Source organism: Mizuhopecten yessoensis, unplaced genomic scaffold (assembly GCF_002113885.1).
Source record: "Mizuhopecten yessoensis strain PY_sf001 unplaced genomic scaffold, ASM211388v2 scaffold2307, whole genome shotgun sequence".
NCBI lineage: Eukaryota > Metazoa > Mollusca > Bivalvia > Pectinida > Pectinidae > Mizuhopecten > Mizuhopecten yessoensis.
The window spans coordinates 1,165,800-1,299,230 of record NW_018404481.1 but is presented as its reverse complement, the minus strand read 5'-3'; the positions used below and the strand labels follow the sequence as shown (position 1 = coordinate 1,299,230).

The 133,431-nt window shown below is 35.5% G+C and overlaps 7 protein-coding genes across 13 annotated transcripts in view; 3 read left to right on the top strand and 4 right to left on the bottom strand.

The window, feature by feature from the left end:
* Positions 1–27,141: 27,141 nt before the first annotated feature.
* LOC110445486 (topoisomerase I damage affected protein 7-like) lies at positions 27,142–57,629 on the bottom strand. Of its 3 annotated transcripts, XM_021490143.1 has the most exons (11): positions 57,487–57,629; positions 46,511–46,589; positions 44,303–44,392; positions 41,055–41,151; positions 39,845–39,966; positions 38,146–38,313; positions 37,108–37,458; positions 33,407–33,509; positions 32,517–32,641; positions 31,839–31,997; positions 27,142–31,263 (listed from the first exon to the last, which is right to left on the bottom strand). In XM_021490143.1, exons 2-11 carry the CDS (start codon positions 46,560–46,562, stop codon positions 30,614–30,616), a joined length of 1,917 nt encoding a protein of 638 aa, XP_021345818.1. In that variant the 5' UTR covers positions 46,563–46,589; positions 57,487–57,629; the 3' UTR covers positions 27,142–30,613. The 3 variants fall into 3 exon arrangements, with proteins under 3 accessions (XP_021345818.1, XP_021345820.1, XP_021345819.1); XM_021490145.1 differs by lacking the exon at positions 37,108–37,458; XM_021490144.1 differs by lacking the exon at positions 44,303–44,392.
* Positions 57,630–64,743: 7,114 nt separating this feature from the next.
* Positions 64,744–68,927, top strand: LOC110445484 (kelch-like protein 26). The gene is made up of 2 exons (XM_021490140.1): positions 64,744–64,849; positions 67,654–68,927. Exon 2 carries the CDS (start codon positions 67,985–67,987, stop codon positions 68,909–68,911), a length of 927 nt encoding a protein of 308 aa, XP_021345815.1. The 5' UTR covers positions 64,744–64,849; positions 67,654–67,984; the 3' UTR covers positions 68,912–68,927.
* A 1,854-nt stretch (positions 68,928–70,781) lies between these two features.
* Positions 70,782–80,015, bottom strand: LOC110445483 (tRNA wybutosine-synthesizing protein 2 homolog). Its single transcript, XM_021490139.1, has 6 exons — positions 79,837–80,015; positions 76,593–76,939; positions 75,496–75,652; positions 73,435–73,544; positions 71,998–72,155; positions 70,782–71,642 (listed from the first exon to the last, which is right to left on the bottom strand). The coding sequence occupies exons 1-6, from the start codon at positions 79,920–79,922 to the stop codon at positions 70,800–70,802; spliced, it is 1,701 nt and encodes a 566-aa protein (XP_021345814.1). The 5' UTR covers positions 79,923–80,015; the 3' UTR covers positions 70,782–70,799.
* On the top strand, positions 79,952–83,311 carry LOC110445485 (guanine nucleotide-binding protein G(I)/G(S)/G(O) subunit gamma-7-like). The gene is made up of 3 exons (XM_021490141.1): positions 79,952–80,134; positions 81,521–81,631; positions 82,037–83,311. The coding sequence occupies exons 1-2, from the start codon at positions 80,040–80,042 to the stop codon at positions 81,624–81,626; spliced, it is 201 nt and encodes a 66-aa protein (XP_021345816.1). The 5' UTR covers positions 79,952–80,039; the 3' UTR covers positions 81,627–81,631; positions 82,037–83,311.
* An 8,675-nt stretch (positions 83,312–91,986) lies between these two features.
* On the bottom strand, positions 91,987–102,528 carry LOC110445481 (ADP-ribosylation factor 6). 2 transcript variants are annotated; one of them, XM_021490137.1, is made up of 5 exons: positions 102,319–102,528; positions 99,396–99,490; positions 98,984–99,087; positions 93,343–93,541; positions 91,987–92,997 (listed from the first exon to the last, which is right to left on the bottom strand). In XM_021490137.1, the coding sequence occupies exons 2-5, from the start codon at positions 99,475–99,477 to the stop codon at positions 92,855–92,857; spliced, it is 528 nt and encodes a 175-aa protein (XP_021345812.1). In that variant the 5' UTR covers positions 99,478–99,490; positions 102,319–102,528; the 3' UTR covers positions 91,987–92,854. The 2 variants fall into 2 exon arrangements, with proteins under 2 accessions (XP_021345812.1, XP_021345813.1); XM_021490138.1 differs by lacking the exon at positions 98,984–99,087 and adding an exon at positions 97,571–97,674.
* Positions 102,529–114,825: 12,297 nt separating this feature from the next.
* On the bottom strand, positions 114,826–120,095 carry LOC110445450 (zinc transporter ZIP8-like). Its single transcript, XM_021490089.1, has 7 exons — positions 120,072–120,095; positions 119,532–119,700; positions 118,465–118,634; positions 117,122–117,250; positions 116,385–116,631; positions 115,389–115,576; positions 114,826–115,021 (listed from the first exon to the last, which is right to left on the bottom strand). Exons 1-7 carry the CDS (start codon positions 120,093–120,095, stop codon positions 114,872–114,874), a joined length of 1,077 nt encoding a protein of 358 aa, XP_021345764.1. The 3' UTR covers positions 114,826–114,871.
* An 8,505-nt stretch (positions 120,096–128,600) lies between these two features.
* Positions 128,601–133,431, top strand: part of LOC110445480 (RNA-binding protein 1-like) — an 11,903-nt gene continuing 7,072 nt past the window's right edge. For 3 of the 4 annotated variants that reach the window (XR_002462363.1, XR_002462364.1, XM_021490136.1), the window contains exons 1-3: positions 128,601–128,676; positions 130,781–131,001; positions 132,626–132,805. Coding sequence is in view for 1 of the 4 variants with exons in the window: in XM_021490136.1 (XP_021345811.1) it covers positions 130,790–131,001; positions 132,626–132,805 (392 nt within the window). In the remaining 3 variants the exon portion in view is untranslated. The other variant, XR_002462365.1, reaches the window with a different exon arrangement.

Genomic DNA, 133,431 nt, shown 5'->3' with positions numbered 1-133,431 from the left:
TGTTGTCAGGATGTGATGAACCACTCGGAACTGAAACCACTGAAGCTTTGTATTTTTTGTAGCTTGGAAAGGAATTTTGAAAATTTTGGCCCACTCTGTATCAATTATATCATCAAAAATTTGGTTCCATTTCATTTTACCAGTTGGTATTGGATTATTCCTAATCAAATCATTATAAAACATTTTTGAACCTCTGGCATACTTGAAAAAAGGTTGTATATTTACTGGTATAAAGGGGGCAACTATGTTGGATTTTGTTAGATCATAAGCTGAGATAAACCCCTTTATTGAAGATGTGAAGCTGTGGTACTGCAGAAAATTTGTAACAATCTGATATTTAAGTGAAAACTCATTAAGGGTATAAAAAGAACCTGCAGAAGCATCTTTTAAAACATCATATATGTTAACCACGCCTTTCTTATACCAATCCCTGTAAAAAATAGTTTTTCCCCCAATACATATGTTTTTGTTATACCAGATTGGTATTTTCAAGAGTAACTCATCCTTTCCTAAGTTGTCCTTTCGCAAACTGTATTTATACCATGATCTAAAAACATCTCTCCAAAATTGGTTTTTACATTTATTCTTGCATAATTGTATATATTCACTACCACAATTTGCCAGCAAATCAGTATCAGTATAAGTTTTCAAGATAGCCTGCAAATTCTCAGTAGTTTGGAATAATCTTCTTTTCCAACTGGATTTCATATCATTTGGATTTGGAAGTGAAATAAAAAGGTGATTAAACTGTGATACCAGCAGTGATTTAATTATATGAATTCTACCAATAGGTGTTAAAGACCTTCTACTCCAGGTTTTTAGTAATGATTTTAGTTTAATTAGTTTTTTGTCAAAATTCATCTTTGGAATTTCATGAAGATTTACACTAAACTCAATTCCCAAAAGTGTAAATTTGCTTTTACCCCACTGTAACTGGAGATTCGGTAAAAAGGTTTCTTCACTAAACTTTTTATTACCAATCCAAACTACTTGTGTTTTTTCTACATTAATTTTCAATCCAGAAATTTTGGCATACTCATTAAGTTCATCAATTGCTTCTTTCAGAGATTTTTCTGATCCATCCAAGATAAGTGAGGTATCATCTGCATATTGGGATACTAATATTGGACAATTATCAATTTCTATACCTTGAATGTTATCATTATTTCGTAATCTGAGGGCCAAAATTTCAACACAGAGTATAAATAAATATGGGGCGATCGGGTCCCCTTGACGACAACCTCGTTTAATATTAAGAGAAGACGACAGATTACCGCCCTGATTAATGACTGAATAAGCATTTTTATGTAAAGTTTTAACCCAAGATGAGATACCTTTACCAAAACCAAAGAAATTTAAGACTTTATCAATAAAAACCCAAGACACTGAATCAAAAGCTTTCTCAAAATCTAACGTCAATAACATTCCAGGAATATCATTTTCTTCAGTATATTGCATTATATCATATATAAGCCTTGTGTTTACACCTATATAACGCCCAGAAAGAAAACCAGTTTGATCCCTATCTATCAACTTGTCCAAAACAATTCTAATCCTATAAGCTATAGTCCCTGATGCAATTTTGTAAACAATATTTAACAATGATATAGGCCTCCAATTTCTAATAAAATGTCTGGGTTTATCTGCCTTTGGTATACAGGTAATAATTCCCTTTCTTTGTTAATATATTGTCATATAAAGAAAGCTATGCAATATCTACTTAAAATTTCAACTTTTACACTATGATTTAAACCTTTAATATAAATGTGTCCATCTATTCTCATATTTCTTGTCATCCAAAGGTATATGCAATATCTAATTAACATTTTAACCTTTATAATATAATATAAACCTGCAACAAAAACGCGTCCATTTAATCTTAGAAATTAGCAAGAAACATGTACATATTTAAAAATAGGAATCGTTATAGTAGAAAATATATTCTTGATGGAAATATTTTCAGCCTTAAAGTGAGTTATTCTGTTGAAAGTGTTAAATTTTGACATGAAATAAAGATAATGACTGCTGACGGACAAACTTGTAACACAATATTTTCATTGATGCGGGTCAACGAAGAATTAGTCTCGTTCAACCAGACTCTTGTTGCCTGCGCAAGCTACGTTACAAGTGATCAAGCGTCTGGTTGAACGAGACTAACGAAGACTGTGTCGCCATCATGATCTCATTGGGAAATATGCTATTTTTTCTGTGTGATACAAAGGTCAATGTTTTCCATTATGCTCATTATTGGTCCTTGTTGTTTCGTTGTTAATATTAAGTTGCTGGCTTTAAATAGGTGACATTATTTGGAATTGATCTAGAAATGTATGGCTCTTGTCGTAGATAAAGCAGAAAGCGTTTTCTATTCCGGAACACCTGGTCTTATTCTTATGGTATTTTTTTTAGTGTCTGCATGTAATTTGTTCCTTTGTTTACTGTCCTAGCCTTTCTGGTTTTATTTCGAATTCCATTTCTGTTAGTTTTGACATGATATATGATCAAAGTTTGCTAGAAACTTCCTAGTGATATGAAATCGTGTATTCCCCTTGTGTTCCTATACGATATGACATTTCCTGTATTTACAAATATGATTGTACATAGATAATTATAACAAATCCTTATGTGATAAAATGTAGTTGATATTTAGATAAAGGTATAGATATTAATACTGTAAACGTACATATTTTAGCGGTATTATAATTTTAGCGGTTTAAAAATGGGGCTATAATTTTTAAATGCACTCACTGAACTTTCTACACATAGTTTCTATGATATATATTTATGAATGATTTAAATCCAATTTAATGCATTAATTAAGAAGTCAAAATTCGATAAACACTCCAGTTTATATCCGCTAATATAAGCACTTTTACAGTAATAATAACTCGTACTTAGTAAGCAAATTCATTTACTTAGCTTGGTCATAGAGTATTTGATGAATAAGGTATGCCTAAATCATAATATTTGTCGCATGTGAAAAATACTTTCTAAGGATGCTGGTTTTGCATGGTCACAATATACAAGTCTAGTTTTAACGGACAACGTCGATGTATATTACACAGGTGGAAAAACGGATTTAAAACAGAACTTGGGCAAGTCTAGCCGCACTATGCAGCTGCCACTATGCAGCTGCTGTGCCAAACATAGACGCATATGGAGCTCAAAAAATGATTATTAGCAGTGGCGAATCCAGAGACATATCAAGTGGGGGTGCGGGGGTTGTAAACNGAGCGGGGGGGGGGGGGGGGGTCCATGTGGAGAAAATACATGAATTTTAAAGAAAATTCTCGGCTTCTTGAGCTCAAAATATTTATCAATATCATGATAATAACTAAAAGATAAACTATGCAGAGCTTATTTTTTTTCTATCAAGGTAATTATATTTTAAGGAATCTGAAAAAAATGTGCCCGTTTCGCTATTCATTTGATATCAAAACAATAACATAAGTAAAGGAAGCTAATTGTTTTACAACCAACTGTTTCATTACGAAATTAAATAAATGCATACTGTGTTGACAGGCTTTGTAATTCATTGCTCGATTATTTAAGGAAGCGATAGAGTAAACAATATCCTCTGCCTCCTGCACCGTTGCAGATAATTCTGCATCCGAGTTGACGAGTCTAACATTATTGACGAAATGGTTGCCGCGGGAGGTGTTCTATACAAAGGTCAGTGACACACGCACGGTAGACAGGGCAACGTGACCGACAATCGTCTGGCGCACGGTCGCTTGTTATCTGGGACGTTCCACTGACCCCGTTCTCGGGTCATGCAGCTCCTCGCGGCGCGTGGCGTTGGCGCGTGGCCTCGAGTAGCAGCCTCGCGATGGAGCAGCCTGGAGAGAGTACGACCTCAGATGAACTGAGAACACAATTCTCGGTCATAGCGCACCGAGAAGGGGCGTTTCGATGACCCACTACACAGTGCGGTGATGCGTTTTAACCTTACGTAATCGTATATGCTTGTGTCTGGGTCGCTATTAGGCAATTTCGATGTGTTACGTAACTTTTTTACCGGTTTTTTTTTCATGTGAAATGGATCATTCCATCTGCTGAATGGGATTTTGGGATGTTCCAAATAATTTGTTTGGCTTTTTACAGTGATGTAATATAACTCCGTGTAGACAGTAGAAGGCAATATATGTGGTGGTAACTGCAGATGTAAACGGATCGATTTTTAGTGAGTGAGTGGAATAACATAACCTGCATTAGCTTATCAAAGGTAGCAATTTCTACAGACACGCTTACACAGGTATAATAAGGTTATTAAAATATCTTAGGTGTGTCTTACAGTTATTATTACCTTATTCAATTTTACTGAAACAGTTTTAATTAGCTTGGAATCATTCAGATCCAGATTGAAGAAGGTAACAAAATACAGGGGATAAAAATCAAGTAATGAAATGATAAATTACAACCATGATAATATTATTATGTATACACCTCCTATTATCAAATATGCATAGTATCAGTAAATTATTGGTTTTAATGTGGGAAAATTTATTTCTGGAGAAAATAGAAAGCAAATACAGTGACTCTGTATAGATCATAATTGGTGTATGCCAATGGATATGACGGTCGTTGTAGTTCGTATTCAATACCTCGTCAATCTGCTAACTAATTAAGATCAATCAATACCTTATTATCAATAGTAGTTTAACGGGAGGAATAACGTTAACTGTCAATAATAACATGAACAAAATATGTATTCCCTTATGTAGTGCAAAAGAGTAACAATGATGGCACAATGATAACAAAATCAGTTTTAAGGGCTGTTAAAAGCTAAAAGGTTTTATTAAAAACAAACATCTGATTTTATTATCTTATGATAATTGTTTTGACAGGTCAGTCGAATTTATGTATTAGAAGAAATATACTATACTTTCTTCAGTGATTGTATGTTTTTAATGTTTCATTTGTTGTTTTTCCCCCATTACCTCTTATCTAATTATGAACGTCACATCCACTATGTCTTTGATTGTAGCAAACGTTTTTGCTGATATATGAAAGGTTTCATTATAACGGGTGACAGATTTGATGCAGGAAAAGTGTATACCCTTCCGGAACGTCTGGTCTCCTCTCTGCTCTGTACTTTGTGCAGGGTTTCACGATGTCCTACTTTTATATTGTGTCCTCCTGTTCGTTGTTTTGTGTTTTCTCCTAGTTCCAGTTTTTTCCTTGCACGTTGACTTTGCTGTAGTGTTTTTTCTTCTATTTTACTATTCAACATCCTGACCATGTACATACATATCAGATCACTGTTAGAGTAAGACCAGTCGTTTCCTATTTAGCTTCCTCGTCATTTAATCATTGATCAACCAGTGTCATTCCCCTGATCTACTGTGTTCTACGATTACAACAGAGTAGATCAGTATTATAATATGTCTAATGCCTATTTCATACAAAACCTATGATCACTACCAGGTAGTCACATGTCGTAGTAAGTTAACTAATATATACTTATAAATAAAATGATTTCTCTGGGCCTTTTGCTTTTTCACAGCTCTTCAAAAGACCGGTTTCATGTTTCACTATTCTAGGCCACAGATGTATAAATAACCGAGATAATATTTACCGGACATTATATATATATAGATATTCATATACCATTGTTCACATTGAACCAAAAAGACAAGAAAAGTAACAATGAAGACAAGAAAAGTAACAATGAGACAAGATAAGTAACAAAGAAGACATGAAAAGTAACAGAGAAGAAACGAAAAGTAACAAAGAAGAAACGAAAAGTAACAAAGAAGAAAAGAAAAGTAACAAAGAAGAAACGAAAAGTAACGGAGAAGACATGAAAAGTAACAACAAAGAAAAGAAAAGAAACTGAGAAAGAGGAAAGGAAAAGTAACTGAGAAGACAAGAAAAGAAACTGAGAAGACAAGAAAAGTAACAAAGAAAACATGTAAAATAACGAAACAGACATGAAAAGTAACAAAGAAGAAACGAAAAGTAACAAAGAAGAAACGAAAAGTAACTGAGAAGACAAGAAAAGTAACTGAGAAGACATGAAAAGTAACGTAGAAGACATGAAAAGTAACGTAGAGGACATGAAAAGTAACAAGAAAAGAAAAGTAACAAAGGAGACATGAAAAGTAACAATGAAAACAAAAAAAGTAACAAAGAAGACAAGAAAAATAATGGATAAGACATGAAAAGTAACGACGAAGACATGAACAGCTACGGATAAGACATGAAAAGCACAGAAATTAAAGCATAATATCAAGCGAATTAGATAAAGACCATCTGGTCGGGTAGTTTCCTTCGCCACATGTGGTGCCAGTCATTATGATGTCTGACAGTGTCTGTCACCAACGATTTTAGACAGAGTGAACAGGGATTTTAAATGTGAGACACTGAAAACCAGGCCGTGGTGATGTATGTACGACGTCCTCTCGGTTACAAAACAGTCGTGATCTGGAAAACAGATATCACTAGTGCATGTAAGTTTAACCTAAATTCGTATATACTCAGTGTTACACTCGATAACCTGATGGATTCGTTCATCGACAATCATACCGGATGAGTCGATTGTAAGTCTCACGAATAGACTCGCCCACTGCTACTAATTACAGTGCCACTTTTTTGTAACAGAAAATGGAATATTCCATTTTGTGATTATTTTTACACCAGTACCAGCAGGTCTGGACGAAAATAGACTTTAATGTGTCAGAGTACTTAAGGTTCAGAGGTAATTGTATAACAGTTTACTGCGTGTCACTAGATCCTACAGGATTTACGTTTAATGCAAATACGACCTTGGTATTTAGAATATTCTTAAAATAACGACAGTTTTTTTTTTATCAGGAGCTGTAAACGTGAAATAATGGATTTTTCATTGATTTTTACTCGTGGCTTTACTAAAACTGCTAGCTATTTTTAAACATGAATCGTTGTTGTTTATGCGTGTTTATATACATTGTTGATTTGTTTATATATTTCTGAAGATGTCATATTCCGTTATCATTTTTATATTTGATATTTATAACATACGATTACTAATTAATGTGTCCATGTGTTTGAGGCTATATATATATGGAGGAATGCTACTGTTGTTGAATACGGTATATGTTATTTTTTTTTTATCCTAATACAAGATGTTGACAGCACAATATCGATCGAATTTTACTATCGTGAGGCCATGCAATGGATAAAACATCATTTACCAAACAGTGTCTTTCATCAAATTTACATAAATAAACAACTTTGCACAGCTATTGTAAACAGACACACATGTTTATCTAGTAAACATAAAAACAAAAGTGAAATTACACCATTTAAGATGAAAACAATAATGTGTGTCTTCATTGCATTTGCGTGAATGCGTATTTAAATGTTGTATCAGTTTCATTGGAATACTGATTATCTTCTATTGTAATACATTATGTGTGCTTAACGGGAATAATGAGTGTATTTTATTTATTTATGGGTGTATGTTTTATAATGATGTTTTGTCGTGTTTCAAGTGAAGTGTATGTATGTATGTATGTATGTATGTATGTATGTATGTATGAAGTTTATGGGAAAATACATGTTTGTGTGATTGTGTTTAATGACAAATTCAACTTTATTGCATTTTCCATCCAAACAATGTTCATCCGAAGGATTGAATTGCAAATGAACAAAACAACACTATATACTATATACAAGCATTATTATGTGACTTTGGCACGTTGTAATCCAACCTTTCTCAATTCAAACGACTTGTTAATGAAGAAACCCACATCACACACAAGATTTGGTTTATTAATATATCTTTTAAGATTTAAATGTCACTTACTGATGCATGTGCAGATAATAGATGTGTCACAGTCCCATCAAAACAGCGTTAATATATTACAATCCCTCAAGCTGTATTGCAGACGTGAAAAGCCTCACAATGTGCGTCCTATTGTAGCCTAATTGTCCTATTTGCAGTTGAATCCACATTGAGGCTGTCTAGGTACACGAGCACTTATACAACGGGGTCAGTGCAGCACGTTTTTCTCGCTTATTTATGGATACTTATTTTTGCGTGATGGTGAGGGTTTCATTAATGCGGGTAAACTGGTTTATCGGCGACTGGAGATTGAAATTTATCGGTTGTTTCATCTTTGTTGTTATGTCATGTGTCTAGGATACTGTCTAACAAAACCAACTTTCTCAAGGAAAGTGAACACCATTATACAGTTGGAATGATGTTATTTTCAGTAGATGGTTTCGACTGGCTACAAGCCCCTTTTTGTTTTTTTATTTTGTAAAGAATTTTCCATAAATATTTTTTTACAAGCATATTTACATATGCTGCCCCTAGTTTGTAACTTGAAATCAGACATCCAGGTGATCAAAATTATAAGATTCTAATACTTTTCTAAATAGTTCAAATTCCAGAGACGGGTCCATTTTATAGATGGATGACTAGATCAAAGAGGTTTGTATTACTTTTTGTTTAGTTTGAAGCTTATCTTGAGTTGATGCCAGTTTAAAGAGAGTTTCTCCTATTTAATAATACATTAATATAAAACTGTTATCAGTAATACTTCTGCTGTTTGTATTAAACCTAATAAGGACAAGCATATTCTATCTCATAATTAATAGATCAATGGGGTTTGTAGATGATTTCATTTGTGTAAAACCCGTCTTGGTCTTGTATTGATGCAATTTTGAAGCCAGTTGAATTTAATAACCCATTAATATCAAACCCTTATCGGCAATATGTGGTTGCTTAAATTCAACATGCATGGACATACAGATACGCCATTCCAGTATACCAACCGGACTGTACAGTGTGCATGTACACCACAATGATATTTAGATTTTATAATCAATTGTGTTTGCGTAACAGTATACGTATATGGACTTTTGATCGATATGTCTGTGTTTGTAACAGTGTAGATGCACCTATATGTACTAAACATGTATGGACATACAGATACGCCATTCCAGTATACCAACCGGACTGTACAGTGGGATGACATTTAGATTTTATAATCAATTGTGTTTGTGTAACAGTATACGTGTACTTATATGGACTTTTGATCGATATGTCTGTGTTTGTAACAGTGTAGATGAACCTATATGTACTAAACATGTATGCGAGAAGTTCGGTTGTTCTTAAAACATAGTGCACGTCACCTCTGCCGAGACGAGTCCATGTTCACTTCTACCTACATGGAAGGTTAACAATAAAGGTTCACTCTGTGTAGCATACTGGCTTACACTCGTGTCATGGTGTGTCTTCTCATATGAGATTCGTCCTCACGTTTTATGTAAGAATGAAAAAAAAAGTTTCAAATATTTAATTTAAGGATCCCTGTCCCACTAAACTGGTGAAAACACCCCTTAAATTCCTTTTTTGGGTACCCTACCATTGACCAGGTAGCTCAATTGGTTCGGGTGATAGTATGAAAATCTGAAGTCTAGGGTTCCAATCGCCCTCCCACGACCTAAACACCAGAACGTTGGACAACGATATCACCACATAAGAGCGACTGGCGCATATGGGCCCGCCCAAACCGTCACACCCACAGATGAAAAGGTTCCAATCCCGGACTAGCCCTGCTAAACCTTTACACCAATAACTCTGCTGTTGACTATCTTTTGTTTATTTCATCTTTATTGAATTTTGTTTGAAGTCCTTCTTTTCAGGAAAGATTTAATAAAGCTAGAAACATGCCATAAAAACTACTTCCAATGCGTTTTTTTCCAAGTTTTTGTCGTAGGTAAGGGACTCCTTAATTACATACAAATTTAAAGCCAGATGTGAGGTGATTCTCACATTTCCAGAATATACATTGTATTAACTCGACCCTTCTGAAGTCCCGCAGCACCTTACCGACTCAAGTTCATTGGATATAGCACAGTGACCACAGTGTAGGCGATATCACAAAACTCTCTAATACCATTGTTAGATGATCTGGAGGTGATATAGTTGTTAGACCCTCCCAAACACAGTGGTGGATGTATCAGAGAGCCCTCTAATACCATGGTTATATCATCTGGAGGTGATATAGTTAGACCCTCCCATACACAGTGGTGGAGGTATCAGAGAGCCCTCTAATACCATGACTACATGATCTGGAGGTGATATAGACTCTCCCATACACAGTGGTGGAGGTATCAGAGAGCCCTCTAATACCATGGTTAACTTATCTGGAGGTGATATATCTAGACCCTCCCAAACACAGTGAGGGAGGTATCACAGAGCCCTCTAATACCATGGTTACATGATCTTGAGGTGATATAGACTCTCCCATACACGGTGGTTGATGTATCAGAGAGCCCTCTAATACCATTGTTAAATTATCTGGAGGTGATAAAGCTAGACCCTCCCATACACAGTGATGGAGGTATCACCGAGCCCTCTAATACCATGGTTAAATGATCTGGAGGTGATATAGACTCTCTAATACACAGTGGTGGATGTATCAGAGAACCCTCTTATACCATGGTTACATGATCTGGAGGTGATATAGACCCTCCAAAACACAGTGATTGATGTATCAGAGAACCCTCTAATACCATGGTTAAATGATCTTGAGGTGATATAGTTAGACCCTCCCATACCCAATGGTGGATGTATCAGAGAGCCCTCTAATGCCATGGTTAAATGATCTGGAGGTAATATAGTTAGACCCTCCCAAACACAGTGGTGGAGGTATCAGAGAGCCCTCTAATACCTTGGTTAAATGATCTGGAGGTGATATAGTTAGACCCTCCCAAACACAGTGAGGGAGGTATCACAGAACCCTCTAATACCATGGTTAAATGATATGGAGGTGATATAAAACCTCCCATACACAGTGGTGGAGGTATCACAGAGCCCTCTAATACAATGGTTACATGATCTGGAGGTGATATAGACTCTCCCATACACGGTTGGTTGGGGTATCACAAAACCCTCTAATACCATGGTTATATGATCTTGAGGTGATATAGATTCTCCCACACACAGTGGTGGAGGTATCACAAAACCCTCAAATACCATGGTTATATGATCTTGAGGTGATATAGATTCTCCGGTATCACAAAACCCTCTAATACCATGGTTAAATTATCTGGAGATGGTAAAGTTAGACCCTCCCAAACACAGTGGTAAAGTTATCAGAGAGCCCTCTCATACCATGGTTAAATGATCTGGAGGTGCTATAGTAAGACACTCCCCAACACAGTGGTGGAGGCATCAAAGAGCCCTCTAATACCGTGGTTAAATAATCTGGAGGTGATATAGTTAGACCCTCCCATACCCAATGGTGGATGTATCAGAGAGCCCTCTAATACCATGACTACATGATCGGGAGGTGATATAGACTCTCCCATACACGGTGGTTGATGTATCAGAGAGCCCTCTAATACCATGACTACATGATCGGGAGGTGATATAGACTCTCCCATACACGGTGGTTGATGTATCAGAGAGCCCTCTAATACCATGGTTAAATGTTCTGGAGGTGGTAAAGCTAGACCCTCCCAAACACATTGGTTGGGGTATCAGAGAGCCCTCTAATACCATATAGCTTCTCCCATACATAGTGGTGGAGGTATCACAAAACCCTCAATACTATGGTTATATGATCTTGAGGTGATATAGACTCTCCCATACACAGTGGTGGAGGGATCACAAAACCCTCTAATACCATGGTTAAATTATCTGGAGGCGGTATAGTTAGACCCTCCCAAACTCAGGGGTGGAAATTTCAGAGAGACCTCTAATACAGTGGTGGATGTATCAGAGAACCCTCTTATACCATGGTTACATGATCTGGAGGTGAAATAGTTAGCCCCTCCCATACACAGTGGTAGAGTTATCGGAGAGCCCTCTAATACCATGGTAAAATGATCTGGAGGCGATATAGAACCTCCCATACACAGTGTAGGCGATATCACAAAGCCCGCTAATACCATGGTTACATGATCTGGAGGCGATATAGACCCTCCCAAACACAGTGATGGAAATATCAGAGAGCCCTTAATACCATGGTTAAATTATCTGGAGATGGTAAAGTTAGACCCTCCCAAACACAGTGGTAAAGTTATCAGAGAGCCCTCTCATACCATGGTTAAATGATCTGGAGGAGATATAGTTAGACCCTCCCATACACAGTGGTGGATGTATCAGAGAACCCTCTTATACCATGGTTACATGATCTGGAGGCGATATAGACCCTCCCAAACACAGTGATGGAAATATCAGAGAGCCCTTAATACCATGGTTAAATTATCTGGAGATGGTAAAGTTAGACCCTCCCAAACACAGTGGTAAAGTTATCAGAGAGCCCTCTCATACCATGGTTAAATGATCTGGAGGTGCTATAGTAAGACGCTCCCCAACACAGTGGTGGAGGCATCAAAGAGCCCTCTAATACCGTGGTTCTAATACCATGGTTAAATGATCTGGAGGTGGTATAGTTAGACCCTCCCAAACACAGTGGTAAAGTTATCAGAGAGCCCTCTCATACCATGGTTAAATGATCTGGAGGTGGTAAAGCTATCCCCTCCCAAACACAGTGGTGGAGGTATCACAAGGCCCTCTTATACTATGGTTAAATGATCTGGAGGTGGTAAAGCTATACCCTCCCAAACACAGTGGTGGAGGCATCAAAGAGCCCTCGAATACCGTGGTTAAATGATCTGGAGGTGATATAGTTAAACCCTCCCAAACACAGTGGTGGAAATATCAGAGAGCGCTCTAATCCCATTGTTAAATGATCTGGAGGTGATATGTCTAGACCCTCCCAATACCATGGTTAAATGATCTGGAGGTGATATAGTTAAACCCTCCCAAACACAGTGGTGGAAATATCAGAGAGCCCTCTAATTCCATGGTTAAGTGATCTGGAGATAGTAAAGCTAGACCCCCCCAAACACAGTGGTAGGGTTATCAGAGAGCCCTCTAGTACCATTGTTAAATGATCTGGAGGTGGTAAAGCTAGTCCCTCCCAAACACATTGGTTGGGGTATCAGAGAGCCCTCTAATACCATATTAAAATGATTTGGTGGTGATATAGTTAGACCCTCACAAACACAGTGAGGGAGGTATCACAAAGCCCTCTAATACCATGGTTACATGATCTGGAGGTGAAATAGTTAGACCATCTTGAGGTGATATAGATTCTCCCATACACAGTGGTGGAGGTATCAGAGAGCCCTCTTATACCATGGTTAAATTATCTGGAGATGGTAAAGTTAGACCCTCCCAAACACAGTGGTGGAGTTATCAGAGAGCCCTCTAATACCATTGTTAAATGATCTAGAGATGGTAAAGCTAGACCCTCCCAAACACATTGGTTGGGGTATCAGAGAGCCCTCTAATGCCATATTAAAATGATTTGGTGGTGATATAGTTAGACCCTCACAAACACAGGGAGGGAGGTATCACAAAGCCCTCTAATACCATGGTTACATGATCTGGAGGTGAAATAGTTAGACCCTCCCATACACAGTGGTAGAGTTATCAGAGAGCACTCTAATACCATGGTTAAATGATCTGGAGGTGATATAGTTAGACCCTCCCAAACACAGTGGTAAAGTTATCCGAGAGCCCATTAATACCGTGGTTAAATGATCTGGAGGTGATATAGTTAGACCCTCCCATACACAGTGGTGGAGGTATCACAGAGCCCTCTCATACCGTGGTTATATGATCTGGAGGTGATATATCTAGACCCTCACAAACACAGTGAGGGAGGTATCACAGAACCCTGTAATACCATGGTTAAATGATTAGGAGGTGATATAGCTAGACCCTCCCATACACAGTGATGGAGGTATCACAGAGCCCTCTAATACCATTGTTAAATTATCTGGAGGTGATAAAGCTAGACCCTCCCATACACAGTGATGGAGGTATCAGAGAGCCCTCTAATACCATGGTTAAATGATCTGGAGGTGATATAGTTAGACCCTCCCAAACACAGTGGAGTTATCACAGAGCCCTCTAATACCATGGTTAAATGTTCTGGAGGTGGTAAAGCTAGACCCTCCCAAACACAGTGGTGGAGGTATCAGAGAGCCCTCTAATACTATGGTTAAATGATCTGGAGGTGATATATTTAGACCCTCCCAAACACAGAGGTAGTTATCAGAGAGCCCTCTAATACCGTGGTTAAATGTTCTGGAGGTGGTAAAGCTAGACCCTCCCAAACACAGTGGTGGAAATATCAGAGAGCCCTCTAATACCATGGTTAAGTGATCTGGAGATGGTAAAGCTAGACCCTCCCAAACACAGTGGTAGGGTTATCACAGAACCCTCTAATACCATGGTTAAGTGATCTGGAGATGATATAGTTAGACCTTCCAATACCCAGTTGTAAAGTTATCAGAGAGCCCTCTAATACCATGGTTAAATGATCTGGAGATGGTAAAGCTAGACCCCCAACACAGTGGTGGAGGTATCAGAGAGCCCTCTTATACCATGGTTAAATTATCTGGAGATGGTAAAGCTAGACCCTCCCAAATATAGTGGTGAAAATATCAAAGAGCCCTCTAATACCATGGTTAAATGATCTGGAGGTGATATAGTTAGACCCTCCAATACACAGAGGTAGAGTTATCACAGAACTCTCTAATACCATGGTTAAATGATCTGGAGGTGCTATAGTAAGACACTCCCCAACACAGTGGTGGAGGCATCAAAGAGCCCTCTAATACCGTGGTTAAATAATCTGGAGGTGATATAGTTAGACCCTCCCATACACAGTGGTGGAGGCATCACAGAGCACTCTAATACCATGATTACAGGACCTGGAGGTGATATAGTTAGACCATCCCAAACACAGTGGAGGTATCACAGAACCCTATAATACCATGGTTAAATGATCTGAAGGTGATATATCTAGACCCTCCCAAACACAGTGGTAGGGTTATCAGAGAGCCCTCTAATACCATTGTTAAATGATCTGGAGGTGGTAAAGCTATACCCTCCCAAACACAGTGGTGGAGGTATCAGAGAGTTCTCTAATACCATTGTTAAATGATCTGGAGGTGATATGTCTAGACCCTCCCAAACACAGTGGTGGAAATATCAGAGAGCGCTCTAATCCCATTGTTAAATGATCTTGAGGTGATATATCTAGACCCTCCCAAACACAGTGGTGGAGGTATCAGAGAGTCCTCTAATAACATTGTTACATGATCTGGAGGTGATATATCTAGACCCTCCCAAACACAGTGGTAGAGTTATCACAGAGCCCTTTAATACCATGGTTAAATGATCTAGAGATGGTAAAGCTAGACCCTTCCAAACACAGTGGTGGAGGTATCAGAGAGCCCTCTAATACCATGGTTAAATGATCTGGAGGTGGTAAAGCTAGACCCCCCCAAACACAGTGGTGGAGGTATCACAAGGCCCCCTTATGCTTTGGTTAAATGATCTGGAGGTGGTATAGTTAGACCCTCCCAAACACAGTGGTAAAGTTATAAGAATGCCCTCTAATACAATAGTTAAATGATCTGGAGGTGGTAAAGCTAAACCCTCCCAAACACAGTGGTAGAGATATCGCAGCGTCCTCTAATACCATGGTTAAATGATCTGGAGGTGATATAGTTAGACCCTCCCAAACACAGTGGTGGAGGCATCAAAGAGCCCTCTAATACCGTGGTTAAATGATCTTGAGGGGATATAGTTAGACCCTCCCAAACACAGTGGTGGAGGTATCAGAGAGCCCTCTAATACCTTGGTTAAATGATCTGGAGGTGATATAGTTAAACCCTCCCAAACACAGTGGTGGAAACATCAAGGAGCCCTCTAATACCGTGGTTAAATGATCTTGAGGTGATATAGTGAGACCCTCCCAAACACAGTGGTGGAGTTATCACAGAGCCCTCTAATACCATGATTACAGGATCTGGAGCTGATATAGTTAGACCATCCAAACACAGTGGAGGTATCACAGAACCCTCTAATACCATGGTTAAATGATCTGGAGGTGATATATCTAGACCCTCCCAAACACAGTGGTGGAGGTATCACAGAGCCCTCTAATACCATGGTTAAATGATCTGGAGGTGATATATCTAGACCCTCCCAAACACAGTGGTGGAGGTATCAAAGAGTCCTCTAATACCATTGTTAAATGATCTAGAGATGGTAAAGCTAGACCCTCCCAAACACAGTGGTGGAGGTATTAGAGAGCCCTCTAATACCATGGTTAAATGATCTGGAGGTGGTTAAGCTAGACCCTCCCAAACACAGTGGTGGAGGTATCACAAGGCCCTCTTATACTATGGTTAAATGATCTGGAGGTGGTATAGTTAGACCCTCCCAAACACAGTGGTAAAGTTATAAGAATGCCCTCTAATACCATAGTTAAATGATCTGGAGGTGGTAAAGCTAGACCCTCCCAAACACAGTGGTGGAGGTTATCACAGAACCCTCTAATACCATGGTTAAATGATCTGCAGGTGGTATAGTTAGACACCACAGAACCCTCTAATACCATGGTTAAATGATATTGAGGTGCTACAGTTAGCCCCTCCCAAACACAGTGGTAAAGTTATCAGAGAGCCCTCTAATACCATTGTTATATGATCTAGAGATGGTAAAGCTAGACCCTCCCGAACACGGTGGTAGAGGTATCACAGAACCCTCTAATACCATGGTTAAATGATTTGGAGGTGATATAGTTAGACCCTTCAATGCACAGTGGTAGAGTTATCACAGAACCCTTTTATACCATGGTTGAATGATCTGGAGGTGATATAGTTAAACCCTCCCAAACACAGTGGTGGAGGTATCAGAGAGCCCTCTAATACCATGGATAAATGATATTGAGGTGCTACAGTTAGACCCTCCCAAACGCAGTGGTAAAGTTATCAGAGAGCCCCCTAATACAATAGTTAAATGATCTGGAGGTGGTAAATCTAAACCCACCCAAACACAGTGGTAGAGATATCGCAGCGTCCTCTAATACCATGGTTAAATGATTTGTCGGTGATATTGTTAGACCCTCCAATACCCAGTAGTAGAGTTATCAGAGAGCCCTCTAATGCCATGGTTACATGATCTGGAGGTGATATAGACCCTCCCAAACACAGTGATGGATGCATCACAAAGCCCTCTAATACCATGGTTAAATCATCTGGAGGTTGTTAAGCTAGACCCTCCCAAACACAGTGGAGGTATCACGGAACCCTCTAATACCGTGGTTAACTTATCTGGAGGTGATATAGTTTGACCCTCCCAAACACAGTGGTGGAGGCATCCCAGAGCCCTTTAATACCATGGTTAAATGATCTAGAGATGGTAAAGCGAGACCCTCCCAAACACAGTGGTGGACGTATCACAGAGCCCTCTAATAAGTTATCAGAGAGCCCTTTAATACCATGGTAAAATGATTTGGTGGTTATATAGTTAGACCCTCCCAAACACGGTGGTAGAGGTATCACCGAACCCTCTAATACCATGGTTAAATGATCTGGAGGAGATTTATACAGACCCTCCCAAACAAAGTGGTAGAGTTATCATAGAGCCCTGTTAAATGATCTGGAGGTGATATATTTAGACCCTCCCATACACAGTGGTGGAGGCATCACAGAGCACTCTAATACCATGATTACAGGACCTGGAGGTGATATAGTTAGACCATCCCAAACACAGTGGTGGAGGTATTTATACCATGGTTGAATGATCTGGATGTGATATAGTTAAACCCTCCCAAACACAGAGGTGGAGGCATCAAAGAGCCCTCTAATACCGTGGTTACATGATCTGGAGGTGATATAGAACCTTCAATACACAGTGTAGGCGATATCACAAAGCCCTCTGATACCATGGTTACATGATCTGGAGATGATAAAGAACCTCCTATACACAGTGTAGGCGATATCACAAAGCTCTCTAATACCATGGTTACATGATCTGGAGGATACCATGGTTAAATGATCTGGAAGTGGTAAAGTTAGACCCTCCCAAAGACATTGGTGGAGGTATCAGAGAGACCTCTAATACCATGGTTAAATGATTTGTCGGTGATATTGTTAGACCCTCCAATACCCAGTAGTAGAGTTATCAGAGAGCCCTCTAATACAATGGTTACATGTTTGGAGGTGGTAAAGCTAGACCCTCCTAAACACAGTGGTGGAGGTATCACAAGGCCCACTTATGCTTTGGTTAAATGATCTGGAGGTGGTACAGCTAGACCCTCCCAAACACAGTGGGGGAGGTATCAGAGAGTCCTCTAATAAGATTGTTACATGATCTGGAGGTGATATAGCTAGACCCTCCCAAACACAGTGGGGGAGGTATCAGAGAGTCCTCTAATAACATTGTTACATGATCTGGAGGTGATATAGAACATTCAATACTATGGTTAAATGATCTGGAGGTGATATATCTAGACCCTCCCAAACACAGTTGTGGAGGTATCAGAGAGGCCTCTAATAACATTGTTACATGATCTGGAGGTGATATAGAACCTCCCATACACAGTGTAGGCGATTTCACAAAGCCCTCTAATACCATGGTTAAATCATCTGGAGGTTGTTAAGCTAGACCCTCCCAAACACAGCGGTGGAAATATCAGAGAGCGCTCTAATCCCATTGTTAAATGATCTGGAGGTGAGATATCTAGACCCTCCCGAACACAGTGGTGGAGGTATCAAAGAGTCCTCTAATACCATTGTTAAATGATCTTGAGGTGATATATCTAGACCCTCCCAAACACAGTGGGGGAGGTATCAGAGAGTCCTCTAATAAGATTGTTACATGATCTGGAGGTGATATAGCTAGACCCTCCCAAACACAGTGGGGGAGGTATCAGAGAGTCCTCTAATAAGATTGTTACATGATCTGGAGGTGATATAGACCCTCCCAAACACAGTGATGGATGCATCAGAGAGCCCTCTAATACCATGGCTAAATGATCTGGAGGTGATATAGACCCTCCCAAACACAGTGATGGATGCATCAGAGAGCCCTCTAATACCATGGATAAATGATATTGAGGTGCTACAGTTAGACCCTCCCAAACGCAGTGGTGCAGGTATCACAGAGCCCTCTAATATCATGGTTAAATTACCTGGAGGTGATATAGTTAGACCATCCCAAACACAGTGGTGGAGGTATTTATACCATGGTTGAATGATCTGGATGTGATATAGTTAAACCCTCCCAAACACAGTGGTAGAGATATCGCAGCGTCCTCTAATACCATGGTTAAATGATTTGGAGGTGATATAGAACCTCCCATACACAGTGATGGATGTATCAGAGAGCCATCTAATACCATGGTTAAATGATTTGGAGGTGATATAGTTAGACCATCCCAAACACAGTGGTGGAGGTATCACAAGGCCCACTTATGCTTTGGTTAAATGATCTGGAGGTGGTACAGCTAGACCCTCCCAAACACAGTGGAGGTATCACGGAACCCTCTAATACCGTGGTTAACTTATCTGGAGGTGATATAGTTTGACCCTCCCAAACACAGTGGTGGGGTTATCAGAGAGCCCTCTAATACCATTGTTAAATGATCTAGAGATGGTAAAGCGAGACCCTCCCAAACACAGTGGTGGAGGCATCAAAGAGCCCTCTAATTCCGTGGTTAAATGATCTGGAGGTGGTACCAAACACAGTGGTAAAGTTATAAGAATGCCCTCTAATACCATAGTGGTGGAAATATCAGAGAGCCCTCTAATACAATGGTTACATGTTTGGAGGTGAGATAGTTAGACCCTCCCAAACACATTGGTGGAGGTATCAGAGAGCCCTCTAATACGATGGTTAAATGATCTGGAGGTGATTTATCTAGACCCTCCCAAACAAAGTGGTAGAGTTATCAGAGAGCCCTCTAACACCATGGTTAAATGATCTTGAGGTGATATAGTTAGACCCTCCCAAACGCAGTGGTGCAGGTATCACAGAGCCCTCTAATACCATGGTTAAATGATCTGGAGGTGATATAGTTAGACACTCCCATACACAGTGTGGTGGAGGTATCAGAGAGGCCTCTAATACCATGGTTAAATGATCTGGAGGTGATATAGAACCTTCAATACACAGTATAGGCGATATCACAAAGCCCTCTAATACCATAGTTACATGAACTGGAGGCGATATAGAACCTCCCATACACAGTGTAGGCGATATCACAAAGCCCTCTAATACCATGGTTACATGATCTGGAGGTGATATAGACCCTCCCAAGCACAGTGATGGATGCATCAGAGAGCCCTCTAATACCATGGTTAAATGATCTGGAGGTGATATAGAACCTCCCATACACCGTGTAGGTGATATCACAAAACCCTCTAATACCATGGTTAAATGATCTGGAGGTGATATAGTTAGACCCTCCCAAATACAGTGGTGGAGGTATCACAGAGACCTCTAATATCATGGTTAAATTATCTGGAGGTGATATAGTTAGACCCTCCCAAACACAGTGGTAAAGTTATCAGAGAGCCCATTAATACCATGGTTAAATGATCTGGAGGCGGTATAGTTAGACCCTCCCAAACACAGGGGTGGAAATATCAGAGAGACCTCTAATACCATGGTTATATGATCTGGAGGTGATATAGTTAGACCCTCCCAAACACAGTGGTGGAGGTATCACAAGGCCCACTTATGCTTTGGTTAAATGATCTGGAGGTGGTATAGTTAGACCCTCCCAAACACAGGGGTGGAGTTATCAGAGAGCCCTCTAATACCATGGTTAAATGATCTGTAGGTGATATAGTTAGACCCTCCCAAACACAGTGGTGGAGGTATCACAGAGCCCTCTAATACCGTGGTTAAATTAGNCCCTCTTATACAATGGTTAAATAATCTGGAGGTGATATAGTTAGACTCTCCCAAACACAGTGGTAGAGTTATAAGAGAAGCATCTAATACCGTGGTTAAATGATCTGGAGGTGATATGGTTAGACCTTCCCAAACACAGTGGTGGAGTTATCGAAGTGGTTAAATAATCAGGTGGTGATATTAGTTTGTGTTATGTTGTTGGGGCTAGAAGATAGGCTGGTGATTTTCGTCACTACAACAAGAAACACGTTATTCAATTATCGTTCATAGGAAGGTAATTGGAAATAATAGGATATTGACTTGCTAACAAATTATCCTATTACAATAGTAATAGTAATAGTATAATGGTTATAGATACATTATGCGAAAAATTAATTACAATGCATCACACACCTTTTTCGAATTTTTCGGGCTCATCAGTGTCCAAATAGGCCTACAACTGTTAAAACAGAAGGCAATGTGCATAAAACCCCTTAATTTATGAATTAAAAAAATACAAGTGTAATGGTTAATTTCATATTGAATAATTTGTAAAGTGTGTATATTATGAAGCATGCCACTACTCAAAATAGATAACTGTGACCATCAAGGCTACTGCAAACCTCGGGACTAAAAGATTCCTCTGAACATTTTTGTTTCGATTTGAAACACGTTTTGATGTAGTGATCGATATAAATTCCATCGGTTAGAACAAATTCTAGAGAACAAACTGTATGAATAATAATATATATTCACGAATCCACAAAAACAAACACTCAATTTTCTTTTTCTCGTTGTTTAAAATGAATTCATCTTTTCGAAAGGTGCAATGCTTGCTGACACTTTGATAGTAATATGTGTGTATGTTTGAATGGTTTTAGGTCCCCTTCACTACCGACTTGTTGAGTTATCAAGCAGACGAAGAAAAGATGGGAAAATGAGTAGAAGGAATAAACTATTTAGTGAAGGAAAAGAAAAGGATTATAGGGATACTAAAAAAATTATCTTCACAGAAATTTATGTTATATTAAACCATGAACAGGTGTTTTTTCGGTACGTTATCAAAAGTGCATTTTAGCTTCCGTTAATAAATTGAACAAACATGGCGTGTTGAACAATGGAAAATGGTTGTAGGACAATGACACGTTTATTACTACAGTGTTTTAAACGCTTTCCCAGGCAAAATGTTGATATTTAAAAAAAATCCAGCAACCAGAATTTAATTATATTGTCCTAGGATGTTAGACAATGGACATTGGGCCCTTGCAAATATCCAATAGTGAATATAGAAATCATTAAATCTATTTTGACATAGGACAATGGATATAAGGCATAAGGGATTGTCCCAATAAATGTCCAATGGACGTTACAAATGTGAAGAGGCAGAGTTTGAATTTGCATTTACCTCAGTTTCTTTTAGTACCTACAGGGTTGCCGAAAATCTACTATCAGCATTCATTCATCAGCATGTTGAACTGATTCATTGGTCCGACAAGGAGATATAAGGTAAGATAAATCCCTACTGTGATAATTCGGGTTAGATAACCAGTTGATATACATAGAGAACATCGCTGAATTTGAAAAATTTTGAGAAACAAAACAGAAATTATATGCATTTTTACATGCAGATAATATTCGTAATATTTAGTTTTCTTTACTGAAAGTAAATTAAGGTGGTAGTGTTAAATCAGTAACAGAAACACCACCAGGAAACTGGAAACTAGTAAATCAACAAAAAGAAAAGAAAAAAATAGCAACACTTTCAGCAACTACAAAGCATACAGAAATCTAGCCAATTGAAGGGATCCGAAACTAAAAACTGTTTATTGAAATTAAAACCTATTAATAAATCAAACAAATTACCCCGTAGGTAAACGACGGTGACATTGAAATAATGTAATGAAAATATTTCTGCACAAGACCATGCTATTTGAACGAGAGGGAGCATAGGTTTCCCTTTAACTCAACGTCGCATAATTAATCACTCTGGCTAATAGTTTGTCATGCATAGTCCGACGTAAAAATAAAGTTTGTCGGTTGCTATCGACATTACTAACTTTCCAGTTATCGACATCAATTTGTCCTGAAATTCGAATGAAAGATAATCCTTTTTGTAAAACCAGTAGCTGCAGGAAAACGTGAGTATGCCTCACGTTGCACACATGAAATGTAATAATTAGTGCGGAACTTTGAAAAAAAAAATCACGTGTTTATACACATGCGGTTCTACCGCACGTTTTCGGGACGGAGGTGGCGTGTCTGCCGTGGTAGTACACGTGCCTTAGACTTGTACACGTTTGACTACTTGAAACACGGGTTGCTAAATTGTATAATATTTGCTTTACATACGTGACTTCTTGTTACACACTTACGTGTCCCTGACAGAAATTAAAAATAAAAGATCTTCACCTAGGCATTGACTTCAAATGTGTAATCTCTCAGATCTTGCCCATAACGTTATTAGGTAAGTGTTTACTTTGAATATAACTAATTGATATCATAGCGAAATTAATTAACAGTTGTATGACCAAGGAAATGCACGAAATGCAATATTTTCTACACAGGAGATATGGAGATATGGAGTTGTTGTGATATCAAACAGTGACTTATTCAAACTTATCAGAAAACAGGCATTATGTAAGAACTTTAAGAACTGTAGTCAGTACAAATGTGCGTAATAAATCATACGTTTATGTGTTTACACAATTAGTTGTGACGTTGCAACAATTATTGCTACGTTACTGTTTTTCTCTAGTGCTTTAGCTTATTTTATGTATAATATTAGTAGCATTTATATTGGTATATAGCAATTTTATAGGGACGATGTACTGGATAGGAGATATAGGCATTGTGTTATTTTATTAGAAAAATTGAATTTAATTTTTTTGTATTGGTCATTTGTAACCGACGTTAGTTTCATATAAACTTCTAATAACGGCCATATAAGACAACTTTGACTATACTGTAAATATATTCAAATGTTTAAAGTGAAATTATTCCATGAATTCAATCCTCGATGACAAAGAACTGTGGTTTTTTTTGCATATATTATGTGATATATATATATAGAAAAAATAAGATTAACGACAGACTAAAAAACTAGCTGCTTTCACCCTTCACAGGACTCTTCAGGTTTATTCAAAAGAACAACGTCGTGACGTCACAATTACATGTCATCACACTAAAATAGTAACGTGACGTCACGAAGTACACAAGATTGGTGGACAATTTAGCGTAAAATTTCACCGTGGCCTGTTGAGACTTGGTTTTAATATTTTGATTAATGGTCTTCTTTCGTTTCGTTTCTTATATATATATATATATATATACAGTTACAATTTAAGCAAATCAAACCAATATTTTATTGTACTGAGAAAAAGCTTATGTTTTCCATTCCTTGAAACTTTAAAACAAGATGAACACCAATATCAGGTTGTTTTATCTTGTTTTAAAATGTTATGTTTCATAGCTAGCTAGCTGACTTGAGTTTAGGGTGTTGATTTCATAGGGGGAAATTTAAGTCATGAAAATGTTTTATCTTCATTGGGAATCTTGAATTGTGTTTTAAGGATCATCGTATCACTGCCAAAACTGTATTTCTGAATAGAAGATTATACCTTGTGGAACCTTTATGCAAATTGGTAAAGATGAAATAAACAAAAAATAATCAATAACAGTTTTCTGAGTGTAAAAAATCGGCAGACCAGTGTCCGTATCACGGAAAATGTTCTCGTGCTTAAGCATAAAATATGTGCCAAATTCTACGTTTTTTGTAACTGACTTAAATTCATGTCACGTGGTCAAAAAGCCAAGTGTAATCATCGAAAATGGTATTCGGCCCAACGCCTCTACAAAATTGCTCCAGATTATTGACAAAATGTAATTGATATATCACCGGATAATAAATTGGGCTTGAGTACAGAAGATGAGTTTGAGCATGAGAACGGCTTCGTGAAAACGATTCTTGATTCGAACCCTGGAACTATTATCATTATAATAACGCTCCTACTCCAACTGAGCTACCTGGACTTACAGTTATAGCAAAAATGGGAGGTTACCGTATGTACGAAAAACTACAATGGAGCTGTCTAGTGTTTCTTTTCTGCAGAAGGAAAGTAATCATCCAATGTACTAAAATAACATCAATGTTTATAATTACATTTATCTTTATCTCATATATAAGACTGGCCTTAGTTTTCTAACGGGATTTTCTGAATGCAACATTATCTGTGTTTGTAAGTATGGTTCAATGAATGTTTCAGTTGAAAAAAGTGCCAATTATCCTGATATATATTTGCTGATTTTATCTGTTCTTTAAGTCAATATATTTATGATTAATGCGCACTATAAGCGCTTGGTGAAAGTAACTAGGAACTTCCCCCCGAAATTCACAACACCGAGTTTGTTTTTGGGTAAACATATCTTGACCAGTAAACAACCAAGTCATTGTTTGCCACATGATAAGCTTTAAAATGTGTTAAAACCCTTAACATTCGTCATCCTGACTTGTTACAAACTATGACATCTTAAAATGTGTCATGCTACATTTGTCTTGGATTATTGGAGACATGCAGCTGAACAAAGCTAAGTAATAGGTAACCAATTGTTAAGGACACTTTCAAGTGTGAATAAAACAAAATCGTGAACATCTGAAATTTTGTCTCTGCTTTGATTTGTTGAAACAGAGAAATAAAATTATGTGTTTAAGAATTCATTTTTTCGAGCTGTTCGAAAATCTACTTACGTGTGATGTATGGCAATAACATTACAATGATGTGTTTTTAGGATTTAATAATCAAAAGCACTTGCATTTTGTCATAACACCTAGTGTCACCATCATCATTTTGCCTGTTTGAAATATCGTTCCCATCGTTTTATGGGTCATCATTGGGTAACATGTGTTGAGGCCAGCATGTGCTTTTCATACATTCTATCTTGTGAATTATGTTTGTCTGATTTTGATTTGTAACTTTTTGACCCCTAGCACAATCCATGAAACCAAGAAGGACGTAAAAACTGTATGATACGGTGCAACTTGTTTACTATGTGTATGTCAACATGGCAATTTTTTGTATCATAACATTTGTATTTGTTTATATTTTTTATTTTATTTTTACATACCTTTAATATTGTGTGTATTATAATATGTGTATTATGTGTATGCTGTCTATTTCAAAATAGGAAATATGTGTTTTCCAACACGGATGGTATGTGCTTGTTTCAACATGCGTTTGATGTTTGTTTAAAACATATATTATAATTATGTACAATGTATATTTTGATTAATTAAAAATTATTTTTTTTTCTTTTATTCAAATACATTGTATGTATAGTTTAACATTATGAATAATGCTTGTTTTAACCTGTGTATGCAATTTTACACATTTTATTTTGTTGTGTATTATGTCTATTTATCATAATATGTATCAAGTGTATTTTAGATTGTATATTAAGTTTATTTTGTCCGTTTTTGACAGATGTAATTTATGTATTTTAACAAATATATGCTGCGTTTGAATGGTTTTACCACTAAAAAAAAAGACACTTAATCGTCCACAGAGTTACCAATGGCCAACATATGGATACGTTCATCTCTGTTTGGATCAAAAGGTGCTGCGCAGGTAGATTTGTGCTAAGTAGAAGTTACAACTTTACTTCATCTTCAATAAAGTCGTCCTAAGTGTGTGTCATTTACAGATCTTATATAGTTAGAGAAATGAAATATATGCATTATGAATGTAGATATGACAACGGGTTAGTTGCGATAAAAATTACAGAAATTGAGAAGGGAAACGTGTTTTTAAAGTTTGCTTTAAAGAAAGTATGATGAAATTATCTGTCAAGTATCCACATTTATCTATTTTTGTCAAGTATCCACATTTATCTATTTTTGTCAAGTATCCACATTTATCTATTTTTGTCAAGTAACCACATTTATCTATTTTTGTCAAGTATCCACATTTATCTATTTTTGTCAAGTATCCACATTTATAAAATTTCATAATAATTTAAATGTGCAGATACTTTCTTCAATGAAGAACATGTGATTTTAATTCGCCGAAGCATTATTATGCATATATAAATATAAATATGTTTAGCAAGTCATCATGTAGATCCGTCGTTAGCCCATCATTGTACACAAAATGGGAGTCGATATCATGCTTAGCAAGGTACGTCAAACGAGGCAAGACAAGTTATAAAGAAGGGTCTTCGAACCTCAGGTATCTGACTCGCATTAAAGGGTATGTGTGTTTGTTCTTCTATATTCATTCTATACTGATATTATATGTATAGTAGACCCCACCTGCAAATCAATGCAGATATAACTGTGGTCGAACAATGCAAAACAATGTCATCTAACAAGGCAAGGGAGAAAACTCTCACAGAAGACCAGAAACAGAATATGAAAAGATAAAAAGTGTTTTTATTTTCCAAATGAATAGTTGTAACAAACACATTTTTTAAAAATAAATCCTGTACAATCATGAACAGCGTTACAATTTAAAAATAAGTCTTATAGCCATAATTATATTTTAGAACATGTTATATCTAAAATATTGCAAGTAGAAAAAGGTTTTATTTAAACGTTTATTACTATCTTGCTCAGCGAGAATTCGTGAATAGATGAGCAGACTCTACTGTTAGATTTTCCCCTTTGTGTTGACGCTATCGCACATTTCAACAAGTCACTTATAACGCGTCAAATAAACGTTATAATGTTAACGAATTGAAAATCACGAAGAATTTCTATGCTCCGAATACGTTAACTCACTTCCTAAAGACGTGAGCAAGACGTACGATTTTAGGAGACAACTTTACAATATTACGCAGTTTGCTTGTGTTTAATAACGCATTGTTATGAACCTTGCGAAATAATTTGTCAATACTTAAAGACTGCCCAACAAAGATTTCAAATTTGGTAAACCCCTAATTATCTACATCGATTTATATATTATGTTTAGTATATCGTTTCAAAGGTTTGACTATGTTTAGTTTGTACCCAGATACCCAGTTTTATATATTTATCAGAAAGCTACACGGTTTACTGTTCCAAAATGGCCAAGCTCCTTTAATGAGACTGTTTAAAATTACAAAAGGTAGATGATTTCTTTTTATAAGGATGCAAATATAAAAAGGATATCCTAAATCAGCCAACACTATTTTGAAGTTGTTTTATTTTCCAGTCGATTTTTAAGAAGACAGGAATGGCCATTTTATTAACAACACGACTTATTCAAGTATTCCTTCTGCCCCTCGACTCAGCATTCTTTACTGGGAACAAAAGTGTCTGCCATTCCGAGGCTCCAATTTTTTTGTTAAAATTGTACAAAAATAACTTTTATAGTACATTCTTTCGGAAGAAGTTATGATAGATAACAAACGAATGGACTGATTAAGATCCTGAAAAGAAAGTTCAATTGCAAAGCAATCCTTAACAAGCGAAACGTTGAATATTTACAAAGGAATATCCTTCATATGGTCTGGAAAACCCACTGCCTACCGGCTGCCGAAATCATTTAGGCACAAATTTGACGAAGGCTTGTTTAAATGTGAAAATATATCAGACAACGAAATATCGAGATAAATGAATTCCATTGTGTAAGAAAATGTAAATGTCGATTTTGTCTCTAACAAAATACAGACGTATTAACATTAATATCAACAATAAATCAATTGTATCACAGACGTTTAACAGTATAACAAGACTAATGTTATATACAACCTTATATTCATTAAAAATAACTCATATGCTATGACAATATATAAGTAGACACTATACACAAGCACATGTACAATGATTCACTTCACACAAAAAAACATTAAGGTTCCCTGTACCACTGCTAAAATGAAATTTTTGATTGGGAACATTTTACCTGCTTGAAAAATTGCTAATAAATTATTTATGAAAAAAGCCTACCTTACAAAACAAACAAGGATGTAATCCAATAAACAATCAGCAACGGGGCCGTACTAATATTCGAACCATAGATCTCCGGTCGCAATACAATCGTTCCATCAAATTGTGCTACTTTGTATAGCTGTAATTATCTGGCCCATTTCCATAACAATTATATGCAAACATAAATTAATTAAGCGGGGGTCACTCAACTTAGGAAAAAACCCTAAAATAGAATTTTCCATTGTTATTATTTCACTACACAAGACAGCAACTACCAGACTAAATCACTCTCTACACCCTGATATTAAAAAAACAATTTCCGGTTTAGTGAATCTATATATCTTGTTCAATTAATTAAGAAAGTACTATATTTCCTAAGGTAAAATTTAAGTGTCCGTATCAACTATTCATCAATACAATCGTTCTAACCAAATGTGCAACATTGTTCAACTGTAAATATCTGGCACAGTTCCATAACAATTACATAACAATTATATTCATAAGAAAATTAAGTGGAGGTCACTCAACTTAGGAAAAAAACTAAAATAGAACTCTCCAGTGTTTTGCCTGCAGTTGGATAGGAATCCTTGAGTCTTGAATCAATATTTATTCAACTTTTATTATGACTTTATTTGAGTTCTTATTTCACTACACAAGACAGCAATTACCAGACTAAATCACTCTCTACACCCTGATATTAAAGAAACAATTTCCGGTTTAGTGAATCTATATATCCTGTTCAATTAATTAAGGAGGTAATATATATTGTTTAAGGTTAAATTTAAGTGTACATCAAACTGAAAGGTTTTAAAAAATCAAGGTAAAAAGAAGTTATATATAGAAATAAATATAACATAAACTGATAAGGCAAACCCCCCTACCCCACACCAACCCCAACTCATCCCATCAGCAAATATTTTTTTCACTGTAGCATAGGAATGCTATGATAAACACATGGAAGTTATAATCACACGTCTAACAAAATACAACTGACTGCCCATCCCTTGGCATTTTAGACCACACTTACTGGATATGTACTTTGCAGTTACGTACCAATCATATATTTTCCCAATACGATGACATTCCACTGAAATTTCATATAGGTATATTTTTATATTTCAACGTCAGTGTTACAAAGCGGAAACGTACTGCATTGATATTAAATCGATGATCAAATACAAATAAATATAAATAAATGTTGAACAAGAAATCAATATAAAAATCCCGCTGTCAGTATACAGTCGAGAATCATTAATCGATATAAGTTTTGTGTTTCATATCTTTTCAATTAAGCTAACTTTGATAGAAAAAGGTAAGGAACTGATATTTTTCTGTTATTTTCTCTCATTTACATCATATTCATAAGCGCTTTCACTCATTTGCACTGTGATCGTAAGGAAAATGACGTTAATTTGTCACTATTTTACTTCAAATTGTGGAAGTCCATGCCTTTTTGTAAACGATTTCTTCAAATTGTATATATATATATATTGATATATGCCAAAATCGTCAATGTTCGGTGGAAATTAGATAGATTTTTGTTTGTAAATAATTACAAAAAACACAATGCATCTTCAGCACACACGCAGATAGGGATAACTTAGCCAAGAGAGATATAGGACTAGTAGTTATAGCGCCTGATAAGGCAGCTCCTGCAAATTTTTCAAAATTAAAATAAGAAAAGTGCATACAATGCATGTAAACCCTCATTAATCAATATATACATTTGTAAACAAAGTTACTACTGCGCACTGTACAATAAAAAGGTATCAAGAATACGCAATTACCACACCCTTCAGTTACTCCTGGAACCGTATTCATGAGAACATATTCTCATGCTCAAACTCAGATTCTCTGCCTGAGCCCATTGCCTTGTTCCGATGGTAAATTGCTAAATTTTTATATTTACTCATTGATTTATAGGAACTTCGGAGATATTCGAACAATTCAATTTCCATAACCGATTTGAGTCTTTCTATCAATTGAAGTACCAATAACCTGTCCGGTCATTCCTCATATCTCGGTGGTGGAGAACGTAATTCTTCTCTATTGTCTTCAACTGGTTTCACTGCGATACGTGTGGTATGTTGAGAAGTTCTTTGCTGATTACGTCGATTACCTCCCCTTGTTCCATGCACGGATGGAAGCAATCGGTTTGTTCTTTGTGACGTCTCTATCGGAGGCGGAGGGACGGGGCTTCCGGGGTAAGGCGGGGGTTCGTACGACTTAGAGTCGTACGCTGGAGGCTTCAAGATGAGTTCGGATTGCCCCTGGCCGGGGACGAACAGTGTGTTATACGACGGAGGTTGAACCATGATACCTGTGAATTCCGTCAGGGAATTTCTACCGCCTCGGCCATTCCTTCGTGTCTGACCTGTATGGGAAACATCCAAGACTGTGACTGTGGTATTTCCGCCATTCCCGGACTGTCGGTGTCCTTGACGCCGAGATGTCCTTGAGGAAGGTTCTTGGCTGTTGTTCGCTTCATTAGCGTGTCGTCTGCCGTTTCCCGCCTTTTGTTTACGTCTCTCCCTACACCGCATGACCCATCGAATTACACCCAGTGATACACAGAATCCGCCGAAAGCGACTATGACCCCAACGATGATAGTTTTCAAGCTTGTGTCATCTAAAACACTGTCGTCTTTTGCCAGATCTGGTGAAGAAAAACGAGAAATCGATCGGACACAAGTTTAAAACGAAAGTGTGAGTCTGACCGTAGTATATCGGAGGATTCAGGTTCTTGAAAGGTCTTATTGAATCAATATTACAGGGAAATTCAATTCAAAGGCATATTCAGTGAAGTAGCAAATGAATTTTAAAGACCATTAAGACTCCCTGCCCCACTGCACTCCTATATACAGTATAGTTACACTCAGAACAATCTGGATGATTATATTTTGTTAATTGGATCTATATGATTTTCATAAAAATCCTGCAAGGTAGTGTTATATTTTCAGAAATAATTCATTAAGGCTAAAGTCATGCGGAAAAAAATGTGTAACAGTTTTTGGCAGTGGTACATGGATCCTTAAGATAGTTTTTAAATATGTTTTTGTCATATCAACAGGAGTGATGAAAATACTAAATAAAGAAATATAATCAATTGAAGAATCATACATCGTCAAATTGAAGGCATCAGTGATCATATTTTAGATCAATCAGTTGTTATTTATTAATATGACAATTCCGATAAATTTATATGGACGAAATAAAAATCAAATAGCCAACCTGTTTTGTCATTCAGCCAATATTTAACCATGATCCCTCGTCCATGGTTTGTAGTATCTGCTGAAAAACGGACAAGCGCAAACTGATCTCCCTTGAGTGTCACAGATAGCGTTATTTTTCCGCAAAAGACCCTTTTCGGTGCTGTGTCAGGACAGCTTCCTGAAAACAAACAAGAGAATATCGACGTGAAAACAGAACCGTAATCCGAACTCAAAATTGATAAAATTGGACAAAATATAAACAAAGGATAAAATTAACATGGAAATCATTGAAAATGTACCAGAAAAGTGAGATCAGGTGTTGCGGAATGATAAGCGTCTTCTACTTCTTAAAGATAGAGATGCTCTACACTAATACAGCAAAGTAAGAGCAGAATGTTGCTCAAACAAAAAACAGATTTTTTGCTAGATTGAGGATAGCATTTACAGTTAAGTTACCAGGGCCAACTTGTATAAAACATCTCAACTTTTGAGATTTCCTCAAGTCTAAGATTTTCCATAGACAATACATTGCTTGAGATTTTCCTTAACTTTGAGATGTTTTATACAAGTTGGTCCAGGTCTCTTTCATCTGACATCCATTAAAACATTGCACAGGTAGTCATACAATCAGAGGCTTCGACCCATTAGTATATTTAATGTTTAAAAAACAAAATCAAAGTCCTATTTTAGTACGCACGATCATATATTGACACCCTGTCATATCCACAGTTCGCGCTATACTCAGTGTCAACGTCAGCAACTACGATAGCCAGGGAATCGTTGGCCTTGGGTTTAACGATCAGCCATTCCTCCTGTAGGTTACTGAAACAAGGGGTGACACTCAGGTGTTATGCATCCAGGTAACATTCCCATATAACACATATCATCTTATAAAATGACATCTATACAAATAAGGTCAACAGTGAAATTCGAAAACAAGTTGAGCATTTAACTAAGAGGGCGAAATTTTATCTGAAAGTTGATGCAAAAAGACATGAACAAATACATGAAACACCAATCTTGAGCAAATAATGGAATCAATAAAAAAAACAGCAAATGTATATTTGAGTCAATGTTCAAACCCAATAACTAAATACTTATGTACAAATCAATGATTGGTCAACATCTCTTTTCGGGAATGATTATATTTTTCCTTCAATTGGGAATGTTTATTGGAGTATCAACATCACCGATTGTAGATTTTGGCAAGCCTCGGTTCTTGCTCAATATCTTCACCATTGTTCAAAATTTCCATTTCTCACATAACCACATACTTTAGATTCCATTTGTCTGTAGGTAGATTTTTGTTGTCATCTTAACTAGGTCCAGAATAATTTTCGCTGGATAAGTACCATTTGATCAAATACACGAAATAGAATAAAAAAATCACAATATTTCTGCTTTTGTAATTTTATATAAGCGGACCCATTATAAATAAATATTGACCTTTCAAATGAAAAAAAATGATATTCAAAGATACAGTGTTATAAAAAAGAGACGCACGAACCTCCTTTTTTTTTACATTGTTTGGATACAACGTAAATTATTATGATTTATGACAAGACGTTTATTTTCAAACCTACTTACCTAGGATATGACAAGGGATAGCCACGTGATTTGAACACCTGGACTTGTTTCGATGCAGTGAGAATATGTTGGTTCGTATAGTGATGGAAACAAAACGGGATAGCTGAAATACAATACAAGTTTATTAATTGTAAACAAAACATTGTAATATTTTTGACACCAAATATATTGATATCATTAGAAAAGTGAATAAAGAATTGATAAAATACGTTTTGTGTCGAATACGTAAACAGCATGCTGGGTTGAATATATGAACAAAGGATTTCACAACCGATCATTCATGTATGTTGAATACGTGAGAAACATATTCCTGGATTGATTACGAGAACAATTATTCCATGTTTATGCATATATATATTACCAATGATATGCTTTAGTTATCCATATGTAAATAGAGATATCCAAATATAAATGTAGAAAAAGATCAATTAAATAGGCAGTATTTTGTTTGGAACGAAATTTAAAATGTGGAAATAGTATTTAGTTAACTTTTATGTCTTAATATCATTAAGGATGTACCCGTCTGAGGTGCAAATCACGTTCAAGTCTCGTTTAATCTCGTGTAACGGTTTTTTTTGTAATATTTAACAAATTATAATCAATTTTAAAAGCAAATACACATCTGACAAAAGTGTCAAAAACTAAATGCCTGTTGTTTGTAAAGCTTTTTTTAACAAAAATTAAAAAAAAAAACAATTCAGCGGCCGTTTTGAAAATATGTTTTTCTTGCGCTTCACAAAAGCCAAAATTACACCTTTTCTTTTTTGACACAAGATTGATTACTTAAAGCGTCATGGAGTCGCCATTGTTAATTGTAGCAAGTTGATTTTTGCTGTACAACTTTGTAATGTTTAATATGATGAAAATAATATGCAACAAAGTGGAAAATTAAACATAATTGGGTTTTTTTCAATATATATTTAGTGTAACTGAAGCACTTTCAATTTTTGACCTCGAAAGAGTTGAAAAATGACACAAATAATTAAGGAGTACACAGACTCCTCATTTCTGTTGCTGTTTTAGAAAGAGAAACACATCTTCTTTTGATTGATAAAATATCAAAAAAAGTTTAATAGCAGAACATTTTATATAAAGCGTTAAATCTGCAAAATATGGTGAAAATGATTATGTTTTCATTACAAAATAATGATTAGGTGTAACTCATATCGCTTTTCTGAGTTAAAAGAATAAGTTAAAGAAATTTTACTTCAATAATTTAAAAGAAAATACTATTTGTATCAATTCTGCAAACATTCATTCATATCTGATAACACACCTAGAATATATTGTATGAATTTGTTCTGCGAATGGTCAAAACAAAAACAAAATCACCTACAGTCACATATTTTGTTAAACTGTTATATTTGACCGATCAAAGCACAAAAACAAACAAACGGACATTATTTTGGCATTTTCCACTATGCCATTAACTCATTTCCCAAAAATTCATTTAAGTAAAGAAATTTAATACAGGATTTTTTTTGACTTCTCAGAGGAGTGCATCCTTAAATTTAAAAAAAAACATGATTTATGAAAATTCAATTTAAACTCACAAAGGTCGTTTTTGTGTACTATCATAATACTAACCATAGTAATTTGTGTACACAATATCATATGACTAATGTATCGTGTCCCTGATAACAAACTAGCATAGTATTAACTAAGGTCAGGGCCCGGTTGTTCAAAACTATCGTTAAGCTAACGATGTCGTTAAACCCTGGTTAGCGGGTCGTTAAAAGTTAACGACGTCGTTAGCTTAACGATAGTTTTGAACAACCGGGCCCATATGTGTACACACCATCATACTACTGACCAAAAGCTACCCAGCATATTAAATGATTATACATATATATACATGATGTAAAAGGATTTGCGCAAACCCAAGGATTCTCGTACTACTACCAAAAATGTAACTACGCATTTGAAACTGTTTTTCGGCATGAATATAGCTTTGATAAATAATTTCTGAAAATGAAACCATATCTTGCGGGACTTTTATAAAAAATAATAAAGCAGAAGTAAACGAAATATAATCAACAAAAGTTTTCTGAGTGTAAAAATATAGTGGAGCCTAGACCGGAATCCGAACCCGTGACTTCAGAGTGTTGTACTATTCATAATCAAGGAGGCATTACTGAGTATAGGAAAAACCAACGGTTCAGTGGGACAGGGATCCTTAATGCGTGTTATTAATACGTTACTGAAGACCAAAATATACATTTACTGCAATACATATCGCGATGGCATTGAAAACATTTAAAATTCAACTTTAGTTGCAGAACAACTTTGATGTTTGTAGGGTTGCAGCTGTTTACGAATGCATTGCTCCTAACTAAGGCATGGTCACAAATCATGGAAAGAGGTAGTAACAAAAACGAATGGTAATTTAAATGGTTTAGCTGTGAACTGCTAGAATGATAAAAACTGTAACTGCAAGAATGAAGAAAACTGTAACTGCAAGAATGAAGAAATATAACGTGCAAGGAATCAAGGTGATGTTCAGGGCTACAATATTGGCAAGACGTTAAGGAGCATAAATATTCAGACTGGCCTTAGGGTAGGAGAAGAAGCGTACAATAAGAATAATGCTTATCTAAAAACAAAAACTGAAGCCATCAATTGACATTCCGTTTTGATACATTCATGTGAATCAATTAATATATCTAAGGAGGAGTATGAAACAGGATGGCCATTTTGTTTAGAAAGAAGGATCTCAACTCATTCGGTAGTATTTGGTTTGGTATATAACCTGCTTGTAGTGCTTAACTCGTTATATAATGTGTTTGTAATGTAATTCGTTTTGTAGACGAATTCGTTCTCGTCAAAAAAGTCCTAGGAAAAACATTATCTTTACGTTTGCTTTATCATGCTCCATATACTCTGTATGTATTATATTAATGCTTATTCGGTAAATATATACAGCCATGTGCTTTTAGTTACTCAACAGATTTGCATGAAATTTGTGCTTGTTCTTATATATTTACTTTTAATTAATATGTTTGAACAAATAATCTCATACCTAGCTATAGTATTTTTTTTTATATATGTTTTATTACCTTGCTGTGATATTTTTTTATGTTTTGTTGTAATAATAGCTCTTCACAGCTAATGTTTCTGTTTCATATATACGACTATAAATAAAGTTTCTTGTAACTTGTATTTTGTGGCAAATTGAGTTGCATGAAAATCTAGTTATATTCGATGCCCATAATATAAGGTAAAACAACATTGTCCTTAATTACTGCGTCCCTCATCGGTATAACGATTTATATTTTTTTCGTAATAATAATTTCCACTTTGTCATATTCTAATTAATTACAAATTCCCGCACGTGCCGTACAGAAGTTATAGTAAAAAATAATTTAATTGACTCGTGTGTACTACAATGCGCATTCTTATGGATTGTGAAGGAAAAATGATATTCATCTGAGGTTTTTACATTAAGGAATCATGGAAAATCTGGAATTGATTGCTCTCACTCAGTTCATGTATTTCATACGAATATGGCTCCTAAAATAATCGATAGGTAATATTGAACTCTGATGAATGGGTCCACTCAAGAGGAATGTATACATGATAGTCGTAGAACTACAACACCGGAATATATCTAAAAGTCTAAAGACAGTGACATCTGACATGCTTTACTATCTAGAAGCTATTGCTAAAAAAACACTATGACAAGAGGATGTGCGAAGACATACTCAGCAGTGATGAAGTTTCAGTTAGCACAGAGGATTCAATTTGAGTTTCCTCGCTGCTGTCATCTTCGTCTTCCGGGTCCGACAGTGTGGTCGGCGAAGTAACCACAACATTTGTTGTCGTTGTTTTGGCATTTGTCGTGTCTTTAAAAATAGTTGTCGTCTTTGCCGTTGTCGTCGTCGAGGTTGTCGTCGATGAAGTTGTCATTTGTGTTGTCGGTTTTGTTGTTGTCGTCGATATTGTTGTCGGTAATTTTGTCGACGTCGGGATTGTTGTTGTTATTGTTATCGTCGTTTTAGGAGTTGTTGTTGTCGTGGACGTTGTTGCTGTGGTTGTTGCTGTTGTGGTTACGGCTGCAATACCCACATATGTATTATGAAATACTATTGTTGCATATATACCGCTGTTATCGAAGTGTTTTCAGCTCAGCTAGATATACACTTTCGTAGATTTCATTGAATACAATTTTCTCTCATATCCGGTCATGTAAGATAATGCTGGCCATGTACTTACATTTGCGTGACGTCACAATGGCTCAACAATGACGTGACGTCACAAATTTGGAAAACACCAATACCGCAATGCGGAAAAGGCAACGTGATGAAATTAAAACCTTTAACGATATATTTACCGTACACGTTAGAAAGTTGAGATTATTTTTCTGTGAAAACTCTGTTTGCAAATATGGGGTTAGTTAAATCTCGCTGACGAATTCGTTCTCGTCAAAAAAGTCCTAGGAAAAAATGATATTTTCAAAATGGTAGCCATTCAAAACGCATTTTCATGGGTTCTGAGCTTATGGTAGTAGTTGGAATAAGAGAAAAAATACTCTGTCATGCCCAATAGTAAATGATAGGGAAAATCCACCCTCAGGATTTTTGAAAACCCCTCGGGTGAAATTTTCCTGTCCTGCACCCCTTGACATGAAAGACTCTTATAATCTATACAATAAATGTAGCAGTACTAGTAGCATCAATCAATCGGACGTTATTCTACAAATTAGATTATTTCCATGACTTACAAAAATTCTGACTACTTACGAAGTGCGACCGCCCGATATCTGATCTTGAATCCGTATCCTACAACAACGTCATCGTTTGAGATGAACCTGATCAATGTGGACGATTCAGTGGAGTTGTAGAAGCCGGCACCAATAACGTTACCGCAAAAGATATCCATCCGGTTACTGTAGCTGTTGTAGTCGACACCTTATGATAGAAATAACAACAATTATCTCCGCGTATAAGGTGTTTTCTGGGGCAGCGATTGAAGTCTCAACATGACTACTTTTTATAATCGTTATCGTTTCCGATAAACGCGTTATAACTTCCTTACATGTCCTATTTTATTGGAAGTTCAAAACGTAGATTTTTGCTTTTCAAATGTCAAAATGTTATTTCAATTTCTGGTATTAACATTCTATCATTAAGAAAATATTTCTGATCACATTAGGATATATTTCCTTCTCTCTATATATATAAGCATACACAATATTATTTAAGTAGCACTGTATCAGCATTAGTATAGGTCATCAGTAATAACAGGCACTTTCCAATTTTAACACCTGGTTTCATTGACAAATAAATTCTGCTGGCATCTTCATTGGTAAAAAAAGAAACACGAGAATACTGAAGTGTCAACAAAACCATGCTTCGAACCCGAAATCGATAAAACTAGGGAAAATGTGAATAAAGGTAAGATTTTCACGAAACGCCTAAAAACAATACAAGGAGATTGAGACCAGGTGTTCGGGAAGGATAAGCGTCTCCTGCTTCATCGACAACTACCGCCATACGTGTGAACATAAAATTTGTTAACGATCGAATCAATATAGGCAAAACTTCGAGATGCTGTAAAAGCTAAGGTAAGCTTTCGGGATTTTAGAGGATGGAAGAAGGGATCTTTTTTGTTGTTGTAAATAATACCATGACTTACTTTTCAATTATTGTGAAATTCACGCATTTAAGCTTTATGACTTGAATTGAAAGGAAAAACCCACTGATTTCATAAAAGACCCCTGTCAAGCTGAACAAGGAAGCTCTAGGAGAAAATACTCCATTGATCACTTTCGAAAAAAGCACTCTTATGTATGTTTTATAATAAAATATTTACATTTCTACTGAACTTGGACTCAATATACCTAGTTAACATTTTAAAGGTTATTTTGCAATGAACTTTTCAGTTGGCGTATGAATACAATAGCATATTATAAGAAGTATTCAATTGAATTAAAAAAATAATTTACATCTTAATTTGCTTATTCATCTTACCAGGACAACGTCTCACAGTGAGTGATGACGTCATAAGTTGTTACCTTCCGTGGTGTTAGACTTGCACAAGACCGATATTTTAGAAGTTATCCGAACATATATCAATATCGCTCTGAATGTAAATATAAGGATAGAATCCCATTTTGTCGAGGTTTATGGGGTATAAACCTCAATGGGTCTTGAGACAAATTTAAAATGAACAGCTTCGCAGTTCATAAAATTTGTCTCAAGACCAATTGAGGTTTATTCCCCATAAATAGATTGAGCCAAAAACGCAAATCCTGGTCTTACCCTCAGTAAATTTATTTCATATTTCCTCCTAATTTAACGAATTTTGACTCGAAATACGGTTTTGTTGACTTATTGTTTTTATTAGGTGACTAAAATCTAACTTTAAAGGTATAAGTAGCTGATACATTTCCATGGATTATGGGTCATTTACCTGTTTACGTTGACATGTTTTACGTACCATTGAAGAGCTGTACATTGTCTGCCTGGCAATCAGTACTAGCTTGAAGCTTCATATACTTCATATCAAACATAATGATTTGTCCAAGTGAAGCTGTGATCGGCCATCGAATATCCAAATTGCTTCAAAAGAAATAAAATTTCCGATTATTTTACAATAATTATTCTAATTGTTTTTTTGTATTTCTTTTCTGCAGTATTGATGGACTCTCGTTGCTCTGGTATAGTACGAACCACAAAGACATACCTATCATTGAAAACCAATGTTTTTTGTTTATATGTTTTCCTTTGCCATGAGTAGTCCTGTTAATAAATAATAGTAAACTTGTAAAAGTACATATTTTAATGGTTTTCTTATTTTATCGCCTTTAAATATTGCGCTAAGTTATGACTGCACCAATTGAAGTTCAGGGAAATGGTTTTCTATTGTATTTTTTGTTGGATGCGCTACTCTGTTAAAATTGGATAAAGCGCTAAAATTTGAGTGCACTTACATAAGAACGTTTCCAAGAATCAACATTTATAAAATATTATATGATTTTCCTCCTGTATGAATATTGTAAATGGCTATCTACTAGGAATGTTAATTAATGTATTGCAAATTTGAAGGTTAACTAACAACGCGTCCATTGTAAGAAACGTCTTATTTAATGTACAACATAGTCTCGTTTTCGAAAAAAAAAACATCAATCAAACCCCCGTGTTTGATTTGCTCTGTGCTAGATATTTTTGACGTTGTAATTGACAAAGCTTTTCTTCAAAAGGGCAATTAAAGCATATTAGTCGTATAGTCGTTATTAATAACCTTTATATTGTGATGCTGTCGCATACCTGCTTACTAGTCTTCAAATAAAATATTTGTTACAAGTTAATAAGTAGATGGTTGCTTGTGCAGCTTCATAACTGGTGTGGTGATCTCATAGATGTTGAAAAAGCAAAATTGCATTTCTTACATTACTCTTCTAAACACCCCCAGTGTTTGGCAAACACGATGCTTGCAGGAATAAAAAAACCCAATACAGACACTTCTCTCTTTCAATGAAGGCCAAGTCAAAAGAACGACAATAAAGCAAATAAAATGCATCTCCACATTCAAAACTCAATTTGTAGTATATAACAATCAACATCCCGTGATCATTCAATCAAACAACTTACTCAAACCCCAACATGAACAAGACTATTCGAAATGTTAATATAGATGAGATACGTACCCGACGTAATTCTCCTTTCTAGGGAAACGAAGAGTTTTCCATTTATTGGTATACGCTTTCCGAGATTTCATTGTAATCGTTATACGCCATACTCCAGCTAGAAAAAAATATATTCATATTCAAGAGTCAGAATGATGACATTCACTTCTTGCATGATTTATAGCAATCTCGGCAGTGAACATGATGTTAACAAAAGAGGACAAACCACATGTTTTGACATCTATAGTTAACGCCAGTCTTACACACGAATTCAGTTTAACACTCTTAGTAAAGATTTGTTATGGTATAAACCCAGCTGGGTTTCATTCCAAAGAAACAAATATAACCCCTCACACCAAATATAACCCCTCACAACAATTACTTTTATCCTGAAATGTATTTTTATTATCTGATTGATACTTTGTCAATGATTTTGGGGGATTACTTGAATTTAGCTTGAATCGCATTGCCTTGCTTGAATTATGGAGGGAAATGATAATTGGAAAATTGGAAAATTCACCAAAACCTCCATTAGAATATATTCTAAAAGTATTGTAAAACGGGAAGATTTTCACTTTTCATTTGTCTTACTCCACCCAATTGCGATAATTAGCAAGATTTGTACGGAATTACATGTGTTGCCTTTTTTTGACAATCAACAGCGATTGATCTAAGAAGCAGAACTACATGCAACCACTTACGTTAGCTAACGGATGATATTGCTCGACCAATTAGACTGATATTCACAAATTTCAAAACAGTTAATTTTTAGAAATAGTAATAATAATAATAAATGAGTTTAATTTTTTTTTTAAAATAAATCTTAAAATCAGAACAAATTTAAAATCATATTTCGCTATTGAATCAAATTAAGAAAAATCAAATTAAAATTGAATTTTAAGTTCGAAATATGTTCACATTTGCTTATACATTTTCAAATATTTCGTACTCATAACAAAATTTGAATTATTAAGGTAAGGACACAGACAAGTATAATGTAGAAGAAACTGGACAAGCAAATTAAACGTCCTATGCAGAATCCGAATAATGCATTCGGATGCCATACCACTGAATCAATAGTATTCCAGGTTATGATTGTCCAGTTATTGTTATTTTGGAGAAGCAGAGTTAAATCTTAACATTGGTGAGGAATCTGACAAAGTCCCTGGACCGAAGAAACAAGTGGCTACACAACACTTGAAATGTGTTGTACTGCTTATGGTGTATCTCTGATATAAGATTAGTTGGTTTAGGACGTTTTGCGATATCAAAAATAGCACATGCCTAAAGGCAAAAGAAAAATCATTGATGGGGAAGTTATAAACATTCAATGGAAACGTAGGCCATATAATGTATCAGGTGCAGGCAATGAAGTGTAGAATATATGATGTATCTGTGATCCAGATAAAGGGGGAAAAAATACTGCTGTGTAGAGTTCTTGACGTAAAGAAAAAAATATATATATAAATGAAAACAAAACATAATAACAACAAAAGCACAAAAAATAGTTTTTTTCACACACTTTGTGAAAAGCCCTAACAAAAGAATAATGGCAAAATGTAATGTCTTTTCACCAATTTTGTAACAGGTCCCGATTATAATACTGATTATTGTTAAAAGAAACAAAACAAAAGCAATGCTATTCCTCAAACTTCTGAAAAGCCCTCGTAAGCTGTAGATTCATATATTTGCATGCAGCCATATCTATGCAAGTGAGAAGGACTACAGTGCCACGTATACTTATTTCAAGTAATCCGATACAGAAGAGATCCAAGAAGGATCTTGGCGCCCACCATCGTAAGATCTTTTCATTAGATCTGTGTAACTTTGATCTTTTCTCTTCTGTTCTAGCTTTCCTGTTGGTTTGATAGTCATTTCTAAAGTAATTACATTGTGTGGTAGCTTTTGATAAAATCTCCATTGTGGTGTGTAGTTTTTGACATTCTCCTTTCAAAGTGAGGAAATTGTTTTGCAAGTTTAATAGAAAAGCACAGCGAACAATAAAACATAATGGACATTTGTTTTCTTCTGGTAGCCATTTAGGCAATGATTCAAAGCTGCTTAACATGTTGGGGCCGAAAGGATCTTGATTTAGATGAAATGAAGTAGAAACAGAATGTTTATGAAAACATAAGTCTAACTAAAAGACGTTTTAAAAATAGGAATGGGTTAATTATAAGTTGTAACAAGACGTATGTCCTCGTTAAAATAGAAGTCGATTCTTACTGGAGATTTCCGTGCATCGATAATTCTCTAATTAGAAATATTGAAAGCATGAAGCCAAAGTTGTTCCAGTCCTAAGACCCGAAAGGCCGAGCTCATTGTATAGGAGTAGATATTTAAATATTTCAGGTTTTGTCCATGATAAGGGGGACAGTGTGAACAAAATTGTAACACTATTTGATTAAATATGCATATATCAATATTTCATTATTCAGAAAAAACAATATCACTTTTCGTTACGTAATAAAATCAATTATCAATTTTTGAGACTGGAAGACATACACACTTAGGTATTGTTTGTGTATGCTAAAACATTTATTTTGAGATATAATCAACAGATATTTTTTGTTTCTTCAGTCTTTACGTAGTTCAGAGTTTTCTGGGAAAATAAAAAGATGTCATTTATCTAGACTTTACGTTCGGAGATTTTACATAATTTTTAAAGAGTGAAGGTCTTATACCCACGTTTCTTTAGTCATTACCTACGGTAATGTTAAGGAGTTTACGGATATCAGATGGAAGGACACGGAAGAGAGGCCATGTTTTTTCACGATTTAACCAGCAAAGAAAGAAACGGTAAAGAGACTGTGGTTCTCTAGTCTACACCTAATAAGTTCAGAAGAAATTAAAGATGGAGAGAACAAGCTTCTGTAATATTTACCAACAAGTTTTGGTAGAGAGAGAGAGAGAGAGAGAGAGAGAGAGAGAGAGAGAGAGAGCTAATTTCTCATGCATATTCCTACGGTTTTCACGGAATGAAGAAGAGGGTAAGAGTATTGAAGTAAATGTTTATTCTTTCAACGGAATTTTTGTGACGTTCAGAAGAAATAAAGGGTAAGGAGAACATGTTTTTCTTGTGTATTCATACGGTTCGCAGAGTGCACAAAAAGAAAAGAGTATGGAGAACATGAGTCTTTTCTAAAAATAATGTGAAATTCAGGAGAAATAAAGGGTAGGAGGAGCATGTTTCTTAAATCTGTTCCTACAGATTTTTTGCCGGGTTTAGAAGTAAGAAAAGATAGGGAGTACATGTTTCTAGTCGTTACCTGTTCGCGTTCGAATAATAGAGCTGGCCTCCTTTTCTATGGATTTGATGAAATCTAAACACTCTTGGCTGCAACTGTCCCATATTATATCTGTGTAGTTTGGAAAAATATTGTGAATGATTAAGCAGAGGTTTACTCAATCAAAAAAGTCAGAAAGTAAGTAAAGAGCATAATGAAAATATTCCATATTCTTCTTACTTGACTGCTTAATATTTTTAACCCTGCCGTAGTTTCGCACATATTGTCCCAGTAGGCGTTATTCCGTCTTTGCGTATTGCAGAGTTATCTTCTCTTGGGAGCAGGTATTGATTGTTACGTCATTGGTTTGTGTGAGTTTGCTCACAAACAAGTGACGTAACATTCAATCCCTGTTCCCAAGAGAAGATAACTCTGCAATACGCAAAGACGGAATATGCCCGAGTGTAAGAACTAATGAGGAAAAGAGGCCATGCTGATTTATTACTTCAAAAATAATTTGATTGGCTAGGAACAATAATAATGATAAAAAAATGATAAAAACATAACTGATTTCCATCTTTTTGGTAATACTGCTTCATTGAATGTATTGCTAGGTCTGCAATATTAACGTTTTATTTCATTTGGAGTTCGTGGTAAAACGACGATTAAATTTGAAATTTGATACACACAAAAAGTAAATGTGATGAACTGCATAACTAGAGTAGTGTAATGGTTATATTGGGTTGTGTATTTTCACGTATTTTGCACATATCGAAAAGGTTGTCGAGTCGATGTTTCTTCCTTGTGACCTTTCAAAATATGGTTCAAGTTGAAAGTAGGCATTCATTTGCTTGTCAGCTTTTCTAATATAAACAAACAACCCTGTTTCAACGTTATTTTTTTTATATAGAAATAGAAAGTGTTCTATTATTTTTTCCCTAAATTAAAACAAGTGTCTTTATAATACAAAAAGGTGTGCCCTTAGCTGGATGCCATATTATGCTTCCAGTCAGAAATAGAAAAAATACCACAATTTTATTGATTAAACAAACTATTCCGTCTTTGCGTATTGCAGAGTTATCTTCTCTTGAGAGCAGGTATTGATTGTTACGTAATTGATTTGTGTGAGAAAATGTTGTCGTTTTCTCAAAAAATGATGACGTTACTCTCACAAATAAATGACGTAACAATCAATTCCTGCTCTCAAGAGAAGATAACTCTGCAATACGCAAAGACGGAATACCACAGTGCCAAACACGCATGAATAAAACAACACTGCGTCATCACAATGATAACAAACAACAGGAACTTAAGAGACAAACACAACAGGAAATACATGATTAACCTGTGTGTTTAGATAAACTAAATGGGTGATAGATTAAAACACGCGTGGATCTAGTACATTCAACTTTTGTCTAGGAAAGCTTGATTAACTTCTAAAGTGCGATATGTTTCAAAAAAAAATATCAAATAAAACAATCTTTTACTAAATACGCGTAAATGATACCATTAAATGTCCGTTCTAAGGTTGGAGATGACATTCATGTTATTATAAAATCTTGTACACATATTATTTTTTACATCAAGTTACAATTAATTTTACAAAATCCAGTTAACAATCCGGCATAAAATAAGCATTTTAGTTCGGAAAAACGTATGTGGGATATAAGTTCATGTTGAGGTTAAATTATGCTGTATATAATAAAATGCGTTTTTCCATGTGATTTTAAATTAAAACTTTGTTAGTCTGGACATTAAGATTGCTGATATGATATTGTTTTTAAATACACTCACGTCTGAAAAAGATAGACTTATGCTCGCCAATACATTACATCTGAATAAAGACCAAATGATTGTATCATAGAAAATTGATAAATTGAACTGATTGAATGGGAAAAAATAGTACTGTGTCAGCTATAAAAGAAGTCCAACTGTTCAAATATATGTGTATGTGGTTTGAAGTACAAGAGGGCACATTTCGTTAAAATGGTATATATAGTGGGAAATTTGTGAAAGAAATTTGAACAATAATAATTGGTATCACGAGATTACACTAATATCAATAACAAAAATCTATTTCATCTTACTCCTCGCTGTAAATTGTGCTCATTTAATGTGCAAACGTATATGTGCATCAACATGCATTGTATCTACGTATACATAACAGCGATCAAATAAATCTATAAATAAGCATGCTTTTGTTTACATTTCCAACAGACTTTATTTTATTTTGATCTGTATTAATCTTACCTGCGTAGACAAGACATCCAAAGAGTGTGTAAGCAAGTAGGACCCAGTTCATGTTGTCTTCTTTTCAGCTTCTGTTTACCTGAAAAAGGGGAAATAGTTTTAAATAGAGTGCATGCGATCCCAATCACGATATTTCATCATAAGAAGACTCAATTCATGTTGTTTTCTCTACAACTTCTGTTTATCTGAAAATGAGATATCAGTTTGAAATAAAGAAATCCAGTTCATGTTGCCTTCTTTTCAGCTTCTGTTTGTCTGGAAAAAAAAATCCCTACCACCATAATGTATTTTCCTGAATCTATTTATTTTAATTTTATATTTTGTGTCATTTAGGAGGCACGGTAGTCAAGTGGTAGGACGCCGGGCTCGTGACCGAAGCTGTGAGAGCCGAAATGGCAGCACCGGCTGTATGCTTCCCAGGAAGTTGAGAAAGATATTGGCTGGTTGCAAAGGCCCTATAACCACGGATGATAGTTTGTGAACCGCTTTGAGACGACCTACGAACTAGGCTGTGATAAAGCGGTATACAAGAACCTCAAATTATTATTTATTATTATCTGCAAGGCGGCATATACAGAGCCTTTAATTTTGACATGACATATTCCTACGGTGTAGAGAAACTACATGTATGTGGTATGCCGAGAGCGAGACCCTTGCATTTCAAAGATGGTTCCACTGTGAACACAAATTTAACATTTAAGACGAACAATGTTTCATTGAAGAAAATAAAAACCAGTTTAAAAGAATAAAGTTCTATTGATAAAATTAACCAAATACTAGAAGTCTGGATAATCGATGATCCAAATAGTTCAGAAAATAATCACATGCTATTTAGGTAGCACCTATTTCAAAATTATGTAACCCGATACAGAAAGCCACATTAAGTCAACATTTACTCTTTAAAGACTAATCAGTGGTATTAATTTTATTAATAAACATTGAAATCTTTGTCCAAAGGGTTCCGAAATACATATAGAAGAACACGCACAAAAAGACGAAATGATGGAAAGCGTCTTTAAAATCCTTGTTAACGTAACAAACTTTTTGCTGCAACAATCTTTTTCTTATACGAGTATTTCGTGTAATCTAACTACAAACGAAATTATGATGTAAAAATCAATAAAAATAAAAAACACTAACATGGTTTAAAATTACCCAATGTTCCATTTTGCACACGAACAAAATAATTAAGAAAAATTGAAAGCACAAATATGAAAGTTAAACCTAAAAGGGTTTAACTTGACAAAAATCAAACAGTTTCGACAAATACGGCTTTTTGATAAATATTCCTAGATTGTACATAAAAATCAATATTCAACAGTTAATTATTAACACAAACCAAGTTTCCTAAATCAGATAGGTTTCACGATATACATATACCTGTTTACCAAATAATTTTGACGAATCCAGTTTCACGATACAATGTTTTGCTGAACATATAATCCAAACTTCAAGTGTCCACTGTATACGTTAACCAAATACGTATTTGTCGAGATATCAGGTTACACTCTACGCACAACCAAACAGCCCAAATGATCAAGTTTCCAATGCACACATAAGTCAAAGGTTCCGTGTTTGTTTCAATAACCGATTAACATGTATGTATGTTATTTACAGTTATTGTTAAGTCTGGAACTAATGTTGACAGTTTGACCTGATAATAGCAATCTGTTAAAAAGCAACAGGTGTTTGTGAAAGATGTATTTCTAACCCAATTTTGATTGATATCTTACCATCATGAAGATCTGAGTCTACGACAATATCAATCATGGCCCCTATAAATTTCGAAATATAATTTTTATTTAACAATAATAATATTAATAATAAATATTTTATTAACATGCCACACATTTCAATACATGTATGTATCATAAAATACTTTTAACAATGTTTAAGAACTATGCATAAGAAATGTCCGGCCGGTGTTGATCTTTGAAATACCATTATCCCAATATTTATCACAATCATATACCACATAACATTTAAGCTATTAGCATATTAAAATATTTCTAGATTAAATTCATTCTTTTAAACAATATCACAGAGTGTACATGTACTTACTATATATATTATATATAATTATCATTTAAACTATTGAACGCATTAATACATTGCTAAAATAAACAACAATTCATTCAAGCATTATCACAGTATACATACACCAATAGTACAGTTAAAACGATTAACATATTTATTAAGACCATTTACAATATTGTGGACGCACGTCGTTTTCTGACACATAAGAATACATTTTAACATATGTATGGATAGACTCTAGTTTAAAGCATAACCATCGAAATCAGATAAGCTTTATGGAATGGTTGTCACTATTGAAATCAGCAGTTTTCCTAGATCGATATACAGAAGGTGGGTCGGGGAGAAACAATTTCTGTTTAACTCTCAATACCTATTCCGTCTTTGCGTACTGTAGAGTTATCTTCTCTTGGGAGCAGGTATTGATTGTTACGTCATTGGTTGGTGTGAGAAAATTACGTCGTTTTCTCAAAAATTGATGACGTTACTCTCACAAACAAGTGACGTAACAATCAATACCTCCTCCCAAGAGAAGATAACTCTGCAATACGCAAAGACGGAATATGCAATTTAACATCTCCTGTCGACACACACGATTGATTTTTTTTAATGTTTTCCATGATTTATTGATTTTGTTTCGTACTGCTTTGTACAGGTATATCGATATTTGTTTTTAAAGAGTCAGGCTAACTGAACATTTTCACGTATTTAAGCAATGGACAGACATCAGTCACAGTTCACGGTACTGTCCCAAACAGATCTGTGTCTGTAGTATTTTTAATCCCCATAAAACAGAAAATATCTCTTTTCAATGTGGAGTTATCCTGAGACGCTGCATCCTAACTAATTTTACCATGATTCATCTATTCTTAACCTTTTATATCAACAGTCATAATAATTGGTCTAGCCATATCAATTGTACAATATATCTACTAGAAAAATCAATATATTCAAATGTTGACAGGTAATTTCTTGACATTGGACAATGTGGGTATCTACACAGGTAAAATGCAACATCTGTTAGTCAATGATTCACATTAAATTGTGATGCAAATACACTGTTTAGCATCTCAATGAGTGATCATTTATAGACTTTGTTTCCTAATTCCTCTGGTATATAAGATGCGAACGATATAATAATCTGAAATGAAAACCCCCAGGACCTTTCCTCTTTCACTGGAAAAAACCATTCACGGATTTCCGCGGAGTTTCTTTAATATTCCTCTACTAAAAAGATCGAAAGCGTGATAGATAATTCTGCCTTTTTCAAAATACTGAACATTCGTTATCGAGTTAGATATACATCAGCAAGAGAAAGTTCAAAGCTTAGTATTATGCTATGCTACATAATTGTCGTCAACGAAATGCGTCCTGTATCAACGCAAAGAAATCGAATGGTCCTGATCAAGCCGTCAACACATCGATATATTTTTAAAACTATCCGAACGCAAAAGGGTTGTCACCACATATTGTACTTTCCGTGCAGAATCTATTAATGTTTTGATACAAAAAAAAAGCCTAATGATACGTGAACCACTTTAAAATACACGGAGTTATTTCATTAACGTTATCAGGTGATGTAATATAGTATCTCCTTATCACCGATAGGTTGTGTGTACTACCGGAATTATTTGCAACAGAATATTTCAGAACACGCATATCTCTGTGGCAAAAAATATCACAAAAACATTTAAATCAATTATGTCTGAATAATTCAGACAACAATGTGATATGTTAATGGAACAAATCATCAATAAATAATAAAAACGTCCCAAGCGGCCGTGTGTAGACAGATCATATTTAGCATAAAAGTAAATTGGTCTCATTAAAACGACATGAATATGGGAAAATTCCATGTTTAGTCCATTTAATTGAAACTTTAATCAATGTAAAATAAAGGCAATCCAATGGCAATGGCAATTGGAGTTTTCAATTTTTTTCATATTTTTTCCTCCTGATTAATACAAGCTTTTGCAGATCACGTGATCCCTTTTGAGCCTGTCACTGTCCTTGTGATAGACATATGAAATAATAGGACATATCTGCAGCAGAACACGATTTCCTATTCATAACTCACATCCTGTTATTTCTAACGGTTAATATTGTTTGGATAGAAATACAAAAGAAAACATCAGATACCGCAGTGTCAACACACCCGGACAGAATATACCACAGTGTCAACTGAAATGGACAAAATATACCACAGTGTCAAAACACATGGATAAAATTCACTAAAGTGTCAACACACACGGACAGAATATACCACAGTGTCAACTAAAAAGGACAAAATATACCATAGTGTCAACACACATGGACAAAATATACCACAAAAATAAATAATATAAATAGATAGAAGAAGTACGGCCATGTAAGTTTGGTAAATATTCTGATGTTCGAACCCGTTTTCGTCGTTTGGCCTTTTTAAACTGAAGAGTGCTATTGTCCGCTACATTATAACACAAAAACCACGTGCCACTGTCAGTGAAAGCACATATACAGCAGTAGAAGTGATTTCCTTTGTTTCAAACGTACCATTAGCAGGTAAACGTCCTGCGTAGTACAGACAGGGTAAATAATCGATAGTACTTGTGTCACGTCCGTCTAGCCTTTACAATCTACCCACGGTACGCTCTGACAACGGTATGTGATAGGTATGAATTATTCAAATAAGTTTTGGAAAATGTAGAAAATGGATACAAGGTTTTATAAATTGGAAACATTACTACAAGTTAAGTGGTTCGAAACAGAGGACACATCTAGGGGTTGTTTGTTTTATCATTCTAGTCTGAATGTACAAAACGAACTCCATTTTCATGAACATAGACACCATGTACATTACAGCATATTCATAAGTGTTCGTGCATCTTCACTATGTACATAACATCATATTCATAAGTGTTCGTGCATCTTCACTATGTACATAACATCATATTCATAAGTGTTCATGCATCTTCACTATGTACATAACATCATATTCATAAGTGTTCGTGCATCTTCACTATGTACATAACATCATATTCATAAGTGTTCATGCATCTTCACTATGTACATAACATCATATTCATAAGTGTTCATGCATCTTCACTATGTACATAACATCATATTCATGAGTGTTCGTACATCTTCACTATGTACATTACATCATATTCATAAGTGTTCATACATCTTCACTATGTACATAACATCATATTCATAAGTGTTCATGCATCTTCACTATGTACATAACATCATATTCATGAGTGTTCGTACATCTTCACTATGTACATTACATCATATTCATAAGTGTTCATACATCTTCACTATGTACATAACATCATATTCATAAGTGTTCATGCATCTTCACTATGTACATAACATCATATTCATGAGTGTTCGTACATCTTCACTATGTACATTACATCATATTCATAAGTGTTCATACATCTTCACTATGTACATAACATCATATTCATAAGTGTTCATGCATCTTCACTATGTACATAACATCATATTCATAAGTGTTCATGCATCTTCACTATGTACATAACATCATATTCATAAGTGTTCATGCATCTTCACTATGTACATAACATCATATTCATAAGTGTTCATGCATCTTCACTATGTACATAACATCATATTCATAAGTGTTCATGCATCTTCACTATGTACATAACATCATATTCATAAGTGTTCATGCATCTTCACTATGTACATAACATCATATTCATAAGTGTTCATGCATCTTCACTATGTACATAACATCATATTCATAAGTGTTCATGCATCTTCACTATGTACATAACATCATATTCATAAGTGTTCATGCATCTTCACTATGTACATAACATCATATTCATAAGTGTTCATGCATCTTCACTATGTACATAACATCATATTCATAAGTGTTCATGCATCTTCACTATGTACATAACATCATATTCATAAGTGTTCATGCATCTTCACTATGTACATAACATCATATTCATAAGTGTTCATGCATCTTCACTATGTACATAACATCATATTCATAAGTGTTCATGCATCTTCACTATGTACATAACATCATATTCATAAGTGTTCATGCATCTTCACTATGTACATAACATCATATTCATAAGTGTTCATGCATCTTCACTATGTACATAACATCATATTCATAAGTGTTCATGCATCTTCACTATCATAAGTGTTCATGCATCTTCACTATGTACATAACAGCATATTAATAAGTGTTCGTGCATCTTCACTATGTACATTACAGCATATTCATAAGTGTTCGTGCATCTTCACTATGTACATTACATCATATTCATAAGTGTTCATGCATCTTCACTATGTACATAACATCATATTCATAAGTGTTCATGCATCTTCAATATGTACATTACAGCATATTCATAAGTGTTCATGTATCTTCACTATCAAAAGTGTTCATGCATCTTCAATATGTACATTACAGCATATTCATAAGTGTTCATGCATCTTCAATATGTACATTACAGCATATTCATAAGTGTTCGTGCATCTTCACTATGTACATTTCAGCATATTCATAAATGTTTATGTATCTTCACTATGTACATTCAACACAGAGAGAATACTGACGTGTTAACAAAACCATAATTTGAAATTAAAGAAAATATGAACAAAAGTTCACATGAAAACCCTTGAAAAAGAACACGGGATTAAAACTAGGGCCAATATTCATGAAGCCGCTCCCAGGCTCAAGCATGAACTCCGTTTTTAAACCAACTTTCCCGTAAATCGCTAAAAACTTGTGCATTTATAAACAGTAAAATGCAAACATTTAAAGTGGTATCCGGCGTTAAGTCTTTCCAAAATTCTTACAAAATGTATTTACAAAATGTAAAGTTTTATTTAGTTATTACCGGAACAAGAAATTGGCCTTGAGAACAGAATCATAGTTTAAGCATGAGTCCGGTTTCATGAATACTAGCCCAGGTGTTCCGGAAGGGTAGGCGTCTTTTGCTCTCATCAATGACACCCGACAGGGAAATTTAGGTCAAATCCAAGTTATGTCATCATCATCATCTTCCATTAAGTGACAGATCTCCTTGATGGAGTGCAACTGTCACTGACTTGTCACTTCTCAATGTCACGTCCTCATACCGAACCACAAGGCACAATAATGAGGATAATAAAAAGCAACAACCTTTACATCAGACAAAGATATAACATTATGCTCCCAAGGATATCATGATGACGGCCATAAAACGTATCCATAGTCTTCATCAACCGGCATCTTTAGAAACCCTTTGTTGTCAGTTTGTCCGTCAGCTGTCGACTTCTATCAAGAAAGTCATGCAGAAAAACGGAAAAACGGAAACGAGCCAATTCAAGCTTCATAGCGTTACAAATCTTCACCTTTTGCCTACAGCAGATCAGTCATTGTTAAACTAGTGTTTCATGCAAACGATGCCAGAATATATTCTAGGTACGAGGTTATGGTCAGACTCAGAAATGGCAGTCCACAAGCAGTCTTTGTTACGTAAAATAACCTCTAGACATTCGAAGTAAAGAAACACTTTTTTAAAACTTAGGTAATTAGTGCAGAGAGCCAAATTAAACATTTATTGAATCATGCAGCCATTTTGTCAGTGGTGCTTAACTATGTTTTAATGGGTATTTAAAAAAAAATCGCCAGACATCTAGAGTTTAAAAAAATTGTTTGACCGTCAGTGACAAATGATGCATTTAGATTTCACCTAAATTTGCAAATTAAAGAAAGAATTTTATCGCAAATCAAATCAATATTTTGTGAGTTAAGATGTATTTGAATACAGCAGGAGTTATTTTTTTTTCTCCAACATATTCGAATCCAGTAAAATGTTCTAACATAATATAAAAACATATGTTGATTATATCTATTCTACTAAGTCTTTTTGCGTCGTCATATTTGTTCATCCGCCTATAATAAGCAATAACGTGGCCCAGATAAAAAGATTATATAAATTAGGCTGTTCTTTTATGCGAACCAACATTTGTCACGTGATGTCTATTTGTCCTCATTTTACAACAGGCTGCGAGTTTTTGTAATGTCTTACCCTGTTAGCAGTTGTCCTATTTTGTCTAATTTTTCAGTTACTGTCGCCGTTTGGTCGACAGAAGATAAACAATTAACACTGACGTCATGCTTAAAAGCAGATGTTTAATTCACTCAATCAAACCACCAATCTATTGACATCGTTCGTCAACACATGAAATCAGCACTTGACAGATTTACAAACACTATTTCAAGTCACCTTTGCGGTAAATTCGGTAGAACATTCTGATCGTGAGCTTGACAGGGTTAATGTAGATCTAGAGGTTAAATCGAAACGTATGTGTTAGTCCGCTAAAGAAATCTTCAAAAACATACGTAAATGCGTGTACTCTCATTTGACAAAGGGACCCAGTCCCAAGGCTCGCTTGTTTACATTTGCAGGAGAGGTTTTTGGAAGACCGTTGGTCTGTTAGATAATAATACATACACACGCATGATATAGCGTCCAATAACGCATGGTTATTAACCAAAGAAAAAATATCGGTATATCGAAGACGTGGTAGAATGTATGATATTGTACGAATATATCCAAATAGAATCTTGAGATTTACATTTTTTTTTATGAAAAAATCTTTAATTATTTTAATTGATTGAGGTTTCATCGTCCTTAAATGCTTCTTTTCCCTTTCGCAGTATTTCTACTGTTGTGTCCGAACACTAGTTCTCTAACACTTTTTATTTGACTTTAACGCCACTGATGTTTCCTAAATCGATCAAATGGACAAATTGGCAGTGAAATGTTTACGTTGCTTGACTTTTTGCATCTAGAAACTTAATTTTTAAATAGATCGTTCCTTACCTTGTATTTGTATAAAATCTTTTATGCATATGATATCTACAGACATTCTTGTAGGTTTTCATCAGCTTTAGTCGACATTTTGTCGGTAATCAGTAAATACAATGTCAATGTATCACATGTGTATTGATAATGATAATATACAACATTTGATATAGCGCCCTAACTAGCTAGACTAAGCCCCTCTAAAGCGCTTAACAGTACATAGATATACAATTTATACATTAATCAATGCAATTTTAAGGAATTCGCATGAGCTGCCTTTTCATGCGCTTACTACTATTCATATGCCAACTGGCTAATATCTCCCTATGTGTGTATGCGTGCGTCTGTGCTGGAGTAGTAATGTGTTCTGTTTGTAGTGGGACCGTGCTTCCAGCGGCATCATTTATAGTGCCATCTCACTTGAATGCTACAGCACAGATACGGCAACATCCATCCCAGACCAATTTATACTCCAGCTGGGTTGTTGGAGTTGTTTGGGTAGGAGAAAAACACTTTCTCTGAATATCCATGCGTAAGACGACTTCGGGGATCGAACCCCGATCGCCTGCGTGGAAGGCCGGAGTGTTTACCATTCGACCAATCCGCCCGTATTGCAAAAACCACTTGTTATGTTAGAAGAAATGTCAATAGATAAATCGCTTTAGGACAATGGTTGTATTTGAGATAAACAATGAAATTAATTGTTATGTACCAAAACACTGGAGATACCATTTTTAGTTTTCTTTTTTCCTTCTTAGTTATTAAGTTTGATTTTATAAAAAAAAACCAGAACATGTGTAAGGGTGAATCTCATATAATAATATGCTTTAATTGTTATTAAAAATGGATGTACCACAAAAAAAAAAAAAAATGAAAATATAAATACAAAGAGAAGAATTCAAATATTGATCTATTTTAAATATGACAGTTGCTAAGCTATCAAATATCAACTTTTCCGGATTTATCTTTAGATTTCCGGTACGTATTCCAGATACGGAAACAAATAACAAAACAGTGGCTAAAATGTCAGTATTAAGCTAACATTATCTGGATAAGAAAACAACTACATGAAAACAACGACCTGTATTAAATATAACATTTGTTAGACTTTCAATATGTATTCAACGTTATCTAGATATGAACACAAAGACATCAAACAATGTCTTGTATAAAATATAACATTTGTTGAAACTCTCAGCATTTTTTTTTATGTCAAACAGGTATAGGTGATGAATCACATTATTTGTTAAAATGCCAAAATACTTGTATATCATCAATAAGAAAAATATATACATCCATAATTATTACACTAAACCCCCCCAGCAATTTTAAGCTAAAATGAATCATTTCTATTTGTAATTTAAATGTTTTACCTAAAATTAGTCGTTTTCTAGAGAAAACAATGAAGGCTTTAAGTGACATAAGATAATAGTAGTGCTATTATTCTGTAGCATTCTATATTTACATGTTGTATGTAATTAAAATGTATTAAGACATTGACCTCTTGTAACACACCTGGTGTGTCACGAGTGTATAAATAAAATCTTGAGCATTCACTAAACAATACATAAAACTTAGTAGAGATAACAAGAATATCACAATGTCTTTAAAGACTACCATTTATTTTACGTTCTAATCATATAAAAGCAACGACATACTAGATTTACATTTCCCCTTTTGCTTGCTGCAATTTATTCACTATGACTAACCAGTATCTTTCATGCCCCAAATTATTATGATAATCAGAATATATGCTTTGATGTTGCCTCAACTAACGATATCCCAGCAAAAAAAAACCCAGTTATTTAGAAGAAACCTTTAATAAATTTATGTATATCAACATACTGTACTTTCTTTAAAAGTAGTTGATCCTTACATAAATTTACAGTTTGGTAAATATAGAAAACATTACCAGAGGTGGAGAATTGGCATCACTCATACAATAAACCTCTCGATTGACAAGTTCTTTGCATTATCTGATAAACTCTTTCGCTCTAGTGGAGACGGTTTAGAGCTTGTTTTGATTGAAACAAGGAACGGCATAACTACAAACACTTTGCTGTGACACAATAAATCTATGGTTTGATATAAACGGTATATGTAACTGTACCTTACCTTATGTGTTATCAATAGTATCGTAAACCCGATTTTCCAGCATTTCGAATTCTCTTTTTTTGAAAAGTACCGTGCCTAGATCATCGTTATACCTGGTTCCAGATCTAGACAATCCATGTCATATTACAGGTAAACAGCCACCAAGTGACAGTAATGCACAGGTGAGCGATTATGATATACATTCGTCCCTGCTGGAACAATTATTGATTTTCATCGTCACCTGTGTACCTGAATATAGAAACGTGAGGACATCTCTATGGAAACGGTGTTCTATCGTGAAAGCGGGTACATGTGTATCTTGTTTGGTTCGTTCGTGGCAGCTGAAGCGTTATAACGCATTTAAACATGTCACGTTCACTTAATGGTTACGTAATACGAAATTGCTAGGAAATAACATACTCCGGGTATCCATACAATTACACTGCGCTTATTCAGTAAATAGGAAAAATAATTGACTTTTTTGTGGGTTTTTTTTAAGGATCCCCATTTCACTGCCACAAACAGAAACTGTGCATTTGGATTTTTCTTTCTTGCTTCCCGGTTTGACTACAGCTGTGATAAATAATTTCAAAAAAGAATGAAAAGAAATCCATACCTCGCGGAACTTTTCTGAATAAAAGTAATAAAGATTAAATAACATTTTAAAAAACAGCGTTTTGAATGTTAAACAAGAGGCCCAAGAGGGCCTGTATCGCTCACCTGAATATTTAAGCCGTGATAGCAAAATATTCTCATTAAATATTATATTGCACTTAAAATATTTCCCTCGCAAACTTTGTTGGCTCCATCTGTTGAAACAACCAGCAAAATAAGATTCTATGCTTTTTGATTCTTCTTCAGAAGTTGCTTGACATATTTTTCCCTGTGACCATGTAAGTAGGTTAATGTCATTTTCCTTCTCAAATTGGTTAGCTCTATTCCAAAATGCTACCAACCAAATCTTATGAATCCATTCCTTTTAGTTCTTGAGAACAAATCCTTTAAAATGTTGTTGACCTCTGTGACCTCTAAAGTAGGTTGAGGTCATTTTCATTCGCAAACTTCAGGTGAGCTCTATCCCAGGAAGTCACCAGCCAAATATTATAATTTTATGAATTTTAATTCTTCAGAAGAAGTAGTTTGAACCGTTTGACATATTTGAACGCTGTGACCTTTAAAGTAAGTCAAGGTCATTTTCATTCGCGATCTTTGTTTGGCTCTTTCCCAGGAAATAACCAGCCAAATATTAAGGTTTTATACCCTCCAGTTCTTCAGAAGATGTCGTTTTAAGAGTTTGACATATCTGCCTCGTGTGACCTTAAAAGTAGGTCATGGTCATTTTCATTCTCAAACTTTGTTGGGCTCTTTCCCAGAAAGCTACAAGCCAAATATTTAGGTTCTATAACTTTGTTCTTTAGAAGAAGTCGTTTTAAGCATTAGACATATCTGACTCCTGTGACCTTGAAAGTAGGTCAAGGTCATTTTCGTTTTTAAACTTTGTCGGGCTCTATCCCAGGAAGCCACCAGCCAAATATAAAGATTCTATACCTTTCAGTTCTTCAGAAGAAGTCGTTTGAAGTGTTTGAGACATTTGACCCATGTGACCTTGAAAGAAGGTCAAGTTCCTTTTCATCCTAAAATTTTGCCGGGCTCTTACCCAGGAAGTCATCAATCAAATATAAAGATGCTATACCGTTCAGTTCTTCAGAAGAAGTCGTTTGAAGCATTTGACATATTTGATCCCTGTGACCTTGAAAGTAAGTCAAACTAATTTTAATTCTCAAATTTTATTGGGCTCTATCCCAGAAAGTCACCAGCCAAATATAAAGATTCTATACCTTTTAGTTCTTCAGAAGAAGTCGTTTAAAGTTTTTGACATATTTGACCCCTGTGACCTTGAAAGTAGGTCAAGGTCATTTTCGTTCTCAAACTTTGTCGGGCTCCAACCAACAAAGCTTTCAGTCAAATATCATGACTCTAGACATGTCCGTTCTGCAGAAGAAGTTGTTTAAAGGAAAAGTTGACGGACGAGGACGGACGACCGACGACGGACGCTGCACCATGACATAAGCTCACTTGCCCTTCGGGTAGGTCAGCTAAAACCAAGGGCCCAGACCGGAACCCTGGTCCTCTGATCATTATACTGTCGCTCTAACCATTATCTATGTGTGCACCTCTGCAGGTCTGGGATCGAGAAATGAATACACCTGCTGTTACCCACTGCATGTATCGTAAGGCTTTTGTGCCCTCTACCTGGGGACACAAAAGCGACCAAAATAAATCTGCTGCACCCATTACAACATTTAAGATCTTTCTATTTCTAACTACCTTTAGTTTCCTAGCGCCTTGCTTGGCAATACCTCACATCTGGCTTTAATGTTGAGCGTTCGCCCAAAGTCCTTCAAAATGGTAGTTGTTATTCCCTGCTTAACGTTCAGCATTTAGGGGAATGGCAACAAATGGTTCACCCGTTGTCAGTATAATGTGACCCGGTCGAATGCTGTGCTGGGTGCCTTCGGCATGGTATTTCAGTAAGATATCACTACAAAGTCGGCATCATATCCACGCTATCACAAGGAGGCAATTCACCAACATACCCTGTCTCCGGCACACATACACACATGCACGACCTTAGCTGTTAATAGGACGTTAAACAATAATTTCCTTGCCGTGGGACAATGAAACTTAAGAAAACCTCAGCTGGTTAATGAAGTTTTGCAAAGGATCAGACGCTTGCCTCAGGTTTAAAACTCCTTTGGATTTGAAAACTATAGACCAAAACATATCTACACAATTTCTCTGTTTATAACATGTTTAAACGACTCTTACTCGTTATTGCCTGGTGTTGCCTATATTGATTCAATATCCATACGATTGGCTACGCTAATGGCAACAGGTTCGAAAGATTCTAAAAGAACCCTAGGAAAACAGTCAACCTTATTTATTATATAATGTGTTAGCTCATCTTTTAAACACGACAACCATACATCAACAACCACAAACGGCCTAATGAGGCCCCATCCTTTGAATCTAAGCCGCTGAATTATATGATCACTGTAAGATGTTTAAACGATATCATTAACTGGCGTTGCCTATATTTAACTTAAATCCGCGAGTTCAGCCGCTCTGACGGCAACAGATTCGTTATGTTAACATACTAAACTATTTTCTCTTATGCAATGATAGATATGCAATATCAAAGCAATTGGTTTGATTGGTTTGTTTTGGTTTTATTTTGATTACCGTTCTATTAACACCTAAGCCAATTAGGACGAGCCTCCTTGTGTGCTGTGCATGCATGCTTGCATGTGTGTGTGTGTGTGTGTGTGTGTGTGTGTGTGCAGGAGACAGGGTATGTTGGTTGCCTCCTTGTGATAACGCGGATCTGATGCCGACTTTATAGTGCTGTCTCACGGAAATACCATGCCGAAGGCACCCAGCACAGCATCCCGCCCGGTCACATTATACTGACAACGGGTGAAAACTTGATTGCTGATCCTATTGCATACCATGGATCAAAATACCGGTATGGTATATGATTCTTTCCCAGAGAATCCAGTTGTTGCTTGATCTCTGAGCTTATTGCGAGCCGGTGGTCCAGGATTTGGGCATTACTAAAACCAAAAGCAAATTGTAATTAATCACTGAGCTTATAGTTTTGCACGCACAGGGTCAAAGTATGGGACATGTTTTCAAAGAAAACAATTAGTGATTGATCCCTGAGCTTATTAAATACCATGGGTCCAAGTATGGGACGGTGTTTCAATTAAAATAAGCGATCCTTTATCACCCAGCTAATTGCATACAATGGGTTCAGGTATTGAACGGTTTCTCAAAAGAAAGCAACAGGACTTGATATCTGAGCATCTTGCATGCCATGGGTCCAATTATGAGACAGACATTCAAGGAAAACAATTTGTGCATAGTCACTAAGCTAACTGTGTATTTTTGTGTCCAATTTCCAACTCATAACAATGATAACTAGTAAACACTTCAACACCTGAAAGTTCATATTTTATCATGAGATATTCATATGTAGTATACCATATCATCAAAACACGAGGACGAAATCCCACATCACAGTCGATACAAAACAACAACAACAACAACAACAACAACAACAACGGGAACTGGGGCGACAACAAGAAGAACACAAGAAAGAGCAATGAGAACTTCGGGTGCAACAAAAGGAACTGAATGGACAACAAAAGGAACTGGAGACAACAAATGGAACTAAGGAGATAACAAAAGGAACTGGAGACAACAAAGGGAACTAAGGAGATAACAAAAGGAACTGGAGACAACAAAGGGAACTAAGGAGATAAGGAACTGGAGACAACAAAGGGAACTAAGGAGATAACAAAAGGAACTGGAGACAACAAAAGGAATTGAAAGGACAACAACAGGAACTAGGGAGACAACAACAAGAAACACGGAAAGAGCAATGGGAACTTCGGATACACTAAAGTGAACTGGGGAAACAACAAAAGGAACTAAGGAGGCAACAATGTGAACTGGTGAGACAACAATGTGAACTTAAGGGACAACAAAAGGAACTGGAGACAACAATACGAACTGAGATGAAAACATAGAGAACTGATGGATTCCAAAACAAACAATAAAACAACAGAACCTCAATCAAAATTAAAAAAAATGTCACGAATAATCCCCTTTTTTAAAAGCCAGGTATTTAGTTTCTCAATTTGGACCTATGTGAACCATCCCTTTGAATCGATGATGTGGCAATTCAAGCTATTAGTTAACGAATGGAAAGACATCCTAGCATCAACTCAGTTGAATCAGCAGGCAACAGCAAAAAGCTCGAACATAGCATATATGAACATTAAACATAAATCATACTGAAGATCATTGTCTAACAGGAGAAAGAGAAATACACGGCCAGACTGGGATTTAAACCCGGGACCCTCCAAACTCTAGGCAGACACTATACCAATTGAGTATTACTCTCAGTAATAAAATTGTTATTGTAAACATTTTTTTTTGTTATTATTGATTTATAACCATCAACAATACTGAAGACCGTGTTTTGCAACCTGCAACGCTATAAATAATACATAATGATTACGGAATTGTTCAGAATTCATTGGATTGTAATTCGAATTTGAAATTCAAAAAATACTATAACATACAGTGTTTATAACCGTGACACTATCCGGTTACATAGAAATAGTAGGTGACACGTTGATATATTGTCAACGTTCGTTAATCGATTTTATCCCACAGCATCCCCGAGAGATGCATAGCTGAGTGAGACAAGCTTACCGTCGACAAGATACAATAAGGATCTGGGACTCCGGTAAGCTATCAATATTAAAGGTGTCAGCTATATATATATTCATATCACAGTGTCGCCACTTAACAAGGATATATTTTTTTTTCATTTCAAATAAACATGCCACTGATATTTTTATTCGCTGAAACAGGAAGTTATTGAAATGTCTTAAGTGCTGACAGGATCGGTGATTTTCATACAATCAGTTTTCGTATAGAAAACGGGTAATATAAGTATGTGTTTGTTCCTTCGTCCGTCTTAGTTTCCGTCAATTACTGGCCTGAAACCTAAAACAAATCCGATTTCACCTGGAATTGGTATGCATGTTCGATCACAAAGTCGATGCGTGCACTTGCTTCTGATTAGATGAGTGGGTTTCCATTCCATACTGCACTGAAAATGGTTCGATTTCAACACACATATAATGGCAAGTCCGGTTACGTTCGATCGTCAATGTGATGCAAGCATATTAACGAACAACTAATAGTATTATTCGATTCTGATTGGTTGATTGCTTTCCATGCAGTAACTACGTACCCTGAAACTAGTTAGTATGCAGATTAATATTATAGCCGGTATGTACAATATATTGGCAAGCCTTATGCCAACGCTAATTATAAGTCTTATGTCGGCGCCAAATCGCAACCACCTGGGAAATTGTTGCAGCGGATTGCAGCGGGTAGCACTATAACTTTGGACCTATCCTGATCACAGGGACCTGAGAATTTGTTACAGCTATATTTGGACCTGAACTGGGGTGTTCAGAGTAATTTTACACGTTTTATTGGGATCAAGTTTCGGTAAAAATGCCACCCCGAATGATGGTGTATACGAAACTTTATCTAAACCCATTACACGTGAAAAATTTCTCTAAACATCCCAGTTTAGGTGCTAATATAACTGTAACAAATAAATTACATGTATCAGGTCCCTGTGATCCTGATGTATTGAGTAGTATTTGGTTTAAGGGTTTAGATCAACACTAGGTAAAAAATATGACCCCGTACCAATTATGCACTAGAAGGGTTGGAAGTTCTCGATATCGAATAATCGACCAACTTAATATTTTCGTAGCAAAACTTATCTTTCTAGTGGATGTGCAAAAAACGCTTGGTATCATTGGAATATTGACAATTTATTTTTCAATAATATTCTAAATACACGTTAAATGTATTCTCTTCAAAAAAGACATGATCTTCGCTTTCCCTAAAAAAAACATCCATAAAAAACATCCATTGCAGTAGTGTTTCAAAGTGTATATAGTAATACTGTCGCTTTTCAAATATTAAAGAAATTGACGTCATGAATTTATGTTTATTACAAAAGATCATGTCTACAAAATATTAAACAACTTCCACGATAGTGCAGTTACCACAGGAATTTTCGATTAAGACACTTCACGGCGAACAAGAGGTCATTCGGGGAAGTTAAAGACAAAAGTATTGCATGTACTTGACATCCGGAAATACTCCTTTGATCTTCGGTCTGTGGACGTTTGGAATAGTCTTCCTGGTGAGGTCGTACAAGCAACCATAATCAGGGAATTTGAAATTGGACTTGACTATTATTGGAATAATTTTGATCTAAAATATAATCACTTGGCTGGACATATTTCGTTAGCGGAAGTAACAAATAATTTGTTTACAAATTGTAATATTACTTATATGGACATAGAGGCAGTATATGCCTGCGTCCATCAATTATCCTTTTAAATCCTTTTAAATTACGCTTTATAAGCAAGTACATAATATTTTGTCGATTTCGAAAAAATATGGTCGTGGTAATATATTTTAACTTAATGGCATTCTTTACCTTATCTAAATTGTACTTTAAGAAATAAAAGCATTTAGCAAACAAAACATTGTCATAAAAACTATACAGAATTTGATTATTCTCTTCGAAACGCAACCATTTTTGATATTATTTTATTGATGTTGTGCTACCTATAATTTGGTCAAAACTATTCGAGTTATCTCCCATTTACTGATGTCTCCAAGGACGCCAGATGCCTGTTCCGCCTCAACCCCTGAAGATAATGATGTCTCATTAAGGGAGGCTTTGTTGGTATCGATCACAAAACAGAATGCAAATGTGAGGAGACTGAAATCTTTTATGGGCAGTGGAGAGATTCTTTCCCATGCCGTACATAATTCAGAATCAGATAATGATTTTCTTTTAGCTCAGGGCGTAAACTAGGACGGAAGGTTCGTCGATGTATAATTGATGTCTTCAACGTAGACTACCAATTCTTTTGGTGAATAAATTTGAAGTATGTTCAAAAATACCCTCTAAATACCGTCACGTAACTTGTGTTAATAAAGTAAAAACTGTAGCAAAAAGGGCGTCATTTTATCGACATAATCCAATAAGTTATGAATATCATGATACTTAGGGTTCCATGGCATACAATAAGGTTCAGTAGTCTACAATTTTGCACAAATATATATTAATACTTATTTCTAAAGTTTTATAAAAATGACAAACGTTATCACTGCATTGCTTTCAGTGTACTGTGTACAAAATTCCTTATGGTATATATTTCTACAAATACATTTCTTGAATTAAATTAATATTTTAATAATGCGATCAAACTACAAATCATTACAAAATAATAAGACAATTAATTAACTGACAATCACTACAAAATGAATACATTTTTCTTTAAATCTCACTGTCTTATAAAACATTATCAGCTTCAAGTCTAAGGTACTACACAAAACAAGAACAGGTAACCAGTATTTTACTTAAACACGCAATCGAGATTTTTTTCTAACATATCATTCATCCCCCAATTTTGTTTTAACATAAAAGAATAGAAATTTGGAACAAGCCTTATAAATTGAATTTTAACAGGAGATAGAAAAATGCACTGCCAGTCCGGGGTTCCAACCTGGGTTCCACCACACTCGAGACGACCGCTAAACCAATTAAGCTACTTGGGTCGCCGAAGATCAACCCAGTCCAGTTCACTACATTCTTCCCTCCTTTCTCTAAGTCTTAGCCCCTGAAGACACAACTATTTACAACCCAGGTTTAGTTATCCACTTGCCAAGCCACGGAGTGCATCCAGTGCTTGTAACAAGGGTTGGTCACAGGCACCACTGTAACAGGAGATAGAAAAATGCACAGCCAGCCTGTGGTTTGATCCTGGGACACTGAACTCTAGATGGACGCTCAATTAATTGAGCTACCTCAGGTCGTTGAGGATCGACCCAGTCCATTTCCGCTACAGAATTAACATGCATTTTCATCTGTCACTTGGAAGGATGCCCCTAAGAGCTAATCATTGCTATCATTGGATAACAAAATCTCATTTTATTTAATAAAGGACATTGACAACTTTGTTTTAATTATCATAAGCAATTAAGTGCAGAGAAATGTACATACTAGTGTTGGGAATCAATATCTGAGCCGGACAGGTTGAACATAATTATCTAATTGACAACAACAATAATTTTTGTTTATTATCTAGTTAACACTGGTAATAGGAGAAAGAGTGAACTAGACTGGGACGTGAATCTGGAACCCTCCAAACTCTAGACAGACACGCTATCAATGGAGCTTCCTGGTTGCCGGCAATCGACCCTAGTTTCACTACATACTCCCACCCCCCCTTTTTCCTAGTCTTTGTCTCCCAAAGACACAAATATTTACAACCCAGGGTAGGTTGTGGTTAATCAAGGGTTGACAAGCTCGCTAATTGTGTAATAGAAAGAGAAATGCACAGCTAGACCAGGATTCAAACCCACAACTCTCTGAACTCATGAGGCAGATGCTCTACCGATTTAGCTACCTAGTCGCCAACCATCGACCCAGTCCAGTTCGGCTACGTCTAGTTTTTCCATTTTCACTACAACCCACGCACCAACACTAAATGAAGCACTAAACACTAAATGAAGCAGATGCTCTACCTGTTCGCCAACAATTGGCCTAGTCCAGTTCGGCTACTTATTAATACCCGGTAGTAAACAATAATTTCACCAATGATATCAAGTAATTCATGGTTGGCTACAAAATTGAAGAAAATATTAAACTTACTTGCATGTGGTCAGGATAATGTTGAAAGAATGATGCCCTTTTCGTTCCTAATATTTCAAAAGAACTTTGTTTTATATTTTCACTTTCAGTAATAAAATCGTTACTGTAAACAGTCACTGTTTATCCAAATTGAGGATTATCCCTCACACGAAGGTTTGGTCATCATCTGATGAAAGGGCAAGCCTACCCTGATATACCTTGTCTCTGCTTTCTCTATTTTGTGTGTAAAATATAGAAGGGAGTAATATATACTGTGATAAAATACTTGTATTGAAGTCAAGCATACCTTTGAAAAAAGTATACTTGTTGAAAGTTGAAATATACTTTTCCGAATATAATCTAGATTCTTGATATGTAAATTTCAAAGGTAATATATGGGTACATTCACGTTACCGGTTGAAACGGTTGAACCGGTTAAACCTGTAAAGAAAACGACAGGTACAGATCTGGACCGAGGCTGACCTCAGGAAAATTTGGCACGTGTAGATTGAGGGGTCCAGACGTACCTGACCGAAACTAAAATGCTGACTATTGCCAATTTGCGTTATTTCTTTCTAAAACAATGCCAAGACACATGTAGTTTTTAAGACACGTTATGTAATTCAGTGGACGGATGAAAGAAGGTCATAATATTCTTGAAACACTGTTTTTTATTCTCCGAAACTGTGGATTTTTAGCTCTGCTTATAGAACGGTCCAAGTGTGTTCGTTTATCGGAAATTTCTGCGCCACACGTACCGTTTCAACCGGGATACGCGAATGTAGCCTATGTGTTCGAATGTATTTGTATGAAATAAGGTTTACATGTTATTTACAGAAATTTATTTATTTTTCTTATATTATTTTTTGCTTTTTCAGTGCATGCATGCTTTCTTCATGGTCAACGTTTTCTCTAAAGTGAATGAAAATCAACATTACCTGAAAGAAGAAGGCAATAACGAGATGATGATAATGAATTGATGGCCCAGGAAACATTCGTAAATTCAGACACCACCAATCATCTTTCAAGGCTGTTTAAAATTCAGACATTTTAATAACGGCAATATGTACTTGTGTGTGGCATTTATACATTTTAACATAAGTTAAGTGGATATTTGAAAATTTTGAAAATGAAATACAAACTTTATCTTTGCTTAACAATTGCAAAGAGGTGCATGACAGGCAATATTAGACTGAATTAAACATTCTAATGATAATGGCGGAAGGAACATCAGAGAAATCCTCTGCAACTGTAGAGAAAGAGGTACAAGACAAGTTATCCGATAGTGACGTTGAGTTCATCGGTCAAAAACATCATTCTGTCTTAATAGATGGATTTTCTACTTTTCTCCAGAATGGTCAGTTCTGTGACGTAACACTTGTCACCAAACAACAGCGATTTCCATGCCACAAGGTCATCCTCAGCTCATTTTCTGCTTTCTTCAAATCTATGTTCACAATTGGAATGAAAGAAAGTGAGCAAGACGAAATTAATTTGGGTGTTTTTGAAGATAACCTCATCAAAAAAATGCTTGATTTTATCTACAATGGCAAGGTGACAAGCGTAGGCGATACTGTTGATTTGTTGCCTTTAGCTGTATATTTCCAAATAGAGTCGCTACAGGCAATTTGTGAACAAACTTTAAGCAATGCGATTAATCTGGATAATGTGTGCAGTTTATGGAAAACCTCAAAGGAAGATTTCCCTCAGCTAACGAACTTACAGTGCGCATGTCAAAGCTATGTACTACAAAACTTCTGTAAATTTGCAAAAACGGCAGACTTTCTCGAACTTGAAAGTCAGGACTTGATTTGCCTTATTTCTCACCAGAAGTTGAAAGCAAGCACAGAAGCATTTGTTTGCATGGCTGTGACTAAGTGGTTTCAGTTCAATCTAACTGAAAGAAAGGAACTTCTATATGAAGTATTCCATAATGTTCATTTTCCATTGTTGAAAATGCAATTTATTGAAGAAAAATTTCCATTTTTTCAGGAGACAGCTCTACAAAGTCTAATGGATGAAACAAGATCGTTTTCAGAAAATCTTGGCATTCAAGCCGACTTCCATTCTGTACGAAGTGAATTCCGGCCGTGCTATGACCGTGAGAAAGTGCTAGTGGTGTTGGGTTTATTTTGAGAATTATTCTCACAGTGAGGAATTTTGGTGCTATCATTACGGTGACAAAACATGGCAGCAGCTGATTCCCCCCGGACAGGTGACAGCAGGCTACCAGACATGTACCTATACACAAACACGTCTACTCCTGACAGGACATAACGACTTCCTCCAATATAATGGAATAAAGAATAACTGGACCACTCTACCCTACATGGAAGAGGCCAGAAAACACCACTGTATGGTGGTAGTGAGGCAAAGTGTATATGTCCTCGGGGGATATAGGGAGAACGACTCTTGGAACAGCAGCATGGAGATCCTGAGGTCTGTAATTATGTACACTTTCTCCTCAAGTGAAGATGGGAACTGGGAGGAGTGTGGTTCTCTGTGTCGCCCTGTCGCCAAGGCAACTGCAGCGATCTCAAAAACAAACATCTTTATCTTCAGTGGCATCAGCTTGGAAGACCCCGACAATGTGTGTGATATCATACAGTGTTTTGATACAACTACCAATGAATGTACAGTTCTAGACTGTGTTCTACCGATAGGGCAGAGTTTTAACTGGCTACATGCTTACGGATACGGGGATGATATATATCTAACAAATGCAAGGAAAATATGGCGATTTTACGGAGAGAGTCGGGAGAAAGATGGAATGTATCTTGAGGAATTGCACACCTTTGAAAGGGAGGGAACTCTAGCAGGTTTTGTCTCTAGGGCACAATCACTGTATTTCCTGGGTACAATGGTTGGGGATTCGGACTGTGATAATTCTGTTCTGACCAAAGGTATTGCAGAGTTTGACCTGTGCACAAAGGAGGTAGCCACTCTTGTGGGCAAAGCTCTCTTTCTACCAAGTGCCTGTAAATGTCACAATCTCGTCATCTCTAAAAACGTCATGGACAATCACAGACAATCAACATTCCTATGGTGAGCAGGGACATACCCCTGACTTGCAGCCTCCCGAGGCAAAAGTTAAGCATCCTCATTCTTATATCTCCGACAGTTTTTAATAAATTTAATTATATGTCAATATGAAATACTTTCTGATGTCAAATGTAATAACTGGTATATAAATATTTTGAAATTTTGAAACATGACTTCAAAATCATTCTATTCAAAAAGGCATATGAACACGCTCATTTAGGATCTGACAGACCAATTATATTTAGGATATGATGGTCATATTTAGGATCTAATTGACAGAGATGTACATATTCAGAATCTCACAAATATATTTAGGATCTTACACAGTAGGTACTTATATTTAGGATCTGATAAATACTAATGTTTTAGGATGTTTCACACTTTATATTAAGGATCTGTCACTCATTTTTAGGATCTGACAATTAGCCTTATATCCAGAATCTGACAAAAACTCAAATTAAGGATCAGACAAACAATCCTATTTAGAATCTGACACTTGCATTTAGGATCAAACACTCATATTTAGGATCTGACACTCATATTTAGGATCTGACACTCATATTTAGGATCTGACACATACTTAGATCAGGTTAACACTCGTATTTAGGTTTTAGGATCTGACAAACACATGCCTATTTTGTATCCAACTTCCCATTCGTTCTATAATGATAACTTTTGTTTCAAATATCAAGAAGAAGTCCCGATTTCTCAGAAACCAAAATGTCAGGACATGTATATTGTGGAGCTCTTTATAATCCAGTCAGATTTTGAAAAAATGGATTACCGGTAACTGGGAGAATTTTGCATAAAAATGAGCTTATCTCAAACACTGGTTCTAAAGATAAATAGTGGTGACTGGATTTACGAAGCTCTACTGTAGAGGTCTTAAATAAAATGAAAGTGTGAATGGGAAAAATGTTGAAAATTAATGCCAGAAATAAAAAATACATTGAAGTACAAAATGTACGTATCATATCTTATTTTAATTCTCCATCGATATCACTGGTCGACATTCCAGATCAAGCACTAGATGGTCAATATGCGGAGCGTACGACTTGACATGCTCGATGTGATCAATTCTGGCCGTCCATTGATTATTGTCTTTGTGGACCTGGGTGCACAGCTGTGATATTGTCTTGGCGACACCCTCTGCCCAGAGATTCCAGTCTTTTCTACTGATTTTCGAGGCAGAACTTTTGCTGGTTTTATTTGTACATGTACATGTTATTTCCACAGATGTATGACTTCGGTAAGTGGCTCTACGACCTGAGGCTTTTGTTTCTTCTAAGGTCTCATGGTCACTCCTAGTTTTCTCCCTTGACAAATTGTCTATATCACAAAGACTCCTAGACAGACTGTCATTATCATAAATATAACTGTTGCTGTAGCTATTCTCATCTCTGACAGCCATTACCACAGGTTCCTCTGTGCTCAATTCTGTCTCTAAAGCATCTTTGTCTTTTGATGCATCACAGTTGCTATTGGTTAAATCATCAGTGTTGACTCGATCATAACATTGATATCTCTGTTGTTCTTCATGATTTCCTTGCAAATTATTATTTCCTTTTCCAATATCTGAACTGTGTTTGAAATTGACATGAATTGCATTTCCACATTTCAAACATATTGGAGAATCAGACTTGTCTGTGTTGTTGTCAAGGTTAACACTGCAGTCTGGGTTACTGGAATGCTTTGAAGTGACGTTGCTATGGATATGAAGGTAGCCCCCAGTAGACCTCAGCGCTCTGCATGCTACAGGCCATCCCTCTTCTGAGGAGGGTATTAACCCTAAGTTGACTCGATCAGCAATGTTCCTTGGACAAGTCTGTCATGATAAAAAATCAACTTTGGTGTGGAAAAAACAAAATTTTATCTAACTGGGAAAAATTCAATTCAATCACTACATATATCCGGAAATTATGATTCAAGTTCTGGGGGTCATTGCTACTTTCATCAATTTAAATCTCCATATTAAAGGTAATGGAAGAAAATTAAAACACGAAAAGAAATATTCATGAAAACAAAGTGTTACCATATATTATTTTACAATGCTGCTGAAATGTCAACTCATTCATCCCTGAAATTTCATAGTGACTATTTCAACCTTTGAACAGGAAGAGTTAAAATGTGTGACTGTGCTCAGGTGTGAATGAGTTAATTAACTTTTATGGATGACTGACCTCTCTGTTGTCACCCTGATGTATGGTGCACCTATCCGATACACTGTTCAGTGCGAGAGTTTTCCTCAGGGCATCGACAGCATCTGGGTTCCACTCGCAGGCATGGACATGTGAAGCCTTGGCATGGACCAAATATGGCAATGTGAAGTAGCCAATCCCTGGGAAGGAAACATAACAACCTAATTATATGCATTGTATATATACAATATCATCAGCACACTCATCACTGATCGTCGCCTAAAAGATATATTTAAACTTTAACTTCAGTACAGAAATATTGTTATTATAATCCATGATTCAGTTAGTATATGGGATGAAGAAGCAATTGATTTCAGGAATAACTTCCACTAAACTATCTTTGAAATTTAAATATAATTTGTAAAACTAATGAGAAATTATGTTTTTCAACAATTAGTTATGTTTGCTTCATTTTGTCTATTTAAAGTATTCCAATCAATTAAACATCTGGTGTTCTGCATGGACAAAGGACAGTTGCCAAATCTTAAAAAACTTAAGTATTTAAAATTTACAAAGGGCAATAAGTCTGTATAAAGAAGGGTATGAGACCAAATTTCAGCAAACAAGTCTGCCATCCCACGAGGTATTCACCTAAAAACTTTGGCAATTGTAGGTTACAGTGAAGCACTGACAGAGAGATTGAAACAAGAGGCGGATAGGGCCTGAATTGCTTACCTCGTATGCATTGCAGTTTGAAAAGAGTGAAGACATTTCACATCAGTTACCATCAATTAGGTCAAGGTCAAATATATATCTAAACAAACTTGATAGCAAAAATTATCACCCTTAAACTTCACCTTTTAACCCACTGGAATGAGGGCATGGTGATGGCAGCAGTATTCCATCTATAGCAATGACATATGGAGGGTGAAAATAACACTGGGATAATATGGGCTTTTCCAATAAAGGTCGAAAGTATGACAGTGCAAAACTTTCCTGGTGTACAGTAAGCTACACTACAGGCTAGATATCATATACCCTACACCTCATGGATCTCTACTGGAAGATTTTAACTTTATTTTACTCAAGGGACTTTAAAAGTTGGACAAGGTCATTTCTTTGAACAAATTATGTTAGTTGTACTGTACCTACTGGGGGTAATAGCCAAACATCTTGACCTTGGTTTCAATGAGAAGTCGTTAAAAAAACCCATTTATCAGATGATTGATGCCGCACTCTTCAGAGCTTAAAGTTTTCCTCAGACTAACAAAATCATTTTTGAAATTTGACCTCAATGTGTGACCTTGACCTTGGATTGAGAGCCCCAAAAATCACCCATGGTACACCATCTCATAATGGTTGATATATACATGGTTCACATATATAGCAATATCATTCCATAATAACAACACAAAACAACACTAATACATAATTATATAAAAGATCTAAAAGTACACAAGATCAAAGTCAAAGGAATACCTGCATAGAGATCAACGACTGTTTCTCCTTGGCAGTAAAAACCTGCTACCCTCAGTTTCTCTGTGATATTGCCTGCACTGAACATGCATTTGGTCAGGTCATAGGTGTACCTGAAGCATAGAATTACAAGTTATAAATGGGCAAGAGTACCGCGGGGCGGAACAATATACGTCCGTCGAATGCCATATAGTGTTATATACTTTCTTACATTGAAATAAGATCATTCTAAGAGTGGTTAGCTGACATGCTATAAAAAATGTAGGAGAAAACCTCCGGACAAAAAATAAACAAAGGGCAAGAAGTTTTGCAAAAATTGTCAATTCAAAATTCTTTTAAGGGAGACACAACTTCATATCATGGTTATAATGTATACCAAGTTTCAAAGAGATCGGTCCAAAAAATGTAGGAGGAGATTACCGGACAAACAAAAGTTTAAGCCGGATGGACGAACGGACAACCCCATACCATAATACTCCCGTCAAATTTGACGGGCGTATAAAAAGGAGGTTGTAGAGCAAATCAGAATGCTGTGGTTTGTTCCATGTCCTGGACACCTTGGCTGGAGTTATGCGGGGCAAATGATAGAAAAAAAAGGCTGTATTACAATATTTCTGAATACTAATAAACAAGGACTCAAAACCTTAATAAGGTCATCAAGATCAACTACAACAGGCAACAACGGCCAGGTTTGTAGATTGGTTTGTAGCAGACTAGTATTGTCAGCATTGCATATGTTATACAGGGAATCCTTTTCAAATTATGCAAATTAAATGTTTAATATACCGGTACTGGAAGACTGCAAACTAAGATTTGGCCAATGTCAGGCCAACATATGTACACAGGTTGTCCAAATACTAAAAGGAATATGATTTTCACGTTGGATAGACGTTGGATAGGCATCGGGCGGATATAGTTGCCAATACCGGGCCGACATCAAAACATGTTGCAAATGGAAGCTGGACCGATGTCAGCCTGCTCCTAAAACAGACATCGCGCTGATGTAGATTCCAAAATCGGACAAATGTCGGCCCGATATCTGAATGCTGGCTGGGTATTACTGTATCAACTTAACTTGTTGATAATTTTCTATATTGGTGTTAATTATAATTTGTGTAGAAAATACGCAAGTGTGAGTGCCAGGCCAGCTTTTCACAGCTGCCCTTTATGTAACTAATTAAGTACGAGTCAGAGACCAAAGTTAAGGTGCAAGGCAGTTCAAATCGAAGACCTAAGATAGAGTTTAATGGGATCATCATATTTTCAACACAACCATTGTGAATTAAAGTTCTATCATCTTATATTTACACATGGGTTTCTCCAGTTTCCTTCCTTTNGGGGGGGGGGGGGGGGGGGGGGGGGGGGGGGGGGGGGGGGGGGGGGGGGGGGGGGGGGGGTGTGTCCAGGTGAGGGCGTAATGGGCGTACGCCTCCCCTTTTCAAAAAACCCCCCCAAAAAACCAAACTATCGTAATCTGCTAATATTGCATTGGAGTTTCTTGTTATTGGTCTACTGCTTTCAAGATCCATCTAATCATTTTAATATACCATAGTCAATTAATAAACCCTGACACTTTAACTATAAAATAAAATACACATGCTCCAAGTCAGGAACCGTTACATTAGTGCATTTCACAATTATTTTATATTTTTTAACCAAAAAAAAGGTCCAAAAAGATTTGATTCTCTTATTGGCCTGGATGGTAAAGTAAAGGGGGTCTTAATGTGGGAGGAAACTGGAGTACCCCGAGAAACCCACGTGGTCGGGCACTGGGGGCCCCATACCTTTTTACATTAGATTTGGAATTCGAACCCCGGTCATCTTTGTGAAAGGCGAATGCTCTATCCACTGTGCCACCCCACCCTCAAACCACATCTTCGCTAGCCAAGGGTTACAATCCGATACGATCCGATCTGCCTACTACCGTAGTAGATCGTAATCCTTGGTTAGCAAAGATGCATAAACCATCGTGATGCCATACATGTATATTACTGACACTATTTCTGATTCCAAGTTAGTAATAATTCAAAGTTCTGCTAGTGTTGATCCGGATCTCGACTTTACCTGATACCATTGTCTATATGTTGCACCCATCCACAATCACCAAGCAGTAGGACAACTGTTGGTGACCGATAACCGTTGGAGCTGATGACACCCTTCTGTGCCAGTCTGGAGCAGCCGAGACTTGTGGCCACAGCCTTCCACAGGCCAGGCCCCAAACCTGTAATGAATAAAAAACATTAAATAAATCTTACCACATAATTCTTGATTTAATTCTTAAACTCATTCACCCATGAACACACATTTGAACTCTTCCAATTCAAAGTTGAAATATTTCATTATGAAATTTCTGGGGTGAATAAGTTAAATTGATGCTAAACCTGACCAAGGAATAAATTTTGCATTGCTGTAGAAAGAAATGTATCCTTAAACATAGTAAGTCTTCCAGAAAGGGATAATTTCTAATATTGGGACAATTTCTGCCGAGCTTCTAAATGGATTCATATTGTTCATCATAGAGTACTGTGCCCTTACTGAAAATATGGATTTTCTTGATCATATATCTATAAGCTAGGTCACATTTTGAAAGTGCCTCTAATAGGAGTCTTACCCAGGACTGCAGATTACTATTTCAGTATTCTACCAATTAGGAAAGGCAGTAGGAAAATTCCCATCAAATCAGTATCAAGTGACTAGATGGTTTAGCACTGTGTAATAAAACCCAGTAAATAAGTACATCAGTTTAGTACAATGTACTTATATATACTATACTTATATAATTATAGACCAAATAGAAATACTGTTTCAGCTTACCTTATGTATACCTAGCCCAAATGTTTTTTGTCAGTTTCCATGAAAGCAGCCTATTAAAGTCAATATCACTCTCCATGGCATACACATGATAAAAGTTATTTTTCTTAAATGTTCACCAACATACCCTTGATTTTTCAGACATGAAATGGGAAACAAACTTAACTTCTTGTTTGGCCTTATATACAAGTTCCAAGCCTCACCAACATTTCTCTGCTTAAGAAATTAAGATCTTCACAAAAGTTACACAATTGGTAAATTCAGTTAAGGAAAAATGTCTTTAAGATATCTTGAGAACAAAAAGCCTGTGAATGTTCAAGAGGACCTGTATTTTGAATTTTTTCACTTACCTTGCCATATATTGTGCGTAAAAAAGCTCCCTGAAAACACAATTAGATCGCCATGTCTCTCCCAGTGGGTCGGTATATCCTTTACCAATGTCGAGAAATTGACATCATCGTTACCAAGGAAATCGTGGAGGGATGAAACCAAACAATCATAGGGTGTTTGTGCCAGGGCAGTTTTCGACAGGGGTAATTTCAAACACTCTTTTTCAACAATAATACCAATTTTAGATAGAGTATCAACAATTGTCTCCAAGTTTGCTGACTTTTTCAATGGGATTGCAATTCTTCCTTTTGAAGTTTTCTTCAATCTTCGGCCGTTGTCAAATATTTTGTTCTCCTCTAAAACTTTCCTGAAATAAATTAACAAAAGGCTATATCTTGTGTTTTTTTACTGGTAACTATTCAAAATGTTACATGTACATGTATAATCAACAATAGAGTTTGACTTTTTGGAAGAAAATTAAAAAGTGAAATAATAAATAATAATAATTAATATACAACATTTATATAGCACCCTATATAATTTGTGAAATTACTCTAAAGCGCTCTACAACATATGAATAATAGTATTAGTTATGATTGTGAAACAAAAACAAAGGCTTACAATCACTTTTATACATTTAAGCAAGCAGATCATCAACTTTTTGGAAGAAAATTAAAAAGTGAAATAATAAATAATAATAATATACAACATTTATATAGCACCCTATATAATTTTTGTAAAATTACTCTAAAGCGCTTTACAACATATGAATAATAGTATTAGTTATGATTGTGAAACAAAAACAAAGGCTTACAATCACTTTTATACATTTAAGAAAGCAGATCATCAACGCAATGTGCACATAAATGAACAAATAAAGGGTTTGGTAATTACACGACGTCTTTGCAAAGAGCCTAAAATACAGATGTGAAGAGGTGAGTTTTGATGTCCCTCTTAAATTTGGCCATGGTATTTGACTTTCTAATAGCAGATGGTAAGCTATTCCACAACGTGGCCGAAACCAGATGCCTTAAATTATATGAAAGAAGAATTATTTTCTTAAAGTAATCATCATCTTTTTATTTACGTTTCATTTTCCTATGAAAACAAAAGAAAAAGGAGGAAGTTTTCAATTTTCAAAATTTCACTATACTAAGAAAGACCAATTAAAACACTTTGACAAATTAAGCTTAAAGCGACATGTTTTTTTTTGTGTTCGGTAATATAGTTTAATATATTCAACCTACGTACATGTATCTGTCACAATATGATAAGTGAATGTGCTTTTTCCATGGTTATTTTCAAAAAGAACTTAATTTGACCTTAGCAAAACTGTTAATGTCTAAGTTGAAAGGATGTTTTTCCCCTCTGACTAATTAAGGAGGATGTGTTAGAGTTTCATTGTATCCCCTTAAGTAAGAGTATGCATAAGCTTGTAACAAATACTTCGGGCCAGATCAGAGCTAAAATTATATACACTGAACGAACGCACATTATGTGTGTTAATAAATATTTTGTATACATTTGTTACAAGCCCCCATGGCAAGAGGAGTGCTAACCTATACAAAAGAAGAAAATAAATAGCAGAGTTTCCGACTTGCTGGATAATCATCTTGGATTTATTATCTTGACAAGTACATTAGCATGTCGACATATTCTTCTGTTTATGATGACATCTTCTTCTGTGATGGCAACATCTTCTCATATTTTGTCCACATGATTCAGAGATACTGTCAACATCATTCAGTCATAAGTCGGCAACTTGATGACAGAAATATGCCACCATATATACTCTACAGTACAGAACTGTTGTACTTCTAACATATAGTGATCGACCACTTTCAACCAGATTTTGGTGTCAGGTCGTTTCGGTAACATGTCGTTTCGGTAACAAGACGGAAGTTGTTTTGGGACTTTTTCTTCGTCGTTTCGGGACATGTAAGATGTGATAAAAAAAACCATTTAAATTTGATAGTTCATTTATTATATATATATATATATTGTATAAATTATGCCTGTATTTAATTACTATAGTGCTGTGTGGTAGATGTGTTAAAAGAAAAAAGCTTTTTTTTCAATACAAGAAAAAAGTAAAGAGATGAAACTTTTTAGTTAGCTGAAGTGTATCATATAATGAACATTAGTTTGATAATTATAATGATTTCTTTGTTTGAAGGATAGATTGGTATACTTATAAATACTGATTATAGTTTCTTGGTGTGAATCAAGTGTAATAACCTTGTTGTTCTCTGTAACTGTATTTAATTCTGTGCATTATATATATTTAAATTATTAAAAAAAATGAGGCTTTAGGAAAGCAGGGTCCACGTCCGAAGTCCTGGGTACACATACCACATATTAATAATCCTGTGTAGCTAATGCTTTCCATAATTTACTTTCAATTTTTATACAAAAATGTACATCATATTGTTACCTTTGTTTATTTATGTGTTAATTTGTTTATAATTATTTATTGTTACAAACTTTGTTACATATGGTATACATTTTTATATTGTATAAGGAAAAAGAAATGTTACATGTAACATTCATTTATATTTTGATTATATTTTTTTTATGTCCCGAAACGACTTGAGTAAGTCCCGAAACGACTTTTAAGTTTGTCCCGAAACGACTTGTTACCGAAGCAACTTGTTACCAAAACGACTAGCATTCTAGATTTTGATTGTTGCAAATGGAAGTGACAAACTATATATATATATCTTGTACAAAATAAATCATGATTTCACTTTAAATTAAACTTTTTAAAAACCTGTCTATTACGTATACTATTTAATTATTTATTTATCTTTTTTTACCAACAGGGAATTTCAAAAGGGAAAATCACATTTTTTTCAGTTATAACTGGGTCAAAAGGGACTTGAAATCACCCCGGACCCTTTTAGCTTGATGCAACCTGCAATGCCTCGATATTGCCAAACTGCCACGACTGATCTTTTAGAAGATGTCTAATCACTTTCCTACAATTTGTCAGTGTAACAGCCTAGAGCACCAAGCACGTCAATACTCCTATAACTCAATTAGCTATTGGTCGGGTGTTTTTATCGGAAATTATTATGCCGCAGTGTTTAACCTCTAACGTTGTTGCAATAGCATTCCAGTAACACTACCGTTATTATTGCAAAACAAGCTCTCCTAGACGTTTCGGACTTTGGCTATTTACAGTACTTGAACAGGACTCCAACGCAACCACTCAAGTAATGGTGTTGGAGTTGTGCCCAACATGTACTTATGCTTGCGTTTTACCTTACTCTCTGTGCATCTATGACATTAGAGATGAGAACATCTTTACTCTTTCCTTCTTTATTTTCTGAACTCCTGGGCGCGGCCATTTTGAATCCCGCATATTCTCGCTTTGAACGATAATTGAAAACGAGAAGAAACCGGCGACATTTTGTTTTGCGTCTGAGAAATTCTTGTCGTAACTATCAAAATATTTCCATCTCAAAATGTCCAGTCAGGTACAGAGCTTGCAGAAGCAGTTGGGACAGCTTCGTCTCGAAGCTAATGTACAACGAATCCCAGTTTCACAAGCAATCGAAGAGTAAGTGTATAATGAATGCGAGAAACTCTGCCCATTTCAAATTGACAGGAAACGATAGGAATTCAGTGCAGTATCGATCTAATATTAATAATATACATAGCCTTTTGATTCTGTTCGGTCAATGCTGATGTTATATTTGTTTTATTTTTTCGGTTAATAGACATTTGATAGTTAATGTTTAAATATGCTCAACAATAAGTGAATATATATTTCTTATTAGCATCGGAAAATGCCAGCTCATTATTATGATTCATGCAAGATGGGCTTTGTTCATCAACTCCGAATGGCACTTAGGGGCGCGGTAACGTAAGGGAGATAGTTGCAGGGATATGGTACCAATATATTTATAATAAACGTCAGATAGTATGCAGCAGGTAATGCATTTTAAATTTAATTTGATAATCCATACATTTTCATGATATTCGGAAATATTCAGCTTTAGGCCTAATTAAGTTGTCGAAATCTGGAGCAGTCTCCCAGAATATATTATTACATCGCCAACGATTAAGGACTTTGAACTTAATCTTGATACTCTTCAGTCTTCGGAAATTTTTTGAACTGAAATACAATCATTTGGCCGGCCATAAAGAAATCTCAGGAAATGACAATTAACAAATAATATTTTCTAAAATATATTAAGATGTGGATATAGAGGCAGAGTGTCTGCCTGCATTCATTATTTTATCCTATTTATCCTATTGTATTTTCAGTGCGACGATTTTGGATTAATTTATAACACACTGTTTGTTTTTTGTAAATGGGAAGAATATTTTTATCTCATCAATAAATTGAAGGAAGAGATAGTACGTAAATTTTAGGATGCCCATGTACTAAGATGAAAATAAATATTTTGAAGGTTTTTTTTCCCCCAAAAGAGCACAAATTAACAAATAGTAGTAGTCTAGTACAGTACATGTACAAATTTTAAGATCATCTTGGATTAAATTTTTGTCATTCATCACATATAAGCTAAAGTAGGATGCTTTAATTGGTATGGTACTTCTAGATCTTTGTAAAGATGAATAATTCTGAATGATATTGAAACATAATTCAGCAACACAAAGGATGCAAAACTCAAAGTACATGTATAACTACAAAGTTGAAATGTCAGTCCATGTGCTAATATCTTATATTTTAAATTTAGAATGATGTCTTGTACCAGTACGAAACATAAGTTTTGTAATAGTGTTGACTGACCCGTACATGTTCTGAAAAAATTGCTTGTTCAAAGGTGGGGAATTAAAAAGCAAGCTACTTTTGCTGGTAACAGCTCCTAATGAGAACTCAATGGTAACTGTTAAATATGCTGAATCAGAGTGATAAAAATGCTTGCAGCTTGATTACAAATTGACATTTTAATTATTTTTTTTGTCTTCTTTTTTCCAGAATCATGGATTACACCAGTAATCATGCCGTAGAGGATGGCTTGGTGAATGGAGTGCTACAGTCGGCGAATCCTTTCAGGGATCAGAAGAGTTGCATAATAGTGTGATTTAGGTATGGTTTGATATATTATAAATGTCGGCTTGTGATTTGTAATTTCATTTGTGAAAAACATTCAGAGGGTTCATAAGAAAAGCAGCAAAAATTAGTAAATTATCTGTACAGGTAATCATCAACTTCAAATCTAAATCTGTAATATTTGCTAACAGAGTAGGACAGGTAAGGCCAGTATAGATATTTAATTTTTCTTTATATCAATACCTGACCCATCATACCGTAATCCATAATTCAGTAAAATATGAGAACGCTTTTTTTACCATTATTTGTTTCTCAAGTTTAATAATATTTTTATTAAAGGTTTCAGCATTACAAGTCAATGCTTAAATTTGATGCTAGTATGATGTCTTATTGTTTACATGACTTTGAATTGAGTAGTAATGATGATATTTTCTGTTGCAGAATTTCCCAGTATTGCTGATCATCCATTAGTTTCAAGAACTCCACAAATCAAGAAATGAAAAGATCTGCAACTGTAGAAGAAGGGCATCGTGCAACAGTTTTCGTTAAAAACATTTTAAAGCAACTCTTTTATACATCTCACACCTTTTTACATTATGTTACAAGTACAATGTCTTATGTTAGACTGTGGGAACATGAAAGACATGGGATGGTCTAGAAACACTTAATTTATTGTGGCTGTCTTGGCCTTTCAAACATTGATTGTGCTGTACTTCAATCTTCAACTTCTGTAGTTTTTTGATACGGTAATTTAAATTAAAATCTATACATGCATGCTTTCTGATGTGGGATGTGTGCTGCTCAGATCTCGATGTCCTGTTAGTGTTTTATAATGAAAATTTTCTCTTATTCTCATCGTATGCCTTAGATTATTCTGCTGAAATTGGATAGAAGTTGTTGTCGTTTATATACATAGATTCACCGAAATCTCGCTATAATTCAGTTTTGATGACATGCCTTCTGTGTTAAAAATTGTGTACCAATGGAAAATACTTATTACCTGTGTTAAGCATTTGAAGGGAGAATAAGAATAAATCGTGGCATTGAAATTTATATTGTTTTTAACTCAATCACCCCTGAAGACACATTTGAACTCTTCCAATTCAAAGGTTGGAATAGTTCATTATGAAATTTCAGGGGTGAATGAGTTAAAGCAAAGTGAATCAATGTCTGAACAGGTTATGCAGTGTGATACGTAATGGTTCAAGTCATGAGTGTTGAAATCGTACCAACCTCAATGTGAATTGTTGTTTTGGTACTTCATCTTGTTCATTAGGGGAGTTCATCTTAAACATTTTTCGGACTCTCAAATTTTGCAAAGTGACAGAATGGAGGTTATGTGTTTCTGCAGTGGACGTAAATAGGTCGAATCAAACTCAAAAATACACTGTTGAGATGTTTCTTTCAGCGTCATAGGGGATTTAAATATATATTTCAGAACGTAATTAATCCAAGTAGTGTCTCTCATGTTAATGTTTCAAAATAGTACATGTACCTTAACTAGACAAACACTATTTTAATATCAAGATTTAGAACAAATTCTATTATTAAACATACCTCTATCTGAAATATATACGTAGTTTCCATTCATTTGCTTTCTAGGCGAAAATACATGTATTTTGTTGAGTAAACTGCATCATTCTTTAACTTGCATGTTTTATAGTAGATAATGTATATTTGTTTTAGTACAATAATAAAACCATAGAAAAAGGAAAACCTAGTTCATTTATTGTTCGAAACCTTACACGACATCATAAAACCATTTCATGATCCACATTTGGGAGCATTGTAGCAAGTCATCACTTTTTCAGCATTGCTGAAAAAAAAAATGGTTTCCCTATAACAACTTTGGAAAGTTAATACCTATGTTAACCAAGTTTGGGTGAATGATGCCTCATGAGGGAGGGAAGAAGGTAGAAAAAAGCATTTGAATTTGAGGTCAAAGTGCCAATAAATAGACTGAAATTTTCAGAAAGTATTGGGGCCTGTTCATTTATGTGGAACAACTAGTGTGTCCGTTTGTAAATGTAACAAATTTCGGATATAAATGTTGGCGGACCTGCAAAAGTTTATGGAGGCCTTGCAAGGCTCTGTCAAGGCTCGCCTGAAAGCAGCTTCAGATAACTAGGTCCGACCTTATTTAATAAACGAACAACTGTGGTTCAACCGTTTAAATAAACACGGCCTTGGTTTCCAGATGTTATGTCTTGAACATAACATTAGATCTAAACCAAGCTTGGTTTGCTGGTGTATCTTGGGAAGAGGATGATCCCTATGAGTTTGGAGATAGTTCAAAGGTCTGGGTCAAAGTTACTATTATAATATTGAAATGTTATACATGCTACATTCCTCCCTCCTTTTTCCAAGTCTTTGCCCCCAAAGACACAACTATTTGCAACCCAGGTTCGGATATCCACTTGCCAAGCATACACTAAATGCTTCAAACAAGGGTTGGTCATAGGCACCACTGTAACAGGAGAGGAAAAATGTACAGCCAGACCGTGGTTCGAACCAGCGACTTTCCAAACTCGAGACGAACGCTCTACCAGTTGAGCTTTCTGGTCACCGACGATTGACCCAGTCCAGCTCGGCTACAGAAATATTATGGATACGTTGATTTCCTTGGAGATGGTAGTGCTTGAACAGATGGATGTTGCACTTTTGGAAGAGTATCATTTTTGACTTTGGGTTACTCTGCAACATATTCAAGTAAAGGCAGCTATATCTATCTGTTTTTTTCCAGCACTTTAACTTCGGGGTGGGGGGGTGGAGAATAAATTATATCTGTGTTTTCTATGTGCGCATCTGTCAATCCATGGTAACAGCTTATGGTCCTTAGTTCTGCGGTGTTTTCACCAAACTTTAAAATTATGTGCAATATTACATTTAACTCGTTCACCCCTGAAATTTCATAATGAACTATTCCAACCTTTGAATTGGAAGAGTTCAAATGTGTCTTCACGGGTGAATGGGTTAAAGCTTCAAAAACTTCAGGTTATAGTTTCCATACTGGTTTACAAGTCTCCATGCTATTGCATCCACAATGGCAGGCCTGTGACACATCATAACTAGACCTCTGAATGATGGAGGAACTTCACTTCCAGGCCAAAATGGAAGGCCTTAGAAAGTTCTTAGTATTTATAGGTGGAATCCAATTCAAACAACCATTATTTTCCTTTAATTAAATAAACTTTGTGAAATTTGAAAGCCAATCAATACTTTGCGAACCAAATTTGAAAGCTAATCAATACTAAATGAACCAGAAAAAAACTTTTTTTTATGGATGCAATACATTTAAACATATGAACTGTGAAATTAAATAATCATATGACACTTGTTGGAGTGAGGATATCTTGAAGGAGTCCTCAGATTAGGAGGAGGTTTCGTTAAATACAAAGTTTTTGTGTAGGTTTTATCCAACTTCCTGTGCCATTTACCACTTCGTTACATGTTCCGCACCATAATTGCCATTGGTTAACAGGACTGATTTTTCCCATTTTAGTGTTTAGATACTTACTGCAGATAGTATTAATGAACTTCATGTAATATGTCATAACTAAATTCAAGATAACCTAGTGTCAATTCTGGATTCTGTTTCGCACTTTCTTCAGTAGCTCCCAACAAACTTGACAAGCAAAATCTAAGGTGGCTGCCTGGAGGACATTTCTTCATCCCCATTCCATATCAAACTGGAGTATGCACAACTAGGGTTGAATGATTTTAAACATTCTATTTTTCTTGTATGATCCCATTAATAGTTTCCGAGACATGGCAACAACAAATTGTTTACTGTTGGACCACGGTCGAAATGTGATTTGAATAACCCGCCATTTGATGATGGAGGCAAATAGTTTGGTAATACACATGCAGCCTATATCCTCCGGCAATAACTTTCACTTAGCCGCCCACACTTGTCTGTGAAAACGCACTGGCAGCAGTACACACTGTGGCAGCTTGAATTTGGGTGATCAACCAAGTAAGGTATGGAGGACACAAAGAACTATGAGCATAACTGATCTTACACTGCCATTTATATTAGCATTAAAAACAGAAAACAGCTCTTGTAATAAAATGTATGTTTTTATTCAATGAACATATTCTTACATGTTTCCTTTATTTGTATCAAGTATTCTGTATTTGCATAATAATTGTGAGGCTATATACATTAAGATTTCTCATGTGCACTTAACCATTATGATCCATGTAGGCAAAGATTCACTATTTTGTAACTGAGAAAGTATGACTCTACACTAGTTGTGAAGAAAACTTCCTAATGCAGGCAAGCTAAACCAATCATACATAAAAACAGACAGACTGTTCCATTGGTTTTTAACATAACAGAAGTTGAAATGACCTGATCAACATGCAAGCAAAGGGGAAGTAACTCCAGCAGGGATAGGAAGAAAGCGATGTGGAATGTTTCGTAATGAAAATAAATGGAAACTACAAAAGGTTGTACACAGCGTACATCAAATGTTTTAGAATAAACACCATTTCTTAGTACCGTAAACTATCAATAAAATTCCTAAATATAATTAAAATGAAAATGCAATGGTTTTCCTTTTCCTTGGCTTGTGATGCCTAGATAAATTCAACACAATGAAGGAAAGTCATCGACGTTTATTGAAGCTGCATTTTCCGACTTCAAACTTTCGCTTTTATTCTCTCAAATTCTGCATGAACAAGTACTGTAATTAACATACATGTATATGATTCTGATAATGATCTCCAGCAAAATATTCAGGTCATGTCTTAGATGATTTGTCAATGTTTCTAGCAGTGTTCTCCATTGGTTGCAAGTCTCTCTTCACTTGCTTCTATGATATCGTAGGCATTACACAATTATCTTTAAAGAAATGTGAATCAACATACGATGACGAAAACAAAACATGTTACATTTCAATTCCGCAATATCCATTTGACACCATCTTAAGAAAGATACAATTTTGTACTAACATTTTCTTATTCATTTATTTTTTCACTTTTGGATCTTGAGGGATGAACCCTCCCCCACCCATAGCAAATAGTAACATGATTATCTGAAATGATGTACCCCAATGCCAGCGACTATCACACATGTTATAATAGAAAGGTTGATTCTGAGGTAAAATATTGTCTATTATCAAATAAAGTAGGAGCATAATGTAAATGAAATTCAGAAGAGACAGAGTACCGATCATGATACACCGTGAATGATAGATGGTTTACAGTCATTTTGACAGATACCATCACGTTCACGTTTCAACACGATGCAACTGTGCCAAAATTATTTCTCAAACAGACTAGGTTCATGCTTTGAAAAAAACCACCAAAACAACAACTGTATTACTAATGTAAGAGAACCCTCAACTTAGTAATTTCATAATGAACTATTCCTATTTCAAAAGGTAATCCCCTACTATTTCAAAAGGATTAACCAGGGGCCTGTTCGTTTATGCCTAACAACCGGTTTGTCCGTTTTTAAATGTAACAATTTCAGGTATACATCCTGGCAGACTGGCAAATGATTATGCAGGCCTTGCAAGGCTTTGCCAAGGCTTGCCTGAAAGCAGCATCAGATTACTAGGTCCAACCTTATTTAATAAACGAACAACTGTGGTCCGACTGGTTCAACTGTTTGAACGAAAACGGCCCAGGAAATGTCTAATATCACATTGACTAGTTCTTTCATATCATGTCTTTCCCTAGGGAATCATTCCTCTACATATACTACAGAATTACTCTCAAGGGAAAGGGCCTTAACTCATTCCCCCCTGAAATTTCATAATGAACTATTCCAACCTTTTGAATTGGAAGAGCTCAAATGTGTTTTCAGGGGTGAATGTGTTAAAAGATTAAGAACAGCTCATATAGTTTGAATATTTGTAAAGAAAGTTAATTCCATTTTAACGTTTATTACCAAAGACAGAATAGATGGTCTACAGACCAGATACCAATAACGTTACATTAAACAGCAATATGCTCAGCAATATCTCAATATTGTGTATTATAGTATAATTTAGTCTATTTGCTTTTAATACATTGATGATCCTCCCTAAAAAAATTGTATGCAAGATTTTATCCAGACGAATTTTTAAAAGATTTAAACCCTATTGCAGACCACATCAACAATATATGGTAAGAGCAGCACTTGCGCCATCTGTTCAAAGGAGAATTAATTTTGGCAACATCACAAGAGGTATAGTGTTGCGAGAAAGTGCTGCATTAAAATTGTCTGCTATAGTTAATTCCTGCAGTCCTGGCAGAAAAATATTGACAGAAGTCACTTTATATTTTTACCCATTTGCCATTTTGAAAACATAGAATAAACAAGTTATTTTTGTGAAAAGAAAAATCACACCTTTGACTGTAGGAAATACTCTTTCAAACCTTGGAAAAAATACAGTATAAATTATCTATAAAGGAAAGTTTGGATACACAACAGTTTTTGTGTGTGTCTGACCTAAGTGTTGACTATTGTAGGGATACACCGTATCGACTCCATACTGGCTACAAAGTTCAGTGTTCATTTAGATATATGGTATATACACACTGCAACAGAAATATAATATTCAACGAAGGAAAATAAAAATTTAAATAGCTGTACTGTTGATTACAATCCTAAATACCTGTATATGTCATAACATGTTAATGGCACATAAAAAATATTTCAAAGTGTAACACGGCTCCAATGCTAAAAAGTCATTCATGTATTTAATTCTGTAGAGGTGGTTAACTTTAAATCACGATTCTAGTCTTTAGCATCAGGACAGGAAAAACTTATAACCATTTTCCATCAATCACTTACAATAATTCAAATCCAGATAATGATCATGTGGATTATTTTGAGACAATACATATGACTTCATACAAGAATAACATAATCACGTACACATGATGATTACACAAAATACTGGTGACATACAGGGTTGTAGTATGGGGCAAATACATTTTAACCTATATTCATTGAAAGCATGCAAAATTGTAATGCAGTGTTGATTACTTACAAACAATACGTAAATATTATCGGTGACTTTTTCTTCTTCTAAATTTGGTGAACATTTCCTTTATCATAAAATTTTCTTCTAAATTTGGTGAACATTTCTTTTATCATAAAATAATTTAATACCTTCGATATTCAAATGTCGAGGATTTTTTAATTGAATCATACTATACCTTCAATATTCAAATGAAGGATTTAATGGAATCATAACACGCATATCTTGGGTTTGCTGAAATCATACTGGCATCCTAGTAGACCAATCTCAAGTAAATTTTATACACATCATAGGCAATTTATTCTAAAACAATAATGAATCACTTGAAAAATTAAAACACAATTTTTAACACAGATACCAATGCTAAGTGCCGGCAACAAGTAACATTGTAATTGTGTAAGACCTATATAAACTTAACTATATTATACACACATATCAGTGCAAGAGGTTAAGCATTTCAAAATCATACATTCCTCATGTACATTTAACATTGGAAAAAAAAATCAGAAAATTTGGAGAATATTGACAAGACGGAAAAGCAACAACTTTCAACAACAGTGAAAGTCAAAGGAATGACCAGGGCCCACTTGTATAAAACATCTCAACTCTTGAGATTTCCTCAAGTCTAAGATTTCCCATACACAATTGAGATTTTCCTTAACTTTGAGATGTTTAAGACAAGTGGGCCCTGTAACTCACACTAAAGGACATGTTTAAATCGGACACATCGCACACATGCATAACTAAGAAAACACATGTATGTTCATTGCAGGCTTTCCCTTTTTTACTCTGACAGAACTATGACTAGATCATGAGTTCCCCACCATATACAAAGTCTGTACTTCATCCGAAAAACAGTGTAATATGCACATAAATAAATTAAATAAAGGAAAAAAAATATATTACAGAAGCACTCTTTAATATCCCATATGCCTAGCATTTTCTTAAACACAGAAATAAGAAAACCATTTAAAATCTCATTTTTAAAACCTGTTCATTTTCCTTCTTGCGGTCCAAAGGCACTTTGGATGAACCATCAGAAAATCATAAAAGATATAGCGTATCCTGTTCTCGAATTAATTTTGCATGGTAATATTGCCCGGGAACACAACTTAAGTTACGGTATTACATGAAAGCTTAATGGAGTTTATCAATATAATTTAACTAAATAACGTTTTTTTTCTTAAAATCCAAAAAAAACATTTATTAACTTATTCACCCCTGCAATTTCAAAATGAACTACTCCAACCTTTGAATTAGAAGAGTTCAAATGTGTCTTCAGGGGTGAATGAGTTAATGAAAATCAGTACTAACGCAAGCTGCCATTTCAGTATTAGCCATTTATTATAATTCAAATAGTAAAACTCCAGCATACAGGTGCACTAGACAGAGGAATGTTGTTCCGATAGCCTTCTCAAATGTTTATTTCCAGGACGTTGTTATTTAGTTCATATTATTTTACGACTAGCTCTGTGGTAATGTGGTTTACTGTCTAGAAGCTTAAGTCAAAGGTCTCCAGTAAAAAAAATCATCATGTGTGATCAGTGTTTACAGGCTACCAGATGCAAATCAGTATTATTTACCAGACTGACTAAATATCTAAGGTACTACATCCGATCAGAATGAAAATTGCACTAAAATGTAACACCAACAAATGTTTACACACAAACAACAAACCAGTGTACTGGGTAGATCATGATTAACATAAACAGATAAAATGACATGTACTCGTTAATGTTTATAAAGCAAACGTAAACATAGTGAACTCATTCACCCCTGAAGACACATTTGAACTCTTCCAATTCAAAGGTTGGAATAGTGCATTATGAAATTTCAGGGGTGAACGAGTTAAAGACCCACAAGTGTCTATAGTAAACTTGACAAGCTGAAAATACCAAACAGTTTCTTCCATGATTTAAATTTTGAGTATTTTCTTTCGATTTTTGTTTTTTCTAATTCAGTTATTTTTAAATCCTGCAAAGATTTAAATTTAATTGTAAATCCTGATACAAGCCATGCTTGTCCAGATTTATAGGTGTCATTCACAGTAAATTTATCATGGGATATAATACAACTCTGAGTAATGGTATAAACCATACTGTAAGAAACTGTTTACGACTATAAAATGTACTGTACTTGGTTAATTCAGTTCACTCAAAACAGGATTACAAGATTCTACTCTAGATTCAGGTTTTTAGCTGGTTAGGAAAAGATTCTCAAAATACAAGGACAGGGATTTTACATATAACTTTCAAGAACACAAGCAGGATAAATTATATCTAGGTAAATGTGAAGTTGTTCAAAATTTGGTAAGCATTAAATAAGAAGATGTTAGTATGAATCAAAGCAAAAAAAAAATAAAAAAATCCTCAGTACATGTATTTGTATTTCACATTTGTTCCATTAAGTTTATATCATTTTGAGTTTTTAGACGGGAACCTTGAAGTAAGACGATTAATAGCATATAAATATGAATAATTTAGAAAAATTCCAAAACATCAGAAAAAAAGGGTCTCCCAGAACAAAAGTGAATAGTCACCAACCATGTTGGTTTAGTTGCAATCATTTGAAAGAACTAAATAAGATCATGATTGCAATGCCAAATCTTAAACACAGCCAATTGGCTGACACCTGAAATGTTGCAAGATGGCATCAGAAAACGGCATCAACATTTTAGAGGGCATTATAGCTTTTGAAATCACCAAATAAAAAAGATTTAATTGGGAGAGGTCACTTCAATTAAACCAAAACAATCACAAGGCCAACATTTACACATTTTGAGAAAGCATTAATGAAAATGAAAGACTTAATGTGACATACACAAGTACTACCTATATCTAAACTTTACAAAAAGGTTAAAGTAACAGAACAAATGGTTTCCTAGGTTTTATGAACTACAGGTTTTATACAATACAATCCTTAATCTTTATAACAGTTAATATGTACATTGTATCATCGAAGCATTGTTTCAACACAGAAGACACGACTCCACACAAGCCAAGATCTCTGAATTACTGGTTTGATAACTCAATATATCAAATACAACAGGTACACAAGAGTAAGCACCAAGATTACATGTTAATCTCGAAGCCTGGAACACAATTTCCCCCTTACCAAGAGCAACCTAATTGCCACAGTAGAAATGATTAACAAATGTGACAGGGATGCAAAAAAAAATTAACAGAACAAACCAAGATCTCTTGCATTTACTCCGTGATCAGCACTTTGGATGCAGATAGATACATGTACCAATACCACAAGAAAAGAGCTATTTTAAGCATTTTCTTTCCTTAAAAGTTTTCTGTTTATTTTGATAGCCAAGACTTTTTTCCAGACATATCTCTGAAAATTCTCAAAGAACTAGTACTTATACCAGGTCTGATCAGAACTTAACTAACAAGTGATTTTTTTTTATTTTTTTTTTACATCAGATGATAACAACAGCAGATGTCTGTCTATATAATTAACCTATGCTTTAATAGGTTAATAGGGGAAAACATACTTTATATCTTTTTGCTTTTAATACCCAAGTGGGCTATACTGTGGCTTTTTATGATCAGTACAAGGATGGACAAGACTGAACCAGTGCTGGACTGCCAGTATTCAGTTGCTCAACTTTCTGGTGCCTTGTATCAGGCATGGGAGGTACCGGTATATATAACTCTCAACAAAAGCATGTATTTCCTTTTGGAAACTCTCTTAAAATAACAATAAAATAAACCCACATTAACAAAAAGACTGGTAAAAAAAATCTGATCACCCTCTAAACGACAATGCAAAATATATACTCCTCCTGCTCTTTCTCTCACTCCCTCTCTCTCTTTCTCTCATACACACATTCTCTTTCATGTGCAAGCATCGCTACTAGAGGTAACAGTCAGCCACATTCATCAAAGTGTGCCAGTTCTCATGAACTGAAAGGTAGAAAAACACTTGTATGTATATATGTTCATATGAATGGAGTACAATACAGTTACAGTAGTTCGTCCTTATTGTTTAGGGTGAAAGCACTCGTCAGATCACCTTGAGCTACAACAAGGATGTACATTGTGCACCTCTCATTCCCTCGGATGTTTACAAAGTCTTGTGGTCAATTAACACCTCCACGTCACATGATGTGTCCACCGCATGCATCCTTAATCCTGTTTGCCGAGAAGATACGCCACTTCTTTATTAGCTTCTATTGGCAAAGCATACACCACACAGCTCATATCTCCTTTTCATGAATATCGTAATAAAAGCATTTTTGTATTAAAAATGTTTCCTTCGGAGGCAACACAGGTCACGACTTGTTGTTTGACATGAGCCACGTAAACCCTTCAAACAGTCCTTCACCGGTGGTGGCACACGCAGGCTGAACATACCAGTTCCTGTCTCGCATCCTCGTTAGTCCTAGCTTTTCTTGTACTTCATGTGGTTTCATTGCTAACAAAATCAAAACAGACATTCTTTGTACAGCAAATGACTTTTTAATTTCATATATTTCACAAATTTTTGAAGTTTCATTGTTTGGAAAATTAATAAACCTTTATAACACATTTTTGATAATCTAAATATTTTGTATTTCAATTAAAACTCAGTTGCAAGGGTTTTTCTGATGGATATGACATTTCTTTTGACATTTATGATATTTTACCAATGAAACAATGCGAACATTGCATTACCAATCAAAATTATCTTATATATTTTAAAACTGCTTCTTTGAAATTAGAAAGATGCTGAATAAGATACTTCACAAAACAAGATCAAACAGGGTTCTCAAATACTAACCATCAGGTAAATCTTGTTTATTAGCAAATACTAATATTATAGCCTCCTTCATCTCCCGGTCATTAATGATCTTGTGCAGTTCCTGGCGAGCCTCGTCCACTCTGTCGCGATCGGCACAGTCCACTACAAATATGAGTCCCTGGGAACCGGCATAGTAATGACGCCATAACGGTCGGATCTTGTCTTGACCTCCCACATCCTGTCAAAGGAAAAATAAGAAAGTATTATTTGAGGAACTGAACATTTGAACCAGTGTCATACCACTCTCATAACTGTTCCAGGTTCGTTTTCTATGCAAGGGCTATTGCACTGAAATTATTCCCCAACCAACAGAAAACATCTTATTGTGGAGAACTAGAAAACTTTCATTTAATTATGGTCACACTTTGAAGTTTGGCCTTCAATGTAGTCAGGCAAATTATACAAGATCAAAACAAATACTTAACGGGAGTGAATGAAATCTTACCGGTCAGGACCTATTAGCTTGACACTATAAATTGGCAAAGACTGATATATATATAAGATACACGTTATTGAAAGAGCTTCTAAGAAATATGCAATTAAATAACAGTAATGTGAAGATATATTTAAAATTTCCGAAAATACTGAGGAATTTATAAATTTGTGAAAAAAAAAAACACTGCAAAAATATTGCCAATTTACAAATAACCTACTATTTTACAACTTTATTTTTTCCTATTCCAAACTAGAAAACATCTGTAAGACATGCATGCATGCCCCTTGCCCCTTTAGTTGGCAGACTGATGACAATGAAGCTGTTGATAAAACAGCAATGGTCGAGTGACCTATTTATCAAAAGTGACCTAGATGTTGACCTTGAGCTTCAAACCCTGAAATACTTTGAGGTTTTCTCATAAGTGACTTCCCACTTTGCAGAAAGTTTGTGAGGAAATGATGTTGGTTGAGTCATGTCAATGAATCGCGAAAGCAAACATGACATACATGGCTAACACATTAGTACATCATGCATATGGCTGATCAAGACAGTTGTGATGTTTTCTGCATATCATAAGATCATTATTTCATGCATCATTTCTTATATACCCAATTCCAAAAGTCTGGAAAAAAAAAAAAAAAAATGTACAATATTTGTGCATTGATTTCTATCCATCTAGAGTATGTCACAATAGAATAATAAGTTGAATCAAAATGAAAATATTCTATTCCTCAAAATGTCTGCTATGAAAGTGACAGTTAGCTAGATTACAGGGCTATCATAAAGCGGAAAGGTAATTAAATTATCTTTGTTCCTAATTGTATGAAGACTTAATCAACAAGGTCTGATGTTTGTTATAAATGTATGATAACAGCAACATTTTTTCTGATGATCAAAGGTTGTAGAAGTTTTAGTCGGGAGATATGAATGTAACTGGACTATTTTTTTAAGTACTATTTTTATCGTACAAAAAAAACAATGTGCTATGTGGATAACACGGACTACAACACGAAATTGTGAAGTTTACAAAGCACACACTGTATAACACTTGTACATCTACTTAAGAAGGGCTGAATCATGTACGTGTACAAATACCGGTCCTTGATTCATGTCACAGTCTGTGTGTTTATAATACGTATTTACACTACACTCAAGCACTGAGTATAAAAGGCCGGTATCAATGTTCATACATAAGGATGTATACCAAACATCAATTTTACAAGTGAATGAAGATAACCACCTACATATATTCTGATAACTCATTCACCCCTGATGACACATTTGGATTCTTCCAATTCATAGGTTTGAACGGTTCACTATTATAAAATGTCAGGGGTGAATGAGATAAACAGGATCCATCTCCATCACATTTATAAATTATGTAATTCAATTATAAATACAGTATGATGAAAAATTTAAAAGTGTGCATCATGCACTTCATGACATCTATGTATGAGGCATCAAACTTGTACATGTAGGAAGAAATGGTCAGAAATTCTGCCTATTGTGTATACATTATTTCTGTCCTGTTTTAAGTCTCGGCTAGAGCTATTAACATCTGCAAAGGATTTAAACTAATGTTGCTCATGTATCATTCCACACTTAATCTGTTCCATCCGAGCGAGTACAATGACACACAATTACGTAGGTAATACATTAACCCAGGTTTGCTAGTCCTTTACTTTATATTACCACTGACTGAATTACAAGCAGTGTCCCTCGCTGTTCAATGTATTCAGCTGCTGCATGGCTTTGCATTAATCATTTATGTATCTGTTATCTCCCGGGTCTAATATTTAAGCTTCAGTTTACTCATGAATGCCAAGTTGTACAGATTAGCCACCATTTTTTTTTATATTAACAGTGTATTCCCTTCACACACTTCTTCCTAGATAAACCTATACTACCAACCAACAAGAGGCCCATGGGCCTTAACGGTCACCTGAGTCCTATGGTATTAGTTTTTGTTGTTGAAATATGAAGTGGAGATAATAATGTCAATCGTCCCTAACAAAATTCGAGTAAAAAAAAGTTACGTATAACTTTAAGTTAAGTTTGTCAGGACAATGAGTTGACCATTCCTAGACCGAGTTTTAGTTAATACGGCCTATTAGAACTTGATTTGTAAGTTTTAAATATTTTTTTTCCAAAATGGCAGCCATATTGGATTTTTGAAGGACCTGAAAAAAACACTTTGGTCAGGACCATAAGATGATCATTCTTACCTTGTTTCAGTTAAATCGGCCCAGCAAAACTTAACTTTAAGTTTGAAATAGTTTTTCAAAATTGCCGGCCCTGGCGGCCATATTGGATTTCTGATCGACCCAAAAAATAACAACACTTTGTCAGGAATATGAGTCGATCATTCCTACTAAGTTTCAGTTAAATAGGCCCAGTTGAACTTGACTTTTAGTTTTGCAATAGTTTTTCAAAATGGCTGCCATGGCGGCCATATTGGATTTCTGATCGACCCGAAAAATAATAACACTTTGTCAGGACCATGAGTTTATCATTCCTACCAAGTTTCAGTTAAATCAGCCCATTAGATCTTGACTTTAAAGTTTGAAATAGTTTTTCAAAATGGCAGCCTTGGTGGCCATATTGGATGTCTGATCGATCCGAAAAATAACAACACTTTGTCAGGGATTTGTCAGTAACATTCCCATTAGGTATCAATGAAATCCCTTTGCTCAGGTGACCTAAAAATGTTGTTATCAAATAAGAGCAAGAGCTACTCGGGCTTTCCTTCAAAATGTTCAAGAAATTGGACAGGGACAAATCATGAAATGATGTCAAATTAAAATTATGACAGAAATTCTTGAATGGTTTACCGATTGACGTTGGCTGACCGACGGAACTGGTAATAATAGTAATCAGGATTTTGTTCTTGCAAAAATGGCTGTTCCAAATCAGTTTTTTAAAAGTATTGTTGGCTGTTCCATGTCAGTTAAACAATCGTTCAAAACGTTTTGAACTAAAAGAGACCATAAAGAAGGAGGATATTATCTTTTTGTTTTGATCTGTTGATATCTTTGATTTAAATTAAACAGTGCTGTATAACATCATTACTGATAAAAGAATTTAAAATATAAACAAGGGGTCCAAAGGGCCCGGTACACACCACTCATCTGCTACACACAATGTTTGGTCAGGGTTGTGATCCTGGCAGATTCTTATTAGGATTTTTGTTTGTTTGCTAGATTGATATTTCATATCAGATATAATCTGTTTCTGAATACAAAATTTGCTCAATGCGAAAATGCAGACCAATAAAATTGTCTGTTTTGGTGTGGTAATTTTGCATTCTGTAAATACAATAAATTGTGCAAAATGTTAAATGCAATAACTGTTAAATGAAGCAATAACTCCCAAGCTTTTCTTGATTAAATCAGGATTTAAGTTCTTCATCATGGTTTGTATTCTGAAGCAATGGCTGTCAAGCTTTTTTATAATAAATATTAAATTTCTTTTATGACAATTGACATGGGAATTAATCATCCAACTTAGCAATTCTCTGAATCCGATGTTTCAAACATGTTTCCGCCTGTTCATCCATTTTTGAGAAGTCGAAAATATGGATTGTTTATAGAGAGATAATCGCAATAGTGAGTCTCAGGTGGCCTATTATACTTATGGATGTGTGATTTTCTGTAGATAAATGCTTTGTTATAACAGATATATATGACAGTATTTTCATATCAAAACTTTTAAAAGTACATTTTTTTTATCACAGGACACACTGTCAGCCCTACAACAACCAGCAATACTTACCCATACACAGAATTTGACCTTTTTATACGTTACAGTCTCCACGTTAAACCCCACTGTTGGTATAGTTGTAACATTCGTATCTAATTTTAATTTATATAAAACAGCTGGAAACCGGTTAAGGATGACAATACATTACACTCAGATATAACTCGATACATGTCTAAAGACATTCAAGTGCGGGCACGGCATTAAGAATAGATAGGTAATAAAAAGGTTTTAAGTCATTTTTTCTGAACTCTACTGTTCAAACATTCTAGGTTCTAATCAAATCTGCAGATACTTAAGTTTTATGAAGCTACTGAACAGTGAACACTGGAATACTGAACATTGTACTACATATTGGACACTTTTTATGGGAAGGGCCATCAATTTTCTATAAATAGCACAAAAGAGAATAAGACTGTATAGTTTGCTAAAAGTTTAACCTGCAGTTCTCGCCCTGGTGCACAATCTTGAACCACAGATTAAATAGCATGCCATTAAGTTTTTGATAGTGATCGTAATCTGCTGCACGACGGTTTCTCAATCTGTTATAGAGAGTGCAGGCCATTTTACGGGTGATCGGTAGGAGTGGTGATCCAACACATGTGCTTTAATTTTCTCTTCGATGTACTAGGCCCTATCCAGTGTTTTCGATGTATTCAAACTGAATTAAATGATGTCAACTCATACATAATAATTTCTCTTCCCAGCCACTGTTACTGTAAGATTCAAGATGTTTTGTCTATTGAACCCAACATACAAACCATACTTAATAACATCTTTCAATTCGGGAACTTATGGGGACTCAACATAGAAAAAAATCTCGTTTTGGTAACTCAGCATTTTTTTCTAGTATGTAAATATTGCTTTGACACTTTTTAGTACTGTTCCAATTCAAATGCTTCAGACTATTTCCTTTGAGGTCAAGTAAGATATCTGCATATTCATTTTTTGTTGTCCAATTAATCATTTAGTCAAGGTATGTGAACAGATTTAGTTTTTATGCTGTACAAGGGCAAAGATGAAAAGCTTTTGTCGTAAACATAATGGTAAAATTATTTAGAAAATATTGCAGACATTATAAGAACGCTTTGAGCAAGCTTCCATCTGCACACTCGCTCCATTTCTGTCACCTTTCACTCCCAGACAGTAGTAAGCGACAAAACTTTTGTGCAGCAGGCACTCAAAAATACAAACATGCGTATCATGTATACATATATGCAGAGTAATCCTTTGCTCTCCTAGGCCTTCACCTGTATCATTAGTGGTTTAAAATTAATAGATAAATGATAAAGAAACAAAATTCATGAAGTGTGATGTTTCATCATTTTTAGTAGATTACCACTTGATAATCAATGTATTGTGGGTATTATTTTCATGTAAACATGTGATATTAGTACAAATTTTTTGTGACAAACCAAAAGCACCTACCCATACAGAGAACTTGACATTTTTATACGTCACAGTCTCCACGTTAAAGCCCACTGTTGGTATAGTTGTAACATTCTGACCTAATTTGATTTTATATAAAACAGCTGGAAACCGGTTAAGGATGACAACACATCACACCCAGACAAACAAACACAAATAAATCGAGTACTAAATTTGTGGCAAACAAAATTATCAAAATACAGTGTATCAAACATTTCTTAATTGATATCTTTAGAATAAACATTGGCATTTACACTTCATATCAACATGGGACTGAAATAATTGACTGGAACTTGTCATAGAAAGAAAAGATCAAAGAAATAATAGATTGAATTTAAAAACTTTGATTTGTCAGAAGAAAAAAAAGTCATCACCAAATCACCAGGTAACTTTGTAATATCATAAAGGATACTAGTTTTTCCTGCTGCATCTAGGCCCAGCATCAATATCCTCATTTCTTTATTGCCGAAGATCTTGGATAGAAACCCCCCCATCTTGGATTTTAATCTGAAAAAGAAAATGCAAATAAATCATTACATGTGGCATGTACTATATTTTCAATTAAATTACACTATTTATTACAATTCAGTAGTCAAGTTATCTTTGTTTTTGTATAAAAATAGTTGTAATGTACCCAATTTGTTTTTACATCTTTGTTTCATATTCCTATATGTGACAAAATTATTTTCTTGCTTTGGACCACTTGTACTATCATTATATTCTAATGGAACTAGACAGAGTCGATCGTTGACGATAGGAGGCATGGTAGTCCAGTGGTAGGACACCGGGCTTGTGACCCAGGGTTGTTGGTTTGAGGCATGGCACTGTGGTTTATCTTTGAGCAAGATACTTTACTCCACTTGTTCCAGTCTACTCAGCTGTAAATGAGTATGTGGTTGGGCAGTACTAGAAATGTTGAATGCTAGCTGTGAGCGCCGAAATGGCAGCACTGGCTGTATGCTCCCCAGGGAGTTGAGAAAGATATTGGTTGGTTGCAAAGGCCCTATAACCAGGGATAATAATTTGTGAACCGCTTTGAGAATAAGAACCTCAAATTGTTATTATTATTATTACGACCAGGTAGCTCAATTGGTAGAGCCTCTGTCTAGAGTTGGGAGGGTCCCTGGTTCAAACCCCCGTCTGTCCGTGCATTTCTCTTTCTCCTAGTACGGTATTATGTAGTTACTAGTTATGTAGTCCGAATTATTCTGACGTTTTATCGACTTTTTTATATCGGTCTGTCGTCGATTAACGTCAGAACTCCGGCCCTCCATAATATGCAGGAAATAAGCGACCCACGCCCGGGTCGCACTTTAAACTGATATTTTAGAAACAAATCGTCACTTTCATACGCATGTGGCACAAGGATCGAAAGATCTATTCTTTATGCACTAGGTGGTATCAATAACATGTTTCAAAGATCATTACGAACAGTATTTTCCAACGTTTTCTATACCAACCCATGTTTTTAATGGAAATTAGGGCATGAGCAATGTCACATGACTTGAGATCTAGCGTTACCGAAGGTATTTCCCAACGTTATGACATAGATTTTAGTCATGTGGCTATCAAAAAACTAGAGTAAAACAGAGTAAGTTTGAAAAAATATGTTTTTAGTGATTGTGTTGGTTGTTTGAAGCATGTAATTTATGTTCATCTTGTGCATAAAGAATAGATCTTTCGATCCATGTGCCTGAAAGTGACGATTTGTTTCTAAAATATCAGTTTGAAGTGCGACCCGGGTGCTGGTCTCTTATTTCCTGCATATTTTAGAGTACCGGAGTTCTAACGTTAAATGACGACAGACAGATATAAAAAAGAGTTGATAAAACGTCAGAATAATTCGGACTACTAGTTATGATGTAACGTCAGGAATGAAATTGTATAAATAAGTAAAACTAGCCTTTACTAGAGCTTGTTTGCAAGTATTGCTGACCAATGTTAACACTACAGCATGTGTCATAAATGGGGAACTTTCCAAAATAATGTTTTTGGGGGGCATCTAGTATAAATAGAAGTATTGAAAAGAAAGGTTCAGTTGTTTGAAGCTATATGCTTCAAAAGAATATGGAGACAGCATAAATGCAATTTCTGCTGACCATATTCAGGTAAAGATCGTCAATCAGTAGCACATTAGGTGCAGAATCTCAAATTCTCATTGCCACTCAATCATTCCTGCCACACATAAGCCTGGGGGATGGCAGGACAGGAGAAACTTTATTTAGCTAATATTGCTATTAATGTCGCAGGGTCAGTTTAACCAACTTTTACTTCGAATCTGCCCCGATCATTGACGAATTCATGAAAATTTCTCACCCAGTGATTGCAGGACTTTAAATAATTGTTTATTACTTATGTTGTTTGGTACACACACAAAAATATATTTAATAGAGGGCTGGTTGGAAAAGGCCAGATAATTATAAGCTGTCTCATGTTTTACCTTACCCATGATGCACACCCCTACCACATGGTGTGCACTTATAATACTGTTAACCCTCACATGAAGCATTTTTTACTTAAAATCTCAGTACATATGTACTGTACAAATACATTAGATGGGTGTACAACTTCACATTTAAAGTGTCATCAGGTACATGTACAAAATGTCCGTGGCTAGATTTTATGTCAGGGCTTAGCAAAGGTTTCAAATTTTACATAGAAAATATGGGTTGGGCTGGTGCAATGTCAAATAATATAGGACATAAGCAAATACTGAAATAGTGAATATTGTTATCCATACTAATACTACATTCAATACCCTTTAGACTTATAAATCCATAATGAGATTTAGCGCTTAATGCATTTGATTATAAAACTCATTTGACATCTAAAGGATAGGTCTGAATTGTGTTGATTAATGACCCTCATAAAGCAGATGCATATATGGACCCTGATGATGTCATGACCCAAAGGCAGGAAATCTGTTTAACAACCCAAATAAGATAGAACGAATTAAAATTTACCCATGACGTTTAATATAGCCGATTTTTAACAGCTTAAAACGTCAATTTTCTATATATGAAATCATCCAAAAAACTGAAGCAGACACGCATACATTCAAATTCAATATACACTGAACCATTTGGTCACAATTTGACAGAAAATGGGTGTCGACTGGGAACGTCAACTTGTCGACAGGGACAAATTATTCTTTCGCCAACAATAAATTAGTCAATGAAAATAAAGAATCTACGTGTAGTTGTCTAACGCGACAAAGAACCCGATTGATTCATACATGCATGATATTGTATTACAGGAGTCAAACTAAAAGCGGAAGCTAAGAGATAAGTCGAGCTGTAATTTGAACGTTTTGTTATTTTTGCGTTCACACCTACCTGGTATATTCGTAAAGTTACGGATATCTACGAGCCTTTCGATGGCTCAACCTTGAAAGTAGAGTAAAACAACGATCTAATTATTCACGAGCACTATGTATACGTCTTATAAAACAACATATGATGAAAATACAGCAAGTGCATTTCTATTTGGGTCCATCTCTCATTTTAACAGCCCTGGCGTAAATGACCTCGAAGATATTCCGCAAAATGGCGGATACAAGTAGTGCAGATAAACCGATCACTGTATCATGACTTTTGATGCACACATAACTAACAAAATACAGTTTTTACTCAACAAATTTGAATTACATGCGATATATAATGTATTAATTCTAAATACAAACAAGTGATAAAACTCTAATATTATTGCGGAAGAATACACAGTAGCGGAACCGGTCTGGGTGAAAATCTCGCGAGATTTCGGTGATGTGGATGAGCGGCTATTTTGAATGTAATTTATGAAAAAGGCCTACGCCAGAGGCCATTATAAATGAAAATAACAGAAGAATCTGAGGGTAGCTTGTTTAAAATCACACAAATAAGTAAGTTGGGCACTGTGGACGTTACACTGAAAGAAACATCCCCCATCTTAGCAGACATATTGACGTTCAATTTTCAGCAAAATTGAATTTCTAATCTTATATGTCACATCATAAAATTATGACCTACTAATTTTGATGCTGTCCACCAACCCTCCATAGTATATTAGAATATGTATATTCATTTAGTAAGCCGGCATACACAATAATACACTTATTTGAACCAGAGACGTATACTGTAGATATACGTCTCTGTTTGAATTTAATACTGAATTTTGATAAATTCGTTTAATTTAATATTTTCAAAAAGGTAAAAGTCTATTTTTATTCAAATTTTAAATAATTTCAAGGGAAAAAGTAACTTAATTTTTGGGAGGGTAGAAGGAAAACCATGACCTCACTTCTTTCTAGTTTTGGGAACTTTCTGTAAACATAATTGCTACCTATATCTATACACGTACATTGACAACTTCAATTCACACTATGGCGGTAGGCCTATATGTACATATAAATATTAAAGATTAGCGTTGATTTTCGCATTGCTGTAACATACGAATTTATTAAAACATCAATTTTTGACAGGTTCGGCACATGATACCGGGTCAAGTTCGGCCAGTGGAAACATATTTATATTATTTATTATTATACCTCTACTTATTTTACACTATTCAAAAGTAACCACGTAAACAAGCTATTTCCCCTCTAACTGCATGCCAGGGAAATAGTTCGTCTGGAGGGGTGCGATAGTTTTGAAACTATTTCCCTGAGTTAATGCGGGATATTGAGTGACGTCGTGGGCGGGCCTGACTGAATATTGACCAATCAGCGCAATCGGAAAATTTTAGTTTCGTTAAAAAAGTGTCCCAACTGTTAATAAAATGTTGTCTAATAATATTTAGAATATTGTAAGGGAGTGTTTGTATCTGTATAATAAAACAGTTGAAGTATGGGTATTTCGGGATATAGCAAGTTTATGATCCTCGTCCAGGACTATTTCCCTCGACTTCGCCTCGGGAAATAGTCCTGGCCTCGGGGGATCCTAAACTTGCTATATCCCTCATACCCATACTTTAACTGTTAACCATCGTATGGCATTGCCACTATAACCCTACCAAATTCAGTTGGCATTCATATAGTCTATGAATGCCATGGTCGATTGTTGACGTCATAATTATTACATTGGATACCACTGTTCCTTCCTGGGCGATGGCTGTTCTATTCATTTAAAACGAATACACTATATATACATTATTTGAACTAAATGCTGAATAAGTGTAATTAAATATTTTATGAGATGAACATATTCCGAAAATGATAAATATAAGTATTGAGCTGTTTTTAGTTGGCATTCCTAGTCAATATTGACTAGGAATGCCAACTGTAAGCAGTCAAATGCTTCAATAACAAGTCGTAAAATTGGGGGCGAAATCTGACGCTGCATGATTTATGACATCATAGTTATGGCGGGCCACGTTCAGCCATCCAATCTTCCGACGAAAAAGTAAATGATTCTTCAGATATTTAATCAAAATTGTCCGAACGTGCCATGGTTTTACTCGTCGGCGATGTAGCGACACATTTCATTGTTTAATAATTATGCACGTATAATTGGACGCGTGCATATTTACTTTTGTTCAATAAACCTTGCACTATCTTCGATACTCCAGAAGTTATGCTTTCTGCACCTCTGGGATATGTCATGTCGCACTGTAATCTCCCAAGAAAAGGTATCAGCCTAGCGATTGATCAATTTATTTGCCCGAATCCAATCAAATAGCTAGCCGCATGCCTTCAAGTTTGCCATGACCTATTCCAGGGGCGCAGCGTAAGTAAGTGTAACCCCTGGGTAACGAGGACGACTCGGTTGCAAATGCTCCAATATTTTCCTCGTATTGAAAGTTTAAACAAACAAGTGAGCAGAGTGTGAGTGTTCTTGACATTGGTTTTGTCACGTTAATGGACGCTGGCGCATGTAGACTTACATATTTATTTAGTCGTATAATCTCTCTCCAGTTGTTCGTGTTTTGTTTTTCTCTTAGTTCTCCCTACCGTCCATCATCTATTTCTTTGTTATCCCCCACCCCTGTACAATTTCCTTCTCAGGCCACACAGGCACTAGCCTCGTCTGTCACTACACCCATAATAAAGTCAAGCGCCTGTGTCTTTCCATTCAGTTGTTCTTCCCTTCTCAGAGTTTCACGTCTCTCCCATCACGCATGCAGCATCCCCTTATAGCTGTCTTGTGCCACTCTATCAAATCGTTCTTCCTCTTTTCTCAGTTGTCATATGATTATATACATATGCATTGAAGCCTATTTATATGTCATTCNCTCATCCCGTCTCTCTCTATTGCCACAAGTTAATAAAACCTTTTTTAGGATTGTGTCTTGTTCGTATCAGATACCAGATCACTATTTCATAATGGACAATTCTTTTATGTGTCATTGAATAGCGATCGGTATCTTTTATTCCGATGTCTACGATAGATGTCTCTCACTATGTTCTCTTTTAGTTCCAAATCTTTCTTATGGGTTCTCGACTTTAGTTGGTGTTATCTTTCATAATTAATTAAAAGTAGTAGCTTACATGCATTAAAACATCCTGGTGATGAGGTAATTTTGACCAAAACTACTTCACGAATTTATTCATATATTTTCTATCTTATCCTTTTGGAATACTCTTCATCTCTCACCAAACTTTATAATTACAGGTGATTTTTAAAAATATCGACTTGCTTACTGGAGAATGCAATCGTCTGGTTCTTCCTGTTTCTTATCAATTTTTTTTATTTTTGTAATGTAAAAAGAGTAGATGGCAGTAATTTTACAGGTACTATCATTGAACCAAACACGGAATATTACTTAACCATTCACTGTGAAATAACAACATTTCTCAAAACACTCCCAACACTGAATGATGGATTCTAACATTTTGAACTATTTTGAGATTCCAAAGGAAATTACAGGAAACTTTAAAGCAAAATGTAGACATTGTTCATCAGCTATCTTTGGAAGTTTAAAAGTAACCTCCAACTTCATAACTCGTATGAAGGTAAACCTCTTTATTCTATTCATTTTAATTCAGTAATTTGCCTGATGCTGTTCCTTTAAATAAGTTACTATGTTCTGAGGTTATTATATTGCCTTTTTTTATTGTACAAACACTCGTGCACACAAAAAAGACCTGGAAATCATTTCAGTTGGGATTTTACATCAATATAGCTTCAGTTGAGAGACTTTTAAGCAAGATATTCCTCCCAGGCAGGTGCTGTCTAAATGACGATACTTTCGAACATATAATGATGATTAAATGTAAAATGAATATCTAAATAAAATGCATTGACAGTTTACGTTGGATTTTCTCATTAGTAGTCAAATATGGAGATTTTCGAGGCGAAAAAGTGTTCTAAGTCCAAATATCGTTATAATATATGAACCATATGTATATAGTGAAGACATTGTTATGTGAAACTAGTGAAACTACAGTGTATATTCATGATAATATAAACTTTTCAAACTTCTAGTAACACTGAACAGTGGTTTGGAGTGCATTCACGTTTATAATATATATATATACAAAGGATCTTAAATGAGTTTTCATTTCATATGAGATTTTATAAAAACGAATCTTAGGAGTTTTTATTTTTGCGAGCCTTGACGAGCAAAAATTAAAACTTTTAGACGAGTTTCATAAAAGCTCATATAAAATGAAAACAAATTTAAGATATTTTTTATCACATAACTCAGAAAACTTACATTTTGACAGGTTTAAAAGCCAAAATGTAGAGGGCATAATCAAACGGAGACAGCCATTTTGTTGCGCCATTCACAATTTATGACGTCACGTCATTGTCCATATTATGACGTCACAATCGATTTCTGACTGGCACAGGCAATGAAAACGCTCCGGTGTATATCACACTAGTGACACATGTAAACATATTACACGGACGAATGCACTGGAAAACAGGCCGATTATGTGATAAATTAGATAAATAAATGCTGTTATAAATATATTATTCATGCTTATAATGAAAGAGTTAAAGCCCAACGTTTTATGTTACCCACTCACTCGTTTGTTTAGTTAAAAATATATGTAATGGTAATTAATTACACTGGCAATGTAATTAATATTTGATTAATAACATTACTGAACCATGTAATGGTAATGGTAATGGCACTTTTCCAATGTATTGTGTAATTTAAATAATTACATTACCAAAGTAATGGCCACATTCGTATCAGTGAAATTTCTCACATCTGCATTACTTTTGAGGGGAAAACATGTATGTATGGTATTCTATGACATTTCTAAAGCTTTTGATCGAGTTTGGCATAAAGTTTTGATGGCGAAGTTAAAATCCTATGGCATTTCCAGTGAATTGTATTTGTGGTTAGAAAAATGTATCTCGGAAACATCAAGAGGTCTTTTAACTCGATTCTAATTCTGAATTAGATTTAATCGAACAGGAGTACCCAAGGGCTCAATTTTTGGACAGCTTTTGTTTTGAACACACATATATATATATATCAATGATATTACCAATGGTTTTTAACTACTGGTCGTCTCTTTGCAGATGATACATATTTACTTTGGCCAAATACCCTGGCCAAATACTCTGGCCAAATCCAAGGGGACATAAAAACTCACCTCTTCACGTCTGCATTTTAGGGTCTCCGCAAAGACGTCATGTAAATACCACCCTTTATTTGTTCAATTATGTGTACATTGCTTGTTAAATGTATGAAAGTGATTGTAAGCCTTTGTTTTTGTTTCACAATTATATCTATTACTATTATCCATATGTTGTAAAGCGCTTTAGAGTAATTTTACAAATTATATAGAGCGCTATATAAATATTGTATAGTATTGTTATTATTATTTACTTTAATCGTCAACAGCTTTGGATAAAGATCTTGAGAAAAATGGTTGGTGACATTAACCCAGATCAAACTGATGTATTTTTTTTTTCAAATTCCAACAGCATTGAGAAAGATTTAGATTCGATTTTTGATTGAAGTTTTTAAAACTTTACTGATCATCATAAGCATTTAGGAGTTACTGTTAGCTAAAATGCAAAGTGGGGGCTCATATCAGTGTGGGTTATAGTTCTGTTATAAACAAAATAAACGTCTTACAAAAACTGAAATACCTACAGAATAGAGAAAGCTTTTAAAGAATTTATAAATCTGGCTTGGAATATGCCGGATGTCGGATGGTTGTAATAGACACGAGACAGAAAAGATAGAGAAAGCCAAAAGAGAAGCCGCCCGTATTATCACAGCAAGCATTGATGATTTATATTTTGAAAATAGTTCAGAACCTCCTTCCAATAAAAGAAAACGAAGAAAACTCCATTTTTCATTAAATGCATAATAATGTAACTCCCGATTATCTTTACTCTCTTCTGCCATCTGATCTTAGTGGAAATAACCGGTATAGTTACATACCTTAAGAAATAACAACGATTATCGAATTCCTCGTTTCTGGATTTCTTTTACTAATTCCTCTTTCATGCCGTTCACTCTTCGCAGTTGGAACTCTTTAGATAATCCATTAGGATCTTTGACGTCCTTTAATTCTTTAAAAAAAACTCTTTATCCTCAAATATACCTCTTCATCCTTTTATATTGAGTATAAGTGACCGTAACTTGAAAAGTTTGCCTACTAAGCTTAGAAATCGGTGCAGTTTTCTTGAATATGATCTATATAGGGCTAACTTTGTGCAAAGTCCTGTCTGGAATTGTGGACGTCCCTGTGAGAATGACTATCGCTTTTTTCTTCGACTCTCAACTTTTCATCAACGAAGGGCGTATCCTGTTTCAGAGTTTGAACGAGTCAATATAAATTGACTTTAACGTAGAACTTATTTTGTTTGGTAATTCTCAGTTTTCGTTGGACCTTAACTCAAAAGTTTTTACAAACGTGCAACACTTCATCAGATTTAGAAATCGAGTTTAATTGTGTGTGTGTATCTCATAGTTATAACCATATCTGACATTACTGTTGTGTATACTACATTGTATACGTTTTAGTGACATACTTATATTGGTTTACTTTTCAACTCGGCATTAACTGAATAGGTTTGACTTGTCCACTTTCGTCATCCCCTACCCAGCCCTGGATTCTCCAGGGGTTACGCTCACTTTCGCTCTCTGCTCTCCCATGGAATATGTCGAAGCAAAATCGAAGGCTCGGTGTGTGCCACCTTGTCGATGAGACAAGAAGACTAATTTTATGCTTTAAGAATTTGTCGGTCTCTTAAAGGTAAAATTTACTGTCTTTAAGGTCGGGGGTCGCTCCTTTGAAATCTTCAAAGGACAGGCAACAGCCTAGCAATTGGTCCAGTAATTTTACCCGAGACCAATCAAATAGCTAGACGTGTACCTTCAATTTTGCTTTGAAATATTTCAGTGGTGCAGAGAGCGAAAGTGAGCGAAACCCCTGGAATATCGAGGATGACCACCTCCCCACTGTCCAGTCACCATCAAAGCGTCTTGTTACAAAACAAAATGTAAATATTTATTATTTTTTTATCACATATCTGACCCATTTTACTATGTCCATACAGCCATGTCATAAATATGGTATTACACACGTGTAATAAAACCTAAAGGTGCTGTGATTGGTCAAAACCTGTGGGAACATATTCCTACGCCACTACAGGTACTAGCTACTTCTATTTAATATAACACATGATACATTTACTGGTATTTTAAATTTGAAATCTTTATTCTGTCATTGAGGGTTTGAATGTGCATCGCTCGTCAAATATGTAATACGTTACTTTCGTTTATATATTTATGTTACATGTAATCATATATTGCCTAATTAATGTACCACTTAGTAATAAATGTATTTTACTATTGCTTAATTAAGAAATATCATTGTCGTTGTACCTTTGATGTCATTTTTAACAGGAGTTATTTCCCATTTACTAACGCGTGCAAGTCTTTTATGATATTGGACTACTATTAAATCCGGGGTTTTTTGTTGTTGTTTTTTCAAATAAAAATCCGTTTTATACCGATTTAAAAACTATGCATCTACAGAGAATACAAATGTAGATTTTTTTATAAATAGTTATTGTCAAACTTCACCCTTGTTTTAGGGCGTTCAGATATTTGTATTTTATAACTACTTTGGAAACGATTTTCGAAATATATACAGGTTTATGTACAAAAAGACACAAGGACATACGAACATATACGACTTTAATACAATATAATATGCAGATATAAGAATATTTTAAAACCAGATGAAAATATGGCTCGACATTAAATTCTCTGCAATGGTAGTGCTCAAGTAATGGATGTAACCTTTATAATGATAATAATGATAAAGTATTATATATTTCAAATCAGAAACTAGTTAGACGCCACATAAATTGCTTTTGATGGCCCAGGTGGAAGCGCACATAGCACCAACAAGGGATAAAACTGGAGAACCCGGAGAACCCACAGGTGTTTCCATACCTTTTTACGACCGGCTAGGGATTCAACCTCCGCTGAACGTGAATAGGTATGGGGTCTATGACAAGTTTACATTCACTCATGGTTCAATATCGATCCAGTGTTTAGTGCTTTTAGTTAGTTTTATGTTTTGTCTATTATATTAACAGGTAAGGCATTTCATGACGTGTCTCCATGTGTGTAATGTATGCGTGTTTGTGTGTATGTGTGCTGGATGTAGGGTATGTTGGTGTATTTGTTTCCTGACGATAGCGCGGTTCTGATGCCGTCTTTAAAGTACTATCACACTGCAATACTATGAAAAAAATTCTCAGCATAGCATCCTGCCTGATCACATTATGCTAACAACGGGTGAACCAGTTGTTGCTGTTTCACGAATTGCTGAACTTTAAACAGTGAATAACAACTACCATTTTAAGGACTTTGTAAGGTCCCGGCCTTCCTCACCTGGGGGAACGTTAAACATTTGGCCTAAATCTAAAAAATAAGTATCGCCAAGCAAGGCACTAGGAAACAAAAGGTAGTTAATAGAAGAAAGAAATATAGATATCTCAAATATTGCAATGGGTATATACATCAGATTCAATGATGCATGAACTTGCATAAGATATCTTATATAAGAGATACATAAGATACCTAAGATAATATGATGCAATACAGTATCAACATCGTTCCAAGAATGAATGTGCCCTAGGGGTCTCCTGCCCGACCACAAGTACTTGCTTCGGATATTAACATCTAGATGCAACATTGATTAACCTTACAATGCAGGTACACCTAAGGCCGCCTGAAATAATCAGACGCCATATCAGAAGTACACGAACATGTTATTGGCAATTAACCAGGGCGATTTTGGTAACGGCAGTATACAATATTTGTGTAAAATGAAATATCATCAAAAAGTTGTGACATGTATGTGATATACCGATTAGTAAAAGAAAACTTGTATAAATGCCACCCAATCCTATGAAGAAAAAAATGAGCGTATCATAGTTTATACATTCTTGACTTTGTATATACAAATATTTCGACACGGGAGGTAATTATGATGCTAAAGTGACAATCTTTTAAGTAATATTGTTAGTTATGAAATATGACTATGCATATGATATACGATTTCAAAGGCAAACTAGTATGCGTTCCATTCTTTTTGTGATATGTTGGTTCATTTATGTCCATCCCTTGACACTTTAATATTCTGTTTTAAACCTAGTATTTTCAAAAATTCCGAAGTAGCCCCCCTCCCCCTTAATTCATTTTAAAGAGAGAAGTAGCTAGTGAATAACTGTACCCTTACGCTCTAATTTAGAAATAATATTTTGATGAAATGTGTTGCCTATTAAGAACCCTATATATTTTTTAAAGTTTGACAATAAGTGTTTATATAAAATCTACATTTGTATTCTCTGTAGATGCATAGTTTTTAAATCAGTATAAAACGGATTTAATAGTAGGCCAATATCACCAAAGACTTGCACGCGTTAGTAAATGGGAAATAACTCCAGTTTTATCCTTTGTTGGTGCTATGTGCGCTTCCACCTGGGCCATCAAAAGCAATTTATGTGGCGTCTAACTAGTTTCTGATTTGAAATATATAATACTTTATCATTATTATCATTATAAAGGTTACATCCATTACTTGAGCACTACCATTGCAGAGAATTTAATGTCGAGCCATATTTTAATCCGGTTTTAGAATATTCTTCTATCTACATATGATATTGTATTAAAGACGTATATGTTCATACGTATGTCCTTGTGTCTTTCTGTACATGAACTTGAATTTATTTCGTGCAGTTTATTCAGACTGGTAGGTTTTGATTGATAAAACGTTAATACAGGTAGTGTTACACTATAGCACTTCAATAATAATTATGTTTAAGAAATAATCGACGAATGTGCGTGTATTACGGTGGAATATATAACGAGGGTAAGAAAATGTTGGAAAAAATAATTATTGAAGGCGCTTAGTTGTTTATTTTCCAATACTTCCGAATTCCGAGTTATATTTTTCACCATAATCTACAAACATATGTTGATTATATCTATTCTAATAAGGAAAATGTTATGATTTTTTTGTGTCTACTCCACTGTCCATACCTCTATGATAAGCAAGGTGACGTATTTTTTAATTTTATTTTTTAAATAAAGCTGTTCTACTGTAATAGGTTTTATAATCTATTTAATAGCTTTATAAGGTAATAGGACGTGACTCTATTGTGTCATCTACTAAGGTATGTGTATCTGTGTACGATACCTAGGTGTATTTTCCTTCTTGCGATGGCGTGAATATGATGGCGAATTCATAGTGTTTCCTCACTGAAACACCAATCCGAAGGAACCAAGCACTGAATTCCGCCCGGTCACATTATACAGATAATGGAGGTGGTTTTAATTACCCTAAATGCTGAACGTTTAGCAGGGAATACAATCTTCGATATTAAAGAAATTTGGAAGGTCCCGGAATAGCGGCAAATTATAAAATATCGTTAATGCCTTTACCGGCGACCTCAGCTTTGTTAAAAAAATAAACTCCGAAGGGAAGAAGTATCGCCAAGCATCAAACGTTAACTAAGTAAGAAAATGGGCAAAATGGGAAAAAAGTTAAAGGTCGACACTTTTTCCCGAATGGTTTAAATCTATAAACCAAGTTAAACATGTTCGGCAAGGTTAAAGACAAATATTTGTTCTTTATTCTTTCTGGATAAAGAATGTTTATGTAACCGTCAAAACAAGTATATAGTTGTACCAAGCCAATTACAATGCTCTTTGCCTATAAATACTTTGTATAAACCTTATTTGTGAATAGCTCTCTGTTGAATACATGATAAGTTTACTCAAGTACCAACGACACTTTCTATAGACATGATATTGACCAATCATTGTTCGATCTCTAACAATTTGGTGTATCAAATAACTAAACTAAACAGACAAACAATGGCTTTGTACGGAACGTTTCTCATATTTGTTTTAACCACTTAATCATTGAACTGCTTTCAGGTGGCATTCAAGGTTATATGAATGCCTACTGTAAATGACAAATTCATGACAAACGCGCTTTATTTTGAGTATGTCACTTCAAGCTGGCAATCATATATTGGCTATGGATGCAATGTGACTGCAGTTCTTAACTCATATTTACCGTTTTTGTAATAGTTTTTCAATCTCGTTCATAAAAGTAAAAGGTATAGTTCGTATTTGCTTATTTATCATTTACGCTTGTGCAATGAACAGAAAGTTATCTTCCATGGAGGGTCAGTGATACCCAAAGTTACCATTATGACGTCATGATACAGATGGCGACAACAATCTGTTTTATCTTATAGAAGATGTAAATCACATTTTGTCACTTAATGGTGACGCTGTGGCATATATCTCTTACGTTACATTAAACGTTAGTCATCTTTTTCACTGTGTGTTAACGCTGTGATTAATATTTTCTTATTCTTCTTTACGGAAGACCTAAATGATCTTTTCATTGTGTGCTGACGCTGTGATCTATACATTTTATATATAATCCTGCTGTATCCCGCTGCATGCTGTAAGAGTCGACTAACGTGCCCCTCCCCCATCCCCTCATCAGGGATTTTCTTCCGGGTCTTCTACGTTGAGGACATTAAAGCCACAATTGGGATCTATATCGTGTCTTTTTTACTTCTCCACTCTTTCCTACCGGTGGTATCTCCTTATGCACCCGTCTTCCCATAACCTTGACTGTGGTCTGGACATTAAACCACAAACAAACAAACACGCTGTACCGTCGGACATAAAACTTGTCATTAAGCGTAGTATTAAAACAAATTTATGATGCACCAAGCTAGAATTGTGTTTGATATTGGTATTATTATGCATCTATTTGCAATCCATTGTTGATCGTTATGATAAAAAATAATTTATGATACTGAAAATTTGATTGCCATTGATGTTTATAAAATTATTTACATTTTACATATTTTCATAGTTTGATATACCTGTATTCCTCTTCTTTTTTTGGTCTAGATTTGTCTGGATATCAACAATTTCTATACGGGATTCGTGTCAGTTCGAAACCCGATCTGTCTCCGTTTCCTTGTTACCCTCGGAACACTTATTAAGTTACAAAAGATAAAGGGTTCTGTAAGGTATAGATTTCTTTCAGAAATGATTTATTAAAGCTATTGTCATACCTGTAAAATCTTTCTAATTCATAGTTACATTTTTTGGCAGTGGTTAGGGGATCCTGAACCGATGCTATAGGTCCAAAGTTATTTCATACTGGAACCACATAGATCAAAACTCTGTCGTTTATCTTTTTTTAAAGATATGTCTTGTGCATCTTGTTTTCGATTGAGAAAATTCGTCAATGTTTTCATGTTAGAGTGATAAATGCAAACTATAAACAATGCCATAAATCTGCTGACATAATGCCATAAATGCCATACATGTCATAATGCTACTATTTTGATGCAACCTTTACGAAACAGTATTTTGTTGTAAGCATGCAACATATAAGAAAATATCCGTCTTGGTAAAACATTTAACCTATACTAATGTGCCTCTCTATACAGACAAGTAGGAACTGTATGTTGCCAGAAGGATAACTACACCGAATCCCAGTACAAGGCCAATGTTCTGATAGAAAAACACTGTCATAGTACCGTCCTTACCAGCCCTGGCAGCAAATTTGGCTTGATTATTCATTTCCGGAATCTACAAGTTGAAAAAACATTACACGAATAGGACATAGAAATATGAGCTGATTAATTTTCATATGCAAGATACTAAATAAGGTAAGAACAATATTATATCTTTTAATTACCATGTTTTACATTTAAAGAAAAATATCTGGATACATGGCAATCAATATGGGGAAGTCATTATACAATGCAAGGCTTTAGGATTTTCCTTATAATGATTCAAAATTTGATCGCTGTGGATGATTTATCATTAAAGCACTTTTTCATGAAAATAGTGCCAAAAAAGCTGCATCGTTACTAGAGCGTATGTTGAACATTCTTCTATATACCCATTATATGTAGGTCAGAGCTATATTGATAATATACCCTCATATACTCACCATATCAGCCAGCGCTATATAGATAAATAATCCTCCAGAGAAGGCGAAGACATATGTATTTGCGTCTGTGTTCTCTCCCACAATGATCCCGATCACCAATCCCATATATATTGTCACCGCGGCCAAGAAGTTTAGAAGTAAGGCTCGTTTGATTGTCATCCCGCTGTGTAACAAAATGGCTATATCGCCTGGCATAATAGAAAACAATCTTATCAAACATAATATTGCAAGATGTCTGTTTGAGAGATGAACGTGACACACCCACATGGTGATGCACCTTTCAGATTTGTTTATAGATATATTATGCCAAAAATGCATTGCACTATAGCATACAGCTTTATCGTCCTTCTAGCACTCATAGGTTTTTCTGGGGGCAACTTCTGGTTAAAACTACGATAGGGAGGGGCGCATAAGACACCTTAATAATATGAAATTCAATAATTTAAGGAGTATTGGGTAATTTCAAATTAATACTGATTTAAGTGTGTAAATGGTTATATCTACCTGTCTTTTGTGTTTACATATTAAAACTTTTGGCCACAACAGATCATCTATCCTTATACAGGTGTTTCATATAAAATGTCAGAATGAAAATCCAACTGCAAGGCTTCAGCCAACTTTGAGGACTGACCAGTAAAGTCAACTATTTTAATACGTATAACAGTAACAAGTTATACGAGGAAATGGAACACCTATTTGAGAATTTGATTGTAGATACAGAAAACATCACTAAGCAACAACATTTTAATGCACCATATAACCATTTCAGCCATTTTTACATCATTACCTGAGGCAACAAGAATAAAACATCTATAACTAAAGTGTTCCGCAATTATGTTTCCAATGTCTGTCTTTATTAATGTAATTTCATATCTTACTTTCAAGCACTATTAGATTCATGTTTTCTGTGTTCGTTTTTATCACGACCAGCCTTGCCAACCAGTAAAATCCCCTGTCAAGTTGAAGAGGTCTATTAGGTACGGAATAAGAACATACCCAATTCGTGTGGAAGTTCTTCGCTGAGGATGGCCAGGGAAACACTAACTCCCATTGCTACATTTTCCGTGTAGGCGGCTCCCATGGCGATACCATCCGAAAAATTGTGGAGGGCGTCTCCAAGTAAAAGCGTCCAGGCTACAGCAGCAACACCCCCTTCTTGCTTCACATGAGAATGGCCAGGGAAGTCGCCGTTTTCTAAACCATTTAGTTCTGTCGTGTCTACGCATAATTCGCGTTTCTTTTTCTGAAATAGCATAAAACTCGTAGTGATAGTGTTTTTGACATAATTATGGAGCGACTGATTCAATAGTCTATTTTCCCGCTCTCACCAACAAACGCGTTTGATAAAACAAAAGAATATCAAAAGCAGCGAGAATTTATCTTGAGTACAGTTGTTTATGGAAAGAACAAAATTTCATAGTTTTAATTTGAATGTTCGGCTCCAGTTATCATATAACCCCCTTAAATATACTTGTACTTATTTTCAGTTTTCTTGTCAAATGTTTGGGAGTTAGATTTTCTAAAGTTCATGCTTTTTTTTTTTTCAAGCCAAGAGATGATACCTGAACATCATTGCAATTAACATTATATAGCCCTTTGACATATTTTTTCGATAAAATTCTTCACAAGGAATTCGGTAGCATTTTTGTATTAAACTTGACAAAGACTTAATAGATAGATTTATGCTATGTGGGAATAACTTATTTAAGAGAAATAGAAATAGGTAGCAGTACCTTCTTCATATCGGTGCCCATGTGGATGGATCTCTCCATGACAAAAAAGACGTAGATGCCGACGATGACCATGACCAGTTTCCACTTGTAGTCGGGTATTGGACTGTCCTCGCCCGTCATTCCTAAGGACTGCAAGATATAGGGGATAACTCAAAATAAATATGTTCCGTGGGAAATAGCAAAATACTTAAGGATATTTTCTTTTGTTCGACCAGCATGCTTTGAGGGTTAGAAAAAATGATTTTTTATTAGAAATGAAAACATTTATTAACATTCTTCTGTGAAACAAAGAATAACGTAACACACACACAGGGGCAAAAAAAGTGGAAATTCGACTGGGTATAATCTACTGTTGAAAGGGAGGTGTGTAAACCCCAATTTAAATGATTTTCACAAATGCGAGGAGTACTGGTTAGTTTCTTATCAATAATAAATAGATTGTGTATATTATGAACCGAAGCGCGACTCAAAAAAGATAAATTAATATGAGACTAATATAAACTTTCGCCACTTTAGGGGTAAGTTTGGAAAATCTCACCCCATGGGCCCGAAGCATTGCCGAATGCCAGACATTTAAGAATCTGACCCCGAGGTTTCAGAATTTTCTGTCTTGCTGATAAAGTCGGGAATCATTATTTTTCTCCCACATCACATACGAGTGGTTATTAAAATCCAAACGATGATTTAATAATTTCCAGCAAATTGGAGATTTAATTGTCTAATTGGGAAGAATAAGAAGTCCACCAACAGGTTCAATCACCTGGTATCACAAAGGACCCAAACAATGACTCGACGTTGCATTACGCCTGCTTTTATAAGATTATAATAATAATAATAATTAGAGGTCCTTATATACCGCTTTATCACAACCTAGTCCGTAGGTCGTCTCAAAGCGGTTTACAAATTATTAAAAAGATTGCAGTAGTGTGTACTCAAGAAAATTAACCTACCATTTTAAGTAGTTAAAAAATTCACTATTCATAAAACAAATCAAATTGTCTTATTAAAGATATAAAATTGATGTTATCTTAAAAAACATAGGATATCTACGCAATGAATAAGGTTCTATAAAAACGTTTGATTTCGATATCAGGAATAGGAAAATATCATTGGCCTCTACAGGAACCAAGAGAAACATTCGTCATACTATTAATTAGGACAAGAACTAAAAATCTTGGTATGAAGACAAAACCAAAGACAAACTATGTGGATTGAAATAAAATACGGCAAATGCAAAAGTAATGTTCATGTTCAATCCAGAATAAAGCGTAGCTATATGACTATGTCTAATCTCGAGGAAAGAGGACGTAATCGATATTTTCATATCGGATAGCTGTGGTTACCTCTGGTATTAGGACAAGGATCCCAGTCCCTCCTAGAGTCCCCACAGCAAGGGCCACACAAAAATACATTATCCGCTGAAACCCCCGAGTCTGCATACAGGGTTTGAAGAACAGTCCAATATTGGAGATGAAAACAACCACTGACGCTGATCCGATGCCGTAACCCCACGCTTGAACAAAACCACGGTAAAGATTAAGTATGTTTTAGTTAACTATCATACTGTTTAGCGGGAAATTATCGCCCAGTCAACTTTCGCCCTTCGCCCAAAAAATCAATTTTCGCCCAGTCAACTTTCGCTCTCCGCCCATACGGTCATTTTACGCCCAGTTTTTATTTACCCTTCACATTTAATTACTATATTCGCTGGTATGATATATTTGCCCTTATTACGGAGGGCGAAAAAGAGGAAAATTAAACTGCAGAGAATATTTCCCGGTATACAGTATTTAGAGTTATATATAGAGATTGTAGGATGCTTAACTATTTAGGTGAATTGTTGTTCAAAGCAAGTTAGATTTACACCGCTATAATTATCGGAATAAGGTCCCATTAATACGATGTTTTGAAAATTTAGGATGAATATGATCTTCCTTTCCATCAAAAATCTTTAAATGTTAATCGTTTTCAGATTTATTGATATGTTGATGGCGTCTCTATGGAAAATGTTAACGTCTATCTATTTATGAAAGCAAAGCTCTATCTATCAGGACACATTAGAACTCTGGGAGGCTAGGTCGGCATTTCTAAATATTTAAATTGCAAACATTGATTAATTAAAATTCTCAACAGGAAATGTCTGTGTTTTCTATGAGCGTGAGTTATATAAATTTCAGCCAGAGGGATCCCCCAAAAAGAAAAAACACATTGAAAATCCAATCACTTTGGATATAATTGTTTTATAAACATCCTTATATAAACGTACCTTTTTTCGACAAATCATATAAATTATACCTCCGAAGCTATCGATGAGATATATGGATATATAAAATTCCTAGATTCTTATTTGAATTTGGAAATTCATTGTATTTGGCTGTCAAGGCCAGATTAACACAATTCAAATATTGACCTTCGGCCGAGCTCGGCTTGGTCTCCGTCTCCTCTTCTTCGTCTTCGTCATGGTGACAACTGGACTCCTGAACAGAGTAGACAATGGCGGACAGACTTTTGGTTAGACTTGTGCTGTTCAAACCGGAAGTAGTGGAAAATTTCCGGAAAATGTCTTCGTATCCTAAACACTATGAGACAAAACAGAAAAGGAACATGAGTCTGATTATCTTTTCCTAGTGGGTACGCCCCTTCCTTACAGGAAACAAAAGAAATCTAGAAGATCTCTGGCGCATTTTAAAGTGCAATTTATCATTAAAATGTCATACAAAATTAAGTCATGGCAAAAGTATACAGTAAAGCATTTGTTTTATTGTTATGATTAATTGTAACAGATGTGATTTTATTTCAATGCAATGTCACTACGGGTTCGAACCTTGGACTTTTGAATTATAAGTCTTACGCTCTACCGAATGAGTTAAATAAATGCTTTCCTCATATGGAAGGATGCTGCGAGCTATATCAGCGTCACATGTATCCCCCTCCTCGTCCAGGAAAGTACTTGCTCCAAGTCGTCAGGGGTCATAACGATTCTTCTTGGCCGAGTCGATAGGAAGCGTTTAGTTTTTTTTCTATCAGGGTGTCATTCCATTCTAAAAGTGTTTTATGGAAACATATTAAAAAGAATGTCATGTGTGATTACCATTATACTATGCGTGTATAATCTGCTCCATCCTCAATGATTTAGGAATATTACCAATGGCAGCAAGGCGAGTTTTTATCTTTGTATACCGCAATATCTATGTATTTTGAAATAAAAAATAGATAAACAAAACATCTTGACTTCAAACGCTTGCTTAAAATGTTTTTAAGCAATGTATCATGCTTTGGAATATGAGGAGTAGCCAAGGAAAAAAAGGAAGTTCGCTGAATCTTTTAGTATGAGTTCAGTGTACATAAAAAGGAAAGATGAAAAGAAGAAGAGGAGGTCTGGGACCTCTAGGAACCCCTTCCTAAATCCGCCTTGCAATGCGGTGTACTCTCTTCCTCTCTATTAAGTTAAACTTTGTTCTTTTCTGTGATTTATTTTTGCGTCTAAAATCCTTTCTTTTTTCTATTACAGTTACTGTTTCATTCAAACCACCGGGACACAGGTCAGGGTGATATTATGATTACCGCCGAGGGGAGCAAGTCCGCAATGATTTATTTTCTGATTTTTGTTTAAAACTTAATTGAGAATAGAGCAAATCAAAAGACTTTTTTCTGTGGTTGTAAAACCTATACCATTTCATTAAAATATTACCGTTGCAGTGATATATACTTACCTTGTACAAGCATTTATCTGTTGTGGTGTTACAAGCTCCATATGAAGGGTCCAATCCTAGGTTACTAGCGAGTCTGTAAAATCCCTCCTCAGACACGACTCCTTCGGAACCATATTTATCTAAAAGTTCTATCAAATAATATACTTCCGTTTCTTTTTCAACACTAGCCTCAGTCGTAAAACCAATGAGAAAGAAGATAAATAGATTCTTAAGAATCCGAAGGGAAACAAGTTGATTATATTTTTGTGACATTGTACCTGTATTAGGTTTTATTGTATTCAGGTTTTGTAACAATACCCGACCATGTCTACTTATATACAGAACTGATAAAAAAAAATATTTACATATTATGTGAATACAAATCACATTTATGTCAATAGCGGTCACAGACGTGTCAAAGAGACAATTATTATTGTTTAATGTTACTGCTTTCATGAATATGTATCAAAATGTATCTTCATTAACGGCTATATTCAGACTACAAAATAAGCATAATTTATTTGAATATTAGTTCGAATGTATAAAAATCAAACATTTGAGAAAGCAAATAAAAATATTTTAACTATGATAACATTTTGTGGCCACATCGAATATCTGCGCTAGGTATACCAGTTTATGTCTAACAAGTTGACAGATATTTGAGACAAATCAACTATTAATAACTGTTAAAAACATAGCGTAAAATATTCCATATCTGATCAAGACGAGTTCGAGGTCAGCATCATGTCAATATCACACATTTTCACCAAAATGAAAGTCTTTAATTATTAGATCAGATATCAAAATCGCCAAGAGAAAATTGCTGCATTTATCAGAGCGCATCTAACGTTTTAATTGAAGTGACGTCATAAAGTGAATATCAATCTGATGTTTCTGAAAATAGTAAGACCGAGTCAGTATCACAAAATACCGACCTCCACGTGATTATGATCCAACCAATGAGAATGTAGGAAAAGTGACATCATATAGTATTTAAATATAACGTTTATTTCCTGTATAAATAATTATATGTCTTTGCACTGTTTGTTACTGTTAAGAGAAGAAGACGTACATATATAGGTTATGTCTGTTGTGCAATTTCTAATGCACATGTACAACTAGTTTGAATTGTTCTGACGTTTTATCGACTTTTTTCATATCGGTCTGTCGTCGATTAACGTCAGAACTCCGGCCCTCTATAATATGCGGGAAATATGCGACCCGCGCCCGGAGCGCACTTCAAACTGATATTTTAGAAACAAATCGTCACTTTCACACACATGTCGCACATGGATCGAAAGATCTATTCTTTATGCACAAGATGAACATACATAACATGCCTCAAACAACTAATACAATCACTAAAAACATATTTTTTCAAACTTACTCTGTTTTACTCTAGTTTTTTGATAGCCCCGCCTTCCAATGCCACGTGACTAAAATCTCGCCGGCCTACGTCATAACGTTGGGAAATACCTTCGGTAACGCGAGATCTCGTCAAGTCATGTGACATTTCTCATGGCCTAATTTCCATAAAAAACATGGGTTGGTATAGAAAACGTTGGAAAAAACTTTTCGTAATGATCTTTGAAACATGTTATTGATACCACCTAGTGCATAAAGAATAGATCTTTCGATCCATGTGCGACATGTGTGTGAAAGTGACGATTTGTTTCTAAAATATCAGTTTGAAGTGCGCTCCGGGCGTGGGTCGCATATTTCCCGCATATTATAGAGGGCCGGAGGTCTGACGTTAATCGACGACAGACCGATATGAAAAAGTCGATAAAACGTCAGAATAATTCGGACTAATGTACAACGGAAGATTCTTGGTGGTCAGGCACGTGGTGTATTGAATAACACAATACATCTCCAGCACACACGCAAACATACACACACAGGGAGATATTAGCCAGGTGACATAGGACTAGTAGCTAACGCCTGATAAGGCAGCTCCTGCGAATTCCTCAAAATTGTAATGATTAATGTATATGCTAATTGTATTGATTGTATAAATTGCATATCTATGTATTGTACAGCGCTTTAGAGTGGCATATTCTAGCGAGATAGGTCGCTATATCAAATGTTGTATACTATTATCATAACGCACTGGTCTTTTACCAAGGCGGCCGGGGTTCCAATACTCGATTGGACGTGCACAACACACATACACACATTAAGACCCCCGCGCGCTAACATCGGGGTTAACAAGAGTGATTCATAATATAGGTTGTAGTAAGTTGTTAAGTAATTGTTGTAAATAAATAATTGTTAATATTCTGAAATGAGACTAGACCAACACTGACTTAACCAGCATGAACAAGTTACACTACTCCACCACAGGGACCTGAGAATTTGTTAAAGCTATATTTGGACCTAAACTAAGGGGTTCAGGGTAATTTTACATGTTTTAGGGGTTTACATCGACTTTCGGTAAATATGGCACTCCCAATGACACGACCTGTCATTTTTACTGCACAATAAGCGACACAGATCGATGATCTGGATAAAGAGGGCTGATACTTAGAAATCAACAACGTAACTGGTGTCTCGTAAGCCACATGTATGGCCGGATGTTAAATATTCTATTTACCATAACTGGTCTTGTATCTTTGTGTAACATTTGAACATCTGTGTTTATGGTCTATGACCAGTGCAATCTGCTGCATGAAGTAACACGTTGAACAAACATAACGTCGTAACTTGACTTTGAACAATAATAGATATTCTTTGTTATACTCATTGTAGTTGTACTGTGAATATCATGTCATCTTTGACTGGTAATATATAACCATGGTTTTTTTTCTTCTCAAAAGGTCAACATAATCATAATGAGAAGGTTGTCCTCTTGAAATAAAACCCTGAACATTCGAATTTGTCCCATATCATCAATCATTATCCCCCCCCTCCCCCCTCCCAGAAAAAAAAGTACGGGAGAACGTATAGTCGTCACGCAGGCTGTCCGTCTGTCCGTACGTTGTGCTTTACCGGATGGTTAACTTGAGAACGAGTGATCGTACAAAGTTCGAACTTGGTTGATGGGTTCCCTAGTAGATGGGAAGAACTCTATTTATTGTGGGCGAGGTCCACAAGAGATCAAGGTCACCGTTGCTAAATGTAGAATTAATCTTGGCTTGGGATTTTTCGGATATAACAGATTATCATATTAGCTTCAAAATCGGTGTGTGGTTTGCCCTAATGGATGCCAAGAACGTAAATGATTTTGGGCGTCGTCTGTAAAAGGTCAAGGTCATCGTTGCTAAAAATATAATTCAGCTTGGTTGGGCTTGTCCGGATGATAACTCGTGAATACATGACTATACAAAGTTCAATCTTGATGTGTCAGTTGCCCTAGTAGATTAAAGAACCCTATTGATTTAAGGTGTGGTCCGCCAGAGGTCAGGGTCACCATTGCTAAAATAGAATTCATCTTGGTTCGGCTTGTCCGGATGATAACTTGAGAACAAATGATCATATATATTTTTAACTTGATGTGTGGGTTGCCCTAGTATATGCAAGGATAGATTTTAGGCTTGGTCCGACAGAGGTCAAGATCATCGTTGCTAAAAAGTAGAAGCCAGCTTGGTGGGGCTTGTCAGGATGATAACTTGAGAACAAATGATCATATAATCTTTTAACTTGGTGTGTGGGTTGCCCTGGTAGATGCAAATAAAACTATTGATTTTGAGTGTGGTTTGCCTGAAGTCAAGGTCACTGTTCCTAAAACAGAAGTTTGCTTCATTGTGTTTTCTCGATAATACCATTATAATGGTTTAAGTTCAAACTTTGTATATTGCATGCCCTATTCCGTCTTTGCGTATTGCAGAGTTATCCTCTCTTGGGAGCTGGTATTGATTGTTACGTCATTGGTTTGCGTGAGAAAACTACGTCGTTTTCTCAAAAATTGATGACGTTACTCTCACAAACAATTGACGTAACAATCAATACCTGCTCCCAAGAGAAGATAACTCTGCAATACGCAAAGACGGAAAAGTGATTCCAACCAAGTCTATTGATTTCAGGGGCGGGCAGTCAAAGGACAAGGTCATCCTTGCTACAAAAACTGAATTTTTGCTTTTCTGAATGATAACTTCAAAATTCATTGTCATACAAAGTTACAACTTGCTGTATGGGTAGCCCTATCATATATACTCAACTGGTCTCTAGGGTAACTTTTAAATGGGTGCTTGTACTTTAATTGTCTGCATTTCATATGCACAGAATAGGTAGCATGTCCACATAGAGCTTGTGTAAAACAGCCATCCTCGATACTCAGTCAAGGAGTAATGCTCACTTTCGCTCTCTGCACCCCTGGAATTTGTCATAGCAAAATTGAAGGCACAGAGGCAGCCTTTTGATTGGTCTCAGGTATAAAAAACCTGACCAATCGCTAGGCTGATACCTGTCATTTAAAGATTAGAGAGGAGCGACACCCAATTTCAAAGCCAGTCAATTTTTACCGTTACGCGACCGCGAAATTCTTTTTATGTACATCAACGGATCGAACTAGTCTTAATTGTTGTCTCATCATCAAGGTGGTGCACACTGAGCCTTCGATTTTGCTATGACATATTTCAGGGGTGCATAGAGCGGCGTAAGTGAACGTTACCCCATCCTCGATATCCAGGGGTTCCGCTCACTTTCGCTCTGTGCAGAGAGCGAGAGTAAGCGTTGACGTAACCCCTGGATGTCGAGGATGTAAAACAGCTATAGATTGAACAGACTTGTGCATAAGTTGTCTTCCCTTCTCGAACACAAATTCATGATTTGTTATATCGACTCGATGTTACTTTTTCTATAAACGGCAGGTTCATATTCACTCTAAACGGCAGGTTCATATTCACTCTAAACGGCAGGTTATTATTCACTCTATGGTGTCATGTCCTTTGTAACGTCACAATGTTTTCTGTTGACGGGTTTTGCGCCTACATTAATCCACCCTTACGGGTTTCATCACACTGGCGGAAGTCAGTGTTATGTCTATATTGTTTTGTAAAAGACGTGCATTTATACGGTTGCCTTACCAGCGTCAGCTGTAGGGAATTTCCCTTTTTAGCTCAGTGGTAGAACATCGGGCTGGAGAGCCAAGGGTTGTGGGTTCGAGCCCCAGCGACGGCACTATCTGTATCACTGTTCCTATCCTACTACAAACCCAATTTTATCCTAGAAAAAGCAATTTATAAACAACTGGAACAATTTTTGATTGATAACAACATTTTGTTTGAGTTCCAATCTGGTTTTAGAAAATCATATTCCACTGACTCCTGTTTAATTCACCTGGTTGATCACATAAAGTCCCAGACGTCTAAAGGTCTCTTCACTGGAATGGTTTTACTAGACCTACAGAAGGCCGTTGATACAGTTGACCATGGGATTCTGTGTGATAAACTTGGCGTAATTGGCATTGAGTCGGTGGAGTGGTTCACATCATACCTTACCAACAGAAAACAATTAGTCAATATCAATAATGTGAACTCGGATATTTGTAATATAACATGCGGGGTACCCCAAGGGAGTTTATTGGGACCGCTTCTTTTTCTCATTTATGTAAATGACATGCGGATCAGTATTGACCCAGGATGCAAATTATTTCTGTACGCAGATGACAGTGCAATTATCTTCTCGCACAAAGACCCAAAAATTATTTCAAAATTTCTATCGAAAAACTTAGAGTCATGTCACGATTGGCTAACAGATAACAAATTATCCTTACATCTTGGAAAAACAGAGAGTATTTTGTTTGGCCCCAAAAGGAAACTTTCCAAATTACCTGAAGGCTCATTTTCTGTTTCGTGTTACGGTAATATAATTATGCCTCAGGTGTGTGTCAAATATCTTGGTATTATATTGGACAACTTTCTATCTGGAGAACAAATTGTCCAAAATATTATAAAAAAAGTGAACCAGAAATTGTGGTTTCTATATAGACACCGTGACTGTCTCAATTTTAGATCTAGAAAAACCCTGGTGTCGGCACTGATCCAATGTCATTTTGACTATGCTTCTAGCTGCTGGTTCGAAAACATATCCAAAAAACTTCGACAAAAAGTTCAAATTACACAGAATAAAGTGGTCAGATTTATTCTGAAACTTGATAATAGATCAAGAGTCACCCATCGGGAATTGGAACAAGTTAATATGTTGGATGTTGGGGGCAGGGTGAAACAGCTCCGTTTTAACCATGTCTTTAATATTCAACATAACAAATGTCCATCCTATATGAAAGAAAATTTTACTAGAACAGAGAAAAAACACTTTACCAGGAACAGTGATCTGAATTTCAACATTCCTTATATAAAAGGTGTGGAATCATCATCTTTTTTCTATAATGCTATCAAAGATTGGAATAACTTACCACATTCAATAAAATCTGTCGATCACAAGATGAAATTCAAAAGCGAGATAAAAAAGTACTTACAAGTTTTGGCAAAAAATGATTTTGAGCAAGAATTTGTCTTCTAAAGGTAATTTTTATTCTATCCCAGTGGATGACTCTAAACTTCTTCTGAAAAATATATGATGTATTACCAAAGTTTTAACTAAAGTACCAATATAATATGTATTTTTATAAATGTTATGGAACATTTTATTACCATCATCCTCAATCTTTATTTTATTAAAAGTCATTTTTATATATGTATTATACCCAAAATTGCTATAATTTGTTAGACAGATAATAGGTTGGTAGGGATTGTCCAACCACCTGTTGTCTGTTCTACACACAAGTACCACAGTATAAATGTATATCTTATATTGTTACTTAATAACTGCAAGAATGACATCATCTTGCTTTATGATATGTACAGTGATACATATAACTGATATTTTAATATTACAAGTGGAAACAACATCATGCATAAGCCCCACATATATATATTATCAGAAGGGAATCATATTTGCTAATGACAACTCCATCTTATACCGTCAAATAAAATAACATCTCATTTTGATGAAATAATATATCATCATCATATTTGACCAATTACAACTTATTCTATTCATATATATATTATTACGAGAAATTATACCATCTTATATTCATATTATAAGGTCAAATCCTTAGGACCTTTTGTTATCTAAGTAATTAAGATCTATACTAGAGGACCCCATTGGAAATAAGCTGCCACCCAGCTTTCATGGGATATCCTAGGTTAAAGCTTAGTCAAACAGATACATTGTATTTATAGTGCTCCAAAATTTGTGATATTAACTTTGATGTGATAATCTAAATACTGTGATAAATCTGTGATTATTATGCAATTGAAATCTGTGATCATATGTGATATTTGTACCTGTATCTTGCTTTTACCGAATAAATATTATTAAAACCTGAGGTGCCCTCACTAGGAACGACAAGTTCTCCTAAGGCCCAAACATATTTAGTGCTTCCGTTAACCCTACCTTCCCTAATCTGTTGTGCCTACCCTAAACTTTTTATGGCAATTTTCAAAGAAGCACCGTTAAAGTCCTATATAAACCATACAAAATTATTTATCAAAATAACATTTGTTACCTATCCTAAAATTTTCCAACATGTTACAGGAAACACATATATTTTTTGTCTGGCCTACTCATTAAGGTTCTGGTCATAATATATTTTCTTGTGAGTTGTGGGTTTAATAAACTGCCTTTAATACTTTAACTTTTAATTTTGTGAATCATTGCTAATCTTTAGTTATCATATAGTGGATTGGCCATTTCAAAAGGCAGTCGACATGTTTTTGTTGTCTATATCATGTAATCTCTGCTTTATCAAGGGGCATAGGCAAGTCTATTTCAAAGCGTGACTACAACCCCGATACCATCAACCAATCAAACGCCTGCATGATTTACTGAGAAGAAGCCATTTTCCTGCGTCGACACGTAAGGCATATTAAGAGCAAATTGCAGCGTTGTGTCCATATTGCATTTAATATTTGGTCAAGCGATGCTGCAACATCGTGCCGGGTGAAGCATTGTTCATTTTATAAAATTGGTAAAGTTCTATTGCAAATGATATGGCCTAACATGTGGGGCGCGCTCACGAAGGCAACCCAAAAACGCAAAATGAAAAACAAAATGGCTGCTGTCCGAATTTTATCACCAATCAATAAGTCAACGTTTGTTAACATCTGCACTCTAGATATAACAGATAATATATGCGCTAAAATGCGTCTTGTATGTACTGCTTGAACTGATATTTATAACCGCCTTTAACAGGTCCAGTACACTCTGCCGATTGAGCTATAAAGACCTATATAGCTATATCCCTACACCTATAAATTATAGCTGTATTGAGCTATATTTTCTCAGATTTCAAATTTCATTTAATTAAAGCAAAGTCGCATAAAACAATAAGGTTTATGGTAATGTTGACTACAAAAAGCATACAGTTAGACATTTATTTTCATTTTTCATAAATGTGAAATTTCCGATTTTTTACATCATTATTTTTTAAAAAGAATAGATATTTAATATCTTTTGTTATCAACCTAATGATACAATCTTCTTTTAAAAGCGACTTTGTTTCGTTTTCCTTAAAAAAGAAAATCACTTGAAAATAGCTAAAAAGACCCATTTCAGATAGGTCAATAGAGCTATTATAGGTCTTAACAGCTATATAGCTCAATCCACAGGGGCATGGATCGCTTTACTTGTAATATAAAAAAAATTAGGGGTCTCCTATACTAATATATACAAAGGGATATAACGACAGACTGAATTCCGTTACCCCCTTTTCCCCCTTTTCTCTTTCAGCTCCTGTCAATCACAAATCTTTGTCCATATTGGATATACCTCGGTTGAATATTGAAGACAATTGATTTATTTACAAAATGAAACCATAACTACGACTGTCTGACACATAGTTATCCACTGACACCGCTTTAAAGTCGCAATTACACCATTAAATTGCGACCGAACCAAATTCTATACTCACGAGAAATGACCAAGTTTCACGGATAAACTCGATAAATATATCCAAGGAATGGTTTAAATCCTTATTTAATATCCTCAATCCAATACATGTGCTGCCCGCTTCTCTGAAATACTACGTCGATCAGTTTCTACACATGACAAGCGGTATATAGGGATTTTCCCCCTCGCACACCTGCATTACACAGTAGCAGTCGACAACTAGGCGCCATTTTCTTTCGAATTATTTTACGCTCCGCACAGAATGATGTCCCGCCCTATCATTGGCTACCTGTATGTATGCGAAAGGGAAGCTACTCCAAAAATGTTACCTCATTTGTTTTCCGCCACTGATAGGGCGGGACATCATTCTGTGCGGAGCGTAAAATAATTCGAAAGAAAATGGCGCCTATTTGTCGACTGCTACTGTGTAATGCAGGTGTGCGAGGGGGAAAATCCCTATATACCACTTGTCATGTGTAGAAACTGATCGACGTAGTATTTCAGAGAAGCGGGCAGCACATGTATTGGATTGAGGATATTAAATAAGGATTTAAACCATTCCTTGGATATATTTATCGAGTTTATCCGTGAAACTTGGTCATTTCTCGTGAGTATAGAATTTGGTTCGGTCGCAATTTAATGGTGTAATTGCGACTTTAAAGCGGTGTCAGTGGATAACTATGTGTCAGACAGTCGTAGTTATGGTTTCATTTTGTAAATAAATCAATTGTCTTCAATATTCAACCGAGGTATATCCAATATGGACAAAGATTTGTGATTGACAGGAGCTGAAAGAGAAAAGGGGGTAACGGATTTCAGTCTGTCGTTATATCCCTTTGTATATATTAGTATAGGAGACCCCTATTTTTTTTTTATATTACAAGTAAAGCGATCCATGCCCCTGTGGCTCAATCGGCAGAGTGTACTGGACCTGTTTAAGAAGATACGCTGGGTTCGTACACCCCCCGCGCTTTGGAAATTGGAGTATATATTCCAAAACGATACGGAACCTATAGGCTCACAGTTTGTATGGGGATGTTGATTAATCAAAATGTAAATTTATATTTTGCAGGAAATAAACATGAGTGGTCGTTCAAAAGAATGGACACTGTCCTGCAAGGTGTATGTGGGTGAATTGGGGAACAATGCAAACAAGCAGGAACTGGAAGATGCATTTGGTCAGTACGGAAGGCTAAAGAATGTCTGGATTGCCAGGAATCCCCCAGGGTTTGCGTTTGTTGAATTTGAAGATGCAAGGGATGCAGAAGATGCATGCAAAGAACTTCACGGAAAGTAAGAATATCAAAAGTCTGTGTTTGAGGTAAAATCAAGCATACACATACCCGCCAACCCCGGATATACGGAAAGAGGGTGATGACCTTCTTTTGAAAATAAAAAAGTGGGTCTAGCGTGCGACGTCTTTTTTCGCAACAAATATAAAAAAAGCATATGTAGATATTAAATTAGAACTTTAATATTTTAATGATGTAAAAGGTACATTCTACATTCATTGAACTATTCTTCCAGCAGATCTACATTAGCTGCAGATAAAAAGATTTGTCAAGAACACAACTTATGAAATTAATTCATAATAATAAATATGATACAGTGTTTTCACAGGCATTTTTCTATGTCGATGAAAGTGGTCCTGACAATAAGATGTCACATTCTTCTCATATAAAATACCATTTTGTATCTGTCAATAAAAGTGGTCCTGACAATAAGAAGTAGCACCCTACTCATATAAAATATCAGTTTTATACAAGTAGGGTTTGAATTCTTATTGTCAGGATCATTTTGATTGACAGAAACAAATCAACAAATGCCTATACAGGTTTTTGAATGTCTAAGTAATGTCGCTTTTAGCACCAGGTCCAACTGAAATATGCGATTAACATCGAGTGCAGAATGGAACGTTTGGTCCATGACCGCCAGACTTTATCCACTATAACTCATTTTCCTACGGCATTTGATTATTATTATCTTTTCTTTAAGCATTTCGTGTAGTAGAACCTGCAAGTCCTGATAACGACTTTTTCCTTCAAGGAATGAATATACTACGTAAATACAATTGTAAAAACAACTCAATAATTTTTCGTTTACACACCTCACTAAATATTTGTCAGTAAGTTCAGTAACAACGGTCTTTATATACACATTTGTAGAAACAGTCCAGTACGTATATAAACAACTCCCAACTTACCTGTCTGTGGGAAACGGGAAATAGATTGTATTTATGACAAAGGATTGAAAAGTCTAGAGAATTCCGAGTGACTTCAGTTACTTCTAATATACGAAAAGATTCTGGGCGAAAACAGGTGAAATGGATGAAATCCTGGTCAAAAACGTAACCTGGCGGGTGAGTTATAAAAGCGGGTGAAGGGCTAATATCCTGGGTGTAACCCTACGAAATCGGGTCACTTGGCAGGTATGCATACATCACAAAATCTGACCCAGTCCCTTTTATACACATGTAGGAAGACTCTAGAATTTTGAGGGTCAAAAGCAGCCATTTGAAACCCTTGACATGGCATTATTACTTGATAAAATATCAATAATAAAAATAATACTTAAAAGTTTTCATTGTAACAAATGAAATCTTATGGTAAATAAGATATCTTGGTGATTTACTGGTTAATGAATTTATTACATAGCAAATATAATACATTAATACGTGTTGTGGAGTCAATAATATTATGATGAACATATATTAAATATGAGAAGTACCAAATACTTAAATAGTTCGTTAATCAAACCCACACATTAGGGTTTTTGACTATGAATAGCAATAATATCAATCTACAGGTAAAAAAGGACTACAATAATTATCAAGTGTTTTATATTTTTTGTATCTTCATTCTTGTTGATAAATTCTTGTTACTTCACCTAACATTTTTGTTTCTTTTGTATAATTCAGGAGACTTTGTAGATCTAAAGTGAGAGTGGAGATGTCACATGGGAAGTCCCGCTGGGGTAAGGGTGGTCCCCCTGTGCGTCAGTACGGAGGTGGTGGTGGTGGCGGCGGCGGCAGTAGGGGAGGTCGAGACAGCAAAGACAGTTACTGGCGTCCAGGAACAAGTCGAGGAGGACGTTCTAGGTATGTATATACACAATACAGAAATAACAGTATACATAACTCATTTTTTCCTGTAAACATGTCATCTCTCCCACATGTCATGTACCATATTCATTTGTTGTATTGTACTTAATGTGTTTTTGGTAGGAAGTCAATGTCTCTGTAGACTTATTCCCGTTTTCTGTTCTTTTAAGAATTTTCAATTTTGTGAATATTTGTTGAAGACTCGATATATACAGTCAGAGGAATTTGTGAAGGAATTTGTTGATAAATGAAGATTATAGATATATCAAAAATTCATATTCTGATTTGGTGCTTAGCACTTGTTTATCCTGCATCTGCAAAACATATATATATATATAATTTTTAAAATATTTCTTAATTTTCATAAATACATTGTATAAATAACTTATCTTTTGGATAGAAGTTGTGAATGAAACAAAATTCCTGTTTAGTTAAAATTTTGAGGTATACCATTTTAGTTTTCTCCTGTTATTTTAAGGCATGTGTCATTTTTATCTTTCACCAGTTAAAGGTAAAACATATTATGTCAGGAAGGCATTGGTTGGGGTCCGACAATGAATAATACTCTTTTCCTTTAGCCTAAATTTAAGATACTTCAAGTCGCACCTCATCTATTCTGAAGT

What these genes read in the sequence shown, in the direction of transcription:
- LOC110445486 (XM_021490143.1), bottom strand. Translation starts at nt 46,562, where the DNA reads ATGAACTGGGTCCTACTTGCTTACACACTCTTTGGATGTCTTGTCTAC. An exon ending in TATTATTCGAACGCGAACAG is followed by an intron (nt 41,152 to 44,302) that starts GTAACGACTAGA and finishes ATTTTTTTCTAG; the next exon opens with CTGGAGTATGGCGTATAACG. An exon ending in TGAAACTTCATCACTGCTGA is followed by an intron (nt 33,510 to 37,107) that starts GTATGTCTTCGC and finishes ATTGTATTTCAG; the next exon opens with CTATCCCGTTTTGTTTCCAT.
- LOC110445484 (XM_021490140.1), top strand. Translation starts at nt 67,985, where the DNA reads ATGATAATGGCGGAAGGAACATCAGAGAAATCCTCTGCAACTGTAGAG.
- LOC110445483 (XM_021490139.1), bottom strand. Translation starts at nt 79,922, where the DNA reads ATGGCCGCGCCCAGGAGTTCAGAAAATAAAGAAGGAAAGAGTAAAGAT. An exon ending in AGTCGTTGATCTCTATGCAG is followed by an intron (nt 72,156 to 73,434) that starts GTATTCCTTTGA and finishes TTTCCTTCCCAG; the next exon opens with GGATTGGCTACTTCACATTG. An exon ending in ATCAGGGTGACAACAGAGAG is followed by an intron (nt 71,643 to 71,997) that starts GTCAGTCATCCA and finishes TTATCATGACAG; the next exon opens with ACTTGTCCAAGGAACATTGC.
- LOC110445485 (XM_021490141.1), top strand. Translation starts at nt 80,040, where the DNA reads ATGTCCAGTCAGGTACAGAGCTTGCAGAAGCAGTTGGGACAGCTTCGT. An exon ending in GTTTCACAAGCAATCGAAGA is followed by an intron (nt 80,135 to 81,520) that starts GTAAGTGTATAA and finishes TCTTTTTTCCAG; the next exon opens with AATCATGGATTACACCAGTA.
- LOC110445481 (XM_021490137.1), bottom strand. Translation starts at nt 99,477, where the DNA reads ATGGGGGGGTTTCTATCCAAGATCTTCGGCAATAAAGAAATGAGGATA. An exon ending in AGATGCAGCAGGAAAAACTA is followed by an intron (nt 99,088 to 99,395) that starts GTATCCTTTATG and finishes ACCGGTTTCCAG; the next exon opens with CTGTTTTATATAAAATCAAA. An exon ending in ATGTCAAGTTCTCTGTATGG is followed by an intron (nt 93,542 to 98,983) that starts GTAGGTGCTTTT and finishes TTCCTTTGACAG; the next exon opens with GATGTGGGAGGTCAAGACAA.
- LOC110445450 (XM_021490089.1), bottom strand. Translation starts at nt 120,095, where the DNA reads ATGACCCCTGACGACTTGGAGCAA. An exon ending in TCCTTGTCCTAATACCAGAG is followed by an intron (nt 117,251 to 118,464) that starts GTAACCACAGCT and finishes TATATCTTGCAG; the next exon opens with TCCTTAGGAATGACGGGCGA. An exon ending in ATATAGCGCTGGCTGATATG is followed by an intron (nt 115,022 to 115,388) that starts GTGAGTATATGA and finishes TTCAACTTGTAG; the next exon opens with ATTCCGGAAATGAATAATCA.